The sequence below is a fragment of the Coturnix japonica genome, chromosome W (assembly GCF_054131305.1).
Source record: "Coturnix japonica strain WE chromosome W, WE-NBRP24, whole genome shotgun sequence".
In the NCBI taxonomy this organism is placed as follows: domain Eukaryota; kingdom Metazoa; phylum Chordata; class Aves; order Galliformes; family Phasianidae; genus Coturnix; species Coturnix japonica.
The window spans coordinates 3,558,065-3,678,817 of NC_140701.1; the positions used below are offsets into that span (position 1 = coordinate 3,558,065).

General features: G+C 46.9%; 5 protein-coding genes and 1 long non-coding RNA gene across 12 annotated transcripts in view; all 6 read left to right on the forward strand.

The window, feature by feature from the left end:
* The window catches only part of LOC146754260 (man(5)GlcNAc(2)-PP-dolichol translocation protein RFT1-like), a 16,465-nt gene extending 2,198 nt beyond the window's left edge, over positions 1 to 14,267 (forward strand). Inside the window, exons 6-14 of one of the 6 annotated variants that reach the window (XR_014939050.1) lie at positions 102 to 236; positions 930 to 1,008; positions 1,279 to 1,329; positions 2,067 to 2,197; positions 3,320 to 3,464; positions 4,077 to 4,182; positions 5,258 to 5,507; positions 7,206 to 8,185; positions 13,938 to 14,267. Coding sequence is in view for 5 of the 6 variants with exons in the window: in XM_085527841.1 (XP_085383967.1) it covers positions 102 to 236; positions 930 to 1,008; positions 1,279 to 1,329; positions 2,067 to 2,197; positions 3,320 to 3,464; positions 4,077 to 4,182; positions 5,258 to 5,507; positions 5,959 to 6,123 (1,062 nt within the window). In the remaining variant the exon portion in view is untranslated. Of the gene's footprint in view, positions 1 to 101; positions 237 to 929; positions 1,009 to 1,278; positions 1,330 to 2,066; positions 2,198 to 3,049; positions 3,465 to 4,076; positions 4,183 to 5,257; positions 5,508 to 5,958; positions 7,093 to 7,205; positions 8,186 to 13,937 lie in introns of those variants that run through there. The other 5 variants (XM_085527843.1, XM_085527841.1, XM_085527842.1 and 2 more) reach the window with 5 other exon arrangements.
* Positions 14,268 to 45,437: 31,170 nt separating this feature from the next.
* Positions 45,438 to 55,512, forward strand: LOC146754261 (myosin-binding protein C, fast-type-like). The gene is made up of 3 exons (XM_085527499.1): positions 45,438 to 45,441; positions 54,087 to 54,221; positions 55,121 to 55,512. Exons 1-3 carry the CDS (start codon positions 45,438 to 45,440, stop codon positions 55,510 to 55,512), a joined length of 531 nt encoding a protein of 176 aa, XP_085383625.1.
* A 580-nt stretch (positions 55,513 to 56,092) lies between these two features.
* LOC146754262 (immunoglobulin superfamily member 22-like) lies at positions 56,093 to 58,458 on the forward strand. The gene is made up of 4 exons (XM_085527500.1): positions 56,093 to 56,348; positions 56,449 to 56,715; positions 57,375 to 57,641; positions 58,286 to 58,458. The coding sequence occupies exons 2-4, from the start codon at positions 56,631 to 56,633 to the stop codon at positions 58,456 to 58,458; spliced, it is 525 nt and encodes a 174-aa protein (XP_085383626.1). The 5' UTR covers positions 56,093 to 56,348; positions 56,449 to 56,630.
* An 820-nt stretch (positions 58,459 to 59,278) lies between these two features.
* LOC146754263 (uncharacterized) lies at positions 59,279 to 61,791 on the forward strand. Its single transcript, XR_014938875.1, has 3 exons — positions 59,279 to 59,457; positions 60,525 to 60,596; positions 61,697 to 61,791. It is a non-coding gene; the product is annotated as an uncharacterized LOC146754263 (long non-coding RNA).
* Positions 61,792 to 63,093: 1,302 nt separating this feature from the next.
* On the forward strand, positions 63,094 to 63,869 carry LOC146754264 (rho GTPase-activating protein 33-like). The gene is made up of 3 exons (XM_085527501.1): positions 63,094 to 63,156; positions 63,503 to 63,625; positions 63,774 to 63,869. Exons 1-3 carry the CDS (start codon positions 63,103 to 63,105, stop codon positions 63,867 to 63,869), a joined length of 273 nt encoding a protein of 90 aa, XP_085383627.1. The 5' UTR covers positions 63,094 to 63,102.
* Positions 63,870 to 72,903: 9,034 nt separating this feature from the next.
* Positions 72,904 to 77,251, forward strand: LOC146754265 (myosin-binding protein C, slow-type-like). 2 transcript variants are annotated; one of them, XM_085527691.1, is made up of 3 exons: positions 72,904 to 73,133; positions 73,831 to 74,048; positions 76,682 to 77,251. In XM_085527691.1, the coding sequence occupies exons 1-3, from the start codon at positions 72,929 to 72,931 to the stop codon at positions 76,817 to 76,819; spliced, it is 561 nt and encodes a 186-aa protein (XP_085383817.1). In that variant the 5' UTR covers positions 72,904 to 72,928; the 3' UTR covers positions 76,820 to 77,251. The 2 variants fall into 2 exon arrangements, with proteins under 2 accessions (XP_085383817.1, XP_085383818.1); XM_085527692.1 differs by lacking the exon at positions 76,682 to 77,251 and adding an exon at positions 76,439 to 76,524.
* Positions 77,252 to 120,753: the final 43,502 nt, after the last annotated feature.

Here is a 120,753-nt window from a genome sequence, read left to right on the forward strand (position 1 = left end):
ACGCCTTCAGCTAGGTTCAGAGTTGACAGGAGGAAGAACTGCCTTCACTTCTCACTGAGTTCTCACTCATTCTTTGTTTTTTTCCTTCCTTGTCTTTCCAGCTTTTGTACACCAGTGTTCTGGTGCTGTGCTATGTGGTTTGTTTTGCAAAGTTCTTGGGGTCTCCTGAAGCAACAAAGAAGTCATTTCCGATTACAAGAATGAAAGGCCTGTTACCTAACTGGATGGCGGATAAGGTGGGTCACACAGTTCATTCTTAAGTCTTTGACGAGAGCGCTTTGAAAACTGGAGTTGATGGAGTGACTGAGAGATTATTTCTGCTCCTGGACACCATGGCTGGTTAGGAAGCATGGTTGCATAAAATTCCATTCACAGTTGTTGCATTCAAATCCTTGTCAGAAAACCACAGTGAACCTGGAGCTCTTTGTTTCTGGGCCTCGTTGGCTGCCTCATCTGTTGATTGGAGATGGAACATTTACAGTGTTAAAGGGAGTGAGCTGGTATCAGGTAGAAGAGAATCCAGGGTTGTCTTACAGAGCTGGTACTTCAACTTCTCCTCAGACAGAACGTGGTGGTGCACAGCGTCCTGCAGATACTCAGATCTCTGATGTCCTCCAAAAAGGAAATGGGGCAAAGAAAGAAATGAAAAGGCAAAGATGAGGAAGAGACTGAGAGATTGAGGACATGAAGGCAGTTCTGTCTTGTGAGGCTTGCAGGAGTGCTTTGAAGAGCACTGAAAGATGTACAGTACTGTGAGGGGCAGAGTTATATTGGTCTGCTAAACAACTTTTCCCCCTCTCTGGTTACTGTTGAGTGATTTACTCTGTAGAAAACTTATGCAGTTCCTTTGTGTATCTGCAAAGATGGTGATTTTCCACAAGGGAGAAAGTCAGCCAGACCAGGGTGATGCTGCTTCTTTGATTTTGCAGGCTTTCCTTAACTGGAAGGAAGCATGGCTGACTTGGAGCTTCTTCAAACAGTCCTTCCTGAAGCAGATTTTGACAGAGGGTGAGGCTCGATGTGTGGGAATGCTGGGGGAAGGAAAGTGGATACAGGTCACAAAATGGACAAGGAGCCTGGGAAGGCTGGGAGGGGATGGTGGTCAGAGCGGCACCAGCAGGTGTTGGCAAGCCAGGTGCAGTTACGGAAGGTTTGTGGAGGATCAGAACTGTACCGTCCTGCTGGACATGTCTCTGGAATGCGTCCTGTTAGCAGGGCCTGGACACACACGGGGAGAGATGTGGGGGTTTGTCCTTACTTCTGTGTTTTCAACTTCAGGTGAGCAATACGTGATGACTTTTCTGAATGTGATAAACTTTGGCGATCGGGGTGAGTGTGGCGATGCTGTGCAACAATGACATCATTTTCTAGTTGCTCCTTTTTGTCTGCTTCTGAAAATACTGAAAATATTAGAAACCATTTGAAAATAACATGAAAATGTTGGAGGATTTCAGTGGCGCTGGGACGTTGAGGTGCATTTCAGAGAATGATGGGTAAATGGTTATTAAATATAACACACACCAAAAAACAAGAAACAAAACCAGAGCAACTTGTTTGAGGGTCGTGGATTTAAGGAATGCTTCTCCCTTGGATCAAAACTTGGCAGTTGTGCCTCTTCTGCTGTGCGTCTTGTTTCTGTTTTAAAAACTTGGAAGGAGGCAGCATAGTATCTGATACATTGCAGTTCCTTCTCTTCATTTTCTTGGCCCTGTTGTCTTCCTTTGCAGTCTGTTAGCTGTTACAGCAGGAACACTGTTGTGTGTAGCATCACATCTCCAACTGAATGTGCTCCATAAAAGCAGTGTCCTTACAGAGTAATGAATGGCAGCAGCAGTTCAGGTGACAGCACTGGCTGCGCCACAGGCTGATTCTCTTGCATCTGGATCTTTTATCTTCCTCTGTAGTAAGAACTGAAGGGGCTGCCTGGGGGTGTCTGGGGCTATTGCTAGATTTGCTCTAATGCTGCATTAAGTTCCACTGGTTCTCTCTTTGTTTATCAGAAATGTGGAATAGGAATTTGTGCCAGAAAAAAAGTGACAGCTTGTTGGTGTGTTTTGTTTGTGAAGGTGTGTATGATATCGTGAATAATCTCGGGTCGCTGGTGGCCAGGTTCATCTTTTTGCCTATTGAAGAGAGTTTTTATGTCTTTTTCGCTCAAGTATTGGAAAGAGGGAAGAATGTAAAGGATCAGAAGCAGGTACGTTTGTTAGTATTGGTTCCACATGAAATGCTTACCTTCTGTTGGAGATCAATTGTATCAGGAGTGTGACTGACGTGTGTTTAAATTACTGAGTGTAAAGATATTTGGAAAGAAACTTGAAGTGGAGACCATGCCGAAGGAGTCTGGACAAAAAGCAAATGGATAAAAAGGTAGCGAAGTAGGAGTTACGAGGTGCAATGACATAATGCTGCATTGTCTGGTAATTGAAGTTAAAATCCTCTACTCCAACAGCATGGTGCTTGTGCACCATGTCTGTGCAGCTGTGCTGAGGCAATTACTGTAGGTTCAATCTCTTTCCAGCAAATAAGTGGCACTTGACAATATTTGACTGACTTGAAAATACAACAGGCTGGTAAGCATTGAGCGCTTCAGAGGGTGCCCTTTCCAGAGGAAGACAGCTGTGTTTTGGCTGAGCTTTGGGATTGTTTGCGCAGTAACGATGGTTACATGAAGGAGAGGTTTCTGTATGCTCTAGAAGAAATTCTTGGTCAGATAGGAAGGTCCCAGTCAGCCAAGTGTCGTGTCTCACGTTAATGGTAGGCTGACAGAGGTGTACCTGTGTGTGTGTTTGACGTGGAGTGTTCATGGTGTGTTTGTGTGTGGGCTTATCCCGTGCACCTGGCAGGAGGTTTGACTCCTCATGAGGGGTGTGGGCAGCTGCATCTTACCATGTACAGAACTCACAAGTGGCTCCTTATGCTGTGGCGAAACTTGTAGTCCAGTGTAACAATGAAGACGTGGCCCTTTTGGTGATTCAGGCTGTGGCCCTGGGCAAATGCTGTGCTTTTCTTTGCTATTTACTGGCTGCTGTTTGCCCCTTTCCTTAAGCCCTGAAACAGAGCTGTCAATGGCTGATCTTTGTTGAGAGTTCTGCATATAATACGGAAGAGAATAAGAATACCTGAGCACAGCTGGAAGCCAGGACCAAGTGTGTAGGTGTGTCAATACCAAAAAATAGTCTTGGCTGTGCCTTGCATTGTGCCAGTGGACTTTTTCCCCCTGGAACAGTTTCTCTTGGTGACAGCAGCAGTTGTGCTGGTTCTAGTTCGTGTAATTGACTGCTGGGTTTTGTTGTTTTGTTTCTGTTTTTTTCTCCAGGATGATGTTGCTATGGCTTCGAATGTGTTAGAACTGCTGTTGAAGCTGGTGCTTCTGATTGGCCTTACCATTGCTGTTTTTGGATGTGCCTTTTCTCAGCTGGCTCTGGATATTTATGGAGGTTCAATGCTCAGTTCTGGAACAGGTAAAAAGCTTTAGCTGTGTTTTTTGTTTCTCAGCTCTGTTCTGAGCTCTTGGCTCGGTCAGCTTTCTGTCTGAAAAAAATCAGCTCAGGTTAAAAGGAGCTTCAAGTAGCCTCATTCTGGTAGAATTATTTGATTGCTTTGCCCTCCTGTAGATGCATGCATTTAGAATATTCCAACTGTAGCACCACAGCTCCCAAAGTTACCTGCAGGGATGCTTGCAGAGGCTGGAATGTAGCCCAGCAGTAGTTTTAACAATATTAGGAGGTTTACAAGGAAGGAAGGATAAAGCATTGGCTTTTCCTGACTTGTGTCACGTGTACCAGCTTATGGCCCAATAAATACAACCACCACTTTTGTGGAGGAGATCTTGTCTGTTACATTAATAGCTGCTGCCGCCTTGTACTTTGTGTTTGGGTTCCCCTTGCTTTGTTTATTCTGTTTGTCATCTTGTCAAGATGTCCAGACCAGAAGCTTCTCAAAGGGACACAGAAGTTGCTGTTATCATCGGTGATAATGTTACAGCTTCTGTTGTGGAGTATGAAACTGTGGCTTTATAAAAGAAATAATGATCTCTTTATCCTTGTAATGCTGCTGTCTTTATTTTGTTGTAGGTCCCGATCTTCTCCGGTGCTACTCGTTGTATGTCCTATTTCTTGCTGTCAATGGAGTAACAGAATGTTTCACGTTTGCTTCGATGTGCAAAGAAGAAGTGGACAGGTGAGGAGTACCCCCAGTGCATCTGTGTGTGATTTGCATGGAGTTAAGCATGCAGATGGGGAACAATTGTTCTGCTTGGATATTCGCTTGGAAATGCTTTTCTGTTACTGAGAAGGCAGTTTCTTTTTGCAGTCGTTTTAAGGACTGTGTGCAGACCTCGATGTAAAAGCTTTAGTTTAAACCTTTGGGTAAAAAGGATCCGAACTGACAAGGTTATTAGCTTTTAATACACAGCAAACTGGGAAAGTAATTTAATGTGAAGTCTTATTTTCTGTACATGTACGTGAATAGAAGCTTCAGTTTTTAAGGTGGACTGTTATGTTAAACTCCTTAAAGTCTTGCAGCTGTTAAAACTTCTCAGTCACAGTTTCTATAGATCACATTTGGGATGACATGAGTTCAGTGGTTTATCGGCCTTGAGGAGAGCTCTGGACAAGATGACTTCCTGTGATGTTTTGCAGCCTGGATGTTTTCTTGGTTCTCTGTTGTGGTGTGTTGGCACTGCAACCTGATGGCTGCCATCGGACTTGTTTCACTTCTGTGGCTGTTGTCTATTACAGCTCTGTTCCAAATTAATTAGGCCTTTATTTTTTTTAGGTCATTAATTAAAAGAGATCCTCTTTTAGCAGTTTAGCAATTGAGCAATTCTTTTTAGATGTGCAAGGACTGCTTTTGTCCCCCTTTCCAAGTGTGATCTTCTCTTTAAAGCCACTGTTTGGAGCAGGACTAAGTGTCACCCTATTGAGCGTTATTGTTCTTCAGTACCAAATAGAGAAGGAAAAAGTCCTCAGTGTTTGATACTGCTAATTATTGTTAGTAGGTTTTCTGAAGTGAATGCACAGGTGAATAGTAGGATAGAATTTCCTTCACTTAAAGTAGTTGTTGGTTTAGTTTACTCAACGTATTTTTCATTCTTGTGCTGCATTTCTTTTCTCAGCCTTGCCGGCTGTTAGCAGATGACAGGAGTTGTTGCTCCCATGTTTTAGAAAGCGAATGGATTTTTATCTTCTGAAAATGAGTTTAGTAATTAAATAGTGCAACTGCATATGTTGTTTATATTGTTTCTTCTTCCTAGGTACAATTTTGTTATGCTGGCCTTGTCCTTCGTGTTCCTGTGCATCTCTTATTTCTTGACCCGCTGGCACGGAAGTGTTGGCTTCATCCTTGCCAACTGCTTTAATATGGGTATTCGCATTGCTCACAGCATCCAGTACATCTATGAGTACTTCAAGGAAAGCTCCTACAGACCTTTGACAGGCTTGCTTCCCTCACCGTTTTTAATACTCGCTTATGTCATAAGTGGAGGAATTACTGTTTATTCAGAGGTAAGTATCTGCCTCGGGATGTTCCTTTCACTGCGGAGGTTTGTCAGATGGCTTCATTACCAGAAGGAAAGAAATATTATCAACAGGAAAGGCTTACAACCATAGCCTTGGAGATTTCCATTACATCTTGCAAGGCTGCGTATAGATCTATTAAAAATGAAACAAAGACATGCAATTATATTGATCTTCAGATGTGTGCCTGCTTGCCTTCTCCAGGTGGCAGAGAACTGTGTACCTAATGAGTCAGACAGTTCTGCTGGCCATCTGTATATCCACATTCTTAGTTCTTGGTAATTGATGGTGATAGTGCAAAGAAATGGTCACTAAAGATTCGGTTAAAAAAATAAAAAAGCAGTGCAGGGGGAATAAAACAACAACATCTATCATGTATGTAGCTGGCCTACCTTGTGCCAACTGGTTTTCCTTCAGTTGCTGGTTTCCTTTGTTTTAGGCATTCTTCTGCTGCGATAAGGGTTGGATGTCAAGGCTGATTCACATCAGCATTGGGGCGCTGTGCTTTGCAGCTACCACCATTACCATGTTCTGCACAGAGACCAAGCTGGTCCACTTTGTCAGAAGCCAGTTCCTCTCCCAGTATATGAAGAAAGGAACATGAAATGCTCGTGGGCAGAATAATTCTTGTTCGTGGCTGCAATTATGGAGGGTTGTATTCTTTGCACGGGTCTGCCTGGATAAAGGTTTCCACATGAGTTTGTTGGAAGTATTGATAGTGACAGTATAAGTGGTTGCTGACTGAACTACTCTGTACAGTGAAAGAGAGCCGAGTAATTTTCTCTTCATGCATCATTCGTTCTTAGCTTTTCTTCCAACAGCCTCGTTGGTGATGAAGGTCTGTAGTGCACCTGCCTGACATGAACTGATGGCCAGAATTAATGTGGGGAGCTCCCATTCTTACTGGTAGGGAGACATATATGAAGGCATTGTATGGCTTACGTCTTAATTAACATGTAATTAAGAATACCCTTATTGAGGATGGTGGGCTGTTGAAAAAGTTAGCAAAGAAATGGTTTGATGTTGAAAAACAAAAACCAGAACCAAAACCTGAAGCAAACACTGGAGCGAGGACCAAGCACGAAACCAGTACCAAAGTGGAACGTAATGCAGCGCAGAAAAACCTGAGTTATCGGTGCCCTGAAGTGAGAAGCATTAAACAGACAGTTCTGGTACTTGCAGGGAAGCTACTGGAATATGCAGCGTGTCCAAGTCCAAGCTGGCTGTGTGAGTTTACTTCTGTCAGCATCATTCATGTAAGGAGAGAATCGATTAGCTTGTCAGAAATGCTCTGAAGCTTTTCTCTAGACAGAAGTGTGGTGGGTTTTTGAGCAGTGCCGAACAACAGCTGTGAATTACAGTCACGTCCAAGTTCCAGAAGGTAGAGTTAAATATCATTGACTTCACTGCTGTTCTGTTCCTACCTGAGGTGATCAGTGCAGTTATGAGCAGATTTGTCTCGCCTTTCTGCAAAGTGGAACGTTGTGTATGTTGAATGAGATTTCCTTCTGGGTTTGTGCGTGTTGGATCTCTTGCTTTTGGATTAAAAAAATGCTGCTTTTTCTTACAACGAGGTTTTTCATCTGGTTACTCCTTTTTGTGTTTGTTATAAACCTTTGTGTTGATTTAATTTATTGAAAATGTCAATGCTCAGAAGCAATAAAGCATTGAATTTTGTTTCCTAAGGGCGCCATGTCGTATTGCTGGTCTAAGATGTGACTTCAGAGCATACGAGCAGCACGTTGTAACAACCAGCATTCCCTTCACATGGTTTGAGTGGAGCAGGAAATGCCGAGTGTGCTGAGACGTACAGCATGAAGACTTCACTGTCATCACATAGCAAACTCCACAGGTCCTGAGACAGCTCTAGAAGCATCTTCACTTCCAATGGCAGTGAGGAGTTGGTACCAATGGACAGAGCTGACGGGGTGAAATGCTTTCTGGTATCACTGTGGTACCGTTAGAAATGTTTGGTTCTGTTAGAAATGTTTTCTTAACTGTCGCCTCCAAATCCGGCGACAAGTCAAGGCTGCGTGTGAAAGTACCGTGCCTCCGCACATGGGGAACAGATGAGACTCACACACAGTGCGTAATGCCAAAAGAACGAATTTAATGCCTTGCAACAAATAGTATATACCGGTACATGTGACCGCCCCCATCAGGTACTTGTGACCTCCCTGACTCCAGCCCAGGTGCACCCAACAGCTTTGTCTCAAGTGATGCACGGTCATAGTTTACAAATCCTGATGAGCGGGCTGAAAGGAAGTGAACACACTATGATACAGGAACATCCCCTTCACCCGAGATTTCTGTCCAGGTTTTGTCTTCTCCAATTTAGAAAAGGCTCATTGGTAGGCTAACAGCATTGTAACCAGCATTACTAACACATCAAATGCCTATTCCCATAGATTCCAGCATTGGTAACATTAGATCCTATTTGATTCACATCCAATTTATTAATAAAATAGAAGCACACTGGATAATAACCTGGATAATGCCTAATAATTGCAGTTCCTGAGACTGCATTGGAAATGCTAGAAATTCTCCCATTATGTCGCTCCGCTGTTATCTGCAGTATAACAGGTTACAAAGCAGCACACGGGCCCAGTCACTATGAAAACTGGATACTAGGGCCAGTCCTAACGACTCCCATTTACTTTCCAAAAGCACAATTTGTGTGGGCGATGGGGCAAAGGGAAGTGATGTGCCCGAGGAGTGGGGCTGAGCAGCAGGCAGGAGATGCTGGGAGCTTTGCAGGGCGCTCAGCTGTCTGCCCGGGAGGAGCGCCACCTCCTCCATGTGCCACGGAGCCTGGTGGAGAGCTGCCCAATGGCTCCTTGTGGATGTGGCCTCGTTTCCTTCAGGATCTTCAGCGTCTGAAGGGCCAAGGAAGCGACAGCTGGACTGGGGTCATGCTTCATTCCCTTAAGGCCTGCGATAAGAGGAACAGAGAGGCATGATGACCCAGCTCTCCCCTCTGGCAGGAGGGAGCGAGGGACAGGCATGTCACCTGCTGGCTGCCCCAACATCCCACTCCCTGGCTTACTTTGGTAGATGTGCTCTCTGTCAGCCCGCTGCTCATCCCTCATGTGCCGCCCTAAGAGCCCTGCGAACACAAAGCCCCGTCAGCGACCCCCACTGTTCCGTGGGTGCAGCATGGAGGGCCGGGGATGGGGGAAGCTCAGCCTCGTGGCTCACCGATGAACCTCACGGCCTCCAGTCGCAGGGTTTCCTGCAGGCTCTGCAGGTAGAGCAGGCAGTCGCCCAGGTAGTCCTGCGCTGCACTCTGTCTCCTCCTCTTGGTCAGCTGAAGAGGGAAGAATGTGAGGTCAGTGCAGGCTGGTCCCGACCCTGTCCTGGGGTGTGGGAATGGGCATACTGTTGCGCATACACACCATGCAGTCGCTGATCTGCCAGAACTGCTCTGTCTGCACCAGGTGCTCCAGCTTCCTCCAGCGCAGGAACCGTGCAGCACCAAGGAGGGCTTTCTGGGAGGCCTGCCAAAGAGCTGAGATAGCACCGCAGCCCGAGCAGCCGCAGAGCCCGTGTCCCCAGAGCCCCTCTGCAGGGAGGATGCAGCAGCAGGGGCTGATGCTGCTGTGGGCTGCAGTACTCTTGATGTATGGGGGGCACCACGGGAGCAGCATCACCCTCCCCCAGATGAACCTGATTCCCACCTTGGACACGTTCTCTTCCTCATCGTGCAGGTGTAGATACAGCAGGACCAGGTTCCTGCACACCGTCTTCTGCATCTTCCTCTTTTCTTGGCCCTCCACAAAGCTCAGCGTTTTGAGGAAGAAGTCGATGGAGAGCTGACGCACCGTGCCAGACTCCTGTGGAGGAGGAAGGAAGGACATCTGTGTCAGCAGCTCCAAGTCCATGGCAAGCAGGGACAGCACCACCAGTGAAGTGGGGGCAAAATCTCCGAGCTGAGAGGATGCAGATCTTGAGGATGCCCTCAGAACTGCTCCAAAGTGTGCAAGCTCTGCCCAGCGGAAAGTCTGCCCAGGACCACGCAGTGCCTGAACCTGGTGAGCGGCCAGGAAAGTCCCCTGGTGCGCTGTCACAAGGCAGCAGGCATGGGCACGCTGGGCTGGCAGTCACATCCCTCGTGTGCTGGACTCCCTATCATCCTTACATCGTTAAGCAGAGCTGGGAGCTTGCCGGCCAGCTCCAGAGCCATGACGCTGAGCTTAACCTCCTTCAGGAGGTGCAGCAGGTTGCTGAATATTGGTAGGGCCGTGGCACGGATGTCACTATCTGCATCCTGCAGCTGCTCCATGATGCACGGCAGGAAGATGATCATTGTCCTTGCCTGTGGGGAAAAACACCCCATCCTTTAGGTACGGCAGCAAGCGTAATGAGGGCAAGGCTACTCCGGTACCAGCCCTGAATAGCAGGCAGTGATGGGGTGGGCAGAGCGCACCAGCTCCTCACTGCCTGAAGAGTTGCCGAGTTGTACATGGCCCCGCTACAGCCCCATGGCAGGCCCAGCCCAACCTGTGGCATTCCTGGCCACCCCTGCTCACCGTGTCCTGCCTCTTGCTGAGCTGCAGGATGCCCCTGAGCACCAGCTGCTGCATGCCCACCCTCTTGCTCTGCAGATAGTGGGCAAAGATTCCTATGATGCGGTGCAGCTCTTTGCTGAGGTCCATGCATTCCAGCATCTGCAACAACACACGTGGCTCTTAGTGCTGGATCTAACAGTCAGCTTGGGGAAAGACAGCAGGCCCCGAGGGAGGCAGCAGGGCTCGTGCTGCCAGTGGCCTTGCAGCCTCCGGTGTTCTCTGCTTCTGCAGCTGTTGCTCACCTCAACGAGGAAGACCATGGCCACCATATCCCAGGAGTAGAAGTTGGTGCTGAGCAGCTCAACCAGCTGCTGGAAGATGGGGTCACGCAGAGCAGCAGGCAGTTCCCTCATCACCCTGCAGGGATAAGAAGGCACCGTGAGCCCTGAACCAGGCAGACGCAGCTCTGGCTGTGCAGCCCTCTTGCCACTGCTGCAGGGGCCACAGGCTCTGGTGCTGTGGCTGCAGTTTGGCTGAGAACTGGGGACCCCCGTGACACCACAAGGAAGGGCTCCCACCTGGCCACCACCTGCACACCCTGGAGGTGGGTCACAGTGCTGAGAAGCGCGTCCCAGCCCCCCTGCTCCTGGATGGCCTCCATCTGCTTCTGGAGGCCCACGCTGCAGAGCAGCACCTTCAAGGATTGCACCGCGGACCTGCAGGTGGAGAAGGGTGCGAGTCACATCAGGAGCCCCAGCACCGGGTCCCTGGGTGCAGCAGGGGGACGGGGATGTGGCACCTGATGGGAGTGAGCTGGTGCTGCTGTTGCCCCTCCCAGAAGATTTCCACCTCCTGCAGCGTCAGCTCCGTGGTGAAGGACACTTGCAGGAGAAGGGCTGGGAAGAGCTGGGGGAAGATGGCTTCAGCCTCCTTGAGGACCAGAGGCAGCTGGAGTATCTCTGGTAGGATCCTTGCTGCCTGCAGAAAGCACCCGGATATGATTCTTGCCCTGTCCCCTGGGTTTCCATCCCGTCTTTAGAAGTGTAGGGATGGAGAAAGGGAGGGGGGGGGAGGGAGACCCCCAGAGCCCCAGGCAGGTCTATGGATGCATCCCAGGGCAGGAAGAAGGCTCGGGGGTGGACAGGGAAGGGGAGTGGGGACTCAGCTGGGGTTCAGCTGGGTGAATGAGGAACTCACGGCCAGGGCAAGGACACGTGGCCTCTCCTTGATGAATGGGGAGGTGTGCTGCAGAGTGTGGTTTATGAGCACTTGGAACACCTCCTGCAGCACCGTCTTCACGGTTGAAGACTCCGAGAGCATTTCCCTCCACATGGTGACAGCAACTCTGCAGGTCCCCAGGGCTGTCAGCGTGGCTGCTCCTGCCTGGCTGACGGCCGTGGGGTGGGGAGGGGGGGGGAGAGGAGCCCTGAGGGCTGTGGCCCCATACCTGGAGCAGGTGAGAGAGCAGACCAGCAGGCTGCTGACCATCTCCTTTGGGAATTTGCTGGCCAGCACAAGCAAGGCCCTGCTCAGGCTTTCAAGAGCTGGCTTGGCTTTGATGGAAGGCAGGCTGCTGTGGATCGCCTTCACAATCTTTTGCACCTGGAGGGGGGGAGCATGGGTGAGAATGGGATGGCACCAGAGCAGGGCCCTGCTGCCATCCCCACTGCTGCCTGCCGGCCAAGCGCAGTGCCAGGGATGGAGCAGAGCCCCCAGGGCTGGAGCGGAGGCAGCAGCAGGTTCCCACCTGCTGCGGAGGGAAGCGAGCCTCTCCTGTGAGCACATCCACCATGTGGGTAGCCAGCTGGGTGCTGTGGAGGCTCGGTGCTTTCATGCTCTCAATGGCTGTGAGTAAAAAGTTGACCTTTTCAGGGTACAGGAGGTATTTCAGAAGGACCTGTGGGAGGGAGGAGAGGAGGGATGACTTATCCTCTGCTTGGCTGCTCAGCTGTGCAGGTGTCCCAGGAGAACTGGGAGCAGAGGCTGTGCTGGGTGATGCCAGGGATATGAAGCGTGAGGGCCCCAAAGGCACCAGGGCTGCTCGGGGACAGTGCGTGCACTCTTCCTGACACTGCAGGCCTGGGTTCTCCTGTGGGCTCAGGGTTTGCTCTTTGTACCTCGAAGATATTTCTGGCTCTGTCCTCACGGGAAACCTCCTGGTGGAGCGAAGTTTGGCTGTCCCAGAGCTGTGGTACTGTGCGCTCCTCCGGTTGCCATGGCAGTCCTGGACAGGAGCACACACGGTGTCAGTGAGGGGTCTGGGCATCTGGAGGGACCTAGCCCAACACAACTCTTCTCACTTGGGGCAGCGATGAAGATGAAAAGCTGATGAACAGCATTAATCGCCTCATCTCTGGTCCTGTCATCCGTGGAAGTGCAGGACAGGATGAGGTGTCCGACCAGCTTTCCCAGCACGGGGAAGCGTTGGTTCTCCTGGACTTGTGCTGGAACACCGCGGTTCCAACGAAGCAGGTGCACAGCTGGGGAGAGAGGCAGCACGGCTGAGTGGGCAGCAGGGCCCAGCCCAGGCTCTGTGCAAGCCTGGACACAGGTGGGCTCTGGCTGGGGAGCCAGGATGTGGTCCCAGAGCTGAGCGCGCCGGGACTCCCTACCTCAGGCAAGACGCAGGTGTTGCTGAAGGCGAGCAGCCTGGCAATGCACACCACAGCCCTCTCCTCCACGGCCGCCAGCTGGCACGTGGTAAAGGGCAGCAGGAGCTGTGGAGAGAAAAGTTGCTGTTGTGCCCACAGCACGGGGCACTCGTCCTTCCCCTTGCTCCCCAGCTGCAGCGGGGTGGGTGGTTGCGTCCCTGTCCTGCTGCAGCCCTGCCATCTTCCCGCTGCTCCCCACCCATCCCTCTAACACCACACGGGCTAGTTTTGGGCCAGCACCCCCTGCCCGCAGCAGGCCCTTGGGGGACCTCGTGTGGATCCCTCCTTTGTGGCCTTGAACCATCCCCACAAACCCCAGCGTTGCCACATCCAAACCTCCATGATGTTCTGCAGCTCCACGAGGACAAAGCGGCCAGCGCTGCTCACCAGCACCTGCAGCAGGTGGTGCAGGGCTTCCATGGTCTGCAAAGGAGGACAGGGGTCAGGGCGGCCTGCCCTGCTGCGTCCTGCTGGCAGCAGAGGGGCATCCCGGGTGCTGGTGCCCAGGAAGCGTCCCCAGGGCTCAGCTGATGCGCACCTCCACGTAGAGTGCCGCATCCAGGTCCGTGTCGTCCTCGTAGCAAGGGAGGTGGAGGACACTGCCGAGGCAGGCACGCAGGAGACCGTTCTTCCCCTCTGGAAGCAGCCATGCTCCACTGCGAGGGGAGAGAGGGCAGAGGTGTGATGCTCCGCTCAGCACCCTGTGCCCTGCAGCCTGTCCCGCTCAGGGCCCCGGCTGGGACCAATGCCTCCACGCTGGCAAAGCCGTGCTGGGGCAGTACCTCATGGCGGCGATGGTGCTCATGGCCTGCTGCCGGAGCTCCGTGTCCAGGTGCTCGGCGGGCTCCTCCTGCAGCAGCGCCTGTGGGCACAGCGGGATGGGATGGGATGGGATGGGATGGGATGGGATGGGATGGGATGGGATGGGATGGGATGGGATGGGATGGGATGGGATGGGATGGGATGGGATGGGATGGTGCAGTGTGCCCTGCTTTGTGTGCAGAGCCCAAGCACCCCATCCAGGCCCCCAGTCCTGGCCCTCGTTCAGGGCTCCCCAGTGACCTTGCAGTGGAAGGGCTGTGCCCTCAGCCCAGCCCTGCAGTGCTCCATTACCTCAATGCACAGCACCACCTTCAGCACGTAGTCACACAGCTGGCTGTGGACCACGCTGTCCGTGATGGCAGCTGTGCAGGCAGTGCGGACGCAGGCCAGAAAGCGCAGTTTCTGTTCCTGTGTCTGAGACAGGAGGGGAGTTACAGGGGTTGGCATCGGGGGACCCCGGCACCCTCTGGGCACAGCCGGGCAGGGGCAGCCATGGAAGCACAGAGTGCACACTACCTGCGGTCTGCATGCACAGCAGGCGTCGATGTAGCTCAGGGGATCCTCGTCCTGAGGTGACACGACGGAGGCAAAAGGATCCTCAGCTGAGCCCACGGGCCCCTGCTGGGGCTGCACCCCATGCACCTCGCCGGGCCCCTGCGGGGCCGTGGGGGTGCGGGATGCTCCGTGCCTCTCTGGCCAAGCCTCTCGAACTCGGAGTGGGGGTCTCTGCTCCATCTCGCAGCGAGGAACAGCGGCGAATGAGCCTCGTGTTCCAGCTCTGCCTCCTGGTGGTCAAAGCCCATTGTAACAGGGCTGTGATCTTACCCCGTTCCATCCGCCTCCACATAGAACCCCTCCTCTTGCCCTGGGCTCGCCCCAGAGCCCCACAGCCGTCCCTGTCCTTGGGCAGGTTCGGTCTGGAAGGAGCCCTTGTATTCACTGTGTGTGTTTGCCACAGCTGCAGTGTTGGGATCCGGGAGTCCTTCTTCAGTCCATCCCCGCATCCCCCCCTGTCAAATTAAACCATGTTCTGGTCTCCATTGGGACGGAGTTGATTTTCCCTTCTTGGCATCTGGTGCTCTGTTTCGGCTTTAGGAGAAAAACAGTGTTGGTAACGCAGCAGTGTTTCTAGCTGTTGCTGAGCTAGATGGGATGGGATGGGATGGGATGGGATGCGATGGGATGGGATGGGATGGGATGGGATGGGATGGGATGGGATGGGATGGGATGGGATGGTGCAGTGTGCCCTGCTTGGTGTGCAGAGCCCAAGCACCCCATCCAGGCCCCCAGTCCTGGCCCTCGTTCAGGGCTCCCCAGTGACCCTGCAGTGGAAGGGCTGTGCCCTCAGCCCAGCCCTGCAGTGCTCCATCCCTGCAGGCATTCAAAGGCAGGCTGGATGTGGCTCTGGGCAGCCTGGTCTGGTGGTTGGCGACCCTGCACATAGCAGGGGGTTGGAACTGGATGATCTTTGAGATGCTTTTCAACCCAGGCCATTCTATGACTGTACAGTTCCATACTGGAACAAAGATAAAATGGTAACTATGTAAAACATGGAGTCAAACCTGTGTGATTTGTCCACACCAGGAGGTGATTAGAAAACAATTTGTAAGCTACAAAGCTGCTTGCATGAAAGGAAAAGAAAATAAAACTACAAGAATAAGGGAAAACCTTTCTTCCTGAAAATAGGAAGAATAATGGACCTGACATGAAATTTGGGTGAAGCTGCCTGATTTTATGAAGCTATTCCCATTATTTTCTTGGTGCTGTGTTTCCCAAATGAGTGGTTTCTGGCTGTGCTGCAGCACCAGTCTGCATGTGAACATCAACTCTATTCACCATCTGGGAAGATTAGGACTTCCCTTCTCCCACCAGCACCACTGAATTACAGTTACTCAGTGGTTAAACAAAGGAATCCTTAAAGAAGGGTTTACAGCTGTCGTGTTATCTGAAGTGCTTGGGGCATTCTGATGCTATTAAGCTCTATGTATTAACAAGTTCAAAAAGAAAAGGTAGGCATCTGATTGTTGTGACAGTTTCTAAGTTATTTGGAAAGCTGTACCACCCAACCACTCCTTCTGTTTGATGGAGGTGACAAAGCTCAGTTTAATTTCTGACTGCTGTTTAAATCCTGAAGCTGGAGCTGGTTCCCGGAGCAGAAAAAGCTCGGAAGCTGTCCCTCCTACAAGCAGGCACCTCTGAGCAAAATATGACATCTCGATTTCTGATGGTAAGGTCAGGAGATCTGATTCCAGCGTCTAGCTTTCGGCTTCATGCTATGTTAGTGGGACCTTTGGCATCTAGCACTGACCAACAGCAACTGACAGGCTGGTAACAGTGCACCCCAAAACAGTTACGTTTCTATTTATGTTATGAGGGAAAATTGTATCGCATTGAGATTTCCTATTTTTACTCTTTGCAGATCTAACTAGCTGCTGGAAGAATCCTGTACGCCATGTTCACACCATTTTCAATGAGCTGGATGAGTCTGTTGTTGGCATTTTAATACCACTGACCAGGCAGGCAATATGTATGGAGTATTTGGCTCTCTCTACAGTCATGAATGTTTGAGTATCTTCAACGTGTGGCTCATTGCTTCCATTTCAGGCTGCCCAGAGAAGCTGTGGATGCCTGTCCTTGGTGTTGAAGGCGAGGTTGGATGGGTGATGGGCAGCCTGAGCTGGTTAGTGGGCAGCCAGCCCATGGCAGGGTGTTTAGAACTGAATGATCTTGAAGGTTTCTTCCAACCCAAGCCCTCCCGTGATCCTATGATTCTGTGATTTCATTCAGGTTTATTAAGATGAGATGAGTTCTCCCAAATGCGCTGTTCTCCATATGATTATAATTGGAGTCTAGATGGATGACTTAAACCAGACACCAAGCTTTCTGATGGCCAAAATGAAATGAACTCAATCCTTTACTGTGTCAGTAGTCTGTAACTAGAGCCCATCAGGTAATTCCCAGCCTCCTGCCTGTATCAGTGGCTGCACACGGTGAAAAAGTCTGATGGGATTTTAACCTCTAAAATGTTCAGAATCAGCCAGAGGGTGAATATATTCACTATGCAAATACCTGCAGGAATAAGCTTGTCATGTATGTCCTCAGGTACCACAGTAGTTAATGGTGGGACTCAGTAGGTCATGCTGAAAGTTGAGTCTGCTGATCTTGAAGGTCTTTTCCAGCCTACATGACCTTATGCTAATATTTCTGTATTTATTTCTGTTCAGCTCCCAGAAAACCTCCCACCCAGCCCCCAGCTGACCCCGTGGTGAAAAATAAAACAGAAACGTCAGTGACGCTGGCATGGTCCCCTCCGAAGATGCACCGCCCCATTCCAATCAATGGCTACATTGTGGAACCCAATAAACTAACTGGCTTCACGTGGGTGAGGTGCCACGAGTCTCATGTCCCCGTCCCAGAGTTCACGGTGAGCAATCTGTCTGAAGAGGCTGATGATCAGTTCCGAGTGTCTGCAGTCAATGCACATGGGTAGAGCCTGTATCTGGAATTCCCAGGAAGCGTGCACCTTGGTAAGCACAAAAACCCCAATGGAAATGGGTCAGTGTGTGCTGAGCAGCTGTGTTGGTTCCCTAAAGATGTTTCCTTTGACTTTAAGGATAGTAGTGCATTAACACACCAAAGGCTTTCCCTTCTTCCTAGTTCTCCTATCAACCTCCAGCTACCACTAAAGTGATACAAGTTCTGTTTCTGTGACAGAGACATGAATATCCTTATCTTTTGATATCTCACATGTGCAAGAGGCAGAACTTTCTGTAACAGATTTGAAGCATAGAAGTTCTTCTTCCAGCACTCATGCAAAGGGAGAAGTAGAAAAGTGCCTATGATTAAATCTTCCATCTCTAAATGAGATACCAGACTTGCCTCTAAAGAGCATTAAGACATACATGTTGTTCTTCCTCAGAACCAGTCCTGGCTGTGAAATCCCCCCTAACAACTGGTGAAGCTGTACCTGGAGGGGATGCCATGTTTACTATTGACCTTATAACAACGTGTTGCAGCACTTGGTACCTCTATGGTAAAGTCTTACAAGAAAGTGAGACCTGCATCATCAAGAGAACCCAAACTACTCACAGCCTAATGATAAAGAACGTCACCAAGAACGATGATGGAGCAGAAGTGAAATTTGTTGCCGAAAATGTTGATGTCAGCAGCAAGATGAGAGTGAGAGGTATTTGCTTTGATCCTTCTCCTTTCCTCTTACAGTCAAGGCATAGTTGCTGTGATCTGTTGATTAGAACTGGGGCTGCAGGCATTCACTGCCTGTACCAAATACCTGAAATTGCATCCCATGGACTGACGTGAGTCCTGGTAATGACCTAAACATGATAGCACTGAGTGTAGGGTAAGCCAATCTACCCAGCTGCTTGGTATCTGAACCAGATTGCTTCATGCCAGCTGATGAATGTCTGCAGTTCACAGCTATTGGCCAGTGCATTCAGTCAGCAGGTTTACCACTGCATCACCATAGAGCAGTACTTTCAGCTCCAGGTTCAGACAGCCTTTCTGATTGCACTGGAATAGTTTAGAAGTAGGGGAGCAATCATTCCAATAATATCTCTATCAATCAGCTTTGCATGACCAAATAGAACAAATAAACATTCATTATGGGAGGACCTGTTTGTCATTGGGTGGAAACCTCTGCAGAAGCATGTTTAGAGCATTCTTAATCAGTAGAAGGAGATGTTTGGTTGATTTTTACTTAGTAAATCCGGCAAGAAGACCAAATGAAATATCTTGAATTGCTCAGCACTGACACAATGATGAGTGCAGGAACAGAAGGTGATACTTTTTCAGAGATGTTGCAGGAAACATTGACCACGTTAGCCTGATCTAAATTGAAATAACGAGGTCTTTGCTCCTGACAGGTGCTGCAGTGAGATTTACCAATAAGAGCAAAGATGTAGAAAAGATCTCCGCTCGGCTGCGTGAGGAAGCCAAACTGCAGGCTGAGCTTTCAGACACAGGCGCTACTGTGGGGTGGATGAAGGATGGGAAGGAGCTCAAGGCCAGTGAAAATTATGAACTGCAAATTGTGGGGAAGAAACACACCCTGAAAATTCACAGCGTCTCAATGGATGATGCTGGAAGTTGTCAGTGCATCTGTGAGGGGGATAAAATGCTCTATCAGCTTTCAGTGAAAGGTATGTGACAGTCTGGGCTGTCCTCTTCCTGCCCAGGGCCAGCAGACTGCATTCACCTGACTCCCCGACAGTCCAGCTGTTGTCAGACAGCATCTGGGGTGTTTTCAGTGGCTGTTTTGACTTGAACTGGCCAATCTGCTTTGTAGAGCCATTTGATTTCTGTGTTCTGTCCTGTGATTCGTCCCTAAGATATAGAGGAAATCAAGGGAAAGATAGGAAAAAGAGCATCCCAGCCTTCCTGCTCTTCTCTCAGGTTGGCCACGAGAGATGATGTCAACAGCTCTTTTTGTAGCAGTGATCCCAAGTGTAGAAGAGACCTGTGAAGAGTCACAGGGATGTTTCCTTAGCTGTCATTCCATGGTGGGCTTTTTCTTACACAGATGTAGAGAGAAACTGAACTTTCCCACGCAGGTCTCTGTTTTGCTGCAGGGTGTAGGTCTGATCTCTGAGATCCACACGCTGGGCCTTGATTGCAATAAATGAGAGCCCTTTGTTTGCTCCAGTGGAAGACTTTCCATTTCTGCAGTACCCTCTGCAGATGACACAAATGCAAATGCACCTTCTTCCCAGCAACAATTGGCTTTTTTTTTTTTTTACACTGAGTATGCATGAGGCTCTTCATCATATTCTTCTGGCTTGTCACCCTTGTTGATCCATGGAGAAACAACAAAGCCCTAGAGTAGTGTATGCACTTTGGCATTGGAGAGCTTACTTAATTGCTTCTTCTCAAAGAACAAACTCCAGAGAGGCATGGAGACAGCTCCAAAGAGAATTGAATAATGGGTATAAATTTAAGGAGAGCAGAACACCCTGCCAAGGCTTGTCAGCTAGTCTTAATTTTGCTTTTCTTCTCTTTCTTTTTCACGATAGCATAATATTTCATACTGGCAGTTCTGCCCACAGAATTAACTGGCACAGGCTGCCCGGGGAGGTGGTGGGATCCCTGGAGGTGTTCAGGACCAGTTCTTGGGACCAGTGCTTTTTTACATGGTTATCAGTGACACCAATGATGCAATGGAGTGCACCTCTGCTGTTTGCTGAGTGGTGCGGCTGATGCAGTGGAAGGAAGGGATGCCATTCAGAGGGAGCTCAACCGAGAGGTTGGCCTAGGTGAATCTAATGAGGTTCAAGACAGCAAAGTGCAAGGTTTTGCACTTGGGCTGGAGGAATCCCAGGCATTTCTACAGACTGGGAGGAGCAGTCCTTAAGAGAAGCCCCACAGAGAAGGACCTGGGGGTCCTGGTGGATGAAAAACAGAACGTGAGCCATCAGCGTGCTCTTGCAGCTCAGAGAGCAAATGGTCCCCTGGGCTCCATCAGAAGAGGGGATGGCCAGCAGGGACAGGGAGGTGATTGATCTTCATGATCCTTGAGGTCCCTTCCAACCCGGGCCATTCTATGATTCTGTGATTACACTCGCTGTCAGAAATAACGGCAGCTGTACAGAAGCTGGATATATTGTGGGACAGTTCTTGTAACCAGCTGATTTTAAGACCCTGCCAGAGTTGAGAGTCTAAATTGCATGTCAGAAGAAAACTGGGAAAGTGGTTATTGCTCATTCTTTTTCATTTGCTGATTCTTTCTTTAGGGATCCTTTTCCAAAGGAGATTCTGGTGCTGGAAGCAGTTGAAGAAAGAACCAAAGCAGCTCTTGCCAAGAGTGCTTGAAGTCCCTGTGGAGAGAAGCAAAGAACTTGGGCTTCCTCTGGGATGCTCCCCACCATGTCTCAGGAAGGAGACCAACTGCTGTTCCACTTTCTGCTCTGTGTGTGGAAAGGTACGTCTGGGTTTCTTCTGCTTGTTTTTTCTTTCTTTTTCTGGCTTTGAAGGAGAAGGGGTGGAGCAAGGGGAGACCCACTGGTCATTTGTCACCTCATGAACAGGATGGATTCTGCATTGACTGTGAAAAACTTGGGCTAGTAGCATGGGCATGTTTCAGGCTGGACTCTTCTTTTGCTGCTTGGTTTCCTTTTGGCTACAGGGAGACAGCTGTCTAAAGGTGTGTTTTCAAACCCACTCTCCAAAACCATGTTTCATTGTTGCAGGTGGTTCAGTGTGCTCTTGCAGTGCAGATGCTGTAGTTTGCTGTAGAATCTGAATGGTTTCTGTTCCTAGGGAAGGAATGGGAGGAGGTAGTGAGAAGAGAATTCAATGCCTAAGGGGAGGGGAGATCGGGGATTGGTGGGAGAGGGAGCCAATAGGAGGGAGAGAGAAGTTGGGCGCAGGGTGATGGTAACATCCCTTTGTGACTTCATAATGCTCCTTTGTGACATCATAATGCTCCTTTGTGACGTCATAATGCCCCTTTGTGACATCATAATGCCTTTTGTGACATCATAACGCCCCTTTGTGGCGTCACAATGCCCCTTTGTGACATCACAATGCCCCTTTGTGACATCATAATGCTTCTTTGTGACATCACAATGCTTCTTTGTGATGTCATAATGCTCCTTTGTGATATTACAATGCCCCTTCGTGATGACATAATGTCTCCCCTTTGTGACGTCACAATGCCCCTTTGTGACATCATAATGCTTCTTTGTGATGTCATAATGCCCTTTGTGATGTCATAATGCTCCTTTGTGATATCACAATGCCCCTTTATGACGTCACAATACCCCTTTGTGATGTCATAATGCCTCTTTGTGACATCATAACGATCCTTTGTGACGTCATAATACCCCTTTGTGACGTCATAATGCTTATTTGTGATGTCATAATGCCCCCTTTTGACATCATAATGCCCCTTTGTGACATCATAATGCTTATTTGTGACATCATAATGCCCCTTTGTGACATCATATCACCCCTTTGTGATGTCATACTACCCATATGAAGTCCAGGCAGAGTCAAAACTTATGGACCTGCACGAGGATCACTTTCAAGACAGTGGCTCTGTTGCTTCAAGCTTATTTGCTTCGTCCTGCCGCCACTCTATTACCAAGTATCAGCAACCTCTTGCATGATTCAACTTGCAAACGTTTGACACTAACCCTTGTGTTTCTGTGCCTTCCTAGATAATTCGAGCCTTTGTCAACCCCAAAGATCCAAACCAAGTAGTGATGTGCAGTGTGTTTCCATCAATGGAGAGTTCTTATTAAGCACAAATCGCTGCAATTCGGATGACAGCCTTCCACATGGTAACAGTGATGGACACAAGGGGCTCATCCACGTTCATGCTCTCATATCTCCTGGCTCTGCTGAAGCTCCTGACCTGAGCCTGCCAGACACCACAGTCACCTGCCTGGATTGTGACCCAGCGCCTTTGCAGTGCTGCCCATCCCAAGCACAGCCCGAGTGCCCCAACAGCAGCACCACCATGCAGGAGCAGGGCAGCATCAGTGAGGTGAAGCTGAGCATCTTAGATGGGGACTTAGAGTCAGGCTGCCAGTCCCAGGCACCAGGCAGCAGCACCAGCTCTGAGCCACTCTCATCTTGACAAGAGGAGTCCCATCTTCACCCTTGACCTCTCAAGCCCTCCTGTCTTTTATTGAATAAAGTCACTCTCATGCTCAATCATCGCCTTGGCTGCATTCCGAGTCTTCATTCACAGGGATTGGGATGAATGCAACAAACAGCAAGGCAGCTCAGCTTGCAATGCTATGGCTGTGGGGTTCGTGCAGGCAGAGCTCTGGGTTCCCATTTTGCATGGCTTTGGGATGTCTGCAGCAAGATCTCTACCATTTTGTATGGCAGCAAATAATCTCTAGCATCCAGGTTGCTGCTCATGATAATCCCAGTCTTCCTGGCTGTCGCTTTGTGATACCTTTCAAAGCCTTTTGATACTCTTTGATGCCTTGGCTGCTCCCTAACACCTCTGTCCTCCTGCCATGTTGACTCACGTCTCCCACTTTTAAGCTGGCTTTGCAGATCATCTCCAGCCCTGTCATCATCATGCTGCAGCAGGAGGTGCTCACCTGGCCCAGTGTCTGGCAGTGCTGCTTGTTCTGCAGATGAGCAGCTGCCTCCTCATCTCTTCAGCTACAGTAGTTTTTCTCAGGGCAGTTAGATGCAGTCATGCTCCTCTGGATTTGGTGTGTTAAATCCATGCTGCATGGCAGCAGTCAGTGCAATACAAAGGTGTTCTGTGTGCCACAGCATTTCTCCAGGGGCTGCCAAAGGTAGAAGCACAACACAGCACCATCCTTCTGACAGTAATGTCTGTGAGTGTTAGACATGTGAGCACTGCATCATCCCCAGCGTGTCAGTGCTTTTCCACACCAACCTGACTCTCACACTCTGCACTGAATGTAACTCTGCTCTTGTGGAGACAAATGCTTTCTGTCACATCCTCCATCCCTGCAACCATTTGCCGGTAGGCAGCTCTTGCAGAAGAATCAAGCAGCAGAACCTTGTGCTCACCCTACAGCATGCAAATGCTATGAAAGCAGAAATAACCTGGCATGCTCTGGGTCTGCAAGGCTGCACAGATGGGAGAGGTAGATCGTGTTTTTGCAGTGGAAGTTTCCAGTATTTTCAGTACATAGTGTAGGCCCTAACTGAATGTATAACCCTCTTGTAAAACAGCTGTATAAGTAGTTTTTCCACCAAGAAAGTTGCTGAACAGAGTTAAGTTCAGACTGGGGGCATTCTGACATGGGGAGAATTGAGACAAGCACAAGATAAATACGCAGGTTGGGTAGAGCCCAGCACAGGACAGAATGAATGTACTGACTGTTGGAAACATTGCCCTTCTCTGTCCGCAGAAAAGTACAAGGCAGACCTAAAAACAAGAGGTTGGTAATTGACCTTATATGGAAATGAATCCTAGCAACAGTCTGGAGGAGTCTGTGAGCCTGAGATGCTCAACCAATGAGAGCCATGAGAGCATCACCTGCATTGGGTTTAGGGCACAGAACAGAATTGATTTCACTGACTGGTGTGCAATTTCTCCCTTTCCAACAGGGGATGTGCGCGCAGTATTGCAATAATGAATAAGCACTGCTGCTATCGCTGCCAGCTTTGCCTAACTAGAAATCTTTGACTTTGAGAGTTTCTCACACAAGGGGAGAGGGTAAGAAAGTAAAGAGGCACAGAAAACTAAGGGAAACTGCTCTTCTTTATCTTATCTATAAAAATTGATACAATTGATGCTGTCGTGCATTTTTTTTAAATTATTTTTATTTTTTTTTTTGCCAATGTCAGTTAGATTGTTTTAAAATATCCACACACCAAAATCTGACTACCAAGCAAATGTAATGAAAATGAAATGAAGGTGAGTTAGCGGAAAGCACAAGGCCATATTATATCAGGCTCTAGCAAATTTACAGGCAGTCACTGCACGAAGAGGTAGATTTGAGTTGCACATTATATGATTCCCACAAAGATTAATGAAATCTGAAGCTTTCAATATATTTCCCCTATAATCAAAAGAGAACGGATCCCCAGGGTCTGTCCCGCAGACGTCCTTTCCGTGGTCTCTGCTGCCACCTGCTGGCCAATACACGGAACTGCCACTGTTGGGCGTTTGGTGCCGCAGGAAGCACAACGCAGATCTGAGTTCTGACCGGTCTACGCAGCAAATCCGCCAATCTTTATTGTGATAAGCCCTCCACATGGCATTGCACACGCACTCGAACACGCAACAGGCACAGATTTCTCCTAACTCCTCGAGGAGCAGGCAAGCTGAACAACTGAGCGCAGCACTGCTTGTGATTGGGCCACCCCCATCATAGAGATGTGTGTTAGATCTTTTACCCACCCCTGGCTTTTTTGGCTACAAGGGCACACTGCTGGCTCATGGTCAATCTGTCGTCCACCAGGACGCCCAGGTCCCTCTCAGCAGAGCTCCTCTCCAGCAGCTCTTCTTTCTGCTTACACAAGGAAGATAGTCTTGTCAATGCAGAGAAATGAATCACAGAATCACAGAATGACCCGGGTTGGAAGGGACCCCAAGGATCATGAAGCTCCAGTCCCCCTGCCTGGAAGGGCCACCAAACTTCCATGTTTACTAATGAAATAAATGAAATAAATGACAAAATTTCCTTTCAGAGAGTTGCATTCACACCTTGACTTAGGTTTGTACAGCTTGGGCATTTGGTCAGACGTGTACTGAAGTCAGGTTTTTCTTTGATTGAGAAAGCATTGAACTAGTTCCTCATTGATGTACAGTTCCTTAGAAATGGAGTAGTCCCCACTTCAGACCAGCTCCTACTGGATCCCATTTCCTGAGAGTCCCCCAAGAAATTCTGGAGGAATCAGTTTGCTTTCTAATCTACCAACTGTCTGATACTTTCAACACCTTGAATAAATTGCCAGTTGCTGACTTGTTTCTTTTTGTAAATCTGTTGATGCACGCACAAAAAATGGATCAGAGCACGGGGTCTTATCTGGAGATGGGAAAACAATTGGATAAACAGAAAATTGTTATTTGCAAGTTTTGCAGATCTGTAAGTGGCTTTTCAAGAGATTGTACCACTTCTGCACATTGATTGTCTGACAGTTTCCCTATGATTTTACTTAAAAATGAAGAAGCAATGAAAAGCTCTGAACTCTGTGGGTGTGCATGGCTGGCTCTGCCCTTCTCATAGAGGAGAAAATCAACATTTTCACCCCTGGTTCCTACACTTAGATAAAATCCCCTCCACTTACCTGCAATTTTCCTATGTGTGGAAACAGCCTGACCTCAGATGGGGTGAAGCAGCTTCTATTTGTCCTTTCTCATTATTGAGGAAATAATCTGTATTCTTGGTATCACATCATTCACATGAATACTGTGTCTGAACTCCACTTGTACCTGCCAAAGATCCTGCTACCTTCTCAGCTCAGTGAAGATTTGGCCTGCTATCTGCCCTGAATTGTAATGCCAAGTATTGGCTTTTATTTAGTTTTTCCAGCAACGTTTTGTTACATTGAAACCTGCTTTTCTATTTTAACTATCACCACCACTTTGCTGTGATCAGTGGAGATGAAAGTTTATCCTGTGGATATATTATGCCTTGAGGAAACAAATGACTCCCTGACACTCAACCATCTCTCATTTTCAATATCCTTAAACAATTCTCTCACTGACTTCCTGCTGTTCATCTTCATGGCATCTCGCTCAAGCTGAAACCCATCAGAAATTCAAAAAGGTGCCACTTATCCTAAAGACCGGGAGGTGGGAGCTGATTTTACAGTTCAGTGTGAAAGAACATGAATGAGAGGAAGCAAGTCTTGAGAAACAACTTCACCAGCTGGAGTCAAACAGGCACATCTGGAAAGGACTGTCAGATGCAGCTTTTTCACTTATCAATTCAGATCCAAGCATGACATTCAGAAGACAAACGCAAAGTGATGCTGAGGGAAATAGAGAACTGTGGTAGAGGTCATGAAATACTGAGACAAACACAGGGTTTAAAAAGAGATTTTCAATAAAAGAACTACATAATTTCAAGTTGTATATTTTTCTCAGGTTGTATTACATGTCTAATGTCTGGACTGTGGCAGCAAAGAGGCTGCAGTGTTGTTCTCTGTAGGAAGAGGCCAGTAGTTGCCCCATGTCAGACAGAACCAGTTCAAGTGCTGGCCAAAGCTGAGTCAAGGAGTGATGCTGCTGGCACTTCTGTGATAACTTTGTTAAGGAAGGTTCAAACCACTGCATAGCATATGTGAGAGCTATGAGCAAGAATGATGTGAGACAAACAGCCCTGCAGTCACCAAGGTCAGTGAAGAAGGAGGAGAGGAGGCTTAGTGGACATGGTGGTGATGGACTGATGATTGGGCTGGATGATCTAAGTGGTCTTTTCCAGCTCTCATGATTCTATCATTCTGTGACAGGTGATGTTAGTTTTGTTGACAGGTTCAGCAAGGTGAACTGGGACCAGAGGTACATCCCAAAACCTTTGAGTTGTTGGACTGGAGATAATCTTCCCAAAATAACTAATGAAAATAATGGAACCATAAAAGGAATTTCTTTATCGCTACGAGAAAAAGGGAGGGATCCTTTGGCTAATGAAGGCCTGATTTGGCAAAGCCAGAGACAGTTTGCTTTGCACCACATTTATTTGACTTTCCAGAATGGTGTACTTACTTTCCAGGTATTTCTAAACAGTGATTTTTTATTTCCAAACATGGCTAACAGCAGGTTAAAAATTCTTTCTTTTCTTTGTTTCCTTTCTGCTAAGAATGAATGAATTTAATGTAGTCTTTTTCTTGCTTCCTTCTTTACTAAAGATTACATGATTTACTAAATCATGTCCCTCAGTGCTATATCAGGGACTGCACCACTTCCCTGGGCAGCCTGTTCCAAAGCATTGCAACCCCATCTGGGAATCATTTTTTCCTAATACTGAACCTCTCCTGGCACAACTTAAGGACATTACCTCTGGTTCTACGACTATCAAAAAGAGAATTCAGTAGATATAAACAGAAACTTATCCACCTGATATCTGATAACAGACACTGGGGTCCTGTTTCCTTTCTGTTAACCTAATCCATGGCAATGAAAATTGGCACTAAAAATCTTCAGCTACAGGACAAGAGGTAATGGCCTCAAGTTGCACTAGGGGAGTTTCAGGTTGGATAGTAGAATAAATTTCTTCTCATCAAGAGTAGCAGTGCACTGGAACAGGTTGCCCAGTGTGATAAAGTGTTTGCTCATTAAGACCAGGATGTGGTCTTAGGAAAATTGATGATCATTATGGTCCTTTTCAACCCAGGCCATTCTGTGATTCTATGATATGCCTTGAATAGCTGAGACAATGCATCCTTTCTTGTTTCCCTCTCTGTGTTACACAGAGACAAGACTGATGGTGAACTGCCAGCACTGCTGAGCAGAGATGCAGCTTTAGTCTTCATTTGTGTGCATGCTTTTCTACAGGCCCACGCACTGCTAACATCACAGAAGATGAAAGTGGTTTTAATCAGAGCAGAAAACGTGGAGAAAAATATCACACTGTAGCCAATAAAGAAAAACTTTCAGTGATACTCAGTTCAGAAGGCATTCATTCTGGCCTCCTTTGTAGTTTGTTTCGTTTAGGCTCTTTTTGTTGTTATTACTGTTGTTCAGTTTTCTGCTAGAAAGAGACTAAATGAATGGAAATTGATTGGTGTATCTTAAGTTATGTACAGGGATAATAATAATAATAATTCTATAATCAGTGATTCCCATCTCACAGTAACCTTGAAGATAGAAATGTCAACATGGATGCATGGATACACCACTGTATAAACGAGCATTGCAGTCATTTCAACTTTTACCTGTTGAAATTCTTTTGTGGAGTAAAATTCAGAAGGCAAAATCAGCCCAGTCAAAGACATGTCCCTGTAAGGTAGTCTCGTAGAGAGAAGCATGCCGTACTTGTTATGAGAGAAGAGTTGACGTCTACACTTGAAATGCCTGCCAATTTAAGCAGGCAAATCGATACTCATGGTATTGTCTTGCTGCTCAGCTTTTTCTGACTCCCTATGTAGACCAGCCCTAGGCAGAGAGGTAGGGTACATTCTTATGTGCATCCCATAGTTTTAGATATAGTCTCAGTACAGCTTTTTGACAGAGCAAAGTAACTCCTCAAACAACTACCTCCCATTCTTTCAGTAGACTGCTGAAATCCCATTGAGCACATTGTCTTTCGCTGGCCCTGCACAAGGGATTCTCTGAGAAATTTCAGGCAAAAATGTTAATTCCCAACAATCTCTAGCTAAATTTAATATAAGGGTAAGACTTGTACGGCATATCTACAGAATCACAGAAGCGTTAAGGTTGGAAAAGAGCACTAAGATCATCTAATCCAACCATCCAACCATCACCACCATGCCTGCTAAATCTTGTCTGTTAGTGTCACAGGGAGCATGAGTTGAGATGGAGAAGACAGAAAGGGAGTAGACGTGTTCAGGGTATTCCTGCCACCCTTTCTAATGACACAGCTGTGCCATTGGCAGTCCCAACTTCATATATGCAAACCAAACAACTTAGCCAGTGTTTTCCTAGCCATACTGAAAAAAAGTCTTCAGTATTCACAGAATTAAAGAATCATTAAGGTTGGAAAAGACCTCAAAAGATCAAGTCCAACCATCAATCATATTGCCAAGGAATACTGTGTTAGTAAGACAGTTCAATACCTACCATCTGTCTGTGGATTGCATCACAAGTGTCTGGATACAAAACCTACTGTGCCCTTACCCCATACCTTTCTGTTCCATTGCCTCCAGCAGTGGGTTCCTAAAATTTGCATTAGATATAATGTGAAAGCAGTATGATACTCAGCAAGTTGAACTTTGTAAAGCACCACAAGCATTAAAGGCATTCAGTAAACAGTAACTGCTGCTCCTGAGCATGGGCTCAGGTCCATTTTGATACTTAGGCTGGCTTTCGCAAAGGCTGAGGAAATTCTTTCCTTTACAAACAATTAGAGAAATCATGTGTGTATCCATGCACAGCCTGTTCTCCACCAAGGCAAAACGTAAGTCAATTGCTAGTACCACAAATCTTAGAAATGGCAGGCTTCCTCATCCTACAGTTTAATTCTTGGCAGTTTTGATAGATTTCTAAGGCAGAGGTAAATAATCTTGAAGAGTCTTTTAAGGTGATTGTGCCAGCATCAAACCACCCTCATTCAAATATACAAAGAAATCTAAGGTAGTATCACAGACCATGTCTGAAAGTACTTTAAAAGGAGGTGAATAAATTAGAAATGTTTTATGCATTTGTGCATTATGACGTCACAAAGGGGTATTATGACATCACAAAGGGGCATTATATCAGAAAAGGACATGATGTCACAAAGGGGCATTATGACATCACAAAGGAGCTTTATGATGTCACAAAAGGCATTATGATGTCACAAAGGGGCATTATGATGTCACAAAGGAGCTTTATGACATCACAAAAGAGCTTTATGACGTCACAAAGGGGCTTTACGACGTCACAAAGGAGCTTTATGACGTCACAAAGGAGCACTGCGACGTTACAAAGGGGTATTATGACATCACAAAGGGGCATTATGACATCCGAAACTGACATTATGACGTCACAAAGGGGCATTATGATGTCACAAAGGAGCTTCATGATGTCACAAAGGGCATCATGACGTCAAAAGGCGCATTATGACGTCACAGAGGGCATTATGACGTCACAAAGGGACATTATGACGTCACGAAGAAGCATTATGACATCACAAAGGAGCTTCATGACGTCACAAAAGGACATTATGATGTCACAAAGGGGCATTATGACGTCACAAAGGAGCTTTATGACATCACAAAGGAGCTATATGATGTCACAAAGGGGCATTACGACGTCACAAAGGAGCTTTATGACGTCACAAAGGAGCATTATGACATCACAAAGCGGCATTATGACATCAGAAAAGGACATTATGACGTCACAAAGGGGCATTATGACGTCACAAAGGGACATTATGAAGTCACAAAGGGGGCATTATGATGTCACAAAGGGGCATTATGATGTAACAAAGAAGCATTATGACATCACAAAGGGGCATTATGACGTCACAAAGGGGTGTTAACATCACCCTGTGCCCAACTCCTCTCTACCTCCTATTGGCTCCCTCTCTCACCAATCCCTGCTCTCCCCTCCCCTTAGCCCTGCCCCCCGCCCCCGTTAGGCCCCGCCCTGCCCCTCACACCCCACTCCCTGCCGCCATCTTGCCCCGCTCCGCTCACCCACCTGCCCAGTGTCGCCCGGCCCGAACCGGGAACAGCTGAAGGGACGGGGAGGGCAGCAGAGATGGGGACGGGGTCTAGGGCGGCCATTCTGAGAGACAGCCCTTCTGAGGGCTGAGCTGCAGGGCAGTGGAGAAACCCACCCGTGACCAGGGTCACATCAAAGCTGCATGAGGCTGTGTTACTAAACACGGTGCCACACGGCCTGCAAAACCATGCGGGGGGGACAAAACATGGCACGTACCTGGCAGTGAGATCACCTCAAGCTATCTGCAGCAGTTCCTTGTCGCTTTGCTCGGATGAAATGAGAGCAAAAGCTGCACCGAGGCAGTGGGTGGAGGGCGAGGAGAGGAGAGAGAAAGAGCAGGTCAGTGAGCAGGGCTAAGACAGTCATGGAATAACACACACAGCACAACCGTCCCATCCACTTGCTGCAAGTCATGCTGAGTCTCAGGCTACATGATGCCTGTCCGCCCAGCAACTTTACGATGCTTCCACAACTGAGCAAAGAAGAGCTGCACCCAAGCCCTTGGATGATGGATTCCCTGCTCCTGCTGGCTTCAGCCTTCTGCATTCCAATTCCAATCTAAACCATTCCTGCGGTGGTAGTACTTGAATCCTCATTTGGGGCTGGACCTCAACAGGTCAACACATCAGAAATAACACAACGTGCATCTGGAAGACGTGTCTCAAAGCCCAGAAAATCCAACTCTCTGACCTTGGCACAATTCACCAACCAAGAGCCAGGCCTTGACAACTTGGCTGATCTGGGCATGCGGGAGGGGGGCAGACAGTGGACCACAAGTGTCCATTTCCACTGCAGCTCCCTGTAGAGAACAGCACCAATCAGCAGGCGTGAATCAATTCATTCACAAGCTGCACAATGACTCTGTTCTTTACATGATAAAAAAACACACAGAGATTCCTGACCAAAAAGTTGGGAGTTAATAACGACCAAAGAGGTTCCTGTTCCTACGCCTCATCCTCTCACCCCAACTCCTGGGTGATGCCCACAGGCTTCAAGTCAGCTCTCAAATCCACTGAACTCCCGTCACGGAACTCCATCAAAAAGGATGTCACACATGTGACACTTACATACATGAGAATGTATGTATCAGAAACACTGATGCCAGCAGGAGCAGAGAGGCGATTGTCCCCCTGTACTCAGCACTGGTGATGCCACAACTCGAATTCTGTTTCCAGTTTGTGGCCCCTCACTGCAAAAAAGACACTGAGGCATTGGAACGTGTTCAAAGAAGGGCAACAAAGCTGGTGAGTGGTCTGGAGCACAATGGAGCCATATGAGAAGAGGCTGCGGGAGCTGGGAATGTCCAGCCTGGAGAAGAGGTGGCTCAGGGGAGACCTCATTGCTCTCTAAAACTTCCTGAAGGGAGGTTGCAGTGAGCTGGGGGTCGGCCTTTTCTCTCATGTCATTACTGATAGAACTAGAGGGAATGGTTTCAAGCTGCGGCAGGAGAGGTTCAGGCTGGACATTAGGAAATATTACATCTCAGAAAGGGTGGCCAGGCACTGGAATGGACTGCCCAGGGAGGTGGTGGAGCCATCCCACCTGGGGGTGTTCAAGGAATGACTGGATGTTGTGTTGAAGGATGTGGTTTATTGGGAGCTATTGGTAATAAGAGAACGGTTGGACTGTTCTTTTAGGTCTTTCCCAACCCTGGTGATTCTATGATTCTGTGATTCATACACTAAGAAGCAAGGAGAGGCTCTTTTGTTAAATCTTTCAATAGAGAGAAGAGTTGATATCTGCTTCTCCCAACAACAGAAACACGGAAACAACTTTCCAAGCCCACCTGCCATACAGTAGGCAGAAAACGCACATTGTAAAGGAGCACGCACATCCCCTCTGGCATAAGTCGAGCCCAAAACCCACCTTCAGATCTCTGTGCATTTCCCTTGTTTTACACCAATGCAGCCTCGCTGCAGCTCCGTGGGTGTCACACAAGGCCTGCATGTCCTCTTTCTCCGCAAACCCCACCCTCAGGCCTTGCTCTGTGAGGATTGACACCTGAGCAAAAACAAGCACTAAGAACGAGAGTAAAGCACACTGGATTCGCCCTGGCCTGGCCCAAGCCACAGTCCTACCAGACAGACCCTGGAATGAAAACTGCTCCACAAACCACAGATGGACACCAGCACACAAGAAGTTGATTGGATACAATCCCATGCAAGCACCAAGACTCCTAAGGAAGCTCTTTGCCATCAGCTCCTTCATCGCCTTTCCTTCTCACCTCAATCTTAAAGTGGCTTCAACATCTGCCAGCACGTCTTACCACGCACCTGCTCATCACACAGTGCTTCAACAGCAACAAATTTGCTTCCGGGGCCCTCCTTCAACTCACTGTGCTAACACTCATGATTCAAATTACACAGAAATCCTAGCAGAAGTTCTCAGTGAGAACTGCACCTAACATTCCTCCTTCTACAAGCAACAGCCACAACAAGTGGTCATGAAAATGCTTTCATCAAAAAGAAGCAGAGACGGCACGGCAGGACAGATGTACTCTGTGTGCACGTCTGAAGCCTTTTGAGAACCTAGTCGTTCTTCCTGCAGGACCCCTGTCTTCTGTTAAAAGCTGAACGGTCCCCAGAGCACCTGTTTCCATCAGCTGCCACCATCCAAAGCAGCCAGCCTTCTTACAGTCACCTGGCCCAAACATCCCTTTTGCTCTACACTTGATTCACAGAATCACAGAATTGTAGGGCTTGGAAGTGATGGGAGCTCGGCATGCACACCATCCTTCCAACAGCACATCCCAGCAGCAAGGGATCACAGCGCTGGCACAGCTGAAACAAAAAGGGTGTGCGAGTTTCCTGTTAGCACTCAGTGTAAACAAATCTACCACTGAGCAACACCGTGAGCCCCCACTCACCTCAGCACAGGTCAACCTGTAACCCCAGCCTTCCCCTATCCATGTGCACATGCACACCCGTGTGCCACCCTGCCTGCTTTGCACACCTCCATGCACACACCACATCGTGTGCCCTCCTTTGTATTCACAGACGTGTGCAAACCACCCCTGGGAACACGTACGTGCCTACACCTTCCACAAACACCCCTTTGTGTGCACCTGTGTGCAACCCAACTCCTCAGCACACGCACACGTTTGTGCCACCCTGTCCACGCACTCACCACGTGCCCTCCAGCATCACTGCTGCCTCCTCTGGTACCAGACCCGCAGATGCTCCAGAGCTCATTAGCATGGACTTCCTTTCTCCCCTCAGCAGCTGCTCCTGCACTCACCTTCATTCCTACTCAGATACCGGCTGCTTCCAGCACCAGCTGACCTGCAAGACACAGAAAGGAAAGGTGGGAGTCATGCAAATCCCCAAGAAGCCCAAGGCTGCATCACCACCACGTATGGCAGCCTCAGGAAGTCAGCTGCAACTACAGACTTTGTCAGAATGGAAACAGGAATCGTCAGTTAATTGTGACCTCTGAACTCATTGCCACCATCAGAAACAGGCACTGAAATCGCTCACTTCACTGCAGCTGGTTACCTCCTGATTTTGGGAAAATGCAGACACGGAATTGAAGGACACCAGCAAAGTGACATCTACTTCATTGTAGGTGGTTAAGCTTGGAAGCAGGACTTGAGCAAGAAAAGCTTCTCAGCTCCTTGTAAGGCACTAAGTGATGGGATGATTTCCCATCCCTGCAGAAATCCTGACCTCTGCCACAGGTGGCTGAGTGACACAAAAGCTGTGTCCTTGGTTCCCAGCCTTACCTTCTCATGTCGTTCATCTTGCTCTGCAGCTTCTGCTCTGAATAGTCTTCTTATATTCCCACATGATGTACCCTGAAATACATCATTTAGTGAGTCTGAACAAAACATAAGACATTAATTGGAACTATGAAGAAATGTCTTTTGCACTTTACTTGGAGAATGTTCCATCCTATAACTTCTGCTCTCAATTGTAACACATGATTTTTTATAAAAAGAAAGATAACAAGTCAGCTCTTCAGTGTGCACATTGATGAAACTTGGTGAAATACAACTTTAAGAAAAGGTAATTTGAAAACTTCAATATTCTTATCAGAATCTCTGCTATTAGTTACCGTTCCCATGTTCTGATCTGATGATGTGTCTCTCAGAGCTGTTTTGTCACTCCCCCCCTCAAATGCACTTCAAGTGCTTTAGGAGCATCACTGGAATTTTGAATAAACTCGATATATCTTAGCAAAGCTGCTACAGCTGCACAACTGAAGTACTTTGGAAAAAAAAGAAATCTTTAATGAACGCTGAACAGTGTTATTTAATTATAATCCAGGTAATTAAATTAATTAAACCAAGGAAATCACCTTCCAGTCACTCAGCTCTCACCAGGGAAATCGCTTCCTTGCCAAGCAGATGCAAGCTGCTACATCACTCTAGGGCCCCACTGAGTCTTCTCAAGGGGTCTCCAAAGGCTTCCCTGTTGACTTCTGGGAACCTGGGAACACTCACATGGAAGCCAGTGCCCCCTAATGTGCCCCAGACGTTTCTCAGGGCCCCACAATTAGCTCTACAGACATCCAGACATGCCCCAGAGCAAGTATGTGTGCTGTAGGGAGCCCAAGAGACATTCCAGAGCACCCTAGTACTCCTCAGTGCACTCATGGATGCTTCACCTGTCTCTAAATATGCCCTACTGGACTTTGTTTTCTCTTCTGGAGCTTTCCTTAGTTCTCAGCTTTGCTTTCTCATGCCATTTATCTCGCTCCACAGCTTTTGCTCGCAATATTCTCTCTTGCATTCCCACCTTCCAACAGAATCACAGAATTGTAGGGGTTGGAAGGGACCTCTAGTGATCATTGAGTCCAACCCCCCTGCCATGGCAGGTTCCCTACACCACATCGCACAGGTAGGTGTTCAGGCGGGTCTTGAATATCTCCAGAGAAGGAGACTCCACCACCTCCCTGGGCAGCCTGTTCCAGTGCTCCGTCAGCCTCACCGTAAAGAGGTTCTTGCACACATTAGTGCGGAACTTCCTATGCAGAAGTTTCAGCCCATTACCCCTAGTCCTGTCCCCACGCACTACTGAAAAGAGACCAGCCGTGCCACTATGGCCCCCACACCTCAGGTATTTATAAACCTGGATCAAATCCCCTCTCAGCACCACCAACGACAACCCTCTGCACTCTGCCAGTCAGACAGTTCACGACCCACTTCACTGTCCACTCATCTATCCCATACTTCCTCAGCTTTGTTATAAGGATGTCGTGGGGGACAGTATCAAAAACCTTTCTGAAATCAAGGTAGACTACATCTGCCACTCTAGCCCCGTCCACCCAGCTAGTGACATCTTCATAAAAGGCCACCAGGTTGGTCAAGCACGACCTCCCCTTGGTGAACCCATGCTGAGTACTCCTGATAACCTCCTTATCACCCAGTTCTCTGGAGATGGCATCCAGCACAAGCTGTTCCATCACCTTCCCTGGGACAGAGGTGAGGCTGACTGGCCTATAATTACCTGGCTCTTCCTTCTTGCCCTTTTTGAAGACTGCAGTGACATTGGTCATCCTCCAGTCTTCAGGCACCTCCCCAGTTCTCCAAGACCTCTGAAAGATTACAGAGAGCAGCTCAGCAATGACCTCCACCAGTTCTCTCAGCACCCGTGGATGCACCCCATGCACCCATCCCATGTATTTATGGACATTAATGTTTCCTAGGCAATCACAGACCACCTCTTCCCTGACTAAAGAGAAATCTCCTATTGTCCAGACTCTCTCATTAACCTCCAGGGTCTGGGATTTCTGAGGGAGAGCCTTTTCACTAAAGACAGAAGCAAAGAAGGCATTCAGTGTTTCTGCCTTCTCAGCATCCTCTGTTATCAGAACGCCTTCCTCCCCCCCTTGTTTTTTGTTTATTAGCAAACTATTAATATACTACAAAATAATAGCACTAATTACTAAGTAACATCACCATGCCAGCATCCCGACCACCTGCTTTAGAGATTTCTCCTTCATTTTGTGCAACACTTCAAAAACTGCAAAGGAAAAAAGCAAGTACAGAACCAGGACACCACTTCCCTCAGGATTTTACAGTCTCATTCATGTCTCACAGATGGAGGCCCTGACAACAAGAGCTGTGTCTGTCCATAACAAGGACTCACCTCTGCAGGTGCAGGGGCAGCTCTCAGAGAAGCCTTCTTCATTTCTGCTTTCTTCTCTTTTTGTCTTTTGACTGGGAGGTGGTGTTGATCTGCCTGAGGGAAGGGAGGCCCCTTCAGAGGGATCTAGATAAGCTGGATCAACCTCACTGGGCTGAGGTGAATGGGATGTGGTACACCCAGGCCAAGTGCCAGGTCCTGCACTTTGGCCACAATAACCCCATGCAGCGCTATAGGCCTGGGGCTGAGTGGCTGCAGGACTGTGCAGAGGAAATGGACCTGGGGCTGTTGGTCGATGCTCAGCTGAACATGAGCCAACAGTGTGCCCAGGTGGCCAAGAAGGCCAACGGCATCCTGGCCTGTCTAAGAAATAGTGTGGCCAGCAGGAGCAGAGAGGTAATCATCCCCTTGGACTCAACACTGGGGAGGCTGCGCCTCAAGTCTTATGTTCAGTTTTGGGCTCCTGCTACAAGAAAGTCATTGAGGCACTGGAACTTGTACATGGAAGTCTGTCCCTCGAGCAGCTCCCATTCATCATCAGCTCCCATTATGAACCCCACTGTGCAAAACAGCAAAACTTCTACTGCAGATGGCTGCAGTCACCAAAGCTCAGCCCACGATCCAGGTATCAGCCTTCTCCCTTCTGTTTTCCATCATAGCTCATAGTTTTGCTTCCAGAAATGGAACTCCTCTTTAACAGCCAAAACACAAACTAATACATCACTTTCACTGCTCCTTCCCGCACCCCCATAGGAATGGTTACCTGACATCCCCTACAGCACAGCACCTGCTCACAAGTATCATTCAAACTCTATTCTTTCATACTTCTTGAGAGAGGACGGTAAAAACTCCCTTCTGCATGGCGGTAAGGACAGTCTGTCCCCATCACATCACTCTGTGTGCTTAAAGCTGCCATTGGATCTCTTGCAGCCTGCTGCTGCTGCTCACAAACACTGGGAACTGCACCACACTGATTCTAAAGAGAGAAAGGAAGAAACGCTGGTGGGAATGAGCACCCAAGGTTTGCAGAGATGCTCCAGATTGTGCCAGAGATGGAATATCACAGTGCTGGGACATGATTGATCACTAAGGAAAACACTTGGAAGCACATTCAATCTGCAGAAGCTGTAATTACTGGGCACAGTCAGCTTTCCTATGGCTCAGCTGGAGGAGGCGGGTGCTCTCAGACATCTGCTCAGGGGCTTCAGCTGAGACACTTGCACAATGCTGGGATCATTCTGATGGAAACTATGTCTTCAGATACCATGGTTAAATCCATCCAAATTGATCAAGCGGAGCCTTAGCTCTTGAGCAGCACTTCTTCCCCACCCTTCACTACTCCAAGCAGCTCCAACAAACTTCTCAGAAGAAATCCAGGCCAGCACAGACCTGGCAGACCAGAACCAAGTGCAGCTGGTGGGACGGCAGTGCCCACTCCTTGCTTCCACCCTGCTCCAGCAGGTTAAGGAGTCTGAGCCTCACTGGCCTTTGACAGCTCAAGACTTTCAGCACCTCATGCCAACATTTCTCACTAAGATACACCTCAGGCATTGAATTCTCTTCTCACTACCTCCTCCCAGTCCTCTCCTAGGAACAGAAACCATTCAGATTCTACAGCAAACTACAGCATCTGCACTGCAAGAGCACACTGAACCACCTGCAACAGTGAAACATGGTTTTGGAGAGTGGGTTTGAAAACACACCTTTAGACAGCTGTCTCCCTGTAGCCAAAAGGAAACCAAGCAGCAAAAGAAGAGTCCAGCCTGAAACATGCCCATGCTACTAGCCCAGGTTTTTCACAGTCAATGCAGAATCCATCCTGTTCTTGAGGTAACAAATGACCAGTGGGTCTCCCCTTGCTCCACCCCTTCTCCTTCAAAGCCAGAAAAAGAAAGAAAAAACAAGCAGAAGAAACCCAGACGTACCTTTCCACACACAAAGCAGAAAGTGGAACAGCAGTTGTCTCCTTCCTGAGACATGGTGGGGAGCATGCCAGAGGAAGCCCAAGTTCTTTGCTTCTCTCCACAGGGACTTCAAGCACTCTTGGCAAGAGCTGCTTTGGTTCTTTCTTCAATTGCTTCCATCACCAGAATCTCCTTTGGAAAAGGAACCCGAAAGAAAGAATCAGCAAATGAAAAAGAATGAGCAATAACCACTTTCCCAGCTTTCTTCTGACATGCAATTTAGACTCTCGACTCGGGCAAGGTCTTAAAATCAGCTGGTTACAAGAACTGTCCCCAAATATATCCAGCTTCTGTACAGCTGCCGTTATTTCTGACAGCGAGTGTAATCATAGAATCATAGAATGGCCCGGGTTGGAAGGGACCTCAAGGATCATGAAGATCAATCACCTCCCTGTCCCTGCTGGCCATCCCCTCTTCTGATGGAGCCCAGGGGACCATTTGCTCTCTGAGCTGCAAGAGCACGCTGATGGCTCACGTTCTGTTTTTCATCCACCAGGACCCCCAGGTCCTTCTCTGGGGGTCTTCTCTTAAGGACTGCTCCTCCCAGGCTGTAGAAATGCCTGGGATTCCTCCAACCCAAGTGCAAAACTTGCACTTTGCTGTGTTGAACCTCATTAGATTCACCTAGGCCAACCTCTCGGTTCAGCTCCCTCTGAATGGCATCCCTTCCTTCCACTGCATCAGCCGCACCACTCAGCAAACAGCAGAGGGTGCACTCCATTGCATCATTGGTGTCACTGATAACCATGTAAAAAAGCACTGGTCCCAAGAACTGGTCCTGAACACCTCCAGGGATCCCACCACCTCCCCGGGCAGCCTGTGCCAGTTAATTCTGTGGGCAGAACTGCCAGTATGAAATATTATGCTATCGTGAAAAAGAAAGAGAAGAAAAGCAAAATTAAGACTAGCTGACAAGCCTTGGCAGGGTGTTTTGCTCTCCTTAAATTTATACCCATTATTCAATTCTCTTTGGAGCTGTCTCCATGCCTCTCTGGAGTTTGTTCTTTGAGAAGAAGCAATTAAGTAAGCTCTCCAATGCCGAAGTGCATACACTACTCTAGGGCTTTCTCGTCTCTCCATGGATCAACAAGGGTGACAAGCCAGCAGAATATGATGAAGAGCCTCATGCTTACTCAGTGTAAAAAAAAAAAGGCAATTGTTGCTGGGAAGAAGGTGCATTTGCATTTGTGTCATCTGCAGAGGGTACTGCAGAAATGGAAAGTCTTCCACTGGAGCAAACAAAGGGTTCTCATTTATTGCAATCAAGGCCCAGCGTGTGGATCTCAGAGATCAGACCTACACCCTGCAGCAAAGCAGAGATCTTTTCTACATCTTTGCTCTTATTGGTAAATCTCACTGCAGCACCTGTCAGGAGCAAAGGCCTCGTTATTTCAATTTAGATCAGGCTAATGTGGTCAATGTTTGCTGCAAGATCTCTGAAAAAGTATCACCTTCTGTTCCTGCACTCATCATTGTGTCAATGCTGAGCAATTCAAGATATTTCATTTGGTCTTCTTGCCGGATTTACTAAGTAAAAAACAACCAAACATCTCCTGCTACTGATTAAGAATGCTCTAAACATGCTTCTGCAGAGGTTTCCACCCAGTGACAAACAGGTCCTCCCATAATGAATGTTTATTTGTTCTATTTTGTCATGCAAAGCTGATTGATAGAGATATTATTGGAATGATTGCTCCCCTACTTCTAAACTATTCCAGTGCAATCAGAAAGGCTGTCTGAACCTGGAGCTGAAAGTTCTGCTCTATGGTGATGCAGTGGTAAACCTGGTGACTGAATGCACTGGCCAATAGCTGTGAACTGCAGACATTCATCAGCTGGCATGAAGCAATCTGGTTCAGATACCAAGCAGCTGGGTAGACTGGCTTACCCTACACTCAGTGCTATCATGTTTAGGGCAAAACCAGGACTCACGTCAGTCCATGGGATGCAATTTCAGGTATTTGGTACAGTCAGTGAATGCCTGCAGCCCCAGTTCTAATCAGCAGATCACAGCAACTATGCCTTGACTGGAAGAGGAAAGGAGAAGGATCAAAGCAAATACCTCTCACTTTCATCTTGGTGCTGACATCAACATTTTCTGCAACAAATTTCACTTCTGCTCCACCATCATTCTTGGTGATGTTCTTTATGATTAGGCTGTGAGTAGTTTGGGTTCTCTTGATGATCCAGGTCTCGCTTTCCTGTAAGACTTTACCACTGAGGTACCAAGTGCCGCAACACGTTGTTGTAAGGTCAATAGTAAACATGGCATCCCCTCCAGGTACAGCTTCACCAGTTGTTAGGGGGGATTTCACAGCCAGGGCTGGGTCTAAGGAAGAACAACATGTATGTCTTAATGCTCTTTAGATGCAAGTCTGGGATCTCATTTAGAGATGGAAGATTACATCATAGGTACATTTCTACTTCTCCCTTTGCATGAGTGCTGGAAGAAGCACTTCTATGCTTCAGATCTGTTACAGAAAGTTCTGCCTCTTGCACATGTGAGATATCAAAAGATAAGGATATTCATGCCTCTGTCACAGAAACAGAACTTGTATCACTTTAGTGGTAGGTGGACGTTGATAGGAGATAGGAGAACTAGGAATAAAGGAAAGCCTTTGGTGTGTTAATGCACTACTATCCTTCAAGTCAAAGGAAACACCTTTAGGGAACCAACACAGCTGCTCAGCACACACTGACCCATTTCCATTGGGGTTTTTGTGCTTACCAAGGTGCACGCTCCCTGGGAATTCCAGAGACGGGCTCTGTCCATGCGCATTGACTGCAGACGCTCGGAACTGATCATCAGCCTCTTCAGACAGATTGCTCACCGTGAACTCTGGGACGGGGACATGAGACTCGTGGCACCTCACCCACGTGAAGCCAGTTAGTTTATTGGGTTCCACAATGTAGCCATCGATTGGAACGGGGCGTTGCATCTTAGGAGGGGACCATGCCAGCATCACTGAGGTTTCTGTTTTATTTTTCACCACGGGGTCAGCTGGGGGCTGGGTGGGAGGTTTTCTGGGAGCTGAACAGAAAGAAATACAGAAATATTAGCATAAGGTCATTTAAGCTGGAAAAGACCTTCAAGATCAGCAGACTCAACTTTCAGCATGACCTACTGAGTCCCACCATTAACTACTGTGCTACCTGAGGACATACATGACAAGCTTATTCCTGCAGGTATTTGCATAGGGAATATATTCACCCTCTGGTTGCTTCGGAACATTTTAGAGGTTAAAATCCCATCAGACTTTTTCACTGTGTGCAGCCACTGATACAAGCAGGAGGCTGGGAATTACCTGATGGGCTCTAGTTACAGACTACTGACACAGTAAAGGATTGATTTCATTTCATTTTGGCCATCAGAAAGTTTGGTGTCTGCTTTAAGTCACCCAATTATAATTTAAGACTCCAATTACAATCATATAGAGAACAGCGCATTTAGGAGAACTCATCTCATCTTAATAAACCTGAATGAAATCACAGAATCATAGGATCACGGGAGGGCTTGGGTTGGAAGAAACCATCAAGGTCATTAAGTTCTAAACACCCTGCCATGGGCTGGCTGCACACGAACAAGCTCAGGCTGCCCATCACCCATCCAACCTTGCCTTCAACACCAAGGACAGGCATCCACAGCTTCTCTGGGCAGCCTGAAATGGAAGCAATGAGCCACATGTTGAAGATACTCAAATATTCATGACTGTAGGGAGCCAAATACTCCATACATATTGCCTGCCTGGTCAATGGTATTAAAATGCCAACAACAGACTCATCCAGCTCATTGAAAATGGTGTGAACATGGCGTACAGGATTCTTCCAGCAGCTAGTTAGATCTGAAAAGAGTAAAAATAGGAATTCTCAATGCGATACAGTTTTCCCTCATAACATAAATAGACGCATAACTGTTTTGGGGTGCACTGTTACCAGCCTGTCAGTTGCTGTTGGTCAGTGCTAGATGCCAAAGGTCCCACTAACACAGCATGAAGCCGAAAGCTAGACGCTGGAATCAGATCTCCTGACCTTACCATCAGAAATTGAGATGTCATATTTTGCTCAGAGGTGCCTGCTTGTAGGAGGGACAGTTTCCGAGCTTTTTCTACTCCAGGATCCAGCTCAAGATTCAGAATTTAAACAGCAGTCAGAAATTAAACTGAGCTTTGTCACCTCCATCAAATAGAAGGAGTGGTTGGGTTCTACAGCTTTCCAAATCACTTAGAAACTGGCACAACAATCAGATGCCTACCTTTTCTTTTTGAACTTGTTAATACATAGAGCTTAATAGCATCAGAATGCCCCATGCACTTCAGATAACACGACAGCTGTAAACCCTTCTTTAAGGATTCCTTTGTTTAACCACTGAGTAACTGTAATTCAGTGGTGCTGGTGGGAGAAGGGAAGTCGTGATCTTCCCAGATGGTGAATAGAGTTGATGTTCACATGCAGACTGGTGCTGCAGCACAGCCAGAAACCACTCATTTGGGAAACACAGCACCAAGAAAATAACAGGAATAGCTTCATAAAATCAGGCAGCTTCACCCAAATTTCCGTCTGATCATCACAGTGGCCCTCCTTTGGACCCACCCCAACAGCTCCACATCCTTCCCAGGCCTGGACACAGTGCTGCAAATAGGGCCTCACAAGAGCTGAGCAGGAGGGGACAATCACCTCCCTCTCCTGCTGGCCACCCCTTTTTCAGTGCAGCCCAGAATACACATGGATCTATCTTTTTCATACAGATATTCCCATAGATGTACATATATATACCACACCTACACCCCCTTAATCTGCTACAACTCCATTCTCCTGCTCCTGGGATAACGCAGAAGGGCTGAGACCTTCCAGCTGCTTCCACCCAGGGTCACACAGCAAAGCCGACCCTGCAGGAGTCTGCATCATTCTTTGCATGGCATTGCTAAGAGGAAGATCCCCCCCCTACCCTTGGCTCTACACTCCAGTTGCTGTCTGCCATCTGTAAAGCCACCACAGCTCTCCTACTGGAGTTCCCATCTGCACAGTGACAGCTTGGTTTCTTCTTACTGTCCAAACAGCCACAGCCTCAGTGCTTCTCAAATCTCCCCGTTTCAGCTGATTTCCTCTTTCTAGTGGCTGGGCAATTCCTCCCTCTCACAGTCATCCCTCTGCCCCACTCTGAGCCCACAGACCCACAGAGGGCACACAGAGCCAGCCCTGTCCCAGCTGCTGCTGCTTCACATCTGACAGTCTCAGGAGCTGAGATCCAGGCCGAGACAGCACTGCCCAGACATGGTTTGTAGGACGTTTGTGAGAGGAAATAGAGACTCCCTAGAGACCCCCACAGCCCTTGCACAGCTCTATAGAACAGTCTTATAGAACTACCTCTAGTAGAAGCAATCTCCACACAGAGATCCTTTCCCAGTGGCACTCAGCCCTTCAGTGGGGTCTAAGAGAGCTGCAGCCAGACTCAAACACAACTGCTCACACAGCTCAGCTGCCTTCACCTGTGCTCCTGACGCTGACACATTGCAGCCCCACATCCCCCTCTGCAGCCCCACATCCCCCTCTGCCCCCCCACATCCCCCTCTGCCCCCCCACAGCCCCACACCCCCCTGTCCTCCCCACACTCCCCATCAGCCCATCCCACCTCAGTGCTGCCTCTGTCTCTTCTCTCCTCTCCCCGTCCCAGCGCCGGCCTCCCCCGGCCTCCCATTGGGCAGCGGCAGCTCCGCCGGCTCCGATTGGCTGAGCCGCAGTGCGCGGGAGTGGCCGTTGTGGGGGGGGCAGAGGGGGATGTGGGGCTGCAATGTGTCAGCGTCAGGAGCACAGGTGAAGGCAGCTGAGCTGTGTGAGCAGTTGTGTTTGAGTCTGGCTGCAGCTCTCTTAGACCCCACTGAAGGGCTGAGTGCCACTGGGAAAGGATCTCTGTGTGGAGATTGCTTCTACTAGAGGTAGTTCTATCAGACTGTTCTATAGAGCTGTGCAGGGGCTGTAAAAGGAGCTGAGGGGGACTGTAGGGGGGATATGGGGCTGTGGTGGGCCATAGGAGGACTAGGGGCTCTAGGGGGCTCTGAGGGTGTGTAGGGGTTGTGGGGAGCTATTGGAGGATATGGGCAGGTATGGGGCTTTAAGGGGTGGTGTATGGAGAGATAGAGGGTTGTGGGGGCCTTAGGGTGATATGGGGCTACTGGGGGCTGTCGGGGACTGTGGGGAGGAATATGAAGTTGTAGCAGATTGTGGGGGTGTAGGTGTGGTATATATATGTACATCTATGGGAATATACATATGAAAAAGATAGATCCATGTGTGTTCTGGGCTGCACTGAAAAAGGGGTGGCCAGCAGGAGAGGGAGGTGATTGTCCCCTCCTGCTCAGCTCTTGTGAGGCCCTATTTGAAGCACTGTGTCCAGGCCTGGGAAGGATGTGGAGCTGTTGGGGTGGGTCCAAAGGAGGGCCACTGTGATGATCAGACGGAAATTTGGGTGAAGCTGCCTGATTTTATGAAGCTATTCCTGTTATTTTCTTGGTGCTGTGTTTCCCAAATGAGTGGTTTCTGGCTGTGCTGCAGCACCAGTCTGCATGTGAACATCAACTCTATTCACCATCTGGGAAGATCACGACTTCCCTTCTCCCACCAGCACCACTGAATTACAGTTACTCTAAGGAATCCTTAAAGAAGGGTTTACAGCTGTCGTGTTATCTGAAGTGCTTGGGGCATTCTGATGCTATTAAGCTCTATGTATTAACAAGTTCAAAAAGAAAAGGTAGGCATCTGATTGTTGTGCCAGTTTCTAAGTGATTTGGAAAGCTGTAGAACCCAACCACTCCTTCTATTTGATGGAGGTGACAAAGCTCAGTTTAATTTCTGACTGCTGTTTAAATTCTGAATCTTGAGCTGGATCCTGGAGTAGAAAAAGCTCGGAAACTGTCCCTCCTACAAGCAGGCACCTCTGAGCAAAATATGACATCTCAATTTCTGATGGTAAGGTCAGGAGATCTGATTCCAGCGTCTAGCTTTTGGCTTCATGCTATGTTAGTGGGACCTTTGGCATCCAGCACTGACTAACAGCAACTGACAGGCTGGTAACAGTGCACATCAAAGCAGTTATGTGTCAGGATGGGTCAGGAAAATTGTATGGCATTGAGATTTCCTGTCTTTGCTCTTTGCAGATCTAACTAGCTGCTGGAAGAATACTGTACGCCATGTTCACACCATTTTCAATGAGCTGGATGAGTCTGTTGTTGGCATTTTAATGCAATTGACCAGGCAGGCAATATGTATGGAGTATTTGGCTCTCTCTACAGTAATGAATATTTCAGTGTCTTCAACGTGTGGCTCATTGCTTCCATTTCAGGCTGCCCAGAGAAGCTGTGGGTGCCTGTCCTTGGTGTTGAAGGCGAGGTTGGATGGGTGATGGGCAGCCTGAGCTGGTTAGTGGGCAGCCAGCCCATGGCAGGGTGTTTAGAACTGGATGATCTTGAAGGTTTCTTCCAACCCAAGCCCTCCCGTGATCCTATGATTCTGTGATTTCATTCAGGTTTATTAAGATGAGATGAGTTCTCCTAAATGCGCTGTTCTCCATATGATTATAATTGGAGTCTTAAATTATAATTGGGTGACTTAAAGCAGACACCATACCTTCTGATGGCCAAAATGAAATGAAATCAATCCTTTACTGTGTCAGTAGTCTGTAACTAGAGCCCATCAGGTAATTCCCAGCCTCCTGCCTGTATCAGTGGCTGCACACAGTGAAAAAGTCTGATGGGAATTTAACCTCTAAAATGTTCAGAAGCAACCAGAGGGTGAATATATTCACTATGCAAATACCTGCAGGAATAAGCTGGTCATGTATGTCCTCAGGTAGCACAGTAGTTAATGGTGGGACTCAGTAGGTCATGCTGAAAGTTGAGTCTGCTGATCTTGAAGGTCTTTTCCAGCCTACATGACCTTATGCTAATATTTCAGTATTTCTTTCTGTTCAGCTCCCAGAAAACCTCCCACCCAGCCCCCAGTTGACTCCGTGGTGAAAAATAAAACAGAAACCTCAGTGACGCTGGCATGGTCCCCTCCGAAGATGCAACCCCCATTCCAATCGATGGCTACATTGTGGAACGCAAGAAACTAACTGGCTTCACCTGGGTGAGGTGCCACGAGTCTCATGTCCCCGTCCCAGAGTTCATGGTGAGCAATCTTTCTGAAGAGGCTGATGATCAGTTCCGAGTGTCTGCAGTCAATGCGCATGGACAGAGCCCATCTCTGGAATTCCCAGGGAGCGTGCACCTTGGTAAGCACAAAAGCCCCAATGGAAATGGGTCAGTGTGTGCTGAGCAGCTGTGTTGGTTCCCTAAAGTTGTTTTCTTTGACTTGAAGGATAGTAGTGCATTAACACACCAAAGGCTTTCCCTTATTCCTAGTTCTCCTATCTCCTATCAACCTCCAGCTACCACTAAAGTGATACAAGTTCTGTTTCTGTGACAGAGACATGAATATCCTTATCTTTTGATATCTCACATGTGCAAGAGGCAGAACTTTCTGTAACAGATTTGAAGCATAGAAGTGCTTCTTCCAGCACTCATGCAAAGGGAGAAGTAGAAATGTACCTATGATTTAATCTTCCATCTCTAAATGAGATCCCAGACTTGCATCTAAAGAGCATTAAGACATCCATGTTGTTCTTCCTCAGAACCAGTCCTGGCTGTGAAATCCCCACTAACAACTGGTGAAGCTGTACCTGGAAGGAATGCCATGTTTACTATTGACCTTACAACAACGTGTTGCGGCACTTGGTACATCAATGGTAAAGTCTTACAGGAAAGCGAGACCTGCATCATCAAGAGAACCCAAACTACTCACAGCCTAATGATAAAGAACGTCACCAAGAACGATGATGGAGCAGAAGTGAAATTTGTTGCCAAAAATGTTGATGTCAGCACCAAGATGAAAGTGAGAGGTATTTGCTTTGATCCTTCTCCTTTCCTCTTCCAGTCAAGGCATAGTTGCTGTGATCTGCTGATTAGAACTGGGGCTGCAGGCATTCACTGACTGTATCAAATACCTGAAATTGCATCCCATGGACTGATGTGAGTCCTGGTAATGACCTAAACATGATAGCACAGAGTGTAGGGTAAGCCAATCTACCCAGCTGCTTGGTATCTGAACCAGATTGCTCCATGCCAGCTGATGAATGTCTGCAGTTCACAGCTATTGGCCAGTGCATTCAGTCACCAGGTTTACCACTGCATCACCATAGAGCAGTACTTTCAGCTCCAGGTTCAGACAGCCTTTCTGATTGCACTGGAATAGTTTAGAAGTAGGGGAGCAATCATTCCAATAATATCAATCCGCGTTGCATGACCAAATATAACAAATAAACATTCGTGATGGGAGGAGCTGTTTGTCACTGGGTGGAAACCTCTGCAGAAGCATGTTTAGAGCATTCTTAATCAGTAGAAGGAGATGTTTGGTTGATTTTTACTTAGTAAATCTGGCAAGAAGACCAAATTAAATATCTTGAATTGCTCAGCACTGACATGTAGAAGAGACCTGTGATGAGTCACAGGGATATTTACTTAGCTGTCATTCCATGGTGGGCTTTTTCTTACACAGATGTAGGGAGAAACTGAACTTTCCCACGCAGGTCTCTGTTTTGCTGCAGGGTTTAGGTCTGATCTCTGAGATCCACACGCTGGGCCTTGATTGCAATAAATGAGAGCCCTTTGTTTGCTCCAGTGGAAGACTTTCCATTTCTGCAGTACCCTCTGCAGAAGACACAAATGCAAATGCACCTTCTTCCCAGCAACAATTGCCTTGTTCTTTTTTTACACTGAGTATGCATGAGGCTCTTCATCATATTCTTCTGGCTTGTCACCCTTGTTGATCCATGGAGAAACAACAAAGCCCTAGAGTAGTGTATGCACTTTGGCATTGGAGAGCTTACTTAATTGCTTCTTCTCAATGAACAAACTCCAGAGAGGCATGGAGACAGCTCCAAACAGAATTGAATAACGGGACTAAACTTATGGAGAGCAGAACTTCCTGCCAAGGCTTGTCAGCTAGTCTTAATTTTGCTTTTCTTCTCCCTCTTTGTCACGTTAGCATAATATTTCATACTGGCAGTTCTGCCCACAGAATTAACTGGCACAGGCTACCCAGGGAGGTGGTGGGATCCCTGGAGGTGTTCAGGAACTGTGGAGATGTGGCCCTGATGGATGTTATCAGGGGGCATGGTGGGGTGGGTTGGGGTTGGAATCAAAGGAGGACCCCCATGTATTTCAGCAGGAAGCACTACTGGTAATAAGACCTTTGGAGCAAATCCTGGTAGGGCCACGCTCAGCTGGTCCAGTCCGGAGGCTGTTCCTCCTTCCTGCAGTATCTGCAGTGAAAACCAGCAGCTGCTTTTGTGTGGCTGGGCTCACATCCAGCAGTGGTGAGGTGACTACAATTATTCCACTGTGTGTTAATAGAGGCCAGTTTCATCATCTAACTTTTGCGCTCCAATTAACTTCCATAAAGGAATTCTGTTTTTCTTTTCAGTCCTAAGTGTTGTCTCCATCTTTTAGGCTCAATTTGTTTTCCAGGGGGTTACAATGCAGTAATAGAACACCCTCCATTTATTTCCTTCTAGTTTGCTTGTTCCAATTCTTTCCTCAGTTTTCCTATTTTAAACATTTTCTTTAAGCCCTGGGCTTCTTCCTTTGGCTCTGTCCCCTGTACAGTGTATGTCTTTCAACTTGTGGAGATAAGGTAATCTGGTACGTGGTTTATAAAAGCTGCCAATTTGCCAGCTTCTGAATTAGAATCTAGCAATTAGAACTAGGATTAAACGTGTATGTTTGGCCTTATGATAAATGAATGCCTCATGGTCAGCAATGTCCCTGCAGTTCTTTACCATCGTACATATTTTGTGTGCCCATATTTTGTTTCAGCACTGGCAAACTTCATAAACAAAGAGACAACTGGAGTCACGACTTGAGCCCTGACATCTGGGCTTCATTCTTCTAGTTCATGAATTGCCTCAGCACTTACATCATCTTTAAACCTATGACTGAAACGGTCCTAAGTTCTTAGCATGGGAATCCAGTCTCCTCTTTTGACAAATTAAACTCCACATTTGGAGAGTTGAGTGTCTCCTGCTGTACCCGAAGGACGTTGTGATCTCTGAGGTGTCTCCCTGAGGTGCTGTAAGCACAGCCATTAGCTCATAGTGCAAGTAAAGCACTGTCAGGTCAAGCCTGGAGGAGTAATGCTTGTCACTGACATGTTCCTGTTCAGGGTGGAGCTGGAGGATAAAATAACACAAGAAATTGTCATTGAAAGTCAATATCTGTGAAATTCAGCTGGCTGCATTCACAGAACCTGGCGTTAAGATCTGGTTTCTGGTTTCTATCTTGAACCTCTTTTCCATAACCCAGTCCTCATTTATGAACTGAAGCTCTACTGAAAGCCTTTTGCTGTGTATGCTCATGCTGCAGTGCAGCGCTTGTGACCATTAACAGCACATTCACATTCCTCTGATCACAGGCTCCTTAAGGTTGATTAATACCCTCTAGTCCAACTGCTCACCCATCACCACCATTATGCTCACCATCAGCAGGCTAAAAACTCAGCAGAGATGATAGATCAAGCACAACACTGGATTTGGGATGGCTAGAGATTCCTAAGATATTGAAGGGTTGCTTGCAGGTGGTGTTGGCTCAGGTATTCACCCTGCATCCCACCTCCCGTTCTGTTTGGTTGAGAATCATGCATTCTGCAATTTCACTTTGTAATTCAAAGCCCCTTTCTTTATCTGTTGAAAAACTGATCTAAAACAAGCCCAGAAGACTCCGTTGGAACTGGTTGATGCAGAACAAAGGCATCCCCAAAGGACAAGTTGCACTGTTTGATGAACATTATTGGATGAGAGCTAAGCTAAGATTTAAAAAGTTCTGGGGCTGTCTCTGAGCATCAAATACAGAGGAAGCCTGCATGATTCCCTGAGAATGGATACCTCCTACTTTGGTGTAGGGTGAAGGGAACACTAGCAGTAACTCCTATCACAAAATGTCACATGGCTCAGACAAAAAAGCCATCAAGAGGGCTTAATTAGGAGCAACAAATGGTCACAAGATGGTCTTAGGGCAGGGAAGTTATCTATGTATGTGATACTGATTGATGCTATTAGTTCTTAACAGCTTGACTCTAGAGGGACTGTTCTTCTTTGGTCACCTAGTTATAAAAGAATAGATGGCTCCTGTCTATTACAATTTTTAACAAATTCTTTGTTCACTGATGCCATAAATGTTCCTGGCATAGCAATTGGCCTTGGTGTATTCAGTGACTGAAAGCAACAGTTGTTGCTCTAAGAAATGCAATACTAAGCTTGGTCTGCCTGTAGCTGACAGCCATCAGCTTGCTCCTCGGGCAGGTTCTGTCTGGATGGAATGAAGGGCATGAAATACTGATGTGCTCTTCAAACGCTGCTTGTTAGCTTAGAGACAAGGTGTTGAATAGGTTTGTTCATGTATTGCAAATACGTTACTTAGCTGCCTTCATTTTAGCTACAGAAGAACACGTGCAGAATACAGAATTGATTAAAAGAAATAAGAACTGTCTGCATAGAACTTACTCTTTCCTTACACAGGAGAATCAAGCAGACGTTTGTATGTGAGTACCTCCACAGGTGATACTCGATCACCCAAATGTAATGAGCAGAGACATTACAATCAGTTCTAACTGTATCTTCATGCTGTGCTGAATAAGCCTGAGTCAGGATGTAAACCACTTTCTCTTTTTTTCTTCAGATGAAGCCATTAATGTTGTCAGCAAGCCCAAAACCACTTCAGAAATATCAGTCAGTCCTTCTGAAGACCTGGAGCTGGTGTGTGAGGTGTCAGCTGCAAGTGGAGCTGTTGTATGGAAGAAAGATCAAACAGAGGTGAAGCAGGACCAGAAGACAACCATCATCTCCCAGGGGACGCACCGCAAGCTCATGGTCAAAAATGTGACCCTGAAAGACCAAGGGAGCTACAGCTGTGAAACAAAAGATGACAAAGCAACATTCCAAGTGAAAGTCAGAGGTGAGAAAATGCTTGGAATCCCAGAGATAAAGGAACGCTTCATTTTGTGTGTCTTGCATTTGGAGGATCAACTGACAGCCTCTCTGGTGCAAAACATTTTGGCTCTAGGACTTTCTCTGTCATCTAGTCTCATAGCAACACTTTTCTACATGTGCTTTTCCATCCAGGAATGAATTACTGCAACAAACCATAGGCAAGGAGGGTAACTTGTGCAGCTCTTGTAGTCAGCTGGTGTCTGCAGGGTTACAGTGCAAGAGCACACCAGGCATGCAAGGAGTGAGAAAAGGGGAGGTGTTTGAAGAGATCTGGTTACAAAATTTGAGTGACACAATTAGCTGGAAAATGCCAATAATCAGACTCATAAATGGCCTGGGTTGCAAAGGCCCACAGTGCTCATCCAGTTCCAACCCCCTTCTTTCTATGTGCAGGGTTGCCAACCAGCAGCCCAGGCTGCCCAGAACCACATCCAGCCTGGCCTTGAATGCCTGCAGGGATGGAGCATCCACAGTCTCCTTGGGCAACCTGTTCTAGAGGGCCGTTCCCTTCTGATTTACTGGAAATGTAGAGAGACATGAGAAGAAAAAAAGAGAAGGGAGGAGGTTCAGCAGTGCATGCAGGTGTTCTAAATCTCATGTCCAAATCTGCTATCAGACTGCAAAATGTTTAGCTTTGTGATATGATGTGATATGATATGATATGATATGATATGATATGATATGATATGATATGATATGATGTGATATGATATGATATGACATGAAATGATATGTCTATCATTTCCCAAGGCAAAATAGAGGGGAAAGTATTTTCCTGTCTTAGTGAGGCATCACGATGCTCCCTGTGAAGTGCAAGTATAATGAAAACGGGCAACTGGAGTAAGCTCTGCAGCAGACTACAGCAAAACTGTGTGACTCTTGTGATGTCCCTGCAGAGAAAGAAGACGTGTTTACAGAGAAGGACAAGATACAAAAGGAGATGAAGGCTGCACCAACAGAAAATGCCACGCTGAGCTGCGAGGTGGCCCAGGAGAAGATGGAGGTGAAGTGGTACAAGGAGGGGAAACTGATCACCTGGAGCAAGAAGTTCAAGGTGGAGTCAGAGGGCAAACAGCGTCGGCTGGTGGTGAGCCAGGTGGAGAAGAAAGATGCAGGGGAGTACAGCTGCGAGGCTGCTGGCCAGAAACTCACCTTCAAGATTCATGTCACAGGTGAGACAGGTGTTGTCTGAAATACAGCAGAGAACAGTCAAGTAAAATCTAGTTTCTATTATACAGTGATCCAGTTGCAGTAGTCTGTGCTGAGGTTTTTTCCCTAGACTTGATTGCCTGGGTTTGTAGAAAGTATTTGGTTTTAGTATGGCACAAAGACCTGTTTCAGTCTGTCTGTAGAATAATAATTACTGATATATGTACAATGGAAGCAATATTCAAGATATTATTCAAATCTCTCCTGTGCCTGAGATCCCAAACTGTAATTCTTGTTCACCGAAACATTTGACTAAGATAAGTATGTGCAGTGAGGCTGGAGTGCATGTTCTACGTGCAGCCTTTCATGGCAGGAGAAGCAGGAACTTCTCCTAGTAGTACACTGCCTTTTTACTATGCCTTTATGTTGGAGGCTGCATCTGGATAGGTGAGTCTGCTACTCACAGTAAGAGACCTGGTAGAGCTGACTATTCCCAGAGCTCAAAGTAAAATAGATATCTGCAAATCACACACAAAGAAGAAAGGACTGCATTGGTGAGCATATTTCCTTTGTGTCTTTGACAGTCACAGTTGTGGCAATGGTAGATGCCATGAGGAGTCTGTTCAGGAAGCCAGGAGTACTGTTCTGGGTCATGAAAAGGCAGCCAGTGGTTTGACTATCACACGTTTATGTGTTTTGATGTTTCACAGTGGGTCTTAAGTAAAAGGAACTCAGGTTTTGGTTGCCTGCAGGACAGATGTTCTTTTGGGTTCAATATGTTTGCATAGTGACTTGCAACCATGGGACTGGTGTTCAAGGACCCTCTTGGTTCCTTCAGTTCCTAGGTTCTTTCTTGCCTAGATTTGACACTTAGTTTCAACAGAAGAGCTGATATTCTCTAGTGAAGGCTATTAGTTTGGGCACAAGTGGTAACCTAAACCTGTTCCAACCTGCAAGACGGTCTCATTTCAGTCCCTCAGTCAATTTTCTTCCCTCAGAGCCAAAACCTGTGTTTATAAACCAGGAGAAGGTGCAGAAAGAGCTGAGTGCTGCCCTGGCAGCAAGTGCCTCACTCAGCTGTGAAGTAGCACAGGATCCAATGTAAGTAAAATGATCCAAGGATGGAAGACTGCTTGCCTCCTCCAGAAAGTTCAGAATGGAATCTGTGGGCAAAACACGGCGTCTGGTTGTGGAGCAGCTGGAGAAGAAAGATGCTGGAGAATACATCTGCGAGGCTGCTGGCCAGAAGATGACCTTCAAGTTGGAATCAACTGGTGAGCATTTGCTTTGGGAGCACTAAGCAGCTTTGGTGGGATGTGGTTGGGGTGGAATGGGTGGTTTCATTGACATGAGAGAACAGGCAGTGATGCTGTGAAACCAGATGGATGATGCTCAGCCTGGCCATGTGCCTCAGAGCTGTTTGCTCAAGGAAGCCAAGTGTAGTTGTGGGTTTGCTCTCAAGAGCACAGTTTGGTAGGGATGAGTTGGCGGTTGGACTAGATGACCTTAGTGGTCTTTTCCAGCCTTAGTGACTCTGTGGTTCTCTGCTTCAGGAAAGACCTACTCGCTGACTTACACACGTGTCCAAGTCAAGGATGCCGCAGAAATAAAATCTGTAGCAGAAAAGGCAGAATCTCGTGCCCATCTTACAGTGAAAGGTAATTATGCTTCTGATGACGATTTTGCTTAAATTATCTTATGTTATAAACCAGCTAACATCCTTTGCTTTAATGTCAAGGAAGTTAAACACCACCATGACCTTTCACAGAAATAAAAGCTCCAACCTACCTGCCTTTCTGCCCACAAAATATCCAGCTTGTCTTTTGGGATTTACTTTGCTAAGTAAAACAGGCGATTTTCTTAGGAAGTTGATTTTCTACCTTTAGACTTCAGATTTGTGTTTGAACGTTGAGGGATAAAAACAGAGCTTGAATTTTTCTTCATCTTCTCTGTATGTTTGAAATGAGCACAGGTTGTGATTTTTTTTTAATATATTCAATGTTAGGGTATATATATGATGTTAAGTGTGGTAAAGAAAAGGGAGACATTTGAGTTAGCACAGTACTCAAGAGTTCAGTCCCCAGCTTTGCCACTGTTACAATTATAAGGGCAAGAACATCCTGGAAAATGAATTTCTCCTAAGTAGAGTCATTACATTTGAGCTACAGAGACCTTTACTAGGAGAAAACTTGTTGTTCAGAGCTACGTTGCTGTATTTAACCAAAGTAATTATCAATGTCTGTGTTTCACTGATCCTCTATTCCATTTCGTAATGCGAGGAGTTTGATATCGAGATGGGAAGGTCATGATTTGATTTGGATGTTGGACTGGGAATCAGAAGATCTGGGCTCTCTTCAGGTTGTCAGTCTTATTGTCTGACTTCTTAACAACTTTCCTTTCTTTCTACTACTTTTTTAATGATGTTTTAAGGCATTTTGAGCTGATAGGTGTAGTGTTCATGTGCAGTAATGCTGACATGAGTAAGTAGGGTGATAATGTATGGGTTTTTTATATTCCTTCTAAATCTCTGCTTTCTCTTGTTCCATCCTTCTTAAAGAGCAATCCATTAATCTAGTAAAGGAGCTGTGTGATGAGGATGTGACTGAGCCTGAAGAAGCCAAATTTGAATGCGAGATATCCATTCCTTCTATGAAACCTCCCAAGTGGTATCTGCGTGAAGAAATCTTACAGGCTGGCAGAAACTTGATTATGCAGCAAGAAGGCACCATCCACCGGCTGACCATACCGAAAACCACCACTGATATGACAGGCACCATTCAGTTCTCAATTGGCAAATCCAAATCCACAGCCAATCTGCTCATCAGAGGTAACGTATCCTGGCTTGATTTACATCATGAAGATGAAGAATTAATTAACGTACAGTCTTCCTTCACTGGAGTCTTTGAAATATTGTGTGTTTTCTGGAGGGTCTGCTCCATTTCCTTTTAAAAGTCGTTGGACACTAAATAAGACAGCTGCATCTCAGTAGAAGATCTGTTTGAATAGTTGTGATGTGCTTACTATTCAGACCTACAGAGCTGAGGTTTTGTCCTTGGCTATACCAAAGAAGTCAAATCAGGTGGAATTAATTGTATTTCTGAACTAGACAAGTTTAAGTTTGGTAGCACCTAAATTTGATGCAGTTTGTCATTGATTTCATCTGAAGGAAACTTCCAGGCTTCTTATCTGCTGTTGTCCCCAGCGTAAGAGTCTCCATTCACATCCTAAAGTACTTGTTATATTTTCAACTCACTCTTATTTGAAAAAAAGCCTCAACTGGGAGCAATTTAATAAGCACAGAACAAGAGCTGGACCTTGCATTTAGTAGATAATATACAGTATTACTTTATAGAAATGTAGTCAATGGCATTCCCTATAGGCAATCGTTTGTTTTATCTTTAGAGTGGTTCAAAGAACAATTGTGAACATGGAATTAATTGGAATGGAATACACGCAAGAGACTTTCCTCTTCTTCCAATTGTCCTCATCCTTTCTTCTCTTCCACCCCTGCTTTGCAGATTACCATATAGAAATCACCAGGAAGTTGGAGGACAAGACAGCTTTGGAACGTCATTCTGTCATCCTGTCCTGTGACTTCAGGCCTTCTCCAAAGGTTGTGAAATGGTTCAAGGGCCACCCACCCATCGAGCCCTCTGAGAAGTACAAGATCAAGAGGGATAAGCATTCAGCAGAGCTCAAGATTCTGAAGCTGAAGCCCGATGATGCTGGTGTGTACAAGTGCAAGGCAGAAATTGCAGAGACTTAGGCCACGCTGACAGCTGAAGGTATGAGCATGGAGGGTGGCCTCTTCCATGTCCTATTTCACCTCAGATTTCTCTTCTTAAGGTTCTTATTTTTGTAACAGTTCACCTTGTTTCCCCACAGCTCGCAATGTAGAAGTGACGAAGCACCTGCATGATGTGGAAACTGAAGAAGAGAGCTCTGCTGTCTTCTCCTGCGAGCTGTCCCATGATGACGAGGACGTGGAATGGTTCCTGAATGGCAACCTCCTTTACACCAACAATTACAATGACATCAAGAACGTTGGCAGTTGCTGCACACTGACAATGAGTCAGGTTAAGCCTGAAGATGCTGGCACAGTGACAGTGAAGTCAGACAAGGTGTCAGAAAGCGCGCGCCTGAAGGTGATAGGTGGGTCTGGTCACAGCCCTCCTGGATGTAAGAGATGCTAAGGAGCTCCAGTTCATTCTATTGTGAAGCAATCCTGCTTCTAAAGCTCACCTCTCTGGGGTGACAAGTTATCAGGGGCTTTCTTCCAGTGGAAGGTTCCATTGCAGCAGATATCAACGAAGGAGGATGGTTTTGGTGTCCTGCCAAAGCATTCCATTGCTTTTTATCATCATTTTACTTAACACAAGAAGAGTTACAGGAGCAATTTTTTTACTGCTTCAGTGCCATGCAGTGTCAATGCTGTTGTCTCCAAGGATTTATGACTGCAGGGAGAGATCAGCTTATCCTCTTAATCCTGTGGCCTGCTGTATGAGCTCTGCTCCATGTGAGGGCAATGCCAGCTCTCCAGCTTTAGAAGAGCTGCATCCCAATAACTTCATATGATATCAGTCCCACCCACAGCAATGCAGGCTGTCCCTCCTGTTCCCTGTATTCTCCTACTGATTAGTTCAGAATTCCTTAAAGCGCATTCTGTCAAGAGACATGAAACCGCTTTAGGTTCTATATTGGTGTTGTCAGTACTGGTAAAGATTTATTGATCTCTCCTTAAAAAGCTGAAAGCAACTGGAAATGTCTCAACTTCTGTATCACGTTGTTCTGTTTTGCCTGTTTAATTGCAGAGAAGCCTGCTGTCTTCATGAAGTCCTTGGATGATGTTTTTGGTGAGGAGCGGGGTGTGATTAAATTGGAATGTGAAGTCTCTAAAGAGAAGGTCAAACCAGTGAGGAAAAAGGACGGTGTTGTGCTCACTTCTGGCAACAAGTATGAGCTGGTACAGTCTGGGAAGACCCTATGTCTCCTTCTCCATGACCTCGAGAAGCCAGATGCAGGTTTCTATACCTGTGATATTGGCACTGATGTTGCCAAGTCAAATGTCGGCGTTCAGGGTAAGTACTGTGGAAAGTGAAGGAGTGCTAAAAGCACATTCAGTGTGGTCACTATGTCTTACACCTATTCCCCCACGAGCCTTAATAGTTTCTACAATAGAACTGTATTTCTGCAATTTAGCACAGTGATGTCTGGAAAATTCCCATTGCTTTTGAAGTAAATGTATCTCCTTTTGCCATGAAAATCACAAAAAACGTCAAGAATGTCCTGGAAATGTTTCCTTTCTAAACATCCCTAAAATGGAGAAATGGTTTGAACACCAGTAGGGGTAGGATGGTAACAAATTAGCTAATAGAAACATTTAATGTCTTGTCGTAGGCAAAACCCTTTTTCTCACGCAGCATCCTAGAGTTGTCCTCTCTGTTAGGTTTTTCCCTCTGTAGCTCATTGAATCTTCATTGTGCTCCATGGACTGAGCTGCTCTCCTTGTAGTTCTTCCAGAGCAAAGCCAAGAGATTCACGTCTCTCTTTTTTTATAGCTTTCTGGTAATTCTGAGAGGAGAATGTCTTAGAGAATACATCAGTGAGGAACGCAGCCATGATCTGCAAATCCTGAGTTCAAACACCAGTACTGCTACTCACATTGGTCACGAATGCCTTTTCTCCATCTAAACCTCATACTAACCTATCTCTTATCTTCCAGAGCTGAATATTGACATTAGCAAACGGCTGAAAAACAATGAAATCCAGGAGGTAGAAGATTGCACTTTTGAATGCATTCTGTCCCATGAAAGCATTGATGAGTTCAAGTGGACACTGAATGGAAGCAGAGTGGAAAGTGGTGGGCGATTTAAAGCTTCTAACGTGGGTTGGTAAGAGACTCTCCTTATCAAACTGTGACTCCTACTGACTCTGGGGAAGTCGTTTTTATTGCCCGTGGTCTAACCTCCAAAGCCTCTCTGTCTGTGAAAGGTAATGAGATGGGAGAGATTCTGGGGTCTGATTCCTTCAACTGTCTTCTGATAAGATTGTCATGAGAGCTAACTCATAATATGGTTAAAGTGAATAGCAACCTTCTACTTGAACCTTGAAGCACTGAGAATTTCTCTTAAAAATAAGTAAAAGGAGGAACCATTTGACACAAATGTGAGAACTACCCAAAGCACTGGGGTAGTGTTGGAAATGGGCATCTCACTACAGCTTGTTCCATTAACAGTAAATCAGGAATGATCTGTTGAGGGAACTGTGGGAGCAAATATCCTCTAAGTATAAGCTGAAGGGATGGCCTTCACATCATCTAGCTGTACAACAAATTCCTATCTAGAACATGTGCATCTGAGAGCATCATCTGAGGCTCCCAGTGTGATCAGTGGAGAGAAGGAAGAGGCAGTTTTCAGACATGGTTCATCATCCTCAATGGGGTAGATTTAAGAGAGAATTAATGGTGCCTGGAATTCTATTGTCTGTACTTTACAGATTACTGCTGGCTGTAGGATGGCATCTGTTGCAAGTGCCTCTCTAACTTATCTCCAGCATGTAGATGCGTGTATTTTGAGAGAGGCATCCTACCCTAAGTGTATGTTACTCAAAAAGCATGTTTTCTTTCAGAAAAACCTACTGAGGTAAAAAAACAGCTGGAGGATAAGACAGCAGCAGCAGGGCAGGACACCAGCCTGAGCCGTGAGCTGTCGAAATCAGATGTGAACATCAGGTGGTACAAGGATGGCAAAGCAATCAGAAAAAGCCAGAAGTACGACTTGCAGCAGGAGGGAACTGGGGCCATTCTGATCATCCATGACTCTACCGCCAAGGACAGCGGGGAGTACACCTGTGAGACAGAGGACTCCATAACAAAAGCCAGGGTCACTGTGCAAGGTGAGTTGAAAAGCACACTGGGGATGGCATGTAGAGAAGTCGAGGTAAATATCTGCAGCCTGTGGGTGATGTTTTTCTCTTCTGTTTCCTTGAGCGGGATCAATTCTTAGTTTTCAGAAAATATGGTGGATTAAAATATTTTAGTTAAAATAATCTCTAAACTGAATGATAAATGGCATGAGAAAGCAAAGCTGAGAACTAAGCTCCAGAAGAGAAAACAAAGTCAAGTATGGCATATTTAGAGACAGGTGAAGAACCCTTGAGCGCACTGAGGAGTACTAGCATACTCTGGAATGTCTCTTGGGCTCCCTACAGCACACATACTTGCTCTGGGGCATGTCTGGATGTCTGTAGAGCTAATTGCAGGGCCCTGAGAAACCTCTGGGGCACATTAGGGGGCACTGGTTTCCATGTGAGTGTTTCCAGGTTCCCAGAAGTCAACAGGGAAGCCTTTGGAGACCCCTTGGGAAGACTCAGTGGGGCCCTAGAGTGATGTAGCAGCTTGTGTTGGTTGCATCTGCTTGGCAGGGAAGCGAGTTCCCTGGTGGGAGCTGACTGACTGGGAGGTGATTCCCTTGGTTTAATTAATTTAATTACCTGGATTATAATTAAATAACACTGTTCAGCGTTCAATCAAGATTATATTTTTCCAAAGTACTGCAGTCGTGCATCTGTAGCAGCTTTCCTAAAATATATCGAGTTTATTCAAAATTCCAGTGATGCTCCTAAAGCACTTGAAGTGCATTTGAGGTGGCGAGTGACAAAACAGCTCTGAGAGAATCATCATCAAATCAGAACATTGGAACGGTAACTAATAGCAGAGATTCTGATAAGAATATTTAAATTTTCAAATTACCTTTTTCTAAAGTTGTATTTCACCAAGTTTCATCAATATGCACACTGAAGAGCTGACTTGCTATGTTTCTTTTTATAAAAAATCATGTGTTACAATTGAGAAAAGAAGGTATAGCATGTAACATCCTCCAAGTAAAGTGCAAAAAACATTTCTTCACAGTTCCAATTAATGTCTTATGTTTTGTTCAGACTCACTAAATGATGTATTTCAGGGTACATCACATGGGAATATAAGAAGACTATTCAGAACAGGAGCTGCAGAGCAAGATGAACAGCATGTGAAGGTAAGGCCGGGAACCAAGGACACAGCTTTTGTGTCACTCAGCCACCTGTGGCAGAGGTCAGGATTTCAGCAGGGATTTCTGCAGACGTTCCTTGAACACCCCCAGGGTGGGTGACTCCACCACCTCCCTGGGCAGTCCATTCCAGTGCCTGGCCACCCTTTCTGAGAAGTAATATTTCCTAATGTCCAGCCTGAACCTCTCCTGCCGCAGCTTGAAAACATTCCCTCTAGTTCTATCAGTAATGACACGAGAGAAGAGGCCGACCCCCAGCTCACTGCAACCTCCCTTCAGGAAGTTATAGAGAGCAATGAGGTTTCCCCTGAGCCACCTCTTCTCCAGGCTGGACATTCCCATCTCCTGCAGCCTCTCCTCATATGGCCCCATTGTGCTCCAGACCCCTCACCAGCTTTGTTGCCCTTCTTTGAACACGTTCCAATGCCTCAGTGTCTTTTTCTCAGTGAGGGGCCACAAACTGGATGCAGAATTCGAGTTGTGGCCTCACCAGTGATGACTACAGGGGGACAGTCACCTCTCTGCTCCTGCTGGCGTCACTGTTTCTGATGCAAAATGTATGTAAGTGTCACATGTGTGACATCCTTCTTGATGGAGTTCTGTGACTGGAGTTCAATGGATTTGAGAGCTGACTTGAAGCCTGTGGGCATCACCCAGGAGTTGGGGTGAGAGGATGAGGCGTAGGAACAGGAACCTCTTTGGTCGTTATTAACTCCCAACTTTTTGGTCAGGAATCTCTGTGTGTTTCTTTATCATGTAAAGAACAGAGTCATTGTGCAGCTTGTGAATGAACTGATTCACGCCTGCTGATTGGTGCTGTTCTCTACAGGGAGCTGCAATGGAAATGGACACTTGTGGTCCACTGTCCAGCCCCCTCCCGTGTTGGATTTTCTGGGCTTTGAGACACGTCTTCCAGATGCACTTTGTGTTATTTCTGATGTGTTGACCTGTTGAGCTCCAGCCCCAAAGGAGGATTCAAGTACTACCATTGGGAATGTAGTATTTCTTGCTAAACAGAATTCGTGTGCACCCTTGTCTTTCGTCTGCACAAAGGATCTTGTAATCATCTCTGTCTGTGTTTCTTTTAGAGCCAGAGATGGAGCAGAGAGGAACACAGACTTGGGTGAATCTTCATTCAGGAGCAGGGACACGTCATGCTCATCTGAGGTGTCTGGCTGACAGCAAGAGCAGAGAGGTAAGTTTCATAGGGTCGCGTGCCCATTTTATTTTATTTTTCATTCATGATGCATAGAGGCGTTCCCCAGACAAAGTGAGCATTTCTCAACTGGACTTTCTAGAAATGAGCTAGGCAGTGAAAATGGGTTTGAAGCATTCCTAAGAGCCCCGCAAGAGAATGCTGAGAGTTAATCTGGCACCCTCTTCAGCTGTGCCCTAACACCTCCCATTGCGCTGCCACACCAGGATAGAATTCCAAGCCCACACTGAGTCCTGGAATGTTGTGGTGCCGTGTTGGAATCAGATGTGACCACGTGGTCTTGGCTCCCCGCCTTGTGGGGGGTCATGGTGGACCAGGCTGTTGGCCGTTGGTGATGTCATAAGCGTCTGGAATGAGGGGAGGAGCGGTGCGTTCTGTGTTCCTTTGTGGGTGAGCTAGTGGTCGGAGTGGTTGGTTGTCTTGTTGTTCTTGTGCCTTTAGTGTCGTTAGTTAGTTAGTTTTGTTAGTTAGTTAGTTTTGTTAGTTAGTTAGTGTTGTTAGTTAGCGTTGTTAGTTAGTTACTGTTGTTAGTTAGTTACTGTTGTTAGTTAGTGCCTTTAGTTAGTTCCGTTAGTTAGTTAGTGCCTTTAGTTAGTTAGTGCCGTTAGTTAGTTAGTGCCTTTAGTTAGTGGCTTTAGTTAGTATCTTTAGTGCTTTTTCTTCTCACCGTCGTGTGCAGCAGCTTGTAGGTAAGCTGAGCTGACGTGGGATGGATGGGTGGGCAGTGAAGTGTTGAGAACTGCTGGCTGTCGGAGCTCACAGCACCGTATTGCTTACTCTTGACCATCAGACGTAATTTTCCCCGGTACACACGTTCCAAAGGGGGTATCAGTAAAGTTGGCACCTGTCCTGTGCTTCTTCCATTGTCTTTGCTCAGTAGTGGAAGCATTGTAAAGTTGCTGGGCGGACAGGCATCACGTAGCCTGAGACTCAGCATGTCTTGCAGCAAGTGGGTGGGACAGTTGTGCTGTGTGTGTTATTCCATGACTGTCTTAGCCCTGCTCACTGACCTGCTCTTTCTCTCTCCTCTCCTCACCCTCCGCCCACTGCCTCGGTGCAGCTTTTGCTCTCATTTCATCCGAGCAAAGCGACAAGGAACTGCTGCAGATAGCTTGAGGTGATCTCACTGCCAGGTACGTGCCATGTTTTGTCCCCCCGCATGGTTTTGCCGCAGGGTATGCGCGGGTAGCTCTGAAGAAGTCTGTCCATACTGTGCTGTGTGAATAGAGAAAACAGAAGTGTGTTTCTGCTCTGTTCCAGCTGTTCACACTTGCTGTGATGGGTGCTGCGTGCAGTGGGATCAGCCGTGAGCCTGAGTTGGCGGCGACGGAGGTACAGTATGAAGCTCTGGCCGGTCTTTTTTCCCTGTGTTGAGCCATTAGAAGGAGCTGCAGGTGTACTCTCCTGCAGGAAAGAATGGGCCAAAAAGGGCCTGGCCACTTGTCTGTGCCAGTGCCATTGCTGATTAATCTGGGTAGAGAGAGATGCATCTTTGCATGGCCTGGCAATGCACGCCAGAAAGGGAAATAACTGTGATGAGACGTGCAGCTCCTTCTGAAGTGCTCCTGATAAGGACGGAGCGCATTTGCTGCAGCTTTCTTTGCAGATGTGCTCCTCACCTTGAAATCCTCCTGGTTTGTCCTCATCTCCTGACCACGGCCTGTGCTCTGTTTTGCAGGCTGATAACATGCGGGAGCCGCAGCTGGTGCGTGCTATGTCATCTTTAAACGTACCAGCGATTGCGGCAGCCCATGTTATTAGGAGCCACGTCGCCCAGGGGCCGGATGAGCTCTCTCTGGAGGTAAGCAGTTCCAGGCGTTCCTTGTTGTTGTGCACAGAATTAGTATAGAGTGTGAACGCCTCAGGAATACTCTCATATTTTGTGTCGTAGAAGAAGGCTTTTGTTTTAGCTGTGCTGAAGCTGGGATTGATGTTTCAATCTTTTGCAGGTTGGAGACATCGTGTGCATTGTTGATATGCCACCAAAGGAGATGAGCCCCTTTTGGAGAGGCAAGCGTGGCTTTGAGGTAGGCACACATTTTTGACTAGAGAGCACAGCTTCAGTAGAGTCGGTAATCTCCGGTTGGAGCTGCTCTGCCTGCACAGGATGGCTTCTGGATGCAAACAGTTGCCCTGTGTCGGTGTCAGAGGACCTTCCCTTTGGCTCTGGGCTTGGGCTAATGCCCACCTGTCTTTTTGTTCTTATTACAGGTTGGTTTTTTCCCTGGTGAGTGCGTGGAACTCATCAGGGGAAAACTGCCCGAGTCCATCCTACATTCGTTGCCAAAGCCAGGTGCGTATTTTACATTTGACAATGCGGGTTAGTAAAATGGGGTCTGAATGTGGCTTTCAGGGGGTTCATTAATGCCCGAGTTGAGCAAGCTTAGAAAGAGAACTGCATTAAGCTCCTTGGGCACCTCCAGGGATGGGGAAAATCCGTTCTTGCGTGTCTTTGTTGGGAACATGCTTTCTGTTTTTACGTGTTCTGTTGAATGTGTTGCACTCGGCCTCGTCCAACCGAGCCAGGGCTGAAATGAACTTGTTTTTTTGTTTTGTTGCGCAGAGCCAAAGAAACGGGGCAAGTTCATCTCCTGCCTTCGTTCCCTGTTGAAGGCCTGCCCCAGGAGAGCGAAGCAGCCTGAGCCTCCAACATTCTCGGGATCCATGTCCCTGCTTGACATCGTTGAGAGGTATTTAGCCAACAGGACTTGAGGGCTGAGCTGTAGGAATGGAAGCATCCTCTGCTGTTTGAAACAGAGCGCTTTTCTAAGCTGTGTTTCAGCAGAAACCAGGCATTGCCCGGAACAGGCAACTATTGGCAAGGGTTCGGTGCAGCTCTTCCCTCACCCTGCACCACGACTGACAGCATGCTCTGTTTTCTCTGCAGAATGAGTTCTCCCAGTAAGAGGGCAGAGTCAGCAGCTTGCAGTTGGCGTTCCTGCTTCTGCCTGGGCAAACCATCCCCTGTGGCCAAACGCCAACTGCAGAGCAGTGCCAGGGAGCTCTCTGAAGCTGAAGTCTTGGTCCTGGCAGGTAAGCATGCAAATCCAGCTTTCAAATCACTGCTTGTCAGCAACACAGGTAGAATTCATGCTTTCAGTGGGCTTGTACATCCTTCTGGCATTCAAGCCTGTGCCTGACATCTTCAGTTGACCCCTGTCTTTCCCAAATGAGTCTCTTGTAAACACAAGAGCTGGACCTGCACGAGGATCACTTTCAAGACAGTGACACTGTTGCTAGAAGCCTATTTGCTTCTGCCCACCATCACTGCATAGCCAAATGTCAAGAACCTGTTTCATGATTCATCTTGTGAAACTTTGACACTAACTGCTGTGCGTCTACTCCTTCCAAGGTGACCCGAGCCCTTGTATATCTCCAAGACGCCAGGCATGTTACGATGCAGCATCCTGTGATTCCATCAATGAAGAACTGTTACTAAGCACAGGATGCTGCAGTTCAGATGAAAGCCTTCCGTATAACATCAGTTATAAAGAGAAGAATGCCATCATCGTTGAAGCTCTCGTTCATCCCATACCTGTTGAAGCTGCTGACCTGAGCCTGCCAGACTCCTCAGGCACCAGCCTGAACCGAGTGCCTTTCGAGGACAGCCCAGCCCAAGCACAGCACGAGTGCCCCGACAGCAGCACAACCATGCAGGCTCAGGTCAGCATTACAGAGGAGAAGCCAAACATCTTGGAGGGGGAGGTAGAATCAGGCCAAGAGTCCCAGGCTCCGGGCAACAGCACGACTTCTGAGACACTCTCGTCAGACAACAGAGAATGAGTCCCATCTTTCCTCCAGACCTCACACCCCCTCCTTTTTCCTATTGAATAAAGGCACGCTCGTGCTCAATCAACGCCTTGACTGAATTCTGAGTTTTCATTCGCAGAGATTGGGATGAGTACAAGAAACAGCAAGACAGCTCAGCTTGCAACGCTCTGGCTGTGGGGTGCGTGCAGGGACACTGTAACCATACAGGGAAAGGCTTCCACTGCTTCCTCAAGCTGTAGTCCAGCCCTGCTACTGCTCTGTGGCACAAAGCCCTGAGGGATGTTCCATATTGTTAACCTAAGTGAAGCCAGCTTCATGCACTGTGTTTTGTTGTTGCTGGGTGAGAGGGGGATGCACGTTGGTGAGAAGATGAGCATTGATGGATCTGCCACGAGTGTCCCTTCTGCCTCTAAGAATATGTCCTAAGTAGGATGTGAACACTGCTGGCACTTCCTCATTGCACGTGCTTGGAGGATCTTCAGTTCTTGCACATTTCAGGATGTCTGTCAGTGACTACGAGGAAATTCTCAAGTACTAGGAATTCCATGAAACAGTTGGAACGGGTAAGTGTCATCTTTGTACAGAAACAGCACGCCTAGCAGTCTGTCTCACCACTCTAGAATTAATCTGAGAATAGATTAACAGCTCTTGTCAGTTCTCTAAGTCAGGTTTCATTTGTATAAATTTGGAATTCGTTTTTTAAACCAGTTGGAAATTGTAATGTTATATTAGAGAAGAATTCACACTCAACTTTAAGCATCTGTGTTTTGATTTGTAGGTGGTTTTGCCAAGGTAAAACTCGGGCGGCATCTTCTTACTGGTGAAAAAGTTGCACTAAAAATCATGGAGAAAGTTACTGTAGGGGTAAGCCAAAAGGCATTTAAATATGAGAATATCTTCTGTTGGAGTTGTGGAGTTCTCAAGAACACGGGGGCAGGTGGGATGGTACATACGAATGAAGCCTACTGGTCCCATTGCCTTTTGAAAGATGCTGTAGAGCTGGAAAAAGTTTAACAGAGCACCACAAATCTTGTTGCTGGTTGTTCAGAGGGCAGAATTCTCTGGTTTTAAAATGGAGGAAGTTATTACATCATTACATTACATTACATTATTGTTACATTATTACAGCAACTTTACCAAAATGCCAATGAAAATGCTGAATGTTTTACTTTTCATTTTTCACAGCTCTGTTTCAGAATTTCTATGGGAGTGATGTCAGTCATTGCTGAGTTGATGTTGAATTGTGTACTGTCCCATATGTGCTTGTTCTGTTCCACAGCAGTCAGATGTGGTACCTGGTATGTCACAGTAGTTAGCGATTTCATCGCTTGCTTTTATGGTCTCTTAAGGATGACTTGCCTCATGCTAAAACAGAAATTGATGCCATGAAGAACTGAAGTCATCAACATGTTTGCCCATTGGATCACGTAAGAGAGACATCAAAGAAATATTTATAGTCATAGAGGTAAGAAATAGTTTCTGCTTTCTGTGCTGTCTTTCTTACTTATCTTTCTCTGATACTCTCTAAATGCATTTTCAGATAACCTTATCTTACAGGGAAGCTGTTTGATTGCAGTGTTTCTAAGGACCGCCTTTTGGAAGAGGAAGCTCCAGTCTTTTTTTGACAGACTGTTTCAGCAATTGCTTCTGTTCACAGTCAGGGTTATGCCCAGAGACCTCAAACCAGTGAGCCTGATCTGCAGTCAGTCTTCCATAAATAATAATGAATGTGTTTTTATTTTTCTGTTGGCAGAGAGAGTTACAGTACTCCACTCCATTCCAGTGGATTGCAGGAGAGAACTGAAGGGGGGAGAAGTAACACAAAGTAGAACTCATGGGTTGAGATAGAATTATGTACTGAGATAGAGAAAAGGATAATAGTTATGATGAATGCAAAAGCAATTGCTCACCACCTACCAATCAGTGTCCAGTTAGCCTCCTAGTAGTGGAAGAGATTTACATGAAGTTCTACCCCCTTCAAAACTCCTTCCACAATATGTCATATAGTATGGAATATCCTTTGGCCAGTTTAAGTCAGCTGTCCTAGTTCTGTTCCTTCTCACTTCCTTGGGCTCTCAGCTGAGATTGACTGTGGCTCTGTACAACGCTGCCTGGCAGCAACTGTAAGCATCACTGCGCTATCTCCATTGTTTCTCTAGAATGAAAACGTAGTATTATATCAGACACTGAAGAAAATAATTCAGTCCCAGCTGAAACTCAGACAATAACTTGTGCTTAGGATTCTTTCCCTACAGGAAATGTGAGATAATTATTGCTATGTGGTACTGTGTTCTGTAGCTGAGCTGGATTTTGTTATCCTTGAAGAAGTATCTTCCTCTGAAAGGGGAGTAAAACATGATGCTCCTAATGAGCGGAGCAGAGACACAGATCTGATCTGAGTGTTGGTTTCACATTTTTGTGATGCTCTTTGCTGCAGTTTGTATCTCGAGAGAAGCCCTTGTGGTGTCAGTCTGTTGTGTAACCTGCTCTAGTTTTGTGCCTCAAGGAAGAGTGATCCTTTAAACAAACGGTGGCTGTACAGAAAGTATGGGGTGAGATGCATTCCTCTGGCCCCATCCAATGGATTTTCTGTCACAAAGATCATTCTCCCCAGCTTCTCTTCTCTGAGTGGGAGCTTCAGCCCCCTGCACAGGCTGGAGTTCATCCATAGAACTTGCTTCAGAGTTTGTTTCAGGTTGTTATCCTTCCTGGCCAAAAACCAGATACAGTATTGTAGATGTGGTGCAATGAGTGTTGAAGCAGGAATGACTTGTCCTGGTCTGGTTGTGCTGCTTTTTAATGCAGCTGATGATCTTGTTGTACTTCTTTTCTGTCAGAGCACACTGCTGGCTTGCATTCAGCCTGTGGTCTCTCACCACTTGTCCTCCTAGTCCCCAGGTCCTTTCCAACAGATACAAGCTAGTATTTCCCACCTGGGATATTGGAAGATGGGAACTTGCCAGCAGTCAGTGAAGATCTCTGAGACAGCGAGAGCGAGTGAGCTTTGAGTAGACTGGGAACCACTGTCCACAGCAGGAAAGAAGAGAAGAGAAAAGATGTTTCCTTGGGCATTTGGGTGGAAATCATTCCTGACTGCTTTCTCATCCACTGGGAAAATCTGCTGATTGACAATTTGAAGCTGATAGACTTTGGACTCTGTGCAAAGCCAAAGGTAAGAGTATCTGTTAAATCAAATACAATGTGCCCCCAAGTAATGCATGTTTGACCACCGTATGCAACAGGGGCTTGTCCAAACAAACTCCTTAAAATCAAGCTGTTTCTGTGGCTGACATGTCATTGCATCTTGTTTGGATTGGCCTGAACTGTATGAGAGTGGTTAACAGATTGCTCAGAAGCACAGGTAGATAATTTTCTCTAGCTAGACTCCCTGTTTTCATAGTCTAAGCTGTAGATAATCTTGTAGGTATATCACCTGTCTTATGCAAGGGTCTGTAATAGGAGCATGGGGTTGGTGTGCCTAAGGAACCTTCTAAGGAACTGCATGTAGGATGAGATTGTGGATAGAATAAAATGACTTTTGCAGGTGACGTACAAATCCTGTGATTGCATATGCTTGAACTGAATTGTTTCTTGATCTTCAAACTGATTTCCAGAATCCTTTATTAACATGTAAGATGGGTGCTGGTAAGAAAGAATGGGAAGACTGCCTTACTGATTCCAAGAGAATTACTTGTCCTCAAATGATTTTTCCTGGCCAAAGTTAGAGCCTCTCACAGGTAATCGAGACCAACAGGCTGTTGTTGCACAATCAACAGGCACAATCTAGATGATCAGCTGAGGAAAAGAAAGCATCATGCCAAGGGTACTAGATAAGTGAGCAGCTTGAGATCTGCACATTTATGTGATACTCATGGTCTTAGACAATATTTGTTTAGTGAGGTCACATTGAATGAAAACAAAATCTAAGATTAATGAAAATATACAAAGGAGAAGAAGCCTCTGAGGCTTCTGAAGTGTTATGACCAGAAGACATAAACTCTGTTTTTGAAAGAGCAATTTGCTCTGTTAATTATCCTTCATTTTTGTGCAGTCTGTTTTGTCAGACTTGTCTTTAGCTTCCAAGTTGTATGTGAAGACTTGTTTGCACTGTAATGCACAATGTACGAAAAATTGAGAGATGAAAATGTGAAGAGTTTTTCTATCTTTGATTTCATGTCTGGAATTTTGGAACCCACTACTTGCAGTTGTTAATCTGTCCAAACTGGTCTGGTTTGCAGTGCCCTCATACTTCTTGAAAAGCTCTGCTGTTAAAGGCAGAACAATTCCTACAAGTGCCATGGCCCCACTGTTGTTCTAATTCTTGTTTCTTTGTTTTCCACACGCTGCTTTTCAAGCCTCCTTTTTCTTTACAGTCCAAGCGAGAATTGCACTGTGAGGTGTCTGAACCTTGTTGTGCCTCTACATAAAGAGAACAGCAGCAAAGCCTGACAGGTGACTGTGCTGACAGCTCTCGTAGCCAGTAACACGTAACTGTGCTAAATCCCTTGTGATGGCTTTGATTTAATTTTTGCCAGTGAAATCCTTGTAAAAGGAACTGCAGCAGTGTGATGAGCTAAGGTGAAGATGCTGGTTTTAGTAGTGCTCTAAGCTGAGTGGAAGGGCAATTGAATGAGGGTTATATGCTTTCTGTGGACAATAAGGTTGTGGTGCTGTTGGGGTGGGTCCAGAGGAGGGGCCACTGTGATGATCAGAGGGTTGGAGCAGCTCTCCTATGAGGAAAGGCTGGATTGTGGCTCTGGGCAGCCTGGTCTGGTGGTTGGCGACCCTGCACATAGCAGGGGGTTGGAACTGGATGATCTTTGAGATCCTTTTCAACCCAGGCCATTCTATGGCTGTACAGTTCCATACTGGAACAAATATAAAATGCTAACTATGTAAAATATGGAGTCAAACCTGTGTGATTTGTCCACACCAGGAGGTGATTAGAAAACAATTTTTTAAGCTACAAAGCTGCTTGCATGAAAGGAAAAGAAAATAAAACTACAAGAAAAAGGGAAAACCTTTCTTCCTGAAAATAGGAAGAATAATGGACCTGACATGAAATTTGGGTGAAGCTGCCTGATTTTATGAAGCTATTCCCATTATTTTCTTGGTGCTGTGTTTCCCAAATGAGTGGTTTCTGGCTGTGCTGCAGCACCAGTCTGCATGTGAACATCAGCTCTATTCACCATCTGGGAAGAGTAGGACTTCCCTTCTCCCACCAGCACCACTGAATTACAGTTACTCAGTGGTTAAACAAAGGAATCCTTAAAGAAGGGTTTACAGCTGTCGTGTTATCTGAAGTGCTTGGGGCATTCTGATGCTATTAAGCTCTATGTATTAACAAGTTCAAAAAGAAAAGGTAGGCATCTGATTGTTGTGACAGTTTCTAAGTGATTTGGAAAGCTGTACCACCCAACCACTCCTTCTATTTGATGGAGGTGACAAAGCTCAGTTTAATTTCTGACTGCTGTTTAAATCCTGAAGCTGGAGCTGGTTCCTGGAGCAGAAAAAGCTTGGAAGCTGTCCCTCCTACAAGCAGGCACCTCTGAGCAAAATATGACATCTCGATTTCTGATGGTAAGGTCAGGAGATCTGATTCCAGCGTCTAGCTTTCGGCTTCATGCTGTGTTAGTGGGACCTTTGGCATCTAGCACTGACCAACAGCAACTGACAGGCTGGTAACAGTGCACCCCAAAACAGTTATGTGTCTATTTATGTTATGAGGGAAAATTGCATTGCATTGAGATTTCCTATTTTTACACTTTGCAGATCTAACTCGCTGTTGGAAGAATCCTGTACGCCTTGTTCACACCATTTTCAATGAGCTGGATGAGTCTGTTGTTGGCATTTTAATACCATTGACCAGGCAGGCAATATGTATGGAGTATTTGGCTCTCTCTACAGTCATGAATGTTTGAGTATCTTCAACATGTGTCTCATTGCTTCCATTTCAGGCTGCCCAGAGAAGCTGTGGGTGCCTGTCCTTGGTGTTGAAGGCGAGGTTGGATGGGTGATGGGCAGCCTGAGCTGGTTAGTGGGCAGCCAGCCCATGGCAGGGTGTTTAGAACTGAATGATCTTGAAGGTTTCTTCCAACCCAAGCCCTCCCGTGATCCTATGATTCTGTGATTTCATTCAGGTTTATTAAGATGAGATGAGTTCTCCTAAATGCGCTGTTCTCCATATGATTATAATTGGAGTCTAGATGGATGACTTAAACCAGACTCCAAACTTTTTGATGGCCAAAATGAAATGAAATCAATCCTTTACTGTGTCAGTAGTCTGTAACTAGAGCCCATCAGGTAATTCCCAGCCTCCTGCCTGTATCAGTGGCTGCACACGGTGAAAAAGTCTGATGGGATTTTAACCTCTAAAATGTTCCAAAGCAACCAGAGGGTGAATATATTCACTATGCAAATACCTGCAGGAATAAGCTTGTCATGTATGTCCTCAGGTAGCACAGTAGTTAATGGTGGGACTCAGTAGGTCATGCTGAAAGTTGAGTCTGCTGATCTTGAAGGTCTTTTCCAGCCTACATGACCTTATGCTAATATTTCTGTATTTCTTTCTGTTCAGCTCCCAGAAAACCTCCCACCCAGCCCCCAGCTGACCCCGTGGTGAAAAATAAAACAGAAAGCTCAGTGACGCTGGCATGGTCCCCTCCGAAGATGCAACCCCCATTCCAATCGATGGCTACATTGTGGAAGGCAATAAACTAACTGGCTTCACCTGGGTGAGGTGCCACGAGTCTCATGTCCCCGTCCCAGAGTTCATGGTGAGCAATCTTTCTGAAGAGGCTGATGATCAGTTCCGAGTGTCTGCAGTCAATGCGCATGGACAGAGCCCGTCTCTGGAATTCCCAGGGAGCGTGCACCTTGGTAAGCACAAAAACCCCAATGGAAATGGGTCAGTGTGAGCTGAGCAGCTGTGTTGGTTCCCTAAAGATGTTTCATTTGACTTTAAGGATAGTAGTGCATTAACACACCAAAGGCTTTCCTTTATTACTAGTTCTCCTGTCAACCTCCAGCTACCACTAAAGTGATACAAGTTCTGTTTCTGTGACAGAGACATGAATATCCTTATCTTTTGATATCTCACATGTGCAAGAGACAGAACTTTCTGTAACAGATCTTAAGCATAGAAGTGCTTCTTCCAGCACTCATGCAAAGGGAGAAGTAGAAATGTACCTATGATTTAATCTTCCATCTCTAAATGAGATACCAGACTTGCATCTAAAGAGCATTAAGACATCCATGTTGTTCTTCCTCAGAACCAGTCCTGGCTGTGAAATCCCCCCTAACAGCTGGTGAAGCTGTACCTGGAGGGGATGCCATGTTTACTACTGATCTTACAACAATGTGTTGCAGCACTTGGTACCTCAGTGGTAAAGTCTTACAGGAAAGCGAGACCTGCATCATCAAGAGAACCCAAACTACTCACAGCCTAATCATAAAGAACATCACCAAGAATGATGGTGGAGCAGAAGTGAAATTTGTTGCCGAAAATGTTGATGTCAGCACCAAGATGAGAGTGAGAGGTATTTGCTTTGATCCTTCTCCTTTCCTCTTACAGTCAAGGCATAGTTGCTGTGATCTGATGATTAGAACTGGGGCTGCAGGCATTCACTGCCTGTACCAAATACCTGAAATTGCATCCCATGGACTGATGTGTGTCCTGGTAATGACCTAAACATGATAGCACTGAGTGTAGGGTAAGCCAGTCTACCCAGCTGCTTGGTATCTGAACCAGATTGCTTCATGCCAGCTGATGAATGTCTGCAGTTCACAGCTCTTGGCCAGTGCATTCAGTCACCAGGTTTACCACTGCATGACCATAGAGCAGTACTTTCAGCTCCAGGTTCAGACAGCCTTTCTGATTGCACTGGAATAATTTAGAAGTAGGGGAGCAATCATTCCAATAATATCTCTATCAATCAGCTTTGCATGACAAAATAGAACAAATAAACATTCATGATGGGAGGACCTGTTTGTCATTGGGTGGAAACCTCTGCAGAAGCATGTTTAGAGCATTCTTAATCAGTAGAAGGAGATGTTTGGTTGATTTTTACTTAGTAAATCCGGCAAGAAGACCAAATGAAATATCTTGAATTGCTCAGCAGTGACACAATGATGAGTGCAGGAACAGAAGGTGATACTTTTTCAGAGATGTTGCAGCAAACATTGACCACGTTGGCCTGATATCAATTGAACTAACGAGGCCTTTGCTCCTGACAGGAGCTGCAGTGAGATTTACCAATAAGAGCAAAGATGTAGAAAAGATCTCCGCTCGGCTGCGTGAGGAAGCCAAACTGCAGGCTGAGCTTTCAGACACAGGCGCTACTGTGGAGTGGATGAAGGATGGGAAGGAGCTCAAGGCCAGTGAAAAATATGAACTGCACATTGTGGGGAAGAAACACACCCTGAAAATTCACAACGTCTCAATGGATGATGCTGTAAGTTGTCAGTGCATCTGTGAGGGGGATAAAATGCATGAGTTTGCATGATGAGGCTCTTCATCATCTTCTGCTGGCTTGTCACCCTTGTTGATCCATGGAGAAACAAGAAAGGCCTAGAGTAGTGTATGCACTTTGGCATTGGAGAGCTTACTTAATTGCTTCTTCTCAAAGAACAAACTCCAGAGAGTCATGGAGACATCTCCAAACAGAATTGAATAATGGGACTAAATTGATGGAGAGCAGAACTTCCTGCCACGGCTTGTCAGCTAGTCTTAATTTTGCTTTTCTTCTCTCTGTCATGTTAGCATAATATTTCATACTGGCAGGTCTGCCCAAAGAATTAAATGAATTAGCTGATGGACGTTTCCATGTGCTTTGCACTGTAATGTGACTATCAAATGAGTAATCAATGCTGTTATTTTAAAATCTGTGTTGGCAAGCTGTAAGACAAACAGCTGCTGTTGGTAGCTTGGTTACTGCAGAATCAGCTTTCGTGTATCTCATAGATAGGGAAGAGACCCTTAAGGGTCAGCTAGTTGGACTCCCTTGCAATGAACAGGGGCACCGCAGCTCCATCAGGTGCTCTGAGCCCTGTCCAGCCTGACTTTGAACATCCTCAGGCTCACAAATCTTATACCTATGCCACACACTCGCAGTATTTCACCATTCAGCATCACCACTTGTATCTTCTCTTGCTGTAAATCAGAGCGAGCTGGTAAATCATCTGCTGTGCGGGTCAGCTGTGTCTCTCCCATGGGCATCACGTGGCTGCTGGGAGGCTCTGAAGAGCTGCAGCCAGAGGTGTGTCACCCGCTGGGCCTCGTGCCCAAAGGAGCCCACAGGAAAGTGTTGTTGCAGTTTGTCATGCACTGCACTGCCATGAGACTTGACGTGCCAGACATCCTCTGACACGTGAGCTCCTGCATCCAGGCAGGACATCTGAGACGTCTCCTTCAGCCTGACGTGGCTGCAGTTTCACACTGATTTTACTAAGGAAGGAGAAGGCACGTGGATGAAACTCTTTTCCTGCTCTTCCTGGCATTAGCTCATAGTACAAGTAAAGCACTGTCAGGTCAAGCCTGGAGGAGTAATGCTTGTCACTGACCTGTTCCTGTTCAGGGTGGAGCTGGAGGGTAAAATAACACAAGAAATTGTCATTGAAATTCAATATCTGTGAAATTCAGCTGGCTGCATTCACAGAACCTGGCGTTAAGATCTGTTTTCTGGTTTATTTCTTGAGCCTATTTTCCATAACCCAGTCCTCATTTATGAACCAAAGCTCTACTGAAAACCTTTCGCTGTGTATGCTCATGCTGCAGTACAGCTCTTGTGACCTTTAACAGCACATTCAAGTTCCTCTGATCACAGGATCCTTAAGGTTGATTAAGACCCTCTAGTCCGACTGCTCACCCATCTCCACCAAGATGCTCACCATCAGCTAGCTAAAAACTCAGCAGAGATGATAGATCAAGCACAACACTGGATTTGGGATGGCTAGAGATTCCTAAGATATTGAAGGATTGCTTGCAGGTGGTGTTGGCTCAGGTATTCACCCTGCATCCCACCTCCCGTTCTGTTTGGTTGAGAATCATGCATTCTGCAATTTCACTTTGTAATTCAAAGCCCCTTTCTTTATCTGTTAAAAAACTGATCTAAAACAAGCCGAGAAGACTCCGTTGGAACTGGTTGATGCAGAACAAAGGCATCCCCAAAGGACAAGTTGCACTGTTTGATGAACATTATTGGATGAGAGCTAAGCTAAGATTTAAAAAGTTCTGGGGCTGTCTCTGAGCATCAAATCCAGAGGAAGCCTGCATGATTCCCTGAGAATGGATACCTCCTACTTTGGTGTAGGGTGAAGGGAACACTAGCAGTAACTCCTATCACAAAATGTCACATGGCTCAGACAAAAAAGCCATCAAGAGGGCTTAATTAGGAGCAACAAATGGTCACAAGATGGTCTTAGGGCAGGGAAGTAATCTATCTACGTGATACTGATTGATGCTATTAGTTCTAAACAGCTTGACTCTAGAGGGACTGTTCTTCTTTGGTCACCTAGTTTTACAAGAATAGATGACTCCTGTCTATTACAATTTTTAACTCATTATTTGTTCACTGATGCCATAAATGTGCCTGGCATAGCAATTGGCCTTGGTATATTCAGTGACTGAAAGCAACAGTTGTTGCTCTAAGAAATGCAATGCTAAGCTAGGTCTGCCTGTAGCTGACAGCCATCAGCTTGCTCCTCAGGCAGGTTCTGTCTGGATGGAATGAAGGGCATGAAATACTGATGTGCTCTTCAAACGCTGCTTGTTAGCTTAGAGACAAAGTGTTGAATAGGTTTGTTCATGCATTGAAAACACGTTACTTAGCTGCCTTCATTTTAGCTTCAGAAGAACGTGTGCAGAATACAGAATTGATTAAAAGAAATAAGAACTGTCTGCATAGAACTTACTCTTTCCTTACACAGGAGAATCAAGCACACGTTTGTATGTGAGTACCTCCAGAGGTGAAACTCAATCACCCAAATGTAATGAGCAGAGACATTACAATCAGTTCTAACTGTATCTTCATGCTGTGCTGAATAAGCCTGAGTCAGGATGTAAACCACTTTCTCTTTTTTTCTTCAGATGAAGCCATTAATGTTGTCAGCAAGCCCAAAACCACTTCAGAAATATCAGTCAGTCCTTCTGAAGACCTGGAGCTGGTGTGTGAGGTGTCAGCTGCAAGCGGAGCTGTCGTATGGAAGAAAGATGAAACAGAGGTGAAGCAGGACCAGAGGACAACCATCATCTCCCAGGGGACGCACCGCAAGCTCATGGTCAAAAATGTGACCCTGAAAGACCAAGGGAGCTACAGCTGTGAAACAAAAGATGACAAAGCAACATTCCAAGTGAAAGTCAGAGGTGAGAAAATGCTTGGAATCCCAGAGATAAAGGAACGCTTCATTTGGTGTGTCTTGCATTTGGAGGATCAACTGACAGCCTCTCTGGTGCAAAACATTTTGGCTATAGGACTTTCTTGGTCATCTAGTATCATAGCAACACTTTTCTACATGTGATTTACATCCAGGAATGAATTACTGCAACAAAGGGGAGTACAGCTGCGAGGCTGCTGGCTAGAAACTCACCTTCAAGATTCATGTAACTGGTAGGAAACACGTTTTGGTTGATATTCTTTGATTATTTCCTAGTCTGGCTGTGGAAATGTCTGTGTGAGCGTTTCCTCTTTATTCTGCCATGAAACTGTTTTGAGAAGGATGAAAAGAAATGCTTACAAACGTGCAGCTAAAATGATTATTTGTTTTTAACAATATTTCATCCAGCTCTTCCCCTACAATTACTTTTATCATCAGCTGTCCATGGATGTCCAACTGTGATTTGTACAATGTGCAACACTGCTCTACCAGTTGATATTTCAACAGTACTATTTACACAGACGTCCTTTTCTGCTCCAAATCCACACCAGCCATGGGAGAGGGAGTAGGTGAGCATCTTCCTCCATTAGCTTGATCTAAATCTGACAGCTTCATCCAATCCAGGGCTTCTCCAAGACCTTTGAAAATTCTGTTACTGTTGAGGAGACAGCAGGCTTCTGGGCTTAGGTTAGAATATGGTGCCCTGTTGATGGGTCCTGAGAGTGTCCAAGCCTTACATGGAGAAAACCATCACTGCTCTTAAGATGTTTTGCAAGCAGGTGAAACTTGATTGAAGTGTGGCAGTGATGCTTTCTGAGATCTCTGGCCCCTAGTTTTTCTAGGCTTTTTGTTTGCCTCTTAAGATACAGTGAGCTGCTCTTAATTGTGGCTGTGTCCTTTGCCACGAGCATACCTCTGAGCACACGGTTATTTTGAGCTCCTCTTCTTCCAGTGGCTCGGATGAGCAATTCTGAGAGATATGCAGAATGGGGATGGCTGTGCTGCTGCTTCCTTTTCTGTCTTAGCTGTGGTTTTCCCTTGCAGGGCACAGTTCTCTGCCTGGGCCCAAGTCTGTGTGGGTCTCTCCATCCACAAAGCTGCTCACCGTGCAGGCGGCACAGGCTGAGAGGAGAGGCCAGAGCAGCTCTCCTGTTGCAACACGGAGCAGCAAGATACAAGTGGAGGAAGGGCCTGCAGCTGTACTGAGGAACTTCAACGCAATCATTGATTTTCCATCTGAAAGATAAAGAAAGAGGAATTCCCTTTCCAGCCCCTACCATCATTGTTCGGATGATTTTTATTGGTTTATTTTTTGTCCATTATATCTTTGAGGATTCAACTAACACACAGTTGCCCTATGGCCTCAGTGGAGCCACACAAGGTGCCTTTCCTTCCTGGTTGGGCAGGCAGTCACAAGATGCAGAAAGCCATGCTGGCGTCTATCCTGTTCTGTGCTGGCTGTACATGGAAATCTTGGGGTTTTCCAGATTTCAGGGCCATGTGCCTGAAACCAATTGTGCTTCTCCTGTAAGCAGAGCTGTTGATCAGACTTGCTGGCACTAGAAATTAAAGGTGGCAGTGAGCTGAGGCCGAGGAGGTGTTAATGTAAGAGTCAGAGATGCTTTTGAACTTCCCTTATAACTGTACGGTTCCTCAGAAAGCAGTTACGCCTGCCAGCTCCTTTCCTGTCCGGCTGTGGAGCCTTTGCTCACATGCTCTGAATCTTGCTTGAAATCATTGAGAGGAATGTAGCCAGCAGGACTTGAGGGCTGAGCTGTAGGAATGGAAGCATCCTCTGCTGTTTGAAACAGAGGGTGTTTCTAGGCTGTGTTTCAGCAGAAAGCAGGCAGTGGCGGGAACAGGCAACTATTGGCAAGGGCTCGGTGCAGCTCTTCCCTCATCCTGCACCACGACTGACAGCATGCTCTGTTTTCTCTCCAGACTGAGTTCTCCCAGTAAGAGGGCAGAGTCAGCAGCTGGCAGTTGGCGTTCCTGCTTCTGCCTGGGCAAACCATCCCCTGTGGCCAAACACCAACTGCAGAGCAGTGCCAGGGAGCCCTCTGAAGCAGAAGTCGTGGTCCTGGCAGGTAAGGGTGCAAATCCAGCTTTCAAAACACTGCTTGTCAGCAACACAGGTAGAATTCATGCTTTCAGTGGGCTTGTACCTCCTTCTGGCATTCAAGCCCGTGCCTGACATCTTTGGTTGACTCCTGTCTTTCCCAGATGAGTCTCACAAGCTGCTTGAAACCTGCTTGACAGGCAGCACCAAGCCTTTGCCTCCTTGGACAGTGAAAGTTTGACGCTAAATGCTGTGTATCTACTCTTTCCAGGTGAATCGATCCCTTGCCAATACAGGAACCCACCAGCAAGTTGCAATGATGCACGTTGTGCTTCCATCAATGGAGTGCAGTTAGGATGCATGAGTCACTGCAGTTCCAAGGACAGCCTTCCACGTGACAGCAATGATGGAGAGAAGGATGTTTGACCTATTCAGTTTTGGGCCCCTCCCTGCAAGAAAACCTTGCGGTTCTGGAACGTCTTCAGCTACGAAGGTAGTGAGGGGTCTGGAGCACAAACCTTACGAGGAGCTGCTGAGGGAACTAGGATTGTTCAGCTTGGAAAAGAGCAGGCTCAGGGGAGACCTTATAACTCTCTATAACGTCCTGAAGGGAGGTTGTAGTGAGCTGGGGTTTGGCCTCTTCTCTCGTGTGATCAGTTATAGATCTAGAGGGAATGGTTTTAAGCTGTGCCAGGAAAGATTCAGGCTGGACATTAGGAAATATTACTTCCCCTAAAGGGTATTCAGGCATTGGATAGCACTGCCCAGGGAGGTGGTGGAGTCACCGACCATGGGAGTGCTCAAGAAACGTTTGGATGTTGTGTTGAGAGGTATGATTTATCCGGGAATTATTGGTAATGGTTGGACCAGATGATTTTGTAGGTCTTCTCCAACCTTGATAATTCTGTGATTCTGAGCTGAGAAACTTTTCTTGCTCAAGTCCAGCTTCCAAGCTTAACCACCTACAATGAAGTTGATGTCGTTTTTCTGGTAGCCCTCAAGACAGTGTCCGCATTTACCCAAAATCAGGAGGTAACCAGCTGCAGTGAAGTGAGCGATTTCAGTGCCTATTTCTGATGGTGGCAATGAGTTCAGAGGTCACACTTAATTGACGGTGCCTGTTTCCATTCTGACAAAGGATGTAGTTGCAGCTGACTTCCCGAGGCTGCCATACGTAGTGGTGACGCAGCCTTGGGCTTCTGCGTTTGCATGACTCCCACCTTTCCTTTCTGTGTCTTGCAGGTCAGCTGGTGCTGGAAGCGGCCGGTATCTGAGTAGGAATGAAGGTGAGTGCAGGAGCAGCTGCTGAGGGGAGGAAGGAAGTCCATGCTAATGAGCTCTGAAGCATCTGCAGGTCCAGTACGAAAGGAGGCAGCAGTGATGCAGGGGGCTCCCCAGCAGGAAGCTGTCTGATCCAAATGCTTGCTGAGAGTTTGGAAGCCCAAGCCCTTATGGTCTCTGTAAGGGTGGCTAGTAAAAAGATGTTAACCAAGATGGTGGTAAATAGTCAAAGATTATTAGCAAAGGAAAACTCACCAATGTTGGTGCCTTGACCAGAAAGCTGAGGCAGTCTCAACTGGGGAGCAGTCTCCAAGAGATTCTGCCTTAGTGGTGGTCAGCCTTTAAATGAGGTGAGGTCTCAGAAGAGGTGCAGTCGAGGTCCACCCCTTCTGGGAGCACAGCTAGATTACTCTCACCTGTGCTCCCGCAGCTGGCCCAACACTTGCCTCAGCTGATTAATCAGAGGTTCAAGCTGTGATTTCCCATACAGTCTCTAAGCTGAAGGCAGCATCTCCTTGATCTGATGGTGGTGTGCCTGAGTGAGGGAGTGATCCAAGCTGGATGCAAAAGAGTCATCTTAATTTCTCTCCTATTTTACTTCAGATGACACCTATTGGGTGTTGGTTTCTTAAAATTTGGATCTAGGAGGTGGCCTCTCCCTTTGCTTCTGGTGAAAGCACAGATGTGCAGCAGGAGTAGAAGACAAAGAGGTTTTCTTGGTGACAGCAACACCAATTATTTGATTCAAATGTAGAACTGTGATGAAGATGGTGAAGAACAGATCCGCCTCAAAGACATGCTTGATCACATAAGGAATGAGCATGTGATCCAAGACAGTCAGCGTGGCTTTAGCAGGGGAAGGCCATGCCTAACCAATCTGGTGGTCTTCTATGATGGAGTGACGGCATTTGTGGACAAAAGGAAGGAAACTGATGTCATTGACCTGGACTTGAGCAAGATCTTTTACATGGCCCTCCACCACATCCTTATCTCTAAACTGGAGGGATGTGGATTTGACAGGTGGACCACCTGGTGGATAAGGGATTGGTTGAAAGGCCACAGACAGAGGGTGGTGATTCATGGTTCTGTGTCCAGGTGGAGGCCAATAACAAGTGGTGTCATCCAGGAGTCTGTCTTGGGACCAGTGCTTTTTTACATGGTTATCAGTGACACCAATGATGCAATGGAGTGCACCCTCTGCTGTTTGCTGAGTGGTGCGGCTGATGCAGTGGAAGGAAGGGATGCCATTCAGAGGGAGCTCAACCGAGAGGTTGGCCTAGGTGAACCTAATGAGGTTGAACACAGCAAAGTGCAAGGTTTTGAACTTGGGCTGGAGGAATCCCAGGCATCTGTACAGCCTGGGAGGAGCAGTCCTTAAGAGAAGCCCCGCAGAGAAGGACCTGGGGGTCCTGGTGGATGAAAAACAGAACGTGAGCCATCAGCGTGCTCTTGCAGCTCAGAGAGCAAATGGTCCCCTGGGCTCCATCAGAAGAGGGGATGGCCAGCAGGGACAGGGAGGTGATTGATCTTCATGATCCTTGAGGTCCCTTCCAGCCCGGGCCATTCTATGATTCTGTGATTACACTCGCTGTCAGAAATAACGGCAGCTGTACAGAAGCTTGTTTTTTCTTTCTTTTTCTGGCTTTGAAGGAGAAGGGGTGGAGCAAGGGGAGACCCACTGGTCATTTGTCACCTCATGAACACGATGCATTCTGCATTGACTGTGAAAAACCTGGGCTAGTAGCATGGGCATGTTTCAGGCTGGACTCTTCTTTTGCTGCTTGGTTTCCTTTTGGCTACAGGGAGACAGCTGTCTAAAGGTGTGTTTTCAAACCCACTCTCCAAAACCATGTTTCATTGTTGCAGGTGGTTCAGTGAGCTCTTGCAGTGCAGATGCTGTAGTTTGCTGTAGAATCTGAATGGTTTCTGTTCCTAGGGGAGGACTGGGAGGAGGTAGTGAGAAGAGAATTCAATGCCTAAGGGGAGGGGAGATCGGGGATTGGTGGGAGAGGGAGCCAATAGGAGGGAGAGAGGAGTTGGGCGCAGGGTGATGGTAACACCCCTTTGTGATGTCATAATGCCCCTTTGTGACGTCATAATGCCCCTTTGTGATGTCATAATGCCCTTTGTGATGTCATAATGCTCCTTTCTGACATCACGATGCCCCTTTCTGACGTCACGATGCCCCTTTGTGATGTCATAATGCCTCTTTGTGACGTCATAACAATCCTTTGTGACGTCATGATGCCCCTTTGTGATGTCATAATGCCCTTTGTGACGTCATAATGCTTATTTGTGATGTCATAATGCCCCTTTTTGACATTATAGTGCCCCTTTGTGACATCATAATGCTTATTTGTGACGTCATAATGCCCATTTGTGACATCATATCACCCCTTTGTGATGTCATACTGCCCCATATGAAGTCCAGGCAGAGTCAAAACTTATGGACCTGCACGAGGATCACTTTCAAGACAGTGGCTCTGTTGCTTCAAGCTTATTTGCTTCGTCCTGCCGCCACTCTATTACCAAGTATCAGCAACCTCTTGCATGATTCAACTTGCAAACGTTTGACACTAACCCTTGTGTTTCTGTGCCTTCCTAGATAATTCGAGCCCTTGTCAACCCCAAAGATCCAAACCAAGTAGTGATGTGCAGTGTGTTTCCATCAATAGAGAGTTCTTATTAAGCACAAATCGCTGCAATTCGGATGACAGCCTTCCACATGGTAACAGTGATGGACACAAGGGGCTCATCCACGTTCATGCTCTCATATCTCCTGGCTCTGCTGAAGCTCCTGACCTGAGCCTGCCAGACACCACAGTCACCTGCCTGGATTGTGACCCAGCGCCTTTGCAGTGCTGCCCATCCCAAGCACAGCCCGAGTGCCCCAACAGCAGCACCACCATGCAGGAGCAGGGCAGCATCAGTGAGGTGAAGCTGAGCATCTTAGATGGGGACTTAGAGTCAGGCTGCCAGTCCCAGGCACCAGGCAGCAGCACCAGCTCTGAGCCACTCTCATCTTGACAAGAGGAGTCCCATCTTCACCCTTGACCTCTCAAGCCCTCCTGTCTTTTATTGAATAAAGTCACTCTCATGCTCAATCATCGCCTTGGCTGCATTCCGAGTCTTCATTCACAGGGATTGGGATGAATGCAACAAACAGCAAGGCAGCTCAGCTTGCAATGCTATGGCTGTGGGGTTCGTGCAGGCAGAGCTCTGGGTTCCCATTTTGCATGGCTTTGGGATGTCTGCAGCAAGATCTCTACCATTTTGTATGGCAGCAAATAATCTCTAGCATCCAGGTTGCTGCTCATGATAATCCCAGTCTTCCTGGCTGTCGCTTTGTGATACCTTTCAAAGCCTTTTGATACTCTTTGATGCCTTGGCTGCTCCCTAACACCTCTGTCCTCCTGCCATGTTGACTCACGTCTCCCACTTTGAAGCTGGCTTTGCAGATCATCTCCAGCCCTGTCATCATCACGCTGCAGCAGGAGGTGCTCACCTGGCCCAGTGTCTGGCAGTGCTGCTTGTTCTGCAGATGAGCAGCTGCCTCCTCATCTCTTCAGCTACAGTAGTTTTTCTCAGGGCAGTTAGATGCAGTCATGCTCCTCTGGATTTGCTGTGTTAAATCCATGCTGCATGGCAGCAGTCAGTGCAATACAAAGGTGTTCTGTGTGCCACAGCATTTCTCCAGGGGCTGCCAAAGGTAGAAGCACAACACAGCACCATCCTTCTGACAGTAATGTCTGTGAGTGTTAGACATGTGAGCACTGCATCATCCCCAGCGTGTCAGTGCTTTTCCACACCAACCTGACTCTCACACTCTGCACTGAATGTAACTCTGCTCTTGTGGAGACAAATGCTTTCTGTCACATCCTCCATCTCTGCAACCATTTGCCGGTAGGCAGCTCTTGCAGAAGAATCAAGCAGCAGAACCTTGTGCTCACCCTACAGCATGCAAATGCTATGAAAGCAGAAATAACCTGGCGTGCTCTGGGTCTGCAAGGCTGCACAGATGGGAGAGGTAGATTGTGTTTTTGCAGTGGAAGTTTCCAGTATTTTCAGTACATAGTGTAGGCCCTAACTGAATGTATAACCCTCTTGTAAAACAGCTGTATAAGTAGTTTTTGCACCAAGAAAGTTGCTGAACAGAGTTAAGTTCAGACTGGGGGCATTCTGACATGGGGAGAATTGAGACAAGCACAAGATAAATACAGGGTGGGTGGAGCCCAGCACAGGACAGAATGAATGTACTGACTGTTGGAAACATTGCCCTTCTCTCTCCGCAGAAAAGTACAAGGCAGACCTAAAAACAAGAGGTTGGTAATTGACCTTATATGGAAATGAATCCTAGCAACAGTCTCGAGGAGTCTGTGAGCCTGAGATGCTCAACCAATGAGAGCCATGAGAGCATCACCTGCATTGGGTTTAGGGCACAGAACAGAATTGATTTCACTGACTGGTGTGCAGTTTCTCCCTTGCCAATAGGGGATGTGCGCGCAGTATTGCAATAATGAATAAGCACTGCTGCTATCGCTGCCATCTTTGCCTAACTAGAAATCTTTGACTTTGAGAGTTTCTCACACAAGGGGAGAGGGTAAGAAAGTAAAGAGGCACAGAAAACTAAGGAAAACTGCTCTTCTTTATCTTATCTATAAAAATTGATACGATGCTGTTGTGCATTTTTTTTAATTTTATTTTTAATTTTTTGCTAATGTCAGTTAGATTGTTTTAAAATATCCACACACCAAAATCTGACTACCAAGCAAATGTAATGAAAATGAAATGAAGGTGAGTTAGCGGAAAGCACAAGGCCATATTATATTAGGCTCTAGCAAATTTACAGGCAGTCACTGCACAAAGAGGTAGATCTGAGTTGCACATTATATGATTCCCACAAAGATTAAGGAAATCTGAAGCTTTCAATATATTTTTTTAATTCTTTTTTCATTTCATTTTTAAACACCTGACCCAGACCCCAACCCTCACAGGAGCTGTAAAGATAACAGTATTAACCCGCAATGTAACTCTAATCCTAACCCTTACCCTGATTCTAAAATCGTCCCTAACTCCAAATGTAACAACAAAAATGATGCTAGAAGTTTGTAGCAAAAGGAACCTTAACCCTGATCATAATCCAAAAAAAAAATCATTATGGTAACAATAATCTTTACCTTAAGAGTAATATTAATCAGAGCCCAGATGATGCCTGCGTCCAATCAGAAGCATGCTTTGTAATATTTAAGAGTTGTATTTTTTCCAATGAACTCTCTCTATTATCACGTTTATAAAGTAACAGAGTCTGTTCTTTTTCTCCTGACACTGTGCTTTACTCCTGACATCCCCTGGAAATGACCCAGATAGGGCACCATCAAAGTAATGCTAATAGTAATGTCAATCCTAAGGGTATCTCTAGCCTCAGTGTTAATGGGACGCTAACAACAATCCCAACAGCCTTAAACATTCTGGTGGTGTGAAAGAGGTGCTGCCTTGCACATGCTGGGCAGTCCCATTGCCTGTTAAATGCAGGCGGCAGCGTAGAAACATGATGCCCGTGGTCAGAATGCCCTGTGGCAGATCCTGGCACCGGAGAACTGACCGGAGAACCATGAGAGAACTGACAACAAATCACGCGACATCAGAACCGACCCAGTGGTTATTTACAAGCCTTGGGTGACCCAGACAGGATCTCAGAGTGGTGAATGTAGGCACAGAAGTTGTTACTACTCTGTTTTCTTCTAAAAGCAGTGTTTTTTTTTCATCTCAGAAGTTGGGGGGGGGGGGGGGGGGGGGCGGGAAAGGGATATCAATTTAATTACTCATTAATTTATTGACAGACATTCACGTTTGCTACGTTTGGAGAAGTTTTTATTTGTTTGCTGTGGTTTGATTTTTTTTTTTTCTTTTTTTTTTCCCCCTTCCCTCCTCTTCCATTTTTGTGTTCTTCCCCTATAATCAAAAGAGAACGGATCCCCAGGGTCTGTCCCGCAGACGTTCTTTCCGTGGTCTCTGCTGCCACCCGCTGGCCAATAAGCGGAACTGCCACTGTTGGGCGTTTGGTGCCGCAGGAAGCACAACGCAGATCTGAGTTCTGACCGGTCTACGCAGCAAATCCGCCAATCTTTATTGCGATAAGCCCTCCAGACAAGAGCATAAAGTCTTTGCCTGAGGGCAGGGTTAGTAGTAATGGATGTCAGTTTTGAAATTTCCAGTCCATTCACCATAGCACTTTCTGCTTCCATGTCCCATAACCAGAGCAGCTATGCTGGCATGCTCTCTTGGTTTCTGTCTAAACCACTGTACTATATCCATCAGTTCAGCTGCTGTATTATGGGCAGCAGGGTTTGGGGGGTGGACACTGGTCAGGGCACTCCCACCAGCCTATCCTGCATTTATTTTTTTTCATTTATGGGTTACAATCAGTCAGATCTCAAATAGATCTAGTCCAAATGGAACCTCAAAATCTGACCTTTTAGTGCCTTCATTTACAGAGTCCATTTTATACAGATTCCCTGTACAGGGCCCCCATGGTCCTCCAGACAGTTGTTACTGATCTTCCATAGGAGAATGATTGAATTAGGTTTTTTTCCCATCAAAACTGCCACCTGTCTTTCCAGTTTTTCAACACTATCATTCAATAGCTGATTTGCATCAGCCTGAGCCTCTTCAGTTATGTTCAGACAGTTCAAGGCCATTAAAAGTGGCCATGCCACCATGAACACAGCTAACTGTCATTCTCAAGTTGTAAGTATGTCTTTGCTAAGACCATGGAAATACTCAGTCAGGTGGGCCAGGGACTCATGGACCCTCCCTCCGTCCCACACAGGGCCCCATTTTTCAGTGACAGAAGCAGTGCTGCATTTTGAGAATCCTAGGAATCCCAGGACATGCCCTGACAAAAGGTCATTCAAAGGGGTAGTCTTTCCCCATCCAAACAACTCCATGATATTCACAGAATCACAGAATTGTAGGGGTTGGAAGGGACCTCCAGAGACCACTGAGTCCAGTCCCCCTGCCAAAGCAGGTTCCCTACACCACGTTGCACAGCTCGGCATCCAGGCAGGTCTTGAATATCTCCAGAGAAGGAGATTCCACAACCACCCTGGGCAGCCTGTTCCAGTGCTCTGTCACTCTCACCATAAAGAAGTTATTGCACACATTAGTGCAGAATTTCCTATGGTCCAGTTTCTGTCTGTTTCCCCTTGTCCCTCCTCCACACACTGCTGAAAAGAGTCTGGCCTCACCTCTTTGCCCCCCACACCTCAAATATTTATAGACCTGGATCAGGTCCCCTCTCAGCCTTCTTTTCTCAAGGCTAAACAGACCCAGTTCCCTCAGTCTCTCCTCATAGGGGAGATGCTCCAGGCCCTTCACCATCTTTGTGGCCCTCCACTGGACTCTTTCTAAGAGATCCCTGTCTTTTTTGTACTGGGGAGCCCAGAACTGGATACAATATTCCAGATGAGGCCTCACCAGGGCAGAGTAGAGGGGGAGGATCACCTCCTTCGACCTGCTGGACACGCTCTTTTTAATGCACCCCAGGATGCCATTGGCTTTTTTGGCTACAAGGGCACACTGCTGGCTCATGGTCAATCTGTCGTCCACCAGGACGCCCAGGTCCCTCTCAGCAGAGCTCCTCTCCAGCAGCTCTTCCCCCAGCCTGTACTGGTGCATGCAATTATTTCTACCCAGGTGCAAGACTCTACACTTGCTTTTGTTAAACCTCATCCGGTTTCTTACTGCCCAGCTCTCCAGCCTGTCCAGGTCTCGCTGAATGGCATCACAGCCTTCAGGCGCGTCAGCCAATCCTCCCAACTTCGTGTCATCAGCAAACTTGCTGAGGGTGGTCACTATCCCATCATCAAGGTCGTTGATGAAGATGTTGAACAAGACCGGACCCAGCACAGACCCCTGGGGGACGCCGCTAGTTACAGCCCTGCAGCCAGACACTGCACTGCCAACGACAACCCTCTGCACTCTGCCAGTCAGCGAATTCTCAACCCACTTCACTGTCCACTCACCTATCCCATACTTCCTCAGCTTTCGTATAAGTATGTCATGGGAGACTGTATCAGTTATAGAGGTTATAGAGTTCAATTCCTGTAGTCAATTTGGCGGCCCAGGTAGGACCAGCTCTGTTCGCTGCAGGACCAGCTGAGAGGGAGACACTTTTGGCGCACCCTGAGATTTCTCTGAAGGACTCCCTTCCTCACCTGATCACTGCAGGGACAGACAAGGACCACCCATAGGTGGACCAGGTATGTGTATGGTAAGTGGAGCCCATATGTCTTGAGGAGACATCCTACACAGTTTACAGCCATACGTGCTGCTCCCAGGGAGGTGAGCTCATGGCTTTGGTTGCCAGCTGGGGTAGGAAGACTCCTTGGGTGAGTTCCTATGAAAGGGAACTGTATGTCATATGAATGGAAACAAGAACAAATACTCTCTCCCAGGTGGTTGGCAATAGGAGGGACCTAGGTTGGTCTCTCCTACGGGTATGGGATATAGTGGATAGCCTGTCAAATGGTAGCCTGGGTTCTCCAAGGTGTAATCATGGGGCTTATAGGTTGTATGTTCAATATTATCATCTGCTTTAAGTGTTTGGTACCGTGTGTCAAGCCGACTCTGGGAAAAACATTAACGTTTGCAACTGGTCGACCAGAGTATGAGTGTTATTAAGATTCCAGCTAGAAAACGTTGTCAGCATTGTGTAGTATGAATAAACCATGGTTTTTGATCTAAATGTCAGAGTGAGTGTGGTGTGAGTGAGACACAGAACAGCTGCAGGGTGAGTGCTGAGTCCTGATCCATGTTTCCTTCCTCCTGTGAGGGAAATGGCCAGACACGGACAAAGTGAAAGACTGTGTTGTGTGTCCACTCATAAGTACTTTCTGCTTGTATGTAAGAAGACGGGAGTTTGTACTCTGTAGATTAGTAAGATTGTCCTGAGGAGAGGTGTACATTCCACCCAACCAATGAATGTCAACCCATTTATGTAATACTATGTACTGCTTGCGAGGAAGTGTGTGAGGGAGGTGGTTCAATCAGTGCTGGTTCTGTGGCACAGTGTTTATAAATGAAGAATACAGACTGTATTAAGGGAGTTTATGTGAACTGAAGAACTGTACTGTTTGACAAACTGTTTTGATGGTATAAGAAATTGTAATTGTTAATGATATATGAAAGTGTACTTGAGGGAATGTGGAAGTGTATCTGAGCATACAAACAGAGGAAGCATTTACAGAAGAAAAAAGGTTAAAGTGAGTTTACCTGCACTGACATGAGAGCAACACCCTGCACCGCTGCCCTGTGAGCTGAGCAGAGCAGAGCAGAGACACAGTCCTCATGTATCAGGTAGTGTTATTCTGCTTACCAAATGAATGAGTTCACTACAGAAGAGGCAAATCTTCCCCTCTGCTCCATTTGTAGCATACACTGGAGTTCAAGACATTGCAAAGCTATGGCACATCTACTTTCTTTCAATGATGACGCCTTAGTATGCTCTGGGCTCTCATTTCAATTACATCTATAGAAGTCTAGGGTCATGCCAGCTGACAGGAAGCTGGAAAATGTTGTCTCATTGTAAGGAAGAGCAAGAAAGATGACATGGGCAATTATGGACCTGTCAGTCCAGAGCCTGGTAAAATTATGGAGAAAATGATGGTGGGAGTTATGGAAAAACAGCTGAAGGACAATTCTGTCATTGGTCACAGCCAACACAAGTTTGTGAGGCGAAGGTCCTGTTTAATTTAAGCTCATTCTGTGACACAGTTATCCGTTTAGTTGACCAAGGGAAGCCAGTTGATGTAATCCTTGAGGATTTCAGTGGAGATTTTGACACTGTTTCTCACAACAACCTTCTGGACAGAATGTTCTGCATATGGCTAGACAGAAACACAATGTGGTGGGTGAGCAGTTGGCCAGTAGGTCAGTCCCAAAGGATTATAGTCAGTTTTTTCCATCAGGCTGGTAGATGGTCACTGTCGGGGTCCCCAGGGTTCCATTTTGGGGCCACTTTCCTTTCATGTTTATGCAGATGACTTGAATGCAGGACTAGAAGACGTTCTGAGCAAGTTTGCTGATGAGACCAGATGAGGAGGTGCTGTTGCCTCCACTGAGGGTGGAGAGGACTTGCAGAGAGATGTGGACAAGTCAGAGAAGTGGGTACCAGTTGGTACTAAGCACCAAGTGCATAACGTATAACAAGAACAAGTGCCTGATTGTGCACCGCAGAACATAAAGGACATCAAACTCTGGGAGAATGTGCAAACGAGGGCACTGGAACTGAGAGATATGAAGTTCATAGTTTCACAGGGATTGACTGCTTGTTCAGACTGGGCCCTTCTCACATCCCTTCTCACATCCTGCAATGAAACATAGGTCTCATATGGGACATGAACCTCACAGCGTCCTTGCACCACATGTTGAGCCTGGGATCTTCTGTCCCCATGTCTTTCATTTAACATCATACGGACCTCCAACCCATTGCCCCAGGAAATGCCAGGAGCCAACATGAGAGACAGGATCTCTCTACCACTGGTCTTGCAATCAGGGCTTGACCTGTCTGCTTCGTAAGGCAAAGGAGAGGTTTCTTAGCATGCCAGTGCCTTTGCCTGCCTGTAGTCATGGCTTCCAGTTATCTTCTCTAACAAGTCCTTTGGGAAGCTTACTTGGTAATGGCCCTCAGTGGGCCCATTAATACTCCAAGAAACTTCACTGTTACTTCTGACTTTGTCTTGTTGAGCACTTTGTGCAAACTTCTCTCTGCACTAGAGGCTGATGAACTCAGCATCAAATGCACCCTGGGGCCCATAATAACCTAAAGAATCTCCTGTGCCTTATGCCATCTTGTTATCTTCTTCAGGTTATCAGAACTTGTTCAGCAAAAAGGAGGGATATCTGGAGAGAGCCCTGCTGTGCTGTCCCTGCTGCAGATAATGGAGTGACAAAGGCCACCAAATGGGACAAGGGACAGACAACATCAGATTCCCATCTGTCTGCAGAGGGCACCTTCCATTTACTCTCCCTGATCAGGAAGACAGGAAAAGACACTGATGGTCTCCTCTGTTTGCCATTTCCATAAGCTCTGACCTGTCTGCTCTTCCATCCCCAGGCAGAGCTCAGTGAACTCTCACAGAGGGCAGTCGCCCTTCTTTGTCTCCTCGCCCATCCATCCTAAAGACTCGGTATCCCCCTTGTGCTACAGTGCAGTTGTGGAAACCATTAAACTGTGTCCCCATGGTCCAAACAGAGCCTGCAGCTCTACCAAGATTTCTAGCTTCTTGTGTGTTGGTGTTTGCATTAGTGCAAAAGCACAGAAGTAAATATCCTAATTGAAAAGCATCACTGGACATTGCCTGACTGGATAGCTCATCTATAGAATCAGTGTGCAGAAGGTGGCACACAAACATTAGACCGATCGTGGGTCTTGGAGGTGACGTAGCAGCACGGACACACCATGGGCATGGCTTTGCTGAAGGCCCTGTGCTGCTCTTGTAGCTGTGAGTGAATTCACCGGACAGCCGGTGCTATCCCCTCTCTGGCCCTCAGCTGATGCCCAGGAAGGAGGTGTCTATCTCAGGGATTTCCCACACGGTTTACAAGCACTTGCAAACATCAGGAGCAGCCCAGGCACCTTGGGCATCACCCAGTGTCTGTGTGTGAGCAGCTGCCTCCCAGCTGAAGGACCGAGGACTCAGAGCAGGAGCTCACATGCAGGCAACTCCTTGTGCACTTCTGAACTGAACCAGAGAAATCCCAGCTCCTGTGGTTCTGTGGGGAGCCGAATCCCATTTCAGCTCCAGGATTTCTGTCAAGGGATGAGACTCCTGCGCTGCCTCAGCTGGATCACTGCCCTGCACAGGGAAAGTCCAAACCTTGCCTTCCTTGTCTGGTTGCCCTTATTGTTTCATCAAACGAACTCTGGGAGCACTCCCCATATGACTCCAATCAGTCCCTGACCACTGGACATGTGGTGGTTAATTGAGCGGATTTCAAAGCACAGTCATGATGCTGTTGTCTTTCAGGAGCTGTTGGCCATGAGGACCCAGGGACATGTCAGGGGAAATGAGTGGGAAGGATAAAAATGACATAATCTGCTGCTTGCTTGTCCAGGTTCCTGGGACACAGGGAGCTCATAAAAGTGGGCAGAGCTGCAGAGAGACAGCTGTGCTCAGGAGCAGATCTCGTGCACAGCACAGCCTGCAGGTGACAGAAGGAGAGGAGAGAAATTGGAGAGAGCTTGCAGGATGTGTGTGGTGTGAGCGGGCTGTGAACTCACTGCAGGAGCATTGCTCACAGACCATGACAAGGTAAGTCTCACAGCTGACCATGAGCTGCTTTTAATTAAGGGGTAACTATAACTGGGACATCCCATAGGAGATCTGACTGCAGGCACTGCATGTTTCTTTACTGTGGAAAAAGCTTTCTGCTCCAGCTGAGACGGGTGCCCAGGGCTGTCCTGCAGAGCAGGGTCCCTGCTGTGCCCCAGGGGCTGTGTGCCAGGTATGGGACTCTGCCGCCTGCCAGGCTCAGCACTCAGCCTGCCCAGGGAGCTGCCCAGGGCACTGCGGGGAGACGGGTGGGGGGAAGGAGCCCCCGGCAGGGTTTGTGCTGCCACAGCTGCTGCCTGGGGCAGGGGATCACAGCTCCACTGCACAACTGAAGGTTTCTGAGGGTACTTTGCAAGAGGAGAGCCAAGGCAGGGGGTTTCCATTTCCTGTTCTGAGGCAAAGAGGTTTGGAGTCAGAAATCTAAAAGGGGCAATAAGAGTTCTGAGAATTTTTCGTCAATCAATTGCTTGTTTTGTGAACAGTCACACATGATGTGCTTTCAGTCTCCCCTTTCTCGAAGGATGGAATTATCTTCATTTTCTGTAGGCATGAATAATTCACTTATCCTACAAACAGGCAGCATTTTCTAACTGAAACTGAATGCCACAGAAGCTGGGGTAAAGGGCTCTAAGAGCACTTGGGGTAAAGATATGAGACATGAAACAGATGAAAATATCCAGGGAGAAGGCATAAGAAAATAAGAGGAAGGTTAGAGCTCCATATGCTGCTTCTGCTTAAGGAATGCTGATCTACATGAAATTAAATGCAAGTAATGGTGCTAAATGTACACTGTTGTAGGAGAATTAAAACATTTCATAATATAGCAGGAGTAGTGCCTCTGAGAATTGTCTGGACTTGTCATTATCTTCTGCACTCTGAGCAGGACTCCAAGTCCAACAACAGCAGATGCCCAACAGCAGCTGCATCAGTGAGTTCCTCCTGCTGCCGTTGGCAGACACGCGGCAGCTGCAGCTCCTGCACTTCTGGCTCTTCCTGGGCGTCTACCTGGCTGCCCTCCTGGGCAACGGCCTCATCAGCACAGCCGTAGCCTGCGACCGCCGCCTGCACACCCCCATGTACTTCTTCCTCCTCAACCTGGCCCTCCTCGACCTGGGCTGCATCTCCACCACTCTCCCCAAAGCCATGGCCAACGCCCTCTGGGACACCAGAGCCATCTCCTGCACAGGATGTGCTGCACAGCTCTTTTTCTTTACCTTCTTCATGTCAGCAGAGTATTCCCTTCTCACCATCATGTCCTATGACCGCTACGTTGCCATCTGCAAGCCCCTGCACTACGGGACCTTGATGGACAGCAGAGCTTGTGCCACCATGGCAGCAGCTGCCTGGGGCACTGGGGTTCTCAATTCCCTGCTGCACACTGCCAGTACATTCTCACTGCCTCTCTGCCAAGGCAATGTTGTCAACCAGTTTTTCTGTGAAATTCCCCAGATCCTCAAGCTCTCCTGCTCAGAATCAAATCTCAGGGAAGTTGTGTTTCTCATTTTTACTATCAGTTTAGACGTAGGCTGCTATGTTTTCATAGTTGTGTCCTATGTGCAGATCTTCGTGGCTGTGCTGAGGATGCCCTCTGAGCAGGGACGGCGCAAAGCCTTCTCCACGTGCCTCCCTCACCTGGCCGTGGTCTCCCTGTTTCTCAGCACTGGTGCTTTTGCCTACCTGAAGCCCCCCTCCATTCCCTCCCCACTCCTGGATCTGACAGTGGTACTTCTGTACTCAGTGGTTCCTCCAACACTGAACCCTATTATCTACAGCATGAGGAACAGGGAGATCAAGCACGCTCTCAGGAAGGTGTTGCAATACTCACTATTCCCGCTTCAATAAAGTGCACATCTTCCTCATAGGATTCCCAGTGATGGTTCTTCATGTTTTATGCATCTTTGATTGTTTGATTATGTGAGATATAGCAACGTGCAAAAAAAATGTTATTGAACTTATAAATAAAAATTTGTTTCACTTCTTTCACACCTACTATCCATTTTCTCACTCCAAGAGCTCATGTAAACATTGAACCAGATTCCCCGAATAGGTTAAGAGATAAATAAATAGCATTCAAAATACGCTTTTCCTTAGCTCTTCTCTTATCCAACTTTGTCTGGATTTGGGGAAGGTACAGCCACAGATAGAAGCACAACTAGTTCTTTTCATTCCTCCTCTCTTTACACTGATACAGTGCACAGAGGATTCGAGTCCTCTCATTTCTACAGGCCTGAAGGTCTTGTGCGTCTCACAGCAGTCCCGTCGTCTCTACAGCAGCACTCAGGGGTTTGCTTAATTTTCTTATCTCAATACTTGGAACAGCTACAGGACCTGTAGCATAAGTGACCGCAGAGCTCCTTATGAGGGGTGGAGTGACAGTGGGATCTGTCCAGAGCTTGGAGCAACTGCAGGATGTGTAGCAAAAACTTGGAGCTATTGCAGGGACTGTGCCAGGAGTTGCAGAGGCTGCAGCAATGTCAGCAGATCCAGCTCTCATCCCCTTGAAGATGCTGAATAGTGTTGAACACAGCTCAGTAGGTGTGGGCCAGGCCCTGGCACACTGCAGTCATTTGGGCCTTTTTAGGATTACCAGAGCCACAGCAGACCTGCCCCCAATATTCTACCAGTTTATCAGGATCCTGCAGTTGCTCGGAGATGAAGTTCCAAAGCCCTGGGAGTGCCCACCGCTCCAGGCAGCTGCCCAGACTGTCCCACACCCCCTGCCATGCAGAGCCTTCTCACCTTGGGGCAGATCTCTCACTGATATTCCTGAATAATTGTTTAACCTCAATCCTAGAATCATAGAATCACCAAGGCTGGAAAAGGCCTCAAAAGATCATCCATTCCAACCGTTCACCTATTACCAATAGCTCCCAGTAAACCATGTCCCTCAACACAATATCCAGTACACCCCCGGACTCACAGAGGCAACAATGTAAATTGTGTAATTCCTAATCATATGGACAATATTACTTCCAAAACCCAAAGATGACCACAGAGCTGAATGTGCACAAAACTTCACTTTGTCAGCTGCCAATTTTATTGTGGTACAAACTGAGGTCAAACAGCATAGCAAAATAAATACCCTAATCCAGCATCCAAGCACCAAGTAAGGAGCTGTGCAGTGAAGCTTCATGAGAAGACTCAACAAGCTCCACAAATAGGGAAACAATTAGCATCATGGCCTGCACTTTTCCAACTCCCACAAAGCCCTGAGTTATCTCGCTCTGGACAGTTGTGCTGCTATCTCTACGCTTGGGGCCTCACATCAGGCACCGAAATGACAGTGGTTGTTGAACCCAACATATGGCTCAGCAGCACACAGTGCTTGGTGCACTGCCCCATTCCCTGTGGGATGGGGAAGATAACTGGGAAAAAAAAGTACAGCTTGTGGGTTGTAACAAAGCAATTTACTAAGAGAGATAAAAGGAGAAGAGTAATAGTTATCACTATATATCCGTTGATATGGAATCGTATGTAACAACTGATGCACAAGCACTTGCTCAGCACCACCAGACTGATGCTCAGCTGGGCCCTGGGCAGTGAAGAGACTGAGATGAACTCCCACCCCTTTCAATACAATTTCTGCTTGCTGTCAGCTGATAGAGAACGTCCCTTTGGCCACTTTCAGTCAGCTGTCCTCACTCTGTTCCCTCCCAGCTCCATGTGCCCTTTACTTACCATGGCCTTGGCTCCGTACAACACTGCTTAGCAGCAGCTGTAAACATCAGAGTGTTATCAATGGTTTTCTCCTAGAACCAAAACACTGCACCATAGCAGGCAGTCTGAAGAAAAAAAATTCATCTGAGCTGTAACTCAGATTCCTGCCTGTCCCCTCTTCTTGTTCTTCCTGATCAGGAAGCAAGGAACAGAATCTGCTGCTCTTCTTTTTGAAACCTTTCCATCAGTATTCAGGTGGCTCCTCTGCCATCCCCAGGCAGAGCTCAGTGCACTCTCACAGATGGCAGCAGCCTTTCTTCTTCTTCCTTGCCTAATCGTAATGAAGAGTCTGTACCTACTTTGCTACAGTTCAGAGTTGGGAACCGTCCCACCATGTCTCTTTGAGACAAGCAAGACCCTAGGCCTGCAAAGGCACAGAGATTTGGAGTTCGCTGAGTGAATGTTTGTGGTCCTCTCATTAGTGTAAGGATTCTTCAGAAAGCATCCCCTTCCAGAAGCATGTTTTGATTTAGCCTGTCTGGGCCTTGCATCTACACCGTGGTACTGATGTTCAGGGCATTGCTCAGAAGCAGCAGCCTGCATGAAAGGAAATGCTCTGTGGTTTTCTCTTGATTTGTCCCGTTTATTTCCCATGCTACCCGCACTGGTCTACAGGCACTTTAGGGCAGCAGCAGGTTGGGGTTACCCCCAGAGGGTACACAGTAAGATTTAGGATGGGGTATTGGCAACAAGACTTTCTCTGAGGAATCCTCACACAATCCTATAGAACAACTCAGAGGCTTTCCATTCAATCTCCAACAGCAACAACATCCCTCAGCCCTTCTCTGTCACATCCAATTCCCCACCCTTCCCCATCTGGACCTGGTTTAAAGCCCTTTAATCAATCAATGCAGGAGCATTTCAGATGGGGTCATGGAGGATGCAGACTGCCATTCTTGGGGTGGCCATTTTCCCAGGAGGGCATGGTGGGAGGGCTTTGTCCCATCTGGTTCCACCAACACTTGCATCCACCCAGCAGAAGGCTGTGCCCTCTGTGTCCCACTTGAACTCTGCATGGAGCTTACAGTTGGCAGTGACATGGCTGAGAAGCTATGGGCATGGATTAAGGGGCAGGGAAGTAATGTGCCTTCCTAACTTCCTCCCTTCATACCTTAGCAACTTCCTTGTTATCTCCCCAAGTATCCTGTCCCTTCTTCCAGAGGGCGTAGATTCTCTTTTTCTTCCTGAGTCTCAATAGTTTTTCCCAGTTCATCTGCACTGGTCTTCTTTCCCTATGGCTCACCTTATGGCATTCAGGGACAGCCTGATCTCGTGCCTTTAAGATTTCCATCTTGAGGAGTGTCCAGGCTTCCTGGACCCCTTTACCCATAAGGAGCGACTCCCAAGGGACCCGTGCTACAATTGTCCTGAACAGGTCAAAGTCCGCCCTCTAGAAGTTCAGGATAGTAGTTTTGCTAGTCACCCTTCTGACATCTCCAAGAATAGAGAATTCTACCATTTCATGGCCACTCTGCCCAAGACAGTCCCCAACCTTCTCAACTCCTACCAGTCCTTCACTGTTAGTGAAGAGCAGGTCTAGCAAGGAACCACCCCTGGTAGGACTTCATACCAGCTGCGTAAGGAAGCTGTCTTGCATGCAATCTATAAACCTCTTGGACTGATTCCTCTGCTATTTATTATATTCCCAGCATATATCAGAGAAGTTGTAGTCTCCCAAGAAAATGAGTGCTGGCAATCTTGCGACTTCAGTAAGCTGCTCATAGAATGCCTTACCCATCAATTAGGCAGTCTATAAGAAACCTTTAGCAAGATGTCACACTTACAGGCCTTTCCCCTGATCCTTACAAACATGCACTTCATTCTGAAGCCCAAGCTCTTCAACATCAAAACTCTCTTTAATATAAAGGGCCACACCACCACCCTTCCTTCCTCCTCTATCCCTTCTGAAGAGCTTGTAACCATCCATCACAGCACTCCAGTCATGGCAGTGGTCCCACCATGGGTCAGTAATAGCAACTAGGTTATGGTTTGTCAGATGCACAGTTGCTTCCAGCTCCTCCTGCTTGTTGACCAAGCTGCGTGCGTTGGTGTAGACGCACTTCAGCTGAGGCATCTGCCTCTCTCCCAGCTCAAACAGCGTTTCCCTAGGCTTATCTCTGGTAAGCCCTGTTTTGTCCCCTCCCCCATCGTAGCTAGTTTAAAGCTCTTTCTATAAGCCCCGCTACCATCTGTGCTAGGATTCACTTCCCCCTTTGAGACAGTTGGGTTCCATTCATGGATAACAGGCCATGGGCCAAGTAAACTGTCCTGTGATCAAAGAACTCAAAGTTTCTGGCTCAATACCAACCTCTGAGACAATTGTTCATTGCTTTGCTTTCCAAGCCTGCTCCGTGTCCCTCACTGCCCCTGAAGGTATAGAACAAAAAATCACTTGATCTCCCACTTTGTGAACTAAATGGCCTAAATTCCTGAAATCTCTTTTTATAGTATGTAGTCTTATCTAAGAAATTTCATCACTGCCCACCTAAACTATGAGTAGTGGAAAATAATCAGTGGACCTAACCAGCATTGGGAGTTTCCTCATTATGTCCCTGACCTGCAGCCAAGAAGGCAGCAGACTTCCTGACAACTCGGGTCCAGTCTGCAAATGGGGCCCTCTATTCCTCTGAGAAGGGAGTCACCCACCACGGCCACCCTTCTTTCTTTCATGTCAGAGGAAGTCACAAGGCTTGGTAGAGACTGCCTTGCAGTAGGTTCCCTCCTAGGCAGATCCTCCATTGCCTCCCTATTCTTATCTCCTTCAGATTTCAGAGTGTCAAACCTGTTGCTTAGAGGGAGCAGGGGTTGAGGGCTAGGCAGGCATGGGGGGGCTCCTGTGATGTTGAGTTGGGACTCTCTTCCAACCCTCCTCATCAGTCAGGTCTGTCTGACTGTGACAGGGCAGGGAGTCAACCACTTTTCTGGGGGTATCTGCCTGGCAGCCTTCCCTCGGGGATGCCAGCAAGTCACTCCACCAGCCCATCTCCAGATCACACTCCCTGATGGTAAATTGTGAGTAAAACCTTGAGTAAAGTGAGAGTTCACCTAGACAAAAGTATGAGTAGAAACATGGACTGACGTGAGCGTAAACCCAGAGTAAACCCAGGATCCCATCCATCATCATGCTCAGCCTCTAAGGGGAACATTTTCCAGTGTTGCTGTGTAAAAATATAGGTTCCTCACATCTAACCTATGTCTCCCCTTTTTAATTTAAATCCGTTTCCATTTGTCCTGTTATCAACAGACCATCCCATCCTTATTCTAGCGTTAGGCATCTCATCCTCAGATGGAAACCCTGGGGCTGAATTGGGATCAGTTTTTCAAAGAACCACGGGGGCTGCAAGTTCACCTAGCTGAGTTCAGATGTGCACAGTGAGGTGTCTGTGTGTGAGTCCCTCATCTGAATCCTTGGTTTTTATTCCACAGGGACTGCACTGCTCGTACACAGTCTCTCAGTGATGCCCAAGGTGCCTTGGGTGATCCTAGTTTTGTGCTAGTGCTTGTAAACTGTGACGGAAAATCTATGAGATAGACACCTCCTTCTGGAGCATCAGCTGAGGGCCAGAAGGGAGGTATTCTTGCCATCCTAAATACCACGGCAGCACCGTGCTTAGGGCACCCAGTGTGTCTTTTGCACCTGACCCCATGGAGTACGTAGTGATATTCAGCTTATCAAAAGGATGAGCTCAGAACAGAAGAGGCAGATCTTCCTCTCTGCTCCATCTGTGGCATAGTCTAGATTTCAAGGCATTGCAAAGCTATGGCACATCTACGTTCTTGCACTGATGACACTTTAGCATGCTCTGGGCTTGCATTTCAATGGCACCTAATAAATCTAGGGTCATACCAGTTGACAGGAAGCTGGCAAATGTTGTCACATTGTAAGGAAGAGCAAGAAAGATGACACGGGCAACTATGGACCTGTCAGTCTCACTCCAGTGCCTGGTAAAATTATGGAGAAAATGATGGTGGGAGTTATGGAAAAACAACTGAAGGACAGGTCACAGACAACACAAGATACAGAGGGGAAGGTCCTATTTAATTTCAGGTCTTTTTATGACACCTTTATCCATTGAGCTGAACAAGGGAAGGCAGTTGATTCAATCCTTGAGGATTTCAGTAGAGCTTTTGATACTATTTCTCCAGCACCCTTCTGGACAGAAATTCCTGCATACAGCTAGACAGAAACAGAACGTGGTGTGTTGTAATACAAGAAGAATTTTACAGAGCAGAAGCCATGGATTGAGATAAGGAGTTCACAGAGCAGCAGCTGCGGAGCAGGATAAACAGCATGAGAACAAAGGACATCTCTAGGAAAAGAATGAATGGCTCGTGGCTTTGAAGGGGGGTTATAGGGTTGTTATTGCAGTAGCTTTCATCCAATTAGCGTGTGTGATTTTTGGACACCCTTGTCTGTCTCCTTTAAAATCATGGCTTTTCGGGCAATAAATTGACGCAGCTATATGTAACTATATTGGTGTTTGTCTGTTTGTCCCAGCATGCTGACATTTTGCCTTTCAGATTCACCAGCAGTGGTGGGTGAGCAGTTGGCCAGTACTTCTGTCCCAAAGGATTATAGTCAGTGGGTTCCATCGGGCTGGTAGATGGTCACTTCCAGAGTTCCCAGGGTTCCATTTTAGGGCCACTTTCCTTTCATGTTTATGCAGATGACTTGAATGCAGGACTAGAAGACGTTCTGAGCAAGTTTGCTGATAAGACCAGATGAGGAGGTGCTGTTGCCTCCACTGAGGGTGGAGAGGACTTGCAGAGAGATGTGGACAAGTCAGAGAAGTGGGTACCAGTTGGTACTAAGCACCAAGTGCATAACACATAACAAGAACAAGTGCCTGATTGTGCACCTGGCTATGGGCAACCCTGGACATACACACTGACTGGATATTGGACACATGAGAGACGTCTGACTGAAAAGGATTGGGGGTCCTGCTCAACATAAAATTTTAAGTGAGTCAGCAGTGTGCCCAGCCAGCCAAGAAGGCCAACAGTCCCCTAAAGTGCATCAAGCAATTTATTGCCAGCTGGGTGGGAGAAAGGTTTGTCCCTCTTTGCTCTGCATTGCTACAGCCTCACCTGGAGCACTGGGTGCACTTCTGGGCAATGCAGAACATAAAGAACATCAAACTATGGGAGAGTGTGCACAGGAGGGCACTGGAACTGAGAGATCTGAAGTTCAGAGTTTCACTGGGATTGACTGCTTGTTCAGACTGGGCCCTTCTCACACCCCACATCCTGTGATGAGACACAGGGCACATGTGGGATATGAACTTTAACAGCATCCTTGCACCACATGCAAATGCTTTTCCCAGTGCTTCAGTGTTCCACCACCCATTGCTTTCAACATAGTTTTCAACACCTCATTGTATCTTTCAATTTTACCAGAAGCTGGTGCATGGTAGGAGATATGATATATCCACTCAATGCCGTGAACTTTGGCCCAAGTATTTATTAAGGGAATTTTTGAAATGTGTCCCATTATGAGACTCAGTTCTTTCTGAGGTGTCATGTCTCTATAGGACTTGTTTCTAACAACCCAATATTGTGTTTCTGGCAGTAGCATGGGGTACTGCGTATGTTTCAAGCCACCCAGTGGTTGCTTCCACCATGGTAAGCACAAAACGCTTATCATTATGAGATCCTGGCAAGGTGACATCATTCACCTGTCACTCCTCCCCATATTTATACTTTTGCCTTGGCCTTCCCCCCAGAGAGGCTTCATATTCTTGGCTTGTTTAATTATGGCACATGATTCACAGTCATGAATAACCAGTGCAATAGCATCCATAGTTAAGTCCACCCCTCAGTCTCTAGCCCAGTTATATGTTATGTCCATTCCTTGATGGCCTGAGGTCTCATGGAACCATCAAGCTTGAAATAATTCACTCTTGTTCTGCCAGTCCAAGTCTATCTGAGCCACCTCAATTCTGGCAGCTCGATCTACCTGATGGTTGTTTTGTTGTTCTGCAATAGCCCGACTCTTGGGCAAGTGTGCATCCACGTGACACACCTTTACAATCATATCTTTTTTTTGAGCAGTTATGTTTTTCTACAGTTCAGCAGCCCAAATAGGTTTACACCTCCGTTGCCAGTTATTTTGTTCCCACTGCTGTAACAACCCCCATAAGGCATTTGCCACCATCCATGAGTCAGTATAAAGATAAAGCATTGGCCACCTCTCCCGTTCAGCCACATCTAAGGTCAGCTGGACAGCTTTTACCTCTGCAAACTGACTTGATTCTCCTTTACCTTCAGTGGCCTCTGCGACCTGTCGTGTGGGGCTCCAAACAGCAGCTTTCCATCTCCGATGCTTCCCTACAATATGAAATGATCCATCAGTGAAAAGAGCATATTTCTTTTCATTTTCTGGTAGTTCGATGTATGGTGGGGCCGCTTTAGCACATGACACCTCTTCTCCTGGTGATGTTCCAAACTTTTTATCTTCAGGCCAGTTCATGATCACTTCTAAAATTCCTGGACGATTGAGGTTCCCCATCCGCGCTTGTTGTCTAATCAGTGCAATCCACTTGCTCCAGGTGGCATCGGTAGCATGATGGGTGGAGGGAACCTCCCCTTTCAACATCCGGTTCATCATTGACAGTCGAGGTGCCAGAAAGAGCTGCATTTCAGTACCAGCTACTTCGGAAGCAGCCCGAGCCCCCTCATACGCGGCTAAGATCTCCTTCTCAGTTGGAGTGTAGCACTCTTCAGACCCCTTGTACGCTCAGCTCCAAAATCCCAGGGGTCAGCCTTGGGTCCCTCCTGAGGCTCTTTGCCAGAAACTCCAAGTGGGACCTTTCTCTCCAGCAGCAGTATAGAGGATGTTCTTTACATCCTGTCCAGTCCATACTGGCCCCAGGTCCACGGCACAGGCTATCTCCTGTTTAATCTGTTCAAAAGCCTGCTGCTGCTCTGGGCCCTATGCAAAATCATTCTTCTTCTGCATCACCTGATAAAGGGGGCTTACAATGAGGCTGTAGTTTGGAATGTGCATCCTCCAAAAGCCCACTGCACCCAGGAAAGATTGTGTCTCTTTCTTGCTAGTTGGTGGAGACATGGCAGTGATTTTGTCGATCACTGTTGGGATGTGATGACATCCATTTTGCCACTTTATACCTAAGAACTGAATTTCCTGGGCAGGCCCTTTTACTTTGCTTCACTTAACAGCAAAACTGGCTCATAGAAGAATTTGAATTATTTGCTCTCCAGCACAGCAGCACTCAGTGGGGGTGTGACCTCATTCAGGCCATGGTAGTCTACTGTCAGCCTCCATTCTCCACTGGCTTTACGCACTGGCCATATGGGGCTGTTAAAAGGTGAGTGAGTTTTACTGATCACTCCCTGATTCTCCAACTGGCGAATCAAATCATGAATGGGGAGCAAGGAATCCCTGTTGGTGCGATACTGCCGTCTGTGCACTGTCTTTGTAGCAATCGGTACCTGCTGCTCTTTTATTTTTACTCGTAGCAGCCTCACAACAGACGGGTCCTCTGACAGGCCAGGCAAAACTGACAGCTGCTTAATGTTGTCCATATCTACAGCAGCGATTCCAAAGGCCCAGTGATACCCCTTAGTATCCTTGAAATGCCCTCTTCTGAGGTAATCAATACCAAGTATGAAAGGAAACCCTGGGCCACTCACATAGGATGTTTTTTCCAGTCTTTACCAGTGAGGCTTATTTCAGCCTCCAACACAGTCAATTCTTGAGAGATATCCAGAAATATGGATTGATTCTGTCCCTTCATGACTGGAGGGCATTAGGGTGCACTGTGCACCGGTATCCACCAGTGCCTTATATTTCTGTGGTTCTGATGTGCCAGGCCATCAAATCCACACAGTCCAATAAACTCTATTATCCCTTCCACTCCCTTGACTGAGGGCAGGGCCCCTCTATTGGTTACCTGTGATAACTGGAGCAGCCGTACTGGTGGTTGGACTGTTTTGTAGTTCCCTCACCCGTGCTCATAGTACAGGAGTAGGCTGGTCATGCCACTTCCTCATGTCTTCTCTGTGGTCACGTAGGTAACACCACAAGGAAACACGCAGTGCAATTTACTGTTGTTCCTTGCTCGATCTGGAAAGCGCTTGTGTCTAATAGCTGAGATTTATAATGATACACATGAAGGCTTTATGATCGTTAATTTCTTTACGATCTCTCACCTTCAACTGAAGCAGCAGCTAGGCCAATTACCAAGTGACACCAAGGAGATGAAGTGGCAAAATGGCGATTTATTGAAACAGACACATCCTTATATAACCTACGCCTTTTTGTCTACACCCACTGTATTACACTAAGATTCTTCCAGAATATGGGGAAGGGCCTGTCACATCTCAACAAGCTACCGTCCCAGCTGTCCCAACAACGAAGCAACCAGGTAACAAGAGATTCATTCTGGTGCCGTGTGAACTACTTTCTTACGCCTTCGATTTCAGTCATCTTCAGGGGTCGACAAACAGTAATAGAGATTTCCTCCTCATCACTCTCTTCTTCATGACACTTTTCCTTTTGCCTTTCTCGATACTGATCCAGACCCATCACCTGGATCTTCTGTTGCCTTCTCCTCCACTTCTTTTTTCTGTTCTAGACGTGAGGACATCCATTTCCATTTCTTGCCTTCCACAGAGGCAACTGATATTGTTACTGGTGCCTCCTGTGACTGATCAAAATTGACTTGGGGATTTCCCTTTTTGGCTTGAAACTCAGCTCAGAAACTCTCTTTTCGGAACAGTGTTCTATAGAGCACGGTAAGCACAAGCCAAGCCCCAAATAAGTCGTACCCCCCTAGATCTATCTTGGCTGCACCATCCCTGACTCAAATACTGGCTTAGTTTCTCGGGATCCCACAGGTGTTCAAGAGTTAAATCCCATGACATTGCGGGCCCCCACGTCTTGGCGAACCTGAAGGCAAAAGGTCAGTGTTCTAGGACAAACAACCACACACCAATATAGTTAATTATAGCTGTGTCCATCTATTGCCTGAAAAGCCGTACTTTTATAGCAAACAAACAAGGGTGTTCAAAAATCACACGCACTAATTGGAAGAAAGCTTCTGCAATAAGAACCCTAAAACCCCACTTCAAATCCACGAGCCTTTCATTCTTTTCCTAAAGGTGTCCTTGGTTCTCATGCTGTTTATCCTGCTCCGCAGCTGCTGCTCTGTAAAGTGCTTTTCTTGATCCATGGCAGCTGCTCTGTAAAATTCTTCTTGTATTACAACCGAATGGCAGTTCCCTGGGGTCTCCAACAAACCTCCAGCCAGCTGGCAAATGCTGCTGAGGACCTTCAGGAAAGAAATGCCCTGGGTAGTGACAATGTCCACTGGACAACTGTGAGCCCCACAATGGGTCTCGTACCTTGTGCCATCTTCTGAACACCAGTAGCACGGTGTAGATGCAAGGCCCAGCCAGGCAAAATCAAAACATGCTACTGGAAGGGGATGCATTCTGAAGAGTCGTTACACTAATGAGAGGACCACAAACATTCACTCAGCTAACTCCAAATCTCTGTGCCTTTGCAGGCCTAGGGTCTTGTTTGGTTCACAGAGACATGGTGGGTTGATTCTCAGCTCTGTACTGTAGCAAATGGGGTACAGATTCTGCATGACGGATGGGCAAGGAAGAAGAGAAAAGGCTGCTGCCATCCATGAGAGGGCACTGAGCTCTGCCTGGGGATGGCAGAGGAGCCAGCTGAGAACTGATGGAAAGGGCTCAGAGAGGAGAGCGGCAGATTCTGTTCCTTGCTTCCTGATCAGGAAGAACAAGAAGAGGGGACAGGCAGGAATCTGAGTTACAGCTCAGATGGAATTGTTTTCTTCAGACTGTCTGCTGTGGTGCAGTGTTTTGGTTCTTGGAGAAAAACATTGATAACACTCTGATGTTTACAGCTGCTGCTAAGCAGTGTTGTACAGAGCCAAGGCCATGGTCAGTGGAGGGCACATGGAGCTGGGAGGGAACAGAGTGAGGACAGCTGACTGATAGTGGCCAAAGGGACGTTCTCGATCAGCTGACAGCAAGCAGAAATTGTATTGAAAGGGGTGGGAGTTCATCTCAGTCTCTTCACTGCCCAGGGTCCAGCTGAGCATCAGTCTGGTGGTGCTGTGCAAGTGCTTGTGCATCAGTTGTTACATACGATTCCATATCAACGGATATATAGTGATAACTATTACTCCTCTTCTTTTATCTCTCTTAGTAAATTGCTTTGTTACAACCCAGAAGTTGTATTTTTTTTCCCAGTTCTCATCCCCATCCCACTGGGAATTGGGCAGTGCACAAAGCACTGTGTGCTGCTGAGCCACGTGTTGGGTTCAACAACCACTGTCATTTCGGTGCCTGATGTGAGACTCCAAGGGTTGAGATAACGGCACATCTGTCCTGAGCAGATAGGGCTTTGTGGGAGCTGGAGAAGTGCAGGCCATGGTGCTGATATGTGTGGATGTGCTCCCTATGTGTGGAGCTTGTTGAGTCTTCTCATGAAGCTTCACTGCACAGCTCCTTTACTTGGTGCTTGGATGCTGTATTAGGGTATTTATTTTGCTATGCTGTTTGACCTCAGTTTGTAGCATTATAAAATTGACAGCTGAGAAAGTGAAGTTTTGTGCACATTCAGCTCTGTGGTCATCTTTGGGTTTTAGAAGTAATATTGTCGATATAATAAGGAATTACACAATTTACAGTGTCGCCTCTATGAGCCCGGGGGGTGTTCAAGGAGTGACTGGATATTGTGTTGAGGGACATGGTTTAGTGGGAGCTCTTGGTAATAGGTGAACGGTTGGACTGGATGATCTTTTAGGCTTTTTCCAACCTTGGTGATTCTATGATTCTAGGACTGAGGTTAAATATTATTCAGGAATATCAGTGAGAGATCTGCCCCAAGGTGAGAAGGCTCTGCATGGCAGAGGGTGTGGGACAGTCTGGGCAGCTGCCTGGAGCGGTGGGCACCCCCAGGGCTTTGGAACTTCATCTTTGAGCAACTGCAGGATCCTGAGAAACTGGTAGAATATTGGGGGCAGTTCTGCTGTGGCTCTGGTAATCCCCAAGATACACACGACTGCAGTGTGCCATATCCAGAGAGCTGGAAACGCTGACAGTGCTGCAGCCTCTGCAACTCCTGGCACAGACCCTGCAGCAGATCCAAGGTTTTGCTACATGCCCTGCGGTTGCTCCATGCTCTGGGACAGATCCACCCCTCATAATGAGCTCTGCAGTCACTCCTGCTACAGGTCCTGTAGCTGTTCCAAGTATTTTGATAAGAAAGTGAAACAAATGCCTCCCAAGGGAGGTGCGCTGTGCCAGGAGGTTCAGCCCTGTGGTCACTCCAACCCCTCCAATGAGCCCAGTGGCTGCTCCAACATAGTCACAGGTCCTGTGGTGATTCCAGCTCTGGCAATGAACTCTGAGGTCGCTTCAAGTCCAGCAACAGCCTGAAAGTCAGTACAGCTCCTACAGTGAACCCTATGGCTGTTAAAACCCCTGCAACTAGTCCTGGACTTGCAAACAGATGCACATAGGGATTAGTTCATATATGTTTGCAACTGCATATGTTGTATATGCGTGAAAATACACTAAGTATAATATATATATATATGTATAAATACATTTGTCATGATTATTATCTTTTTCTTTTTCTCTTTATCTCAACCCATAAACCTTAAACCACAGCACTGCCCGAAGTCACTTACTGATCACATTGGGATTATTCAGTCTGATCCGGTCATGCACTGAAGAGCACCAGAAGATCTTGAGGACTTCTCAGGGAGCAGCTCCTAAGGTATATTCCTTACACCAGCTTTGGAAGAGACATCCAGTTCTCTGGTCCTGACCTGAAGGGGCCCTCTTGTTATGGCAGTACCAGCAAGGAGACCAGCTCTGACAGACCTGTTCATATTGCTAACAACTGACTGCAGCCCCAGAGTGCTGCTGTAGAGACAACAGGACTGTTGTGAGACACACAGGACCTTCAGGCCTGCACAAATGAGAGGACTTGAGAGCACTATGGCAGTGTAAATGGAGTAGGAATGAAAAGAGCATGTTGTGCTGCTATCTGCGACTCTACCTCCCCCAGTCACAGAGAAGGTAGGAAGACAGAAAAGCTAAGGAAAAGTTTACTTTGAAAGTATTTATTTATCTCTTAACCTATACAGGGAATCTGGTTCCACATTTACACAAGTTATTGGAGTGAGAAAATGGAAAGGAGGTAGGAAGGAAGTGAAATAATTTGCAACATTTTTTTCAGAATGCTGTATAAAACACAATCAAACAACCAAATATGCATAAAACATAAATAACAATCACTGGGAATCCTGTGAGAAAGTTGTGCATTTTATGGAAGCTGGAATAGTGCTTATTGCAACACCTTCCTGAGAGCGTGCTTGATCTCCTGGTTCCTCATGCTGTAGATAATAGGGTTCAGTGTTGGAGGCACCACCGAGTACAGAAGTGCCATTATCAGGTCCATGGTTGGGGACGAGAGTGAGGGGGGCTTCAGGTAGGTAAAAGCAGCAGTGCTGACAAACATGGAGACCACAGCCAGGTGAGGGAGGCATGTGGAGAAGGCTTTGTGCCGTCCCTGCTCAGAGGGCATCCTCAGCACAGCAAGGAAGATCTGCACATAGGACACAACTATGAAAACAAAGCAACCAAATACTAAACTGACACCTAAAAAGATAAACACAACTTCCCTGAGATTTGATTCTGAGCAGGAGAGCTTGAGGATCTGGGGGATTTCACAGAAAAACTGGTTGACAACATTGCCTTGGCAGAGAGGCAGTGAAAATGTACTGGCAGTGTGCAGCAGGGAATTGAGAACCCCAGTGCCCCAGGCAGCTGCTGCCATGGTGGCACAAGCTCTGCTGTCCATCAAGGTCCCATAGTGCAGGGGCTTGCAGATGGCAACGTAGCGGTCATAGGACATGATGGTGAGAAGGGAATACTCTGCTGACATGAAGAAGAGAAGGAAAAAGAGCTGTGCAGCACACCCTGTGTAGGAGATGGCCCTGTTGTCCCAGAGGGCGTTGGCGATGGCTTTGGGGAGAGTGGTGGAGATGCAGCCCAGGTCGAGGAGGGCCAGGTTGAGGAGGAAGAAGTACATGGGGGTGTGCAGGCGGTGGTCGCAGGCTACGGCTGTGCTGATGAGGCCGTTGCCCAGGAGGGCAGCCAGGTAGATGCCCAGGAAGAGCCACAAGTGCAGGAGCTGCAGCTGCCGCGTGTCTGCCAACGGCAGCAGGAGGAACTCACTGATGGAGCTGCTGTTGGGCATCTGCTGTTCCTGGGCTTGGAGTCCTGCTCAGAGTACAGAAGATAATGACAAGTCCAGACCATTCTCAGAGGCACTACTCCTGCTATACTATGAAATGTTTTTATTCTCTTACAACAGTGTACATTTAGCACCATTACTTGCATTTAATTTCATGTATTTCAACATTCCTTAAGCAGAAGCAGCATATGGAGCTCTAACCTTCCTCTTATTTTCTTATGCCTTCTCCCTGGATATTTTCATCTGTTTCATGTCTCATATCTTTACCCCAAGTGCTCTTAGAGCCCTTTACCCCAGCTTCTGTGGCATTCAGTTTCAGTTAGAAAATGCTGCCTGTTTGTAGGATAAGTGAATTATTCATGCCTACAGAAAATGATGATAATTCCATCCTTTGAGAAAGGGGAGACTGAAAGCACATCATGTGTGACTGTTCACAAAACAAGCAATTGATTGACGAAAAATTCTCAGAACTCTTATTGCCCCTTTTAGATTTCTGACTCCAAACCTCTTTGCCTCAGAACAGGAAATGGAAACCCCCTGCCTTGGCTCTCCTCTTGCAAAGTGCCCTCAGAAACATTCATTTGTGCAGTGGAGCTGTGATCCCCCTGCCCCAGGCAGCAGCTGTGGCAGCACAAGCCCTGCCGGGGGCTCCTTCCCCCCACCCGTCTCCCCGCAGCGCCCTGGGCAGCACCCCAGGCAGGCTGAGTGCTGAGCCTGGCAGGCGGCAGAGTCCCATACCCGGCACACAGCCCCTGGGGCACAGCAGGGACCCTGCTCTGCAGGACAGCCCTGGGCACCCGTCTCAGCTGGAGCAGAAAGCTTTTTCCACAGTAAAGAAACATGCAGTGCCTGCAGTCAGATCTCCTATGGGATGTCCCAGTTATAGTTATCCCTTAATTAAAAGCAGCTCATGGTCTGCAGTGAGACTTACCTTGTCATGGTCTGTGAGCAATGCTCCTGCAGTGAGCTCACAGCCCACTCACACCACACACATCCTGCAAGCTCTCTCCAATTTCTCTCCTCTCCTTCTGTCACCTGCAGGCTGTGCTGTGCACAAGAGTTGCTCCTGGGCACAGCTGTCTCACTGCAGCTCTGCCCACTTTTATGAGCTCCCTGTGTCCCAGGAGCCTGGACAAGCAAGCAGCAGATTATGTCATTTTTATCCTTCCCACTCGTGTCCCCTGACACATCCCTGGGTCTTCATGGCCAACAGCTCCTGAAAGACAACAGCATCATGACTGTGCTTTGAAATCCACTCAATTAACCACCACATGTCCAGTGGTCAGTGACTGATTGGAGACATATGGGGAGTGCTCCCAGAGTTCGTTTGATGAAACAATAAGGGCACCCAGACAAGGAAGGCGAGGTTTGTACTTTCTCTGTGCAGGACAGTGATCCAGCTGAGGCAGTGCAGGAGTCTCATCCGTTGACAGAAATCCTGGAGGTGAAATGGGATTCAGCTCCCTACACACCCACAGGAGCTGGGATTCCTCTGGTTAAGTTCAGAAGTGCACAAGGAGTTGCCTGCATGTGAGCTCCTGCTCTGAGTCCTCGGTCCTTCAGCTGGGAGGCAGCTGCTCACACACAGACACTGGGTGATGCCCAAGGTGCCTGGGCTGCTCCTGATGTGTGCCAGTGCTTGTAAACTGTGTGGGAAATCCCTGAGACAGACAGCTCCTTCCTGGGCATCAGCTGAGGGCCAGAGAGGGGATAGCACCGGCTGTCTGGTGTATTCACACGCAGCTACAAGAGCAGTACAGGGCCTTCAGCAAAGCCATGCCCATGGTGTGTCCGTGCTGCTACGTCACCTCCAAGACCCACGATCGGTCTAATGTTTGTGTGCCACCTTCTGCACACTGATACCATAGATGAGCTATCCAGTCAGGCTATGTCCAGTGATGCTTTTCAATTAGGATGTTTACTTCTGTGCTTTTGCACTAATGCAAACACCAACACACAAGAAGCTAGAAATCTTGGTAGAGCTGCTGGCCTGAGCTCCTGTTTGGACCATGGGGACACAGTTTAATGGTTTCCACAACTGCACTGTAGCACAAGGGGGATACCGAGTCTTTAGGATGGATGGGTGAGGAGATAAAGAAGGGTGACTGCCCTCTGTGAGAGTGCACTGAGCTCTGCCTGGGGATGGAAGAGCAGACAGGTCAGAGCTTATGGAAATGGCCAACAGAGGAGACCATCAGTGTCTTTTCCTGTCTTCCTGATAAGGGACAGTCAATGGAAGGTGCCCTCTGCAGACAGATGGGAATCTGATGTTGTCTGTCCCTTGTCCCATTTGGTGGCCTTTGTCACTCCATTATCTGCGGCAGGGACAGCACAGCAGGGCATGTGGCATCCAGCAGATCCCTGGAGAGCACAGATGGCAGCTTTTTGACCAAGACATGGAGGAACCAAAGAGGAGAGGTGCTCTGCTGGATCTCATACTCTCCAGCATGGAAGGACTTGTGGGAACTGTGAAGGTCAAAGGGGCATCAGGCCACGTGCAAGATGCAAATGTATCTCTTTTAATTAATTTATTTATTTTGAGGCTGTAAGCTTAATAGTTGATCATAAATGTCAATAAAACTGAAACAAATAATTGAAGACAAAGATGGAAATCAATGAAAATGTGTTAACCCTTCTCAACATGAGAAATTCTCATGAGTCTTGTTCCATTTTAAGTTGTATGTATGAATCTTTGAGGTGATTTGATGTCTTTTTTTTTTCTTTCTTTCTTTTTTTTTCTTTTGCTGAAACTACAATGTTTTCCAGAACTGTGTTCGCTGGACACAAATGCCTTCAGGTTCAGAGACACAGACAGCGGTGCCAGTGCCAATGCCCTGTGACTATAGCCTGGTGCCCAGCACTACTCTTCCCTGCTGCCTATTTGATGTGCCTCATCCTCCAAGTGTTTTCAGCTCTCCTAAATAAATGGCCATGGTTAAGGGCATGTTTTCAGCAGGCCATTTGGGCACACACTACTCCCACTGCCCTCCAGATTTCTCCATCCCTTGCTCTTTGTTCAGTCAGATACCTCCCAATTATCTGTCCGATTTCTGACTTTCAGGGGGATTACTGGAATTTGTTCCATCTCCCCAAATTCTGAGAATCAGTGAGAATGTGTTAACCCGTCTCAATGTGTGAAATACTCAGAAGTCCTGATCAGTTTTAAGTTGATACCTCTCAACTACCTGGCTGATCTATCCCAGGGAGATTACTGGAATTTGCTCCATCTCCCAGAGTCTGATGGCATCTGTTGTCAACTACTTCACTGGGATTCAATCTATCCTATCCTGCCTCAGTATAAATCATTTCTTTTAAAAGTATTCCATATGAAAGACAAACTTCAATAGATGCAGCTTGAACATGGCATGCAGTTGATCACTGTGTTTTACTGTTCATTCAATTGCATCACCTTTCTTTCCATTTGCTGGCCAGATAAAAAACAGAAATCTTTCCTTTTCCATGTGTAGCTGGTTCTCTGAGGAAGCCAGTGGGAGTTGGTGCAAAGCAGTTTTAACACTGAGCAGATGAATGCAGAGGAGAAGAGTGATGTGAAGAAAAGTGATGCAAGTCCCATAGGTCCATTGTGAGCAGAAATTGGGTGGGGAGGTTGAGAAGGACCTTTGTCAACACAGTAACAGTACAGAACTCATTGGGACATCCTGGATTGGTATCAGTTGCACAGTGCTGCTTTAAACCCGGCTATAAATAAAGAGACAATAAATTTATAATGGATTCTTTCTCTTTAAGCTCTCTCCAGATATCCCTCCTTTTTGCTGAACAAGTTCTGATAACCTGAAGAAGATAACAAGATGGCATAAGGCACAGGAGATTCTTTAGGTTATAATGGGCCCCAGGGCGCATTTGATGCTGAGTTCATCAGCCTCCAGTGCAGAGAGAAGTTTGCACAAAGTGCTCAACAAGACAAAGTCAGAAGTAACAGTGAAGTTTCTTGGAGTATTAATGGGCCCACTGAGGAACATTAACAAGCAAGCTTCCCAAGGGACTTGTTAGAGAAGATAACTGGAAGCCATGACTAAAGGCAGGCAAAGGCACTGGCATGCTAAGAAACCTCTCCTTTGCCTTACAAAGCAGGCAGGTCAAGCCCTGATTGCAAGACCAGTGGTAGAGAGGTCCTGTATCTCATGTTGGCTCCGGGCATTTCCTGGGGCAATGGGTTGGAATTTTGTATGATGTTAAATGAAAGACATGGGGACAGAAGATCCCAGGCTCTACATGTGGTGCAAGGACGCTGTGAGGTTCATGTCCCATATGAGACCTATGTTTCATCGCAGGATGTGGGATGTGAGAAGGGCCCAGTCTGAACAAGCAGTCAATCCCTGTGAAACTCTGAACTTCAGATCTCTCAGTTCCAGTGCCCTCCTGTGCACATTCTCCCAGAGTTTGAAGTCCTTTATGTTCTGCGGTGACCAGAAGTGCACCTAGTGCTGCTAGTGAGGCAGTAGCAATGCAGAGCAGAGAGGGATGATCCTTTCCCTCACCCAGCTGGCAATAAGTTGCTTCATGCACTCCAGGGGACTGTTGTCTTTCCTGGCTGCCTTGGCACACTGCTGACTCACATTCAGTGTGATGCTGACCAGCACCCCAATCCTTTCCAGTCAGACTCCTCTCCAGTGTCCCATATCCAGTCAGTGTTTATGTCCAGCGTTGCCCCTACCCAGGTGCACAATCAGGCACTTGTTCTTGTTATACTTTATGCACTTGTTGCTTAGTACCAACTGGTACCCACTTCTCTGACTTGTCCACATCTCTCTGCAAGTCCTCTCCACCCTCAGTGGAGGCAACAGCACCTCCTCATCTGGTCTCATCAGCAAACTTGCTCAGAACATCTTCTAGTCCTGCATTCAAGTCATCTGCATAAACATGAAAGGAAAGTGGCCCCCAAATGGAACCCTGGGGACCCCGACAGTGACCATCTACCAGCCCGACGGAAAAAACTGACTATAATCCTTTGGGACTGACCTACTGGCCAACTGCTCACCCACCACAATGTGTTTCTGTCTAGCCATATGCAGAACATTCTGTCCAGAAGGTTGTTGTGAGAAACAGTATCAAAATCTCCACTGAAATCCTCAAGGATTACATCAACTGGCTTCCCTTGGTCAACTAAACGGATAACTGTGTCACAAAATGAGCTTAAATTAAACAGGACCTTCGCCTCACGAACTTGTGTTGGCTGCGACCAATGACAGAATTGTCCTTCAGCTGTTTTTCCATAACTCCCACCATCATTTTCTCCATAATTTTACCAGGCTCTGGACTGACAGGTTCATCTTTCTTGCTCTTCCTTACAATGAGACAACATTTGCCAGCTTCCTGTCAGCTGGTATGACCCTAGACTTCTTTAGATGCAATTGAAATGACAGCCCAGAGCACACTAAGGTGTCATCATTGAAAGAAAATAGATGTGCCATAGCTTTGCAATGCCTTGAACTCCAGAGTATGCCACAAATGGAGCAGAGGGAAAGATTTGCCTCTTCTGTAGTGAACTCATTCATTTGGTAAGCAGAATAACACTACCTGATACATGGGGACTGTGTCTCTGCTCTGCTCTGCTCAGCTCACAGGGCAGCGGTGCAGGGTGTTGCTCTCATGTCAGTGCAGGTAAACTCACTTTAACCCTTTTTCCTCTGTAAATGCTTACTCTGTTTCTATGCTCAGATACACTTCCACATTCCCTCAAGTACACTTTCATAAATAATTAACAATTACACTTTCTTATACCATCAAAACAGTTTGTCAAACAGTACAGTTCTTCAGTTCACATAAACTCCCTTAATACAGTCTGTATTCTTCAGCTATAAACACTGTGCCACAGAACCAGCACTGATTGAACCACCTCCCTCACACACTTCCTCGCAAGCAGTACATAGTATTACATAAATGGGTTGACACTCATTGGTCGGGTGGAATGTACACCTCTCCTCAGGACAATCTTACTAATCTACAGAGTACAAACTCCCGTCTTCTTACATACAAGCAGAAAGTACATATGAGTGGACAGACAACACAGTCTTTCACTTTGTCCGTGTCTGGCCATTTCCCTCACAGGAGGAAGGAAACATGGATCGGGACTCGGCACTCACCCTGCAGCTGTTCTGTGTCTCACTCACACCACACTCACTCTGACATTTAGATCAAAAACCATGGTTTATTCATACTACACAATGCTGACAACGTTTTCTAGCTGGAATCTTAATAACACTCATACTCTGGTCGACCAGTTGCAAACGTTAATGTTTTTCCCAGAGTCGGCTTGACACACGGTACCAAACACTTAAAGCAGATGATAATATTGAACATACAACCTATAACCCCCGTGATTACAACTTGGAGAACCCAGGCTACCATTTGACAGGCTATCCACTATATCCCATACCCGTAGGAGAGACCAACCTAGGTCCCTCCTATTGCCAACCACCTGGGAGAGAGTATTTGTTCTTGTTTCCATTCATATGACATACAGTTCCCTTTCATAGGAACTCACCCAAGGAGTCTTCCTACCCCAGCTGGCAACCAAAGCCATGAGCTCACCTCCCTGGGAGCAGCACGTATGGCTGTAAACTGTGTAGGATGTCTCCTCAAGACATATGGGCTCCACTTACCATACACATACCTGGTCCACCTATGGGTGGTCCTTGTCTGTCCCTGCAGTGATCAGGTGAGGAAGGGAGTCCTTCAGAGAAATCTCAGGGTGCGCCAAAAGTGTCTCCCTCTCAGCTGGTCCTGCAGCGAACAGAGCTGGTCCCACCTGGGCCGCCAAATTGACTACAGGAATTGAACTCTAGAACCTCTATAACTGATACAGTCTCCCATGACATACTTATACGAAAGCTGAGGAAGTATGGGATAGGTGATTGGACAGTGAAGTGGGTCGAGAACTGGCTGACTGGCAGAGTGCAGAGGGTTGTCGTTGGCGGTGCGGTGTCTGGCTGCAGGGCTGTAACTAGCGGCGTCCCCCAGGGGTCTGTCCTGGGTCCGGTCTTGTTCAACATCTTCATCAACGACCTTGATGATGGGATAGTGACCACCCTCAGCAAGTTTGCTGATGACACGAAGTTGGGAGGATTGGCTGACGCGCCTGAAGGCTGTGATGCCATTCAGCGAGACCTGGACAGGCTGGAGAGCTGGGCAGTAAGAAACCGGATGAGGTTTAACAAAAGCAAGTGTAGAGTCTTGCACCTGGGTAGAAATAATTGCATGCACCCCTACAGGCTGGGGGAAGAGCTGCTGGAGAGGAGCTCTGCTGAGAGGGATCTGGGCGTCCTGGTGGACGACAGATTGACCATGAGCCAGCAGTGTGCCCTTGTAGCCAAAAAAGCCAATGGCATCCTGGGGTGCATTAAAAAGAGCGTGTCCAGCAGGTCGAAGGAGGTGATCCTCCCCCTCTACTCTGCCCTGGTGAGGCCTCATCTGGAATATTGTGTCCAGTTCTGGGCTCCCCAGTACAATAAAGACAGGGATCTCTTGGAAAGAGTCCAGTGGAGGACCACAAAGATGGTGAAGGGCCTGGAGCATCTCCCCTATGAGGAGAGACTAAGTGAACTGGGTCTGTTTAGCCTTGAGAAAAGAAGGCTGAGAGGGGACCTGATCCAGGTCTATAAATATTTGAGGTATGGGGGGCAAAGAGGTGAGGCCAGACTCTTTTCAGCAGTGTGTGGAGGAGGGACAAGGGGAAACAGACAGAAACTGGACCATAGGAAATTCTGCACTAATGTGTGCAATAACTTCTTTATGGTGAGGGTGACAGAGCACTGGAACAGGCTGCCCAGGGTGGTTGTGGAATCTCCTTCTCTGGAGATATTCAAGACCTGCCTGGATGCTGAGCTGTGCAACGTGGTGTAGGGAACCTGCTTTGGCAGGGGGACTGGACTCAGTGGTCTCTGGAGGTCCCTTCCAACCCCTACAATTCTGTGATTCTGTGAATATCATGGAGTTGTTTGGATGGGGAAAGACTACCCCTTTGAATGACCTTTTGTCAGGGCATGTCTTGGGATTCCTAGGATCCTCAAAATGCAGCACTGCTTCTGTCACTGAAAAATGGGGCCCTGTGTGGGACGGAGGGAGGGTCCATGAGTCCCTGGCCCACCTGACTGAGTATTTCCATGGTCTTAGCAAAGACATACTTACAACTTGAGAATGACAGTTAGCTGTGTTCATGGTGGCATGGCCACTTTTAATGGCCTTGAACTGTCTGAACATAACTGAAGAGGCTCAGGCTGATGCAAATCAGCTATTGAATGATAGTGTTGAAAAATTGGAAAGACAGGTGGCAGTTTTGATGGGAAAAAAACCTAATTCAATCATTCTCCTATGGAAGATCAGGGACATCTCTCTGGAGGACCATGGGGGCCCTGTACAAGGGAATCTGTATAAAATGGACTCTGTAAATGAAGGCACTAAAAGGTCAGATTTTGAGGTTCCATTTGGACTAGATCTATTTGAGATCTGACTGATTGTAACCCATAAATGAAAAAAAATAAATGCAGGATAGGCTGGTGGGAGTGCCCTGACCAGTGTCCAACCCCCCAAACCCTGCTGCCCATAATACAGCAGCTGAACTGATGGATATAGTACAGTGGTTTAGACAGAAACCAAGAGAGCATGCCAGCATAGCTGCTCTGGTTATGGGACATGGAGGCAGAAAGTGCTATGGTGAATGGACTGGAAATTTCAAAACTGACATCCATTACTACTAACCCTGCCCTCAGGCAAAGACTTTATGCTCTTGTCTGGAGGGCTTATCGCAATAAAGATTGGCGGATTTGCTGCGTAGACCGGTCAGAATTCAGATCTGCGTTGTGCTTCCTGCGGCACCAAATGCCCAACAGTGGCAGTTCCGCTTATTGGCCAGCAGGTGGCAGCAGAGACCACGGAAAGAACGTCTGCGGGACAGACCCTGGGGATCCGTTCTCTTTTGATTATAGGGGAAGAACACAAAAATGGAAGAGGAGGGAAGGGGGAAAAAAAAAAGAAAAAAAAAAAATCAAACCACAGCAAACAAATAAAAACTTCTCCAAACGTAGCAAACGTGAATGTCTGTCAATAAATTAATGAGTAATTAAATTGATATCCCTTTCCCGCCCCCCCCCCCCCCCCCCCCAAACTTCTGAGATGAAAAAAAAACACTGCTTTTAGAAGAAAACAGAGTAGTAACAACTTCTGTACCTACATTCACCACTCTGAGATCCTGTCTGGGTCACCCAAGGCTTGTAAATAACCACTGGGTCGGTTCTGATGTCGAGTGATTTGTTGTCAGTTCTCTCATGGTTCTCCGGTCAGTTCTCCGGTGCCAGGATCTGCCACAGGGCATTCTGACCACGGGCATCATGTTTCTACGCTGCCGCCTGCATTTAACAGGCAATGGGACTGCCCAGCATGTGCAAGGCAGCACCTCTTTCACACCACCAGAATGTTTAAGGCTGTTGGGATTGTTGTTAGCGTCCCATTAACACTGAGGCTAGAGATACCCTTAGGATTGACATTACTATTAGCATTACTTTGATGGTGCCCTATCTGGGTCATTTCCAGGGGATGTCAGGTGTAAGGCACAGTGTCAGGAGAAAAAGAACAGACTCTGTTACTTTATAAACGTGATAATAGAGAGAGTTCATTGGAAAAAATACAACTCTTAAATAATACAAAGCATGCTTCTGATTGGATGCAGGCATCATCTGGGCTCTGATTAATATTACTCTTAAGGAAAAATTATTGTTACCATAATGATTTTTTTTTTGGATTATGATCAGGGTTAAGGTTCCTTTTGCTACAAACTTCTAGCATCATTTTTGTTGTTACATTTGGAGTTAGGGACGATTTTAGAATCAGGGTAAGGGTTAGGATTAGAGTTACATTGCGGGTTAATGCTGTTATCTCTACAGCTCCTATGAGGGTTGGGGTCTGGGTCAGGAGTTTAAAAATGAAATGAAAAAAGCATAAAAAAAATATATTGAAAGCTTCAGATTTCATTAATCTTTGTGGAAATCATATAATGTGCAACTCAGATCTACCTCTTCGTGCAGTGACTGCCTGTAAATTTGCTAGAGCCTAATATAATATGGCCTTGTGCTTTCCGCTAACTCACCTTCATTTCATTTTCATTACATTTGCTTGGTAGTCAGATTTTGGTGTGTGGATATTTTAAAACAATCTAACTGACACTGGCAAAAAATTAAAAATGAAATTAAAAAAAAGTGCACAACAGCATCGTATCAATTTTTATAGATAACATAAAGAAGAGCAGTTTCCCTTAGTTTTCTGTGCCTCTTTACTTTCTTACCCTCTCCCCTTGTGTGAGAAACTCAAGTCAAAGATTTCTAGTTAGGCAAAGATGGCAGCGATAGCAGCAGTGCTTATTCATTACTGCAATACTGCGCGCACATCCCCTGTTGGCAAGGGAGAAATTGCACACCAGTCAGTGACATTAATTCTGTTCTATGCCCTAAACCCAATGCAGGTGATGCTCTCATGGCTCTCATTGGTTGAGCATCACAGGCTCACAGACTCCTCGAGACTGTTGCTAGGATTCATTTCCATAGAAGGTCAATTACCAACCTCTTGTTTTTAGGTTTGCCTTGTACTTTTCTGCGGAGAGAGAAGGGCAATGTTTCCAAAAGTCAGTACATTCATTCTGTGCTGTGCTGGGCTCTACCCACCCTGTGTATTTATCTTGTGCTTGTCTCAATTCTACCCATGTCAGAACGCCCCCAGTCTGAACTTAATTCTGTTCAGCAACTTTCTTGGTGCAAAAACTACTTATACAGCTGTTTTACAAGAGGGTTATACATTCAGTTAGGGCCTGCACTATGTACTGAAAATACTGGAAACTTCCACTGCAAAAACACAATCTACCTCTCCCATCTGTGCAGCCTTGCAGACCCAGAGCACGCCAGGTTATTTCTGCTTTCATAGCATTTGCATGCTGTAGGGTGAGCAAAAGGTTCTGCTGCTTGATTCTTCTGCAAGAGCTGCCTACCGGCAAATGGTTGCAGGGATGGAGGATGTGACAGAAAGCATTTGTCTCCACAAGAGCAGAGTTACATTCAGTGCAGAGTGTGAGAGTCAGGTTGGTGTGGAAAAGCACTGACACGCTGGGGATGATGCAGTGCTCA

Bases quoted from the DNA above. Each gene is read 5' to 3' on its own strand.
- LOC146754261 (XM_085527499.1), top strand. The intron at 54,222-55,120 runs GTAATTATGCTT...TCCTTCTTAAAG, and splicing joins TGCCCATCTTACAGTGAAAG to AGCAATCCATTAATCTAGTA.
- LOC146754262 (XM_085527500.1), top strand. From the start codon at position 56,631: ATGAGTCAGGTTAAGCCTGAAGATGCTGGCACAGTGACAGTGAAGTCA. The intron at 56,716-57,374 runs GTGGGTCTGGTC...GTTTAATTGCAG, and splicing joins CGCGCGCCTGAAGGTGATAG to AGAAGCCTGCTGTCTTCATG. The intron at 57,642-58,285 runs GTAAGTACTGTG...CTTATCTTCCAG, and splicing joins GTCAAATGTCGGCGTTCAGG to AGCTGAATATTGACATTAGC.
- LOC146754264 (XM_085527501.1), top strand. From the start codon at position 63,103: ATGGGTGCTGCGTGCAGTGGGATCAGCCGTGAGCCTGAGTTGGCGGCG. The intron at 63,157-63,502 runs GTACAGTATGAA...TCTGTTTTGCAG, and splicing joins CTGAGTTGGCGGCGACGGAG to GCTGATAACATGCGGGAGCC. The intron at 63,626-63,773 runs GTAAGCAGTTCC...AATCTTTTGCAG, and splicing joins CGGATGAGCTCTCTCTGGAG to GTTGGAGACATCGTGTGCAT.
- LOC146754265 (XM_085527691.1), top strand. From the start codon at position 72,929: ATGTTTACTACTGATCTTACAACAATGTGTTGCAGCACTTGGTACCTC. The intron at 73,134-73,830 runs GTATTTGCTTTG...TGCTCCTGACAG, and splicing joins CACCAAGATGAGAGTGAGAG to GAGCTGCAGTGAGATTTACC. The intron at 74,049-76,681 runs GTAAGTTGTCAG...TTTTTTCTTCAG, and splicing joins ACGTCTCAATGGATGATGCT to ATGAAGCCATTAATGTTGTC.